Source organism: Carassius carassius, chromosome 2 (assembly GCF_963082965.1).
Source record: "Carassius carassius chromosome 2, fCarCar2.1, whole genome shotgun sequence".
NCBI classification, from domain to species: Eukaryota; Metazoa; Chordata; class Actinopteri; order Cypriniformes; family Cyprinidae; genus Carassius; species Carassius carassius.
The window spans coordinates 23,757,365-23,876,616 of NC_081756.1; the positions used below are offsets into that span (position 1 = coordinate 23,757,365).

The 119,252-nt window shown below is 38.2% G+C and overlaps 3 protein-coding genes and 1 long non-coding RNA gene across 4 annotated transcripts; 2 read left to right on the forward strand and 2 right to left on the reverse strand.

Annotated features, from left to right (window-relative positions):
- The first annotated feature begins 8,046 nt into the window (after window positions 1–8,046).
- On the forward strand, window positions 8,047–35,456 carry LOC132106792 (rhophilin-2-like). Its single transcript, XM_059512788.1, has 15 exons — window positions 8,047–8,261; window positions 16,990–17,105; window positions 21,714–21,842; window positions 24,772–24,847; window positions 25,227–25,304; window positions 25,395–25,519; window positions 25,766–25,932; window positions 27,405–27,592; window positions 28,028–28,184; window positions 28,606–28,725; window positions 28,831–29,025; window positions 29,632–29,708; window positions 31,929–32,075; window positions 32,660–32,818; window positions 33,713–35,456. Exons 1-15 carry the CDS (start codon window positions 8,193–8,195, stop codon window positions 33,953–33,955), a joined length of 2,046 nt encoding a protein of 681 aa, XP_059368771.1. The 5' UTR covers window positions 8,047–8,192; the 3' UTR covers window positions 33,956–35,456.
- Window positions 35,457–40,875: 5,419 nt separating this feature from the next.
- LOC132106815 (centrosomal protein of 89 kDa-like) lies at window positions 40,876–104,911 on the forward strand. Its single transcript, XM_059512837.1, is given in 21 exon segments — window positions 40,876–41,143; window positions 41,349–41,455; window positions 41,677–41,832; window positions 42,689–42,875; window positions 43,107–43,182; window positions 43,744–43,778; window positions 49,371–49,428; window positions 52,441–52,551; window positions 53,323–53,511; window positions 61,366–61,508; window positions 64,404–64,454; window positions 64,766–64,849; window positions 68,737–68,840; window positions 70,586–70,701; window positions 71,506–71,686; window positions 72,408–72,575; window positions 75,980–76,121; window positions 77,055–77,144; window positions 94,982–95,151; window positions 104,230–104,364; window positions 104,366–104,911. Coding segments are annotated over 21 exon segments (2,586 nt in total). The 5' UTR covers window positions 40,876–41,050; the 3' UTR covers window positions 104,556–104,911.
- Window positions 65,151–65,772, reverse strand: LOC132097521 (uncharacterized). Its single transcript, XR_009422747.1, has 2 exons — window positions 65,544–65,772; window positions 65,151–65,324 (listed from the first exon to the last, which is right to left on the reverse strand). It is a non-coding gene; the product is annotated as an uncharacterized LOC132097521 (long non-coding RNA).
- LOC132106805 (E3 ubiquitin-protein ligase RNF182-like) lies at window positions 84,575–94,986 on the reverse strand. The gene is made up of 2 exons (XM_059512825.1): window positions 94,833–94,986; window positions 84,575–85,921 (listed from the first exon to the last, which is right to left on the reverse strand). Exon 2 carries the CDS (start codon window positions 85,905–85,907, stop codon window positions 85,134–85,136), a length of 774 nt encoding a protein of 257 aa, XP_059368808.1. The 5' UTR covers window positions 85,908–85,921; window positions 94,833–94,986; the 3' UTR covers window positions 84,575–85,133.
- Window positions 104,912–119,252: the final 14,341 nt, after the last annotated feature.

Consider the following 119,252-nt stretch of genomic DNA (forward strand, 5'->3'; position numbering starts at 1 on the left):
AACGAGTTGTAGACAGTTTATTCTATATGGAAAAATGCTTAACGCGAAACTTTGCGTGTTGCGTTTATTCTGGGCTCACCTGCTTGTCTGTACATATTAGTTGTGTATTTTAATAATGTAGAGAAGCATATTGAGTTTGGCCTTTATCATCTTAGTCCATTATGTCACATTTTGCGCTATGTGAGGAAAATACTATATGCATATTCATTAAAATAATAACTGTATATTTAATTTGATATTTTAATAGCATCTTAATACATTAAGCCATTTTAAGTGTTTATAAATGTTTTTCTACGGGAGGAAACGCCTAGCGAGAGACTTTGCGCAAACTTTCATATTCTGCTGTTCTGGCCACGGATTTGCCGGTCTTGTCTTTTTCTTGTAGGACCCTGTACGTTATAGACCCTTTGCACGTGACGTCACGCTCTACTCGCGCGAATTCTGAACGCCATGACGGACGGCGGAAGAGCTATTCTGTAGACGGACGGCAAGCCAAATGAGTTCGTGTTTGAGTTAGTTCTAGTTGTAAAATGGTTATTTCGTGTTGTGCCGTGGGCTGTGCTAATAGACAGGGTAAAGCCAATATATCTTTTTATCGAATACCATTTGATGGGGAGAGAAGGCAGCGATGGGTTGCTGCTATCAGCCGAAAGGACTGGCAGCCCTCCAAGTACTCCAGGATTTGCAGCGAGCATTTTTTACAAGGTAAGGTTCATGTATTTCCCAGTTACGTTTACTTAATTTGTGTAATACCATATCGCCATCCTTGTCCAGATGGAGACCCAGTCAAATTGTCATTTGTAACATGAGTAACCTAAGTTAGCTATGTAATGAGCAAGTGCCAGCTAGTGTGATAGGGCTGTGCAGTCTAACGTTAACGTTACTGCTACCCATTCACAAAGGTAGCTAACGTTAGCTTAATGTCATTATTAATGTAATTTAGGTTGGCTTTTATAAACGTGTTGAAAGATGTTTTTGTAAAATAAACCAGCCCTCAAACTTTTGACTATGCTGTTGTACTTTATAAAAGGATATTAAATGTATGTAGAATTACACACTGGCAAATCTTACTAATAATTCAATTACATTTTATTTATAGTATCACATCATAAGAAATTAAAAGAAAAACATTACAAATGGAGTAGGTCTAGACCACACTATAATTTACAAAGACCCAACAATTCTAGTAATTCACTTCATGAGTCTGTGGACTGTGTTTTGTCTGACAGCAGTCTATCTGGGCATGTATATGTCTTGGCCAATAACTCAGATAAAATGGCTGACCTATAGAAGGCCTCAACATTCTGCACTGCTTCTGTAAAAAAGTCAGCATCAGGCAAAATTCTCTGTATAAAAAAATCGGATGTAGACCACACCATGAAGTCACAAAACTTCCGCTTCGTCACAAACAACTGGGCTTGCACCTGGTAGTGGTATTGATGATCTCTGTTAAGTGCATGTGTACCATCTGTGTTCTCAATGCAGAAATGTTTCTTTTCAGTGGCACTGAGGACTCCGGTGTCTTTGGCACAGTGTGGGCATTTGATTTCCAAAATACCATCGCCACAGCAGGAGCAGGACAGCAAGGCATCTGGAGATGCTCCAAGGTAGGGACGGGAGGTATCAATATGGAGACCGGCATCACGAACACTTAGGTCCTGATGATGTTGTGCAGCGTAAGCCTCATATGTCTCTCTGGCTTTTTGTTCATGTTCACATCCCCATCTGAAAATGAGAAAAATAATGTTATTAAAGGAATAGTTCACTTTAAAATGATAATTTTCATATACTCACCCTCATATTGTTTCAAACCTGTATGAATTTCTTTCTTCTGCTGAACAGAAAGGAAGATATTTAGAAGAATGTCAGTAACCAGACAGTTTCTGGGTCCCATTGACTTCCATAGTAGAAAAAAATATACTATGGAAGTCAATGGGATCCAAAAACTGTCTGGTTACTGATAATCTTCTAAATATCTTCCTTTCTGTTCAGCAGAAGAAAGAAATTCATGCAGGTTTGAAACAACATGAGAGTGAGTATATGATGACAGAATTTTCATTTTAAAGTGAACTATTCCTTTAAGTCATCGTAGCTCTTTGAGTGTCCTTTTCATTGGATTTGTTCTCTCATTTCCCTAAGAACTATAAGTACTATAGATGTCAGTACCCAAAATTGGCCTAATCTTAATAGCACATAATATTCTCTTGTATCTCTTGTATTCTCTTGTTTAAAAAGGTGTAAATTAAATATAACAGGAACCATTTAAAAGGAACATTAGGAATAAATAGGCAAAGGACCTACACCATACACCTGGGATTAAAAATAGATAAGGGCACTCAAAGAGATTGAGGGATGTAATCTGTCATCATGTTTGTAATTTAATGTTGATAATTTGTAATACTGACTATAATAAATATTCCAATGATAAATGCATTTCTTTGTCTTGTTTTTGTTTCTTTGATGTTTTTGTGAGCAGGGGCCCTCTACATTAGAACACAACATGTATTGCATACATTTCCATAGTTGAAACATAAGTTCAAAGAACATCTAATTTCTTTACTCACTTACACTATGGTGAAATTAAAAACAGTAACTGTATGTTTATGTCATTATGTCACACATGCCTGGTTGCAACTGTTGAAAATCTGCATAGGTCAGGGTAACAGATCTGCCTAATTAGGGATTTGGAAGGATTTGTAGGGTCTGTCCTTGCAGCTGACTTGAACCTAGATGCGGTCACCCTACCAGCCCTCATGTCAAACCATAGCCTTGACTTTCCCTGTTGTCGTGTCTCTTCCTCAACTTTTACTGCCTACAACATTGTAAATTATAGAAGATGAAATTAATGACATGACACCTTAAAGCACATTTTAGTCATATGAGATTAAGAGGGATGACTATACCTGCTCTGGTGTGACTTCCATATCATTGAATACCGCATCACATTTTTTCTCAAGGTCCGAGGCAGACAGCTTCCGGTTCTGAGCACTGTATAACTCAGTCAGGGGCTGTGGTAGACCCAGAGACACCACTTTTGGTTGAAACTGTTTACAGTAGTGTGGCAATATGCGTAGGATACCACTCTTCTCTGAAGGGTTTGGAGTTGCATTATCCAGAGCCTTGTAGAATTGTTCTATAGCTGCTGCAGACACACCCACTTTTTTCACAGATGGACAACCTGAATGGCTTTGGTTGTTTACACCACAACGCTTTTTGGCAGGATGTGAGAAATCAATTCCTGATCCCTCTTCGTACAAAGCCTTGCCCGCTTTCAAAGGAGGAAGTCCCCACTGTCTGGGCCCATCAGTGCAGCTTTTGTCTTCCAGATGTTTAACAGCAGAGTCTATTGCGTATAGCAGAGCTGTCACGTGGGAGCACACCTCTCCCAGGCCCGCTTTACATGTACAGTGGCCGCACAAGACTGTCCCATCCTTCTTCAAAGATACCCATGGTTGTAGTTGGGTTTCAGACAGTGACTGACTGTGATGCACCTACAATTACAGAAAGTGGCATAAATACATTATTCTTACATGAATGTTATTGTGATGTTATTATTTACTGCTGCAGTGACACCATAAATGCCCCTTGTGAATACATCTTAATCACTGTGATAGTCAAATCTTAACATAGGCTACAGCGAATATAATCACAGATGAGATGATGGCTAGATGTAAAAATTATGTGTGGCTACTGATCACAGACACTCCGTGGTTTACTGGCTATGATGCACCTACAAATACAGAAAGTGGCATAGATACATTATTTTTACATGAATGTTATTGTGATGTTATTGTTTAATGCTGCAGTAACACAATAAATGCACATTGTGAATACTTTGCTGTGATTAACTGGTAGAATCTTAACATAGGCTACTGCGAATATAATCACAGATAAGAAGATGTCTAGATGTTACAATTATATGTGGTTACTACGGATCACAGACACACCGTGATTTACTGTCTGCATGGATTAACGTGTGATCGATAATTAATGACTGCACTTCCCAGAGCTGGGATGCGTCCAGGCATCCATTAAAAAGCCACGGCCGACCATGTACTCTAAAATCATAGGCTACGTGTTATATAAATATTTATCAAGAAATAACAGACTGCATTCTACATTAGAATTCAACTAAGCCATGTAATAATACAAAATAAACCATAGATCGATGTCTTACCTTTGCCATTATGAGGTACCTCCCCCCGCCGTTAGCGTAGCATCGCGTAGCTGTAACCCAGCCAGCTACGAAGAACTGGTAAGCATCCAGACTTTTAAAAGCTTTGAGATCAGCACCAGTGTATGGGGATACCCCGTTTACCACATAGTGGTACAAATCGTGTGGGCCGAAGTCAGGCAGACTCGGCGATTTAACGAGGTCCGTGAAAACCGAGGGATGAAGAAGGTAAGGGTCTGTATCCAAACCTGCTATCTCCAACTTCTCCAAATATCGCTCTTTGTGAGCACCTACCAGATGCCCTACCTCGACCGATAACGGCACTACAACTTCTTCAATAGAAGAAGCCATGAAGTTTAGTGGTAATGTTAACGTTATCTATTTTAATCTGTTTAAAACTATTCAAATTTCCCGGTCGTCTACTACTGCTCAGCCTGCGCGTCCAGTGATTTTGCCGTCCAGCATGGCGTCGTCACGTGGTCGTGGTCACGTGTTTGCAAAGGGTCTATAGTACTAAATTAGAGGTGCGTTCCATTCGACCGTACGTGTACTGCGAAGTGGACTTCACAGGGTATTCCGCCATCTTAAGTGAGATTCCAATCCGAAGGGAGCGAACATGTTCAGTTCGAAGGGCACTGCGCACGACACAGGGAATAAGGGAACATCGATACATCACTTCACAGGAAGTGGAGAGCGATTATCCCCCAATTGTCATTGCGCGCAGCACGTCATCACCAGTCAGAACGGCCGTCTTCGCTCATATTCATTACGGATTGTAAAAAGGTATGATAATGCAAAAGCGACTAGAAGCAGGTGTGGTTTTTAAAAAAACACATATATACACAGTTGACCAAATAAAAGTTTATTTTCATATTTGCATGACAGTTACAGCAGGGCTTCAATTCTGTTAATAGTCAAGTAATAGCAGCAACAGTCAATTAAAGTGTATAATAAACATACGTTTTTCATTATATAGTACTCAATGTTTTTTCTCTTTTTTATTGTATATTGTACATATTTTAAATGTGATTGTAAATAAAAATTTAAATATGAATGTAGTCCTATATATTTATGTTATATCATAATCTGCGCGACCCCATCGTTGACTTTCTTTGATGACGTTTGCAGGGCGTTTCAAATGAGCGGTTATTGTCAGTGAAGTCCACTTCAACTGGTATACCGTGCTCAGGGAGTAGGGAGCAGTGAACACTGCGTAGGGACCCTGTCGAATGGAACGCACCTTAGGTTTAATCATTTAATCACCACCACAGCGTCTTGTCTCCATGGCAACACGCACGATTTGTGTTTATTGCAAGTGTCACAGGTAGCAGAGAGAGAGCAAGTAGCGATTGAAAGTGACATTGTAATTTAGTTTATTTTTTCTTGTCTACTGTAATAAAATGTTGGGAAATTCAAACAAAAAGTAATAAAAAAAATTCAACTAAATAAAAAATAAAGACTGCAAGTGATGTCACTGGCGGAAGTGCAAGTGTTTGAGAGTGCAAGTCTGAGAATGCAAGTCTGAGAGTGCAAGTGCAAGACAGGCTGCAGCCAAACCCTCTTGGAGGAACCGCACATCTTACTCAGCAGGCCAGGATCTCGACCTGGTGGAATGTTCCACATTACACACAAAAAAAAACATCTGCCAGGCTCACACTATCAGCAGCATTAAACAAAGATGCTCAACATATTCAATAGATCTCAGAGTGGAGAATGCAGGCCTCTGAAGATCATAGTGAAGGTAGGTGTTGTGGTGTGGTGTGGTGAGGCCATTTTCAGTCATTAACCAGTCATGGCTCTCCCATTAATCACAATTTTATTTTAATGCAAGAAAAATATGAACACGATTTCAAATTAAACTGCAAAATCTAGTTTATGTTTCTTCTGTGTTTTATTAAGCATTTCTTTATTTATTTAGTTTTTTTAGGTTACAGTTTTTCATGAATAAAATGCACACACTAAAGTGTGTTGGCAGGAAGCCTATTGCTGTGGTTACCAGAGCAGCAGAGTGCTCAGTAAAGGAAACCTGAGATCCCTGATGAAATAGCTTTTTCAAATGAGGGCATACCGACATACCAAAATAGCCAAACGGTTTGTCAATGTTAAATTTAATCAAAGCTTTTCGTAAAGGATCTGTGCAAATCATGCCACAGTGAAAAGCAATGATGTCATTACTTATCTGTCTATATATGTATATATCATCTTGTATCTACACTTTGACATGTAATCTTGTCAGGTACATTGAATTCAGTCTTTAATGCAATACTGTGCGTTGTCAACTTTAAGTGTGAGACATTAACAAAGCGCTGTGAATATACACCAACTTGTAATTGTTATTCTGCAATGAAAAGTTAGATTTTTTTTTATGAAGGATTAAAAGGATAAACAATTAGCAAAAAAGTTACATTCAAGAATCTTAGACACGTTATGCATCTTTTAATAATCCTGAAAATTGACCATGTAATCAATAGGATTTTCAATGATGCGAGGTGTAAAGCGTGAAACTGTGGAATGCAATGTATTTGAGCTGATTTCATTTTGGCATGTATTATGCAAATTATTTCTAAAAGCAAATAAATTAAAGAATTATATTTTGGAAGCGAAATTCAAAACGATTTTCACTCAAATATCTGAAAGAGTGCCCCCTTGATTTAAATGGGCATGGTGCCTCTGGAGAGGTTTTCTAAACTTTTGGGGACAATAATTCTAGAAGAAAACAAAAACAGCCTCCAGTATGAGATAAATTGTCTGTCAGGGCTGAGTAGATATGAGTAAATAAGATTCATATGTGGGCTACACGATTGTGTGAGGCCAGTTCCAGCAACTTTTACCTTGAATCACTGGCCCCAGTGTTAATACACTGTCTGACAGCTTTGATCCAGTTGGCAAAGAGGCCAACATGGCTAACATGAGTGAGTTTGCTTGTGTGTCAGTAGCCTATGTTATGATAAATTTCACTTCTTCTCGAAAGGGCAAGAACATAAATAAACCCCTAGACATTATTAGTGGCTGGGTTATCAGAGAGAAAATCACAGATTTGTAACAGCTGGACAAGTAATAATCCCAGGCTGAAGAAAAATAAAATGACTTAAGACCTTATTTCGTCAAAGCTCTAATATGTACAAAGTATGTACAAAGATGTCCCCAAAACATACTGTGTTTGTTTGTGTTAGTAGAGTGTCTAGCACACTGAAACTGCTGCCAGTAGCAGGTATGATTCAGGCCAAACGTGACCAACACGTTTCAGTGAACATCAACAATTTAAACATTAGAGGGCGCTTTTACTTTATATTTTTGTCACTTGCAGCGTTGCCTAAATACAGAATCAGAAAGGCCTATAAAAACAAGACACAGATTAAAATAAAATAAAATTGTAATTATAAAATAAAATTAATAAATAAAATGAGTTAGAGATGAGAATTAATTTTGTGTGCGTGCGAAATAAAACTAGGCTATACAAATAACTTATGTTCACAACACACAAAATACAATATGTATTAAAAAATCTATATACACCCTAAATATATTCAGTGTATTAACGTCTTGTAATTTATTCTTTCCGTTTTTTTCTTTCTGTTTTTTTTTTTTTTTGCTACAGGCATATTTGACAAATCAGAAATTAGAGGGTTTTTTTTTCCAAGAAGGCACATGTGGGTATTTAATTTCAAAGCTGTCCGTCTTGTTAATCAGTTACCAATGTCTGAGCTAAAAATAACGTTAAAGTTGAGCATTTATAAGCGAGTCGACTCGGGGGCATGGCCATTGCGCAGGTAAGACCATTCAGACTCCGCCCACTGGGGGGGGGGCGGCTCCGCTGTCGTGACGCATCCGGAGCGGGGCGGGGGATGGGAAGTGCAGCGCAAATAGCGTAACGCTGAAAGTAATTAGGAGAGTTTTGGCAACGGTGAAACAGCTACAGACATCTGAGACTTGAGTTCAGTAGACACACACCTGTTGAGCTGCAGGAACGACTTCTGCTTTCTGAATTTCATCGAGGCAATCGGTTGAGAGTTCAGAAATGACGGACACTCTTATCCCCAATAAATGCAAGACAAGCGGACCGGTGGAGAATGGCTACTTTAAAAAGGTACGTTAAGAGTGACGCGGAATTTCATTTCTGTTTTTCTCGATGGTTCTGGAGCTGACGATAAATTCATCAGGGCTTTTTATTAGTCACGGTCTAGATGGTTTTGCTAGTGTTTTTTTGAAAACATACGTGACTTATTTTTCTGTTCTTTCACGAGTTATAAGTGTTGACATCAAGTGAAGGACGAGGCATGTAGCCTCCCTTCTTCATTGGGTGTTTGTAATGGGATGTTTTGGAGATGAACACACAACTGCGGGGCATGTGGACGCTGAAGAGCTCTGATGCCCACAAACAAAGCCAAGCTAAAGAGTCTAGACTCGGTACAAAATGTTCTTCTATACCTTCTCTTCTGAATTTCTGCTGCTTTATGGATGCTTTTATTTAGTTATTCACCCTATCAAACCATATTCGTTTGGCTTCTTAATATTTACTTAATATTCTTTTATACCAAAATCCCTTACAAAAATATAATGGTAACCCTAGTGTCCGACAGAAATGACTCCAGATATTGTTAATACAAGCACAACTTTAATAGCTTGTGATTACAAGTGAAGATGCAACTAACTTTAAATTTATAGCCTAACAGATTAGATTAGTCGATCATTTCTTTGATTGAGTGGACGAGGAATCGAACAGTTATTAATTATAAAATATAATTTAAAATATAAACAATTGTAAACAATTATTTACAGATGTGTTATTCTACACCCTGCCCAGTCAGTGTTGTCCTCGAAATAATGCAAATAAATGTAAATAAAGGTAGTGAATGTATAGTAGATACAGTAGGTATGTAGAATATGTGCTATTAAATATTATGTGCAGAAAGGGGTTAAACTTCAAAACCGATTGCTTACTGTTTTGAAGTAGTTAAAATAACAAAACTAAAAACACTAAAATAAATATCATAAACAATAAAAGCACAGACTAAATGTTAAATGGTATGGAGTAAGAGGAACACATACATTTAGAAATGTTGGTATGTTTGCCAGAATTATTGCTTTGCTATCTTTTACTGCGCAATCATTGTGTTTTGGTGAAAATTGTGGTTACTATTGTTAATTATTTGTAAGGAACTGTGTACCTTACTCAAAGAGTTGTTTCTGGCATTTGCTTATATTTTGTTTTAAATTGATTTCAGCTATTATTTTGGTTGATTTCATTCAGATTATGCAGCGGTCATGGTGAAATTGGCTCAGTGTCTTTGTAAATGTTCTTCTTTCTCAGTACAGTCCACCCTGAAGTGTGTGCACTATTGGCTTTGTTGTTTAGGGCTTCTTATTCTTATGTTTGATATCAAACTGGACCAGTACAGTGATCAGTTTATACAGTTTCCCTTGAAACGTTTTTCTGAAGCCCCCTTGTATGCAAAACATAGAGCGAAACAGAAAAATGAACCACTGACTGGGTTTTCTGAGTTTATGCGGGCAAAAATGGTTGCGTTACAGCGTGGATGGTCAGATTTTAGAAGAAAGGCATTTTGTTTAGTCTGCTGCCGGAAGTGGTCATGTGTGTTTAGTACAGTTCCTCTGTCTCCGTTTCATTTGTTACCAGAGGCGCGGTGCCCATTCGAAGTGAGGGGGCACGTGCCCCCTCAGATTTCTGAGCCAAGTGGATTTTAAATGCAGCTTCCAAACGAAAAAAAAAAAATTGCAGAATAATATTTTTTATATATTTGATACAATCACAGCGGTGTGATTAGATCGTTCAGTGCCCGGCATCAGCTGCTAAATTCAAATCTGCGTTCGCTGGCTGGCGCTGAGCCAGAGACAGACGCGTTCGTACAACGCTTCATGATAACCAATCAGAAACTATTCTGTTGCGCTTATGGATGCAATGGCCAATCAGAGACATCCAGAAGAGTCATCACTGAAACGCGGTGTTTTGTTCACTTGCTCGCTGACTGAATTATTTAGCGATTTCTCTCATTAGAAACAACAAAAAGTGCAGATGTGCGTACGAATGTAAGTAAGATATTCGTTTCATAATGTAAAGTGCTTCAGTGATGGGAGTAATGGGAGTTTTTGAGAGTGCCTGAACTCTGGCTAGACTGAATGAAAATGTTTTTTGATAATGTAAATGTTCTTTACTCTCTGTAAAATGAAAGTGTTAAAATAAGTATCTTACAATATTGTTATTAAAATTTACATTTAATGCAAATTCAGTCGTATTAAAAATATTTTATGGCATGATATGGCACTTAAGTAAAAAGTCAGGTTTTTATGTGTAGTTAATAGATTACACTACATTTCCATATATTGATCAAATAGCAATCTATAAAGGTGCAAAACGCGTTTACCTACACATATTTGAGAAACGAGATATTTCCTGATATATTAAGCATGTTTGGAATTGTTTTGAATAAAAAGGAAAAAAAAACAATTAAAAAAATAAGCCTATATCAGTTATACAGTGCTTTCGTAGAATGACTTATACCCCCCCCCCCCCCCCCCCAAAAAAAAAGTGCCCCCTCAAAAATCATGAATGCATGACGCCCCTGTTTGTTACGTTAAGTCTTTGAAAATGAGCGTGGTCGCCGTTTTCAGCGAGAAGGTTTCAGGCCTGTTACCGGGTGGGGGGCTGGTTCAGAGTGGTGATGTGGTTTTGGTCCAGTTCTGCCTGAGCTGATTCAGCTTGGGCTATGGGGCTTGGAGAAAATGAATCGCAGATTCAGCATGTTTTTCCAGTTTTCTTCCTAGTAACGTTGCATCTGCCCAGTGAAAGTGCATAGCCAAACCACAAACATTAATGAAACACAGATGCTCCAATTTCTTGTCCCACCACAGGCAGGAGAAGCTGTTCTGAGCTTTACGATTAGTATAACATGGCTCCTGAACCTCTCACAGCATTACACGGATTGAGTAAAATCATCAAATAGCAGTCAACTAGCTAGAAAAACCAAGAAACAGTGTGGTCTTAACAAAAATTAATAATTCATCAGAGTGAAATACACTTTCTGATACATTAACTCTTTAATGGGTGTTTACTGAAGCCCAACTTCAGTACTCCAATGCAGTTAGTCACATTTAGATGTCCTATGGCTGAAAATATAAATAAACATTTGTTACTGTGGTCTCATATTTGTGCATATATAACAGTTGCATAATGTTGAACCCTGTTTTTCGGTCTCATTTGTGCCCTGGTTTGATTAGGACCTTGTTTCTGCTCTGTCTGCATTGTTAGTCCGGGGTAATTGTATGATTGTGACTGTGGAACACAGTTGTGCTGGCAGCTCTTTGGTTCTGCTTGGCTAAACACTGGCCTGGTCACTCTTCTAGAATGTGCAGAGGTCATGTTGGGTCCTTTTGATAACCACTATTGCATGTATTGAGAGAGCCTATGTTTAGCTCTCAGCAGGCTATGGTTATAATCTTGTTTCTGATTGCTACTCTCACACTCAGTGCAGTTGTTAACCAATTGACTACCAAATTATATAACGGGGGTGACTTGCTTAAATTTTTCTAGGAATTTTCAGTCAAGCTGTATTGTGTGAACAGAACCACACTGGGCAGCTTGTTGTCTGTCATCATGTCATTCAATACAAGAGGATTTCTGCACTGCACATGTTCGTGTCTCAAGTGTGTTGGGTGATTTTTCTTTTCATGAGAGGTTCTTGGTAACTCATAGAGATGGAGATATGAGCTGTGTGACATCTAAAACTTTTAGATATAGTTGCTGCCTGTCTTCGTCCTGAGATGTTCCCACCTGCACCTACAAATGAAATATTCAAATGCCACAGTCCAGCAATTAAAATTTGGTAAATAAACCTTGATTATAGTTATTAAAGGGGTCATATGATGCTGCTAAAAAGAACATTATTTTGTGTATTTGAGGTAATGCAATGTGTTTGTGGTTTAAGGTAAAAAAAAACACATTATTTTCTAAATAATGCAGATTATTGTTTCTCTTCTATGCCCCACCTTCTGAAACGCGTCGATTTTTACAAAGCTCATCGTTCTGAAAAAGCGAGCTATCCAGTGCCATGTGATTGGCCGAATGCCTCAAGCGTGTGATGGAAAACATACGTCGTCTCCCAGGCCAGCATTTATTTCACGTCAGAGGGAGTCTAAGGCAAGTTTATATACCAAATAACTTAAGTAATTTGTGGATTAGTGTAGGGCTGTGTGATAAGGACAAAAAAAACCTATCACGATTTTTTGATCAATTTAGCGATTTCAATTTTAATCACGATTGACACACACAGACAGCTTTACAGTCATAAATGCATTCAGTATAAATTTTAAACATATTTCCAAAAGAAAACCAATGAGAGCTTTATCAAATGTCTCTAGAACAGACATAAGTCAAAATAATCACTAAGTAAAGATGTCAAACAAAATGTCTAGACATATGGAAAAAAATAAAATAAAACTGTGGTCAGGGATTTTGTTTTTTCTTGTTTTTTTATTTATTTATTTTTTTGCCATGCATTGGTCATAGAGCTCACTGTAGCGGTGCCTCAGGTGTTATATGTTTTGCCAAATATATTTATTGCCCAAGGGTCACACATCTGCAGTGCGTGTACAGTAAGTTATGTACGTGGTTCAGAAGCAGCAAGGAGAGCGCATTATTGTAACGCGAAAGCACATTAAAATAATAACGCACTCGCACCAGTAACGCGTGGGTCAATGTATTAATAACCCGCACTCGACCGACGTTTTCAACTAACCCGCCCGCAACTCGGACCGCAAAAAATAAATAAATAAAATATTGTACCCAACCCGCTTCCTGACCCGCATTTTAAAAAAGAAGTAAATGCTCATCGTAACATCATTGGGCCATAGGAACGTAGGCAAAACTAACTAGGCAAAAAAAATATTTTGTCAAGAATTATAAAAAATCGTCAGTGAGCTCATAATTTGTACTAAAATAGTCTAGTCTGGCTATGTCTATTTGTATCTTTCTGCAAGGTCAGCAGACATTGAGGCTCGGGTTTGTTCTGATCCAAGCTCGTGAGCGGAGAGCGCATTTCTTAATATCCGCTCGCTCATTCCGTGGGGTCTCGCTCAACCCAGAATGGCCTGCTGGTTCGAAAATATGCAAGGAGTCATTTTATTGTTTAGTAATAAACTGGTGTTTTCTGTGTCGCTGCAAAGATGAAGTTGACGATGCAGACTCGCCATGAACGCCAGAGAGAAATCCACATTTCATATGGATTACATCATCAGAGAGTAGCCCATTTATTTTGGTTTGAATATTTTCGTTTAAAAGAAGACATTTCAAGCTTTCTGTAATATGTAGCCTATATTTCTCAATAGGCTATATATTTGCTTCTTATTAAATACGGGCAACTGGTTGATAAAACATTGATCAAAATTAAGATACAATTTATACAAAACGAAAATCTTTTAAAAATTGTTTTCTATAAAACAAAACTCAATGAAGTCGTCAAAATCATGTTTTACCAAAAACAGCGACGTTGCAGTCTTCTTTGCCGCCTCCAACTCTACGTGCAGACTGAGCTTGTGTGTCATCTTCATGCCAGTTATTCAGCCAATAAAGTGTAGGCCTATGTATTTCAAAAATGTGTCTAGTACTATATAAATGACAAAGGTTAAATTGGCATTTTTATTTCAAAGGACACGACCGACCGCGACCCGAATATCATTAAAAATATTTTTGGATGACTCATAACCGCGGGCACCCGCTTATTTTGGATCAACCCGCGCATCACTGACTCGCACAAAGATTTCCTTTGCTCTGTTCACAAAACCAGATGCGCGTGCTCAGATCATAGACTGTATAAGGACTCAGATACACGCTGCCTTACAACGCGTCTCCTCTCACTCAACCTGTGTCCTGTGCACTCACAACTCTCTCTGTGCTCACGTGCAAGATATTAAATCTTGTTTTTTTGTAAGCTTTTCTGTTCTCATCTTTTTACTGCGTGCAGTGTGAACGTTCTGTTCCATTAACATGGGCTCGAAAAAAAAGGCTACGCATCACAGACAGAGTGTGTGAACCTGGAGTTAGGCATATGCCCAGTCTGCTCTGTTCTCGCGCTCCACTTAGGTGCGCTGCATCCTGATTGGTTCAGTTAACATACTGCGGGAGGTCAGGGCCGCGGAAAATCGTGCTATAAAGTGATTTAGAAATCGCGCACACTCAAATCGCGATTTTAATTCGATTTTGATTAATCGCACAGCCCTAGATTAGTGAATACTGAAGATGTGAACTGTTCTAAATGATTGAGTTCAATTTGGTGAACTGGTTCGACCAGTTCACTAAGAAGATCTGGTTAAATAGAAAGATTTGTTTGTGATCCGGACATCACTAGACAAGACAAAACCAATAAAACCCATGAGGCATTTGTTGCATCCTGTTGGGACATAATTACTGATTATAATGACTTATACTGCCTTTTTACGCATTGTGTTGCGTATTGCACCGCGTAACCATAAAACCATGTCTGCATTTTTGATCTGAGAAACAACAAACAAGCCTACTCTACACTGCTCAAAACTTGCGTTTGAATCATCAGTAGCAAATTATTTAAATCTAAATAATGAACTTTCAGGCTGTGAGTCAGAAGTGCCAGACTGTCCTTGCAACGTTTAAACTGCCCAGCTTTATAGAAACAGCCGTTGTGCCACAGATGCATTGCAGGCTACTGGTTCAGGAAACAGTCCTCGTCCTCCATAAAATGTGCTGGACACATCTGAATATTTGGGTTGAACCATTCTGGATCAGTGTTGTAAATACAACTTGGGCGGCATTATGCAAATCTTCCCACATCGTGACGTAGACATTTGGGGGCGTGTTTGAATTAGCCGTTTTAGGTAGGCGTGGTTAACTTAAGGCAGGCGTACACGGTGCGAATTTGGATGGTCGGAAGATCGTATGTCTACGCACATGTCACGAGTGAGTTAATCTGAAAATCGTACGGACAAGGTGATATATGACATGATTTTACGACCTGCCAATTTCCGAAGCAATCGCACGAAGTTGATAGACGCGTTCGACTTGAAGCAGCGCTGCACAGAAGGATCACTGTATGACATTAAAGTTCCACGAGATAGATAAGAGAACACGGATCCAATGCATTAGATCTGCAGCGCTTCAAGTCAAAACGCGCCTAATATAACTGCTCTCCCTCTCTCATAAATGCATATGAAATATTGATACGAGCCGCAACAGAAAAGTGTGTGTGTTCTTGTATATGGTTTATAAATATCTAACATATGTATTACAATGTAAACATGGTTTGAGGACAATTTCTGTGCCCTAGTAAACCAAATGGCTTAAAAAAAACGTGTTTACTTGAAATTTTAAACATGCATTTGTCCGTGATGGATAGAGGTAGTGTATGGGGATAGAATATACAGTATAGAAAACCGTTACGTCTATGGAGAGTCCCAGTAAACTACATATGCGTGTGTGTGAGAGAGCGAGAGAGAGAGAGAGAGAGCAAGAGAAAGCATGGTACACGTTGCTAGAAACCTCATACAGTGCTCGCTGTTCCTGTCAGAGTTCAGCGAGTTTATCCTCCTGGTCAATAGTCCACATTCGCCATGGCGCTGCCGTCTCCGTCTTTCTTCTTCTGTGGTGTTCCTAGTTCATGATTGGTCAACTTCAGATAGATGAACAAATCGGCGTGTTCAACCGCACACATGTCACGAATTCAAACCGATAACTTACAAACTTTTTTTTTTAGACATGTTTAAAAATGATCGGGAGGTCGGGAAGTGCTTGTAAGGCACTCTGCTCGGCTCGTAATTCCTCGCACATGATACGAGCTGCGACCTTACGAGCATACACAATTTCCACATGATTGAAAAAAATGGCATGTGAACTCGTACGACAGCAAAAATTGCACCGTGTACGCCTGCCTTTAACCTTTATAAAGATTATCTCTTTGGATTTGAGACTTTAGTCTTTGCAACTTTACAGATCTTCTTTATGCACCAAGAGCTTGTAACACTCCAAAGAGAAAGGAACAATTTAAATCATCATATGACCCCCTTTAAATAATGTTTAGTCAAATAAGACTTTTACAGCCATTGTCACTGAACTTTTAGATGTTATTAACAGCTGTCTCACAAATACAAAATGGGATTTAGTGTATTCAAACTGGCACTGTAAGCTGCTGCATGAACATCATACCTACATTAATAATATGAAATGACTGGATTTTAAACTTGCAATTTGTAAAAAATGTGATCACAACATTTAGTACACTTGTCAATCCTAATCATTTACCCGGTAGCTTTACATTAAGCAGCAAATTATGGTAAAAGTGCCAGTTTGACTTTCCCTAAATGCACCATATTTGCTGTTCACATAAGGAGCAAACCGTATCTATAAGAATCAAGCAATCAGTTATATGAAATAATGACATTTAGACCCTTCAGAACTGCTGCTCTTTGCTCTGTGCTCAGTCATAACAGTATGTTTTCACTGTAGAATCTTCTGGAATATTTGTCACGATAAGAGCAGTAAGAGGTTTGCTATTTTAACCATTCTAGATTGATACCAGCCTCCTATAAATCAGACCTCCTCCCTCAGATATTAGATTTATGACAGATCCTCTCTCTATAGGTGTGTCTGGGTTGGAAATCTATCTCATGTACAGCACACCTTAAACATAACAAGTGTATGTGTCGGCTGGCATGTGCTTGTGTTTATCATTAATAGGCACCATATAATGTTGTGCTTTATAAGAATGTTCACAGCATTTATAACAGGCAAAACTGTTGATTTCTTTATTTTTCTCCTTCTCTTTCTCTGACAGGGATGTAATCCATTTGCTCAGACAGGCCGGAGTAAGCTGCAGAATAAAAGAGCACTTCTCAACCAGCAAATCATCAAGCAGATGAGGATGAGAGCTGGAGCAGAGAACCTTCTCAAGTAAGTCAAGCATTTTATGTGTGGACACAAACACAAGGGTAAATGCTCATTCATCACCCTTACCTCGCATGTTAGCCTACTGGCACATGTGTGGATATGCAAACAAATGCAGGAAACAGGTTTTTTGTTTTTTGTTTTAAAGAAGGTTCCATAGTCATTCATCGATAGTTTGTCTTTGGTTACATAATAGCATCAGTCTAGAAGTATCTGGCACTGGACCACAGAGCACTGACTCTGTCGGGTGAATCACTGCCCTGTTTTTGAGGAATCCACTGCTCTTTGTGCAGTGAGGTTTCAGTCAGATGTCTTGCTTCTAACTTGTCGTCAAAGTATTTCTCTTTTTGTGAGTGTGCAGAAGAAAATGTTTGGAGCAGAGACATGTTTGCAGTCAGTCTTTCAGTCAGTTGTGCCTTTAGCATTATTACCTTCAGATTTGGAGTTGATGATAGACATAGTAACATTGTGACTTGTTAAAGGTGATGACTAAAGAGACTGGGAATTATGTGAGATTTTCAATTTTCAGACCTCATACCCGTGAAGCCCATAGAGTCCTTGCTAGGACACTGAAACCTGAAACCATAAACTCATATATGAACGTTGTTTGCTTAGAAACATTTAACACGCAAGTCATTTTCAAACATTTTAGCAGCCAGCTGTCAACTGTGGAATGCTGGCACTGTTCTGAATGGTAACCACCGGTCAGTCATGCATGCTACTGTAGCTGATCCAGACGAGAGAGGAAAACTGTGTCTGACTAAAAAACATGCAAATTATAATGCAAATATTTTTAGTGTCACCTCTGGTGTCCTGTAGCACATCAAGGGGAATAAGGTTACATTATATATTTTTCTAAGTGAGTACTTTCAATTTGCATTCAATTGACTTAATGACAAAATAGACTCATTATAACCCAACAATAAAATCATGCATGTCAGTGTTGATCAGTGTATATATATATATATTTGCGCACACTGCTATGATGTACAGTAAACAGAATGCCATTACCCCAAAATAACTCGCATTGATTATTTAGATTTACATACACTATCGTCTTTAATAATTAAATAAAGTCTCTTAAGACCCGTTCACACCAAAGGTGATAACTATTAAGATAACGATAAAGATCGTTCTCAATATTAAAGAATCCAGCTGATGAACGATAAAAACACTGACAGCCAATCAGAATCAGTCCTGCTGTAATGAGCTTGAGAGTTTAAAGCGGCAAACGCTCGTGTGATTAGAATAAACAGACAATATCGTCCACTGGCTTGGACACTAATATCGTTATCTTTATAGTTTTTATCGTTCTTGGTGTGAACGGGGCTTTATGCTTACTAAGACTGCATCAAAAATTTAATGAAACCTTTAATATTTTGAAATACTGTTACAATTAAAAATAAGTGTTTTCTGTTTCAATGTAATTTATAATGGCAAAGCTGAATTTTCAGCAGCCACTACTCCAGTTTTCAGTGTCACAGCATTTCCTTGGTTTCCTTGGTTACCACTGTAAACTGCAGTGCTGCACTTTTAATTACATATCTAACTTTTGTGAAGATAGTCAGTTCCCCTCAGGCAGAGATACATTCATATAAACTCCCACTCAATTGTATCGCGATCAATTTATAGGAGTAGTCCACATCCAGAATGAAAATTTTGTCATTATTTACTCGCCCTCCACTTGTTCCAAACCTGTAAAAGAAGATATTTTGAAAAATGTTAGTATCCGAACAGTTTGATGGGCACCATTGACTTCCAAAGTATTTCCTACTATGGAAGTCAATGGTTCCCATCAACTCATCAAGTTCAGAAAGTGAACTACTCCTTTAACATCTCAATTGAGTCGTCTTATATTTTTATTGTTTTTCAACCAGTTTTGTGTGCATCATTTATATCCCTACTTTAAATGTTGATGCAAATTGTCAAATAAATGTAATGTTCTGTTTTAAAGGACAAGGAAGCTCTGATTGTACTTTTGGTTTGTACTTTGTAGGACATAATTTGCCTGATTTGTAACTGGCCAGTACCACCAGACTGTCAGACAGATTGTTATCATTTCTTTTCAAGGAAGCATTTATATAAATGAAACATAAGCCGACAGGAAACATTAGCATCTTATCAGCAAACACCCACATTCATACCTTTGCAGACATTCAGAATGGAATGCATCTTGCATCTTGTTGTGAAATCCCATGCTTATACGTCAGCTCTCTCAAAGGCTGCCAGTGTTTTCCCTTTACGATGAGCGCACACTGTAACATTGGACTAACCAGTCTCCATGGGGATGTTAAGTGTGTCTGTTATCTCCATGGTTTTGAAGGACACACCTGCTGGGTTGGTCCTTGGAGCAAAGCATTTGATTGGCATTGACGTCAAAGTGGCTTTAAATCTTATTAGAACAATAATGTTTGGACAAGCCCTTTTCAATAAGAAACCATAAGTGAGTCCCTTTCTTTTCCTCTCTGTGGGTCACTGATATGTTTGAGCTGTAGCCTATGTTTGTTGAGTTATTGTCTTCTGACATTGGCTGCAGTTTGGATGGATATTGTGAGTTGGCTGACTGAAACCTGGTGGAAAACAAGGCTGGGTCAAAACAGATACATTGGTTTGGTGATTTTTAATTAAAAAGGAATGTTTTTATAAGTAATGATATTCCCACTAGTCAGCAGGTGACTTTTGTGCCCACGCAGACACGTACGCATACTCCCTAAAAAACATGTCAGCAGAAGCAGTTAAAATTAAGCTTTTTGAGATGGGATAGCAGTGCGCCTCTCACATGTACAATACATGCAAACACTGCCTGAGGATCTCTCTGTCGATAGTTTAGTGAAACACTCTAATTGCCTCTGTGTTTAATGTGTGCTTCAGAGCTAAAAGAAGGCCTGTTTTATAATGATATACATGAGTTCGGTTCATTGTCCTACTTAAGAGCAGGATGTCTGCATGTTTTTGGTTACCTGAGCTCATTAATATTGGGATGGGGTGGGGGTGGATGCTTGCTCAATCTCTTTATCTTCCATTCATAGCTGTTCTATCTTCAGAGATGATCTGGAATGTTCCTTCATTCATGGGTCTCAGAGGTTTGTGCTTTATGGAAGAAAGGATGGCCACATAATAGATCAATTGTTAGGTAGTCGTCTGCTTTTATTAAACTCCCTCCCCCAATGTTTACAATAATCCTTCTCTCTTTCTCTGTCTGTCTCTTTCTCTCATATCTAAGCGGCTGTAGTCCACATTCTTGTGTGTGTGTGTGTGTGTGTGTGTGTGCGTGTGTTTGTTTGAGTGAGCTCACAGGCCCGACCGGTTTCACAGAGTGTTGTGCCCTGCCAACGTGACTTTGAGTTGGTGTACAGAATAATACTTTATTGTCCTCATGACTCTTTAAAAAAATTCTGACCCTTCTGCTGTTGGAACTGCACCACTCTATTAAAATAGAAAATGGGAAAAGCAGAGAGAGGTGCAAGTAATCTTCCACTCTCAGTTGACATTTCCATGTGCTTCCATCAGTGAGAGATATGTTCGGTATTCAACGGAGGACAACCATGACTCATTAAAGTCATATTTACTTTAAAATGAAAAAACATCCTGATCTGCATTGTCATAGGCCTCTGGACTCACTAAAAAAAACTATGTCATTACATATAACCATTAACTAATGGAATCAGAAATATTCCTCTGGATCTTACATTGGTCTTACAATTTATTTCTTTATTTTTGTTTCTTATAGTTTTTGTTGTGTTTTTCAAGATCAATAACAATTTGGTTAACAAGATGAACAATATAATGTTCCTTTATTCTTATTTTTAATTTACCTTTTTGTTTGCTCTCCATCAATTCTGTCTTTTATTTTTGTTGTGAAGAAGGTCATCCTCAAGCTTGTTACATTTAGTTTTGATATTTGATCTGGATTTATGTAGTGTAATTTTCATTGTAAAGCACTTTGAGCTGAACTTTTGTTTAAGGCTACTACAGCGCTATACAAATAAAACTGTTAATAATAAGAATTAATAGTAATAAATGCATCTAGGATTAGTCTAGAATTACATTAGTTATTATATAATAAAGGATTCTTTAGGATTCACGTTTTCCCCTCAGGTGAGTGTGTTTGAGAACCATTAGGTATGTGATTAAAATAGGAGATGGTGGTTAACAGTTTGGCACAAGTGTGACGTTGCCAGTTTAAATAAGAGGTCAAAAGTCTCAAGTCCAACCTGACCTATTCATCTCACTTCCTCCCATTGACCAGAGTTTAGAATAGCAGTCAGATAAAACAGGGTCACTATGCAAATAGTGTTCTTCTGTGTTTTTTTGACTGTAGTTAGGCATATTTCTCTTTTATATTTAGTGTGTGTTGTATCAGGATTGTGAAGATGAATTCTCAAGTCTTTTCTTCGACAAACGTGGCTGTACTGCCCACTCACCACTTATATCATGTGCTTGGGGGCGCACAAAATAACAAAGACTCCCGTCTTATCAGCCTCTTCCTTCTGTACTGTAGATTTTAAACTAGCTGGACATTTCAATCTGTTCAAAAAATTAAGCCACTTGTCCTGTGTTGTGAACTGAGTTGCACATGTCCTTCGCTTATCCTCTCTCTTTCTCTCTTTCAAGGGCGACGTCCAATAATAAGGTTCGGGAGCAGGTGGTGCTGGAGTTGAGTTATGTCAACTCGGATCTGCAGCTTCTTATGGAGCAACTGGAAGGACTCAACAGCTCTGTGGACGTTTATCAGAATGTACAGTAAGTACACGCAGCACTGATGAGGGTGAAGAAAGTTACAATGAGAACATGGATTAAGAGACAGAATGCACAGTTACTGCTCTTAATAGAAATCCCTGAGGTATTACAGTAATGTAAGAGGAGTGTAAAGAATGATAGGTGTTTGAATTTTGCGGAATTCAGCAAAGCTTTTTTGTCATTTCTGTGGCTACATATTCCACGCAGGCTGACACATACATTTCCTGTGATAGGATACATGCCTCAGAAAGCCTTTAGTCATAAGACATTCCAGTTTGAGAAAAGAAATCTCTCTCTGTTTGGGGACTTTGAGTGAACTGAAGGACAACAATGCAAAAGTTAGGAGATTAGAAGCTGCACAAATCCTTCTGTGACATTATTTGTCTAATGACTTCTACCCAACTAATGACATCCACAGTTTTTCACACTAAAGGTGAAATGAATACTTTGTGGTGTGTAGTTTGTAGTGAAAAACACTGAACAGCCCACCCCTTATACTTCTCCTGTGAACTTGGCTTAAGTTTAAAGGGAAGACAAGAAATCGTCTCATTGGTCAATCAGTTTCTTTCTACATTAATTCCCAATAGAATTAGACTCTGTTCCTCATAACTGGTTAGATGAGTTTATGAAGAGGTGGTTTGATAATTCTGGTAAATTCCTCAAGGTCATTCTTCTTTCATACACATGCCGCATGTTTCCCCCTCACGTGTCAGAAGAGGATGCAAGAGTTTTCCTTTTCATTTGAATTCTGTTTCTGTTGCCTTTTCCATGGTATGACAATTATAGCATGTATGACAAATTCTCTTCCGTCATTTACATGTTAACAATGTCTTGGCTAAAAATGGTCATAGCTTAAAACAGATAGCAATAGAGAGAGAACTGCATGTCGTCTCTTCAAGGACGTTCAAACCCAACATCCGAAATGAAAGGATTCACTAATGGAGGTGAAGTCATGCTTTTGTGACCGTCACACTGCAAGTATGTTGTGTTTCCTTGGTTACGATTGGATTCTTGTCCTTTTTAAATCCTCTATAAGCCCATTTTTTGCCTCTCAGACCACTTTGAGTGAGAGTGTGTATGCACCCTTGAGTGTCTTTGGCATGCTTGACTGTCTGCACCAGAACTGGTGTTTTTTTTTTTCCGCTCTAAGAAAGCTCAGCCATATTTTCAGCTCAAACCCTGCTGTGCTGGCCTAGTTTTTCATCAGTATTAGCTTCATAACATGTTTGTTCCTCTGGGCCAAGCACTACTGAAAGAGTGTTTATCCTCTGTGCCTGGAGGGTTTATAGTAAACCAGAAAACCCTCCTGCTGACAATATGCACCTGATTCTGAACCCCTGCCCTGCATCTGTAGTTACAACTCAGCCTAAAGCTGTAAACATGACGGACAACCACTCTGTTAAATGTTATTTGCACTTTCTTTTAAACAATTTTAACTCAGAAATTGCTCGTAAATTTCACCAATAATTACAAAGAAAATCAATGTTGTAATGAAAGTCATTGGGGTTCAAAACAATACTACACCCCCTTGCATGGGGGTGTAAACATCTGAGAAAACATCTCATTTTCATTTTTAGGAGAACTATCCCATTTGGCAGAACCATAGTTTATTTATATTTCTTATAGAAGAATTTAGCTCTCTTAGTAGTTTTGATTGGTTGAGTTTGATCCCTTCATGATCCCAGTACTTCCACTTGTTTTTTGTACTTTTTTGATTGTTATTATTATGACTTTGTACAGCCCTGCTTTATTTGTCCTGTTAAACAAACAAATCGTATCACCTCCTACGTATGACTTGGTGTGAGAAAAGGAATATTCCCATTGGTGCAGTGTTATCACCTGTGTTTCATGAACCGAAATCCAAACAGAACAAGGTCTTCCTGTAGCTGCGCACAATGTGGCATTCTTCATCGCACCTGGCTGCCAGCTTACTGTGTGTGTGTGTGTGTGTGTGTGTCAGTAAAAGGACAGAACTGCATTCTTTCATTTCTTTCAAGCCCCTGCACCCCTTCTGTCCCTCTCTGTCTGTTTTGAAAACACAAACATTCCCATGACATGAAGATTGCACAGGAACAAAACCTGTCTTCTGTTCTCTGTGTGTCTCATTGCAGTGAATGTTCTCTGCAACATGATTGCATTGCATTCTTGAAGTTCTCATTACATACAGTAGTGCAGAATGTGGCGGCTGTCAGAACATGCAAATGTTATTGTTGCTTTCACACTGGAAACAAGTTCATTTCTAAACTCCTAGAGAATGAGGTCTTATGTGTAGACCTGCAAGTCATCTGTAACAGAATCTGAATGCTTGACATTCACATACTCTTTCTTTTGTGTTTAATTACTTAGTTACACTTTACAACAAGGTTAAATTTGTAAACATGAACTTAGAATAAACTATTTTTTTAAAGCATTCATTAATCTAGTTTTAAATAGATGTTTTTACATAATGCATCAATGTCAGTTTATTATACACTACTGTTCAAAAGGACTGGCTTTCATCAGCTCACACTCATGTGTTCTCTTTGTAAGCAAGCATTGTAGTTAATGCAGTAACATCACTTTATATGCTGTAAAATCACATGCATGAAAGTTTGAGCAGCACAAAATACACACACACACACACACACACCTCTTTCTTGGGTCAAAGTTTTTTGATAGGCAATATTTTTTTTTATAACGTAAGTGGGTCAACTGGCTTGTAATGGGAAACCATCTTCTACTCTGGTATAAGCTGGTTCAGTCTTGGAGATGATTGAAGCTGGCATAGAATGGTCTCCGCTCTGAGACACAGAGAGTAGGAGGTTTGGCATCGCTGAATCACTGGCCTGAGACTGGTCTGGCCTTTCTTAAGGCTCATTCTTTCTTACTGAATGTGTTCTCGTCTTGGTTTTCTAAATTTAATTTCTAATCTGTCTTTTTATTCATTTCACAGAGAGACGTCCAGCATTCCACTCATCCCTCTGGGACTGAAGGAGACAAAGGATGTGGATTTCTCAGTTGCTCTCAAGGTCAGGCATCAAGCTTTTCAAAGTGAAAAGGGGAAGTAGGTCACAGCAGAAGAAACAATGAATGAATAAACTCCATAAAACTTTAATTGTGGTTTTGAAAGTCTACAGTGATATTTGAAGCATGCTCCTTATTATCTTATAAATAAGTGGGTGTTGAGATGTTTGTTGAGAGACGAGGATCAATCAGTTTTTGGTATGCTTCCACTGTAATGACACAGCCATGGTGAATCTATGACACTGTCATTGTTTTCTCACTACAGACAAGTTTAGCAAGAGGAACAGGCCTATGAATGCGTGACTGTGTGACATTTTTGTGTTTGCTTTGACAGCGAGAGTAAATTGATGTGAATTTTTATTTATTTATTTATTTTTTCAACAGGACATCATCCTGGACCACTACAGTGAAGACGGCTCAAACTTTCAGGTTGAGATCGATGACCTGATGGACCTGAGACAGGTATGATGTGACATCTGAAAAAGTGTTCGGTTCGAAACCCAAGGCTGAACAACGAGACCGGTCTGATTGGAGTGAATGTGTGTATTTCAGGCCTGTCGGACCCCCAGTCGTAATCCTTCTGGTGTAGATTTGCTTGCAAACTACTTCAGTCAACTGTCCTTTTTAGAACCTCGATTCTTCTCCCCTACACGCCAGATTGCCATTTTCTTCACTTGGTACGTTGAATCTCACCCACACTAGCAGTGATATGTTTGTAATGACATTATACACCACTGTATCAGCTGTAAACATCACAAGTCATTCAGAGAAAACACACAGTTGGTCTGACTGGGCTGTAAAAAAATTACTAATAATAAAGCTACAGGATGCACTTCAGCATTGCATATTTAACCAAACTAAAAATAAGCCTCATCAGTGCTTTTGTCATCATGAGTTTTAACAAATTTTTTGTGCCTTCGCAGGTATGACTCTTTTACTGGTGTGCCTGTGTGCCAGCAGAACATCTCTCTGGAGAAAGCCAGCATACTCTTCAACATGGCAGCTCTATACTCCCAGATTGGAACCCGTGCCGATAGACAGACACAAGCTGGACTCGAGGACGCCATTGCTGCCTTCCAGAAATCTGCAGGTGAGATGTTTTAAGTAGATGCACTTGAGCAGAAAAGATGCACATAACCAGCTTGGAACATCAGTAATGTGGTACAGATCCAGATTAGTTTGCAAGAAGGCAAGGTAAATATCCAAAACTGGCTATGATGAACTGTGGATGAGCTCCTGCCTCATGAGAACAGACCATATATTTGGGTTCTGGTTGGGTTTCAAAGTGGAGAGAACATGATGTAATCCTTCCCCCTCATCAGCGGATCTGTTAAAGGCTCATGGGAACTCTTGGCTAGTTTTTAACCTCCTTAAAATAACAGCAGCATAAAGAGAGATTTGGCTGGCTTTCTTAAGCTATCAAAACAGCCAACCCTGCTGTCTTTCATCACAATGACTGTTTTGAATTACTCCACCGGAAAGAAGGGCCAAATATGATCTCTCTCTCTCCTTTTGTTGTTGTGATTTTGACAAAGATTGATTGACACATTGTCCTTCAGGTCTTTTTTTTTTAATCTCTTAAGATGTGTTTGCAAAAGCATTAAAAGGAGGAAATGACAGTGCTTTTTACATAAGTCAAATAATGTTGGGAATCTTAAGAAATTATCTAGAATTTTGGAAACAATTCTCACTATTAACTAGCTGCTTATTTGCATGCATATTAATAGCACACTGGCTGTTTATTAGTACTTATAAAGCAAATATTAATGCCTTATTCCAGTGGTTCCCAACCTTTTTCAACTCGCGGCCCACACAACCACACACATGTTTGCGCGGCCCACTTAAAAAAAAATTAACTGACCCTGCTATTGTTGGGTTAATAACTAAGTACTCAGAAGCTAGATTGTTAACTGTATTTATTGAATGAACTAGGGCTGTGTGATATGAAAAAAAAAAAAAAAAACCCTATCGCGATTTCTTTGATCAATTTTGCGATTGTGACACACAGATATGCTTTTACAGTCATAAATTCATTCAGGATTAATTTGAAACATATTTCCAAAAGAAAACCAATTAGAGCTTTATCAAAAAGTTCACACAGACAGTGTGTGAACCTGGAGTTAGGCATATGCCCAGTCTGTTCTGTTCTCGCGCTAGGCGCAATGCATTCTGATTGGATCGGATAGCATAACTACGGGAGGTCAGGGCCACGGAAAATCGTGCTATAAAGAGATTTAGAAATCGTTCAAATCATGATCACGGACCACAGGTTGAAAACCACTGCCTTATTCTATAGGACCATAATTTAGATCCCTTAATCCACCTTGAACCTAAACTTAACAACTAACTTACTTAATATTTATAAGCAGCAAATTAGGAGTTTATTGGGGGAATATTCTTATATTAATAGTGAATGTGTTCCCTATTCTAAAGTTTTACCCGAATTTTCTGTTTAATTTACACACTGCTAAATTTGAATGCAAATATAAGGATGCTGATTTCCAATATTAAATTCTGCCTAATTCTGTCTGTTTGATTTTGTTTGTGTATGTTCTGCTGCAGGTGTGCTGCACTACCTGAAGGAGACATTTACACACACCCCCAGTTATGATATGAGCCCTGCTATGCTGAGCATGTTGATCCGGCTGATGCTAGCACAGGCGCAGGAGTGTATGTTTGAGCTAATTACTCTTCCAGGAATCCGAAATGAGTTCTTCAGCCTGCTCAAAATAGCACAAGAGGCTGCCAAGGTACGAAAAAAAATCTGTGATATTACAGTTATTAGTTCAGCAAGGATGTATTATTATATAATTGATTAAAAGGGGCTTTAAAGAATATTTCAAATAAATTATTTTGTTTTAAACATTTTAAATCTATTAATCAAAGAATCAGTTTGCATGGATATTTTAAATTGTAACAATATTTCACGTGCTGAGCATAAGAGACTTTTTCAAAAAAACAATCTTACTGACCCTTAACTTTTGAACAGTAGTGAATGTACATGTAAATAACAAAAAAAAATATAAAAAAAAATATGCTATGATTATTATTTTTTATTTTTTTTGTATGTTCTTTCTGTTATAATTCAACCTGGGATGTCTATATAAGGTCTGTTTTAAAGCCTAAGGTTATGCCTCTGTCCAGAGTGCTTGTGACATTTACCCCTCTCACCTTTCTGTTCTCAGGTGGGGGAGACCTACAGTGAAGTTCACCAGTCCATGATCCAGACCCCTATTAAGAACAACGTGCCCTTTTTCTGGACCACCATGTCCGAGCTGAAGACCAGTCACTACAACTCTCTCGCCCATTACTTTGTCTCCACAGCTCTGCTGGACCACCATTGTAAGTCACAGCTCGGCTAACAGCCCACTGGAACCTTTAAAAGGTTACCTTTGTGTCTCATTCATAGAAAATGTTTCCATTTCCTTGGGAGAGTAAAGGAATCAGGTGTCAGTGCTTTAATGGACTTTTATTCTGAGGTGTTTTTTTAAGGACATTAAGAGAGGGAGGTAGAAGAAAGGCAGGGATGGTTTAATATCTCAGGCTGTGTTTGACAGGGTTCTGATAGACTGCGCCAGAACAAATTAGATTATGTAACATTCTTGTTGTTATTCAAGTAGTCACTCCCCCATCCCCTCTTTTTCACTTCTGTTTTTATGTCGCCACAACAGACATTTTTTAATGTTAATGTACATGTTTCCTGTTTTATTGAAATAAGCAATGCAGTTTAAATATTGATGATTTTATGTGTCTGTATGTGTAGTGACGCCCAGTGATGATGAGGACAAGCAAGAGAAGGCTCTGTCACAACTGTATGATACCATGCCAGAGAGCCGTTCTCCTTTTGACATCCTGAAGGATAAGGAGGAGAGACGGCGGATAGGTGAGAGGTTTCTACATACAGACCTGTCTCACCTACAGAGAGTGTAAATGATTGGGATATTCCAGTTAAACACACTAAACTAACCGTTTCTTTCTGTTTGCTCAGGTAAAGCTCATCTGCAGCGCTCCATCATGGGACACGAAGAGGCCATCCGTATACATTCTCGCTGTCGACACCTGCAAAAACTGGACATCCTGAGTGACATCCTACAAGCTGGCCTCAAGCGCTCTATTACCAAGTTTGAACAAAACGACAAGGAAGATGAGTTCACAGACTACATGCTTGCACCAGATATCATCTGTGAGTAAGAGATGGACAACTGATATTAATGGTCTCACTAGACTTTTCTACTTTCTAAAATTTTTTACAGTCACTGCAATGGTCCTAATATGAATTTTAATTCAGCTAAGAGTCAAGCCTTCATGATCCATTAAACTTTAACATTGGAACACAGTGCATTTCGCACGAGCTTGCATTTCCTGTCTCTCACATTTGCACGAGTATTATGGAAGTCAGTGGAGCGAAAAGTGTAGTGTATCAGAAATGCATTTAAGCATGACACGTTTGTATCATAAACACTAATGCATCCGGATGTGTCCTGGCACGTTTGTGATATGCAATGCTGGTATAAACAAACGTTCTGTCTCGCCTGATCATGTGATTGGATTATTGTAGATTTATGTTATTGGCTCATTGTGTAGAAAGTTGTTATAGGTTGTTTGTTTGTTTATATCTAAAAAGTATCCTTTTTGCAACGGTGAGTTTGTTTTGGCCGAATCATCGCAGTTTAAACTGCGATTTGGTCTAATTAGAACCTGCATCTTACCGTAGAGAACCACAGTGGTTCTGTAAGTTCAGTTGACCGTATAAACATGCTGTAACCCTGTTTTCCTCCTCCTCTGTTAGCTAAAACAGAAAAGAAAGCTGAGATGGAGATTCCAGCTGCCACCAAGGTGAAAGTCAAAGACCTATTCCAGCGGCTGGTATGTGGGCTACTAATTTCACTCAAAGACATTTCGAGCTCTTTTCACAGCACAGGAATGCTCTTGCAAATTAGCAGGTTTTTTCTTTTTTTTAAGTACACACAGAATAGTTTTACATAACATCCTGTGAGCATGTGTGCTGTTGAACAGACCCATGTTGATTGACCTGTACACACTGGCCAAACAGACCACAGCCCCAGTGATCCAAGGTTCCAGTTTCATTAGTAAAACCAAAATACTGTAACCAGTTGGCAATGGCAACAAGTTGTAATTTAGATTTTTTTGGGAAATCTGTTTGGTCAGTCTGTAGAGTATTATACTCCTTTTACAGTACTAATATGAATAACCCTGGTTTGAACATGAATTTCAAAGTTGTATGACATCCCGTACTATGACTTTATGAAACTCAAATCCACTGTGTCATCACTGTTGTCTAACTCCTACTTTGAACAAACCTCTAACCTTTAGTATTTAATGTTGGCACAAAACTCATTCTTTACTATTTGTCCACAGACAAATACATATTGAACAGCTTTTTGAACGCAGATGTGCTGTCACATTTTAAAGTGTTTTTTAAACTTGTGTAAAGTTTTTTGTAAAGAAGTAGCCTACTGTTAATGAAACCCAGTATCATTGATGATAATGTTACTGATATCTCTATTAAATTTTCCATAAATTGTAGCCAATAATTACAGCCTTTCAACATTACAATATAATTGAAAGCCATTATTTTTTAACACTTAACAGGCTCTGAAAAATTTCCACTTTAAATTTAAGTCTTCACATAAACTATAAATTGTGTATATATAAACTATAAAATTAATATAAATTAATCTTAATTCAAAATACCAAAGTTCATTCGCGACTAGAGCAGTGGAAGGATTTCTCCTTTTTCTTTGATTTTTATCAATGACAGACTTCCATCAGGTTTCACTTTAAATAAATACATGTGACCTGTAGAATTTAACCTACAAGTAAGTTTATTTGTATGATAACACTAACTGTAAAGTGTAATGGAGTAATCAAAATAGCCTTTTTACACAGTCTGTTCTTTTTACTATTTACATTTTTAGTTTAGTAACTTTAACTTATGCTTTAAAATGATTTTTAGTTTTTAGAGTGCACTGATTTTAACCCTTTTTTTGCACATAATATATGCCTAAATGCTTGCATTCACTTTATTTGTTTAATCCAAATTCAAAATACAGAGACATATAGGCTACTGTATACTGCAAATCAGCCCAAAAAATAAAATAAAATAAATATTGCTATATATTAATGGCATTTAAAAAAAAAAAATGGCCAAAATTAACTAAACTGTAAATGGTTTACCCCCACAACAAACCCAGCCGGCCTGCTCGCCACACTGATTCTAAGGTTGGCAGGTCTGTATGTTTTAACTGCATTTTTAATTTGTTAAATTGAATAGAATAATAGAATAGAATAATTTTGACTGTGCTAGAATTGTAAATCTGGTGTACAGAACTGGAACATTCGAGAACCACATTGACGTATATATTCTGTTCCCTCCGGCTGTGGGGAGCAGGGTCATTCAGGTGAAAGAGGCAGAGTTTATGATCTGGTTAGTTTTTATGGACGCGTATGTTTTAGTTTTACCCCCTTCAGATGTCTGAGTGACTTTCAGAAAGTTTAAAGAACCACTGCTGTGATCCTGTAGCAGTTGCCATGGGCACTTTAAAATGACCCCCTCGCTTGAATTCCATTTCCGTAATACACAGGGAGTTCAGTTTTACATAAAAGCTTTGCAAGTCCTTAATGATGTTGAGTGGCCTTTCTGAGGCAGAGGTCAACCAAATGCTGCATATGCCTTAAACAAGTGGTTCTAAACCATGTTGACTTTCAGACTTTTTCACCTTTGGTACTTCTGTTAAAATAAACTAAGATTATGTGAACAAAATTGACATTTTGTATTCAGACTTATAATAAGGTCTGGCTCTTTGGTGAAGAACTATTCAAGCCTAACATCACCTCAGATGTCGGCGCTTTTCTTGATAATATTAAATAAACTTTATTCATCACATGAGCAAAGCCATTCGCATATACTGCATGAAGTCAGCGTGCCAGTAAGCCAAATGTTTGGATAACGAACAGGGTCAGATTAGAAAGACCAGGGTGCCAGGCTAAAGTTAAAAACACCCTGTGTGTCTTTGAATTTGGTGAGTTGCTATAGTGATTTGGTGTTGTATTTGTGTTGCATAGGGGCCTTTGTCAGTGTTTTCAGCAAAGCAGAGATGGTCAGCCCCGCGAACCATCAGACTGAGACTACAGGACAGAGACCTCGGATTCACTCTGAAGGGAGATGCACCCGTTCAGATACAGTCACTGGATCCACTTTGTCCCGCAGCGGTGAGTATTTACGCACCGACACAGACACCAATGATGTTAGTTCACCAGAAGATACAGTTTTTGCCACCATTCATTTACTCATCCTTGTGTTGTGCAAAACCTTTATCATGTTTCTTGAAGTGGTTTTGTCCTTGTGCAAACATTTCTCTCCCCGTCATTTTATTTCAATTAAATAATTACTGCTGTGTCACCTTAATAAGAAGAACAAACAGAAACGGATAACTGTCGTGACATTTATCAAAGCGATAACCTCATCTTTGCATACGTGTAAATGTCCCTGAAGCTGAGGACAGTAGATTTCATCTTTGCCCACAGCAATTGTATGAAAACAAAACACCTGTTTATCCACGCCCACTGCACCTGTTTTTGACCATGTGAGTGTCAAGCAGCTGTGTGTCTCCCACAGATAACCCCCCTCATTTTTGTTGGCCTGATCTCGGTGGTAACGGCCGTGTGGTCGTGCCGATAAACTCATACCATAAATAATAGTGGAAAAGCGCCACTCTTGCAGGACGTGATTTACTTCTCTGACCTTTTTCTCTTTCCTTTGTTTCTTTTTCTTCCCACTATCTCTTTATCACTAGGCTGAGGGGTTGAAAGAAGGAGATTACCTCGTTGCTGTGGGCGACACCGAGTGTAAATGGATGGGAGTGAGTGATGTTATGAAGCTTTTAAAGGATGTGGATGAGGAGGGCGTCAGCATCAGAGTGGTCAGCATGTTGGATAGCAGCAGCCAACCAATGGTAACTACATTTATCTCATGGTTTATTTACCTGCCATTCTCTGATTGCATGAGAAATTATATGTAAAATTTTGTAATTAGGTTCATTTAGATAAACTAAAAATAACAAGATCGATACGAATAGACACTACTGTAAGATTTTTTTGTTTGTTTGTTAAAGGAATTTGATACTTTAATTCAGGAAGGATGCATTAAATTGAAAAATGCTGTTCTTTTTAATAAACTTAAAAAAGCAGCATGACTGTTTTAACATTGATTTTTTTTTTTTCTAAATCAGCATATTACAATGATTTGTGAAGGATCAGATATGCATTACAGAAATAAATTACATTGCAAATATATTAAAATCTTACCAAGAACTAGTTAATATTAACAATGTTCACAATGCGTGGCTGTATGAAATTAATTATATATATATATATATATATATATATATATATATATATATATATATATTCAATTATATTCTCAAGCCTAACCAATAACTAAACTCGGTTTCATTAATCATTCATTAATTCATTAATGTCTGCTGTGTGAAGTTTAATTTTCACATTTGAGGGTCTTGCTGTTGGTTTTTGTGAATATTTGTGGGTGTTGATAGACTGTGTAAATAAAACATCAGCAGAACCAAAAGCATAAATACACTGATGACTGACTCATAATAGAATTACGTTCTCATTAAATCAACAACAAAAGCTCACCTAATGTAGCCAGGCCTGTGTCATAGTGTAACAGAAATGCATACAAGTACATGTAATTTTAGCCATAGTGATCTTAAGTTTGCTGTAGATAGAGCATGGAAATATAAGTGAGTATTTAAATTGAGTGTTCATAGTTTTTAATTCAGATCAAGTTTTGCTAAGTTTAATTGCCTCTCCTCTTTCTATTTCTGCAGCCCACCAAGAGTGCTACATACGGCGGTCTGCCGAAGACCTACTCTATGATCTGCCTGGCACATGTAGAGGATGATAAGAAGTCTCGCAAGGTAGCAAAAAAGCCATCATTTCTCAGCTGGGGTCTCAAGAACAAGCAGAAGAGCGTTAGTATGCTGAGTCTCCCCAATGCAGATTACAGTGGACCCTGGAACAGACCCTGCCCAACCTACCCTAGGTCCTATAATGAAAGTGCCCTCTACTAAACACACAAAATTGGATTTATACATACGCTGTTGGTGTAACAACACTATATTACAAGAAACAAGAGAGGGATTTTTAGAAAGATCGAAATTACAGATGCAAATGTACATTTTGCACAGATCTACAGTATAAACACAGGTTTAAGCTATACTTTTATTCTTTCATTAGTTTGTGAAAATTCTGTGTCTTAACGAATCGGTAGATAAAAACACAATGTGTATGCTGCTCAGAGTATTTTTTATTATTGTTTGTTTTATTGCTCTTGTATTGAATGGGTAAATGATGTGATGAAGGAATTATTAATTTTTTTTTTTTTTTTTTTTTTGAGAATTCCACTAATTAGTGGCACAGACAGGCATCCTCCTCAAATAAAAATGAGGGTTGGTTGATTGGCAGTTAACCTGTGGCCTTTTTTGTGCAGGTTTCTGTGATGATCTTATATCATGGAAATGGAATCCTAACTCTGTCAATCACTGTAGAAGAACAAAATGGCGAAGAGGGCAGCGAGTAGCTTTTGTCAGAGAATGTCCATACAAACAGCAATATTATTTTGCATACACTGAAGGGAAATACCATGATAGATGGGGCTGTGTATAACCAAATTCAATTGTGTATTGCCAAATTCAAACCAGAAGGATAAAAATATAGCAGTGAATACAAATGCAATTCTTATTTAACCTTTGTTCCATGTGTTTTACCTTGCACTTCTTCAGTGTTGGAATATTTCATTGTCTACAAAGTAGATTTTTATACACATTTGATAATCAAATAAATTAGATGCTAAATAAAGAGAAAAAATATCTATATAAACTTATGTATTCATTTTAAGTATTAGACGTATTCAGGTTTTGTATTGTGAAACTGTAGCCTGATGTATATAATCACGGGTTGTTTTTTTTGCCTATGTCTATCTTTCTGTTGCTTGGTGTATGCTCTTCTCTTTCTGTATAGCTCATAAAGTGCAGATGGCAAGGTGTTTTTTTTATTATATCTTTGACAATATTTAACTTGTCATTTCTTGTAGAAAACCCTGCCTCTGAGAATCCTAGAAAGTCAGAAGCCTTTCAAAATGCCTTAGCACAGTCTACATTGACACAATGTTATTTAACTCCACTCCTTGCTTGTAAATACTTAATTATTGTCAATGAGTGACTTCACCATTTATGTTTCTGCAAGTGCCACATTTGGAATTATAATGACAAACACTCTTCTGAGAGAATGTTGATATTGTAAGGTTACATATTAATGATGCTGTTAAAAACTTGATGTTCACGGTTCTTTTCTTTAGGGTCAGGACAGAATCTGCAACAGTACTCTAAATTCTAACTTGGTTACAAACATAATAATAAAGCAGATTTATTGATTATTTGCTCGTGTCTACAGTTTATGTGAATTACCAGTGATAATTCTGAGGAAATGTCTGGACTGTGATGAAATGTTTATTGTTGGCTACTTTTGTTATGTATGTAAATCTTGATCTAAATAAAATGAGGGGTCAAAGCAGTGGCTGTTTTATTGTGTAAGTGGGTACTGTGGTCATTTACTGTGTAATCTTCCCAACCACGCCAATTCTGGTTATATGTCGTAACATTATGTAAACGAGTGGTTATATCTTAATGCTGCTCATGCATGAATAAGCAGATAGTCTCCGTTTTGCCCTAAATCATTCTTCTTTTTCCAAATGTAGTTTTCTTTTTAGCCAGAAATCTGACTGTACAGTCGTGGCCAAAAGTTTTGAGAATTACATAAATATTGGAAATTGGAAAAGTCGCTGCTTAAGTTTTTATAATAGCAATTTGTATATACTCCAGAATGTTATGAAGAGTGATCAGATGAATTGCATAGTCCTTCTTTGCCATGAAAATTAACTTAATCCCAAAAAAACCTTTCCACTGCATTTCATTGCTGTCATTAAAGGACCTGCTGAGATCATTTCAGTAATCATCTTGTTAACTCAGGTGAGAATGTTGATGAGCACAAGGCTGGAGATCATTATGTCAGGCTGATTGGATTAGAATGGCAGACTTGACATGTTAAAAGGAGGGTGATGCTTGAAATCATTGTTCTTCCATTGTTAACCATGGTGACCTGCAAAGAAACGCTTGCAGCCATCATTGCGTTGCATAAAAATGGCTTCACAGGCAAGGATATTGTGGGTTCTAAGATTGCACCTAAATCAACAATTTATAGGATGATCAAGAACTTCAAGGAAAGAGGTTCAATTCTTGTAAAGAAGGCTTCAGGGCGTCCAAGAAAGTCCAGCAAGCGCCAGGATGGTCTCCTAAAGAGGATTCAGCTGCGGGATCGGAGTGCCACCAGTGCAGAGCTTGCTCAGGAATGGCAGCAGGCAGGTGTGAGCGCATCTACACGCACAGTGAGGCGAAGACTTTTGGAAGATGGCCTGGTGTCAAGAAGGGCAGCAAAGAAGCCACTTCAGATTGATCTTCTGCAGAAAGTATAGTGAATGGACTGCTGAGGACTGGGACAAAGTCATATTCTCCGATGAAGCCCCTTTCCGATTGTTTGAGGCATCTGGAAAAAGGCTTGTCCGGAGAAGAAAGGGAGAGCGCTACCATCAGTCCTGTGTCATGCCAACAGTAAAGCATCCTGACACCATTCATGTGTGGGGTTGCTTCTCATCCAGGGGAGTGGGCTCACTCACAATTCTGCCCAAAAACACAGCCATGAATAAAGAATGGTACCAAAACACCCTCCAACAGCAACTTCTTCAAACAATCCAACAACAGTTTGGTGAAGAACAATGCATTTTCCAGCACGATGGAGCACCGTGCCATAAGGCAAAAGTGATAACTAAGTGGCTCGGGGACCAGAATGTTGAAATTTTGGGTCCATGGCCTTGAAACTCCCCAGATCTTAATCCCATTGAGAACTTGTGGTCAATCCTCAAGAGGCGGGTGGACAAACAAAACCCCACTAATTCTGACAAACTCCAAGAAGTGATTATGAAAGAATGGGTTGCTATCAGTCAGGATTTTGCCCAGAAGTTGATTGAGAGCATGTCCAGTCGAATTGCAGAGGTCCTGAAAAAGAAGGGCCAACACTGCAAATACTGACTCTTTGCATAAATGTCATGTAATTGTCGATAAAAGCCTTTGAAACATATGAAGTGCTTGTAATTATATTTCAGTACATCACAGAAACAACTGAAACAAAGATCTAAAAGCAGTTTAGCAGCAAACTTTTTGAAAACTAGTATTTATGTAATTCTCAAAACCTTTGGCCACGACTGTATAAACCCGCAGGCTAAATAGATTGAGATATATTTCAAAGCCTTGCAGACCTGTGATTCAGATGTGAAACTCAGTGTATAGGAGAGCAGAACAGAAAGAATAATCTCACTGTTAGAGAGTACTATAATGCAATGGCTGCTTGAAGTCTGAGAAACCTCAGTAAAACAAAAAGAAATGCACACTCTGTTGCTCTCTTCATATGAAAGGAAAAGCATAATTTGTGCATGTGAATCAGGGCAATGAGACAGTCTCACTCCCTACTCGTCAAATGTCTGATGCATGGTCAAGGGATCTGGCGTCCTTTGGCGTCATTTTCTATAGAACTCAACAAATTTAGAACTTTAAATTTGACTTGGGGCAGCACACTGCAACTCGTTGACTGCCTTGTATGGGTCGAGACTAAATAAATTAAAAACAATAGGCTACAAAAAATTGTATATGACAGGGCGAGTCAAATGGCGGCCGCCAGATCATTTTTATCTGGCCCTCCAACTGGTTTTTGAGGTTTAAAAGTCCTAGCAATCTGATATCAAAGTGCTCCCTGTGCAAAGGTTTAGCGCGTTCATCAGCGGTGAGTTTAACAACACTCAACTGAAGGTAAAACAGCATTCAGCGGTGAGTTTAACAACACTCAACTGCAGGAAAAACAGCATTCAGCGGTGAGTTGAACAACACTCAACTGCAGGTAAAACAGCATTCAGCGGTGAGTTTAACAACACTCAACTGCAGGTAAAACAGCATTCAGCGGTGAGTTTAACAACACTCAACTGCAGGAAAAACAGCATTCAGCGGTGAGTTTAACAACACTCAACTGCAGGTAAAACAGCATTCAGCGGTGAGTTTGACCAAAGCAACGCTCAACTGCAGGAAAAACGGCAATTAAAGGTGCGTTTAACCCATGGGTTTTACAACCCATTCTCGCTTATTCATAGTTTATCACTATGAAATCAGTTCAAGAAGTCTCATTCAGCACAAATCGCGATACTTGCCATCAGTTTACATGTGCCACAGGTTCGGTGAGTAGACGTAAAGAAGCTCTTTTAATGCCTGTTATAAAATGTATTCTCTCTTCCTTATTAATCAGATTAGCGCCGTATATTGTTTACTCGCTGTATTATATCAGTTATCCGAGGCTGTCTTTGAGTTTCATTGTTTAACTAAATGAACACAGCTGCTAACTAGTGTAATTAAACTCTATCGGTCACGTGACATGCCATAGACTTTCAATATATTCATTTGTTCAAAGATGTAAATTTGTAGTAAAATCATGGTAACCACAACACGTACAATAGTAACAAATTAAATTTGAAGTTAAAACCCAGGAACTGGACATTTACCATGTTTTTACCACAGTAACTGTAGTTTTACTATGGTAACAACAATACAATAATCATCAAACTATGGTTGTACAACTGTAATGGTCGTTTTTTGATGTGCTTTTATATGACAGATATCACAGTAATCATATTTACTGTACCATGCTTTTGATACCTTTTTATGTAAATCCAAAAAAAAAAAGTAAATAAAAGGACACATTTTTTCCCCTCTTGCAGTTCATTCATATCAGTTTATATTTAAAATATTTTGCTCACAAAACATTATTAAAATTATGTTTATAATTCTACAGCTGAGTTTTTTCCCACCCACATCCTGCTTCTAATTGGCTCTGACCGAGATGGCAATGAGTACTAGCCAATCAGAGGCAGAGCAGGGCAATCTGTTTTTTTTTTCTGGTTAGGAAAACGTCGTCATTGAGTGACGTAAACTTTAAATAAATGCGCGCGAGTTGCGACCATACAGTGTATGGTTGCGACTGATGGTGACTTACTGGACTTTTTAATTATCAGATGTTTACTGTGTATATAATGTACTCGGTACATCAGTCTATATTTGATATCCCATCAGTTTTCTGTTAAATAATGTTAAAAGGTGATTTAACTCCCTCTTGTGGTCATTGTCCTGAAGCTCAGGGGGGAGAAAAATAAATAAACTGTACCTTGTGTGCAGTTTTGTAAGAAAAAAAAGTAGTAGAAAAAGTCGCTTGTTTTGGCCTTGTTTTCGACACTGGCCAGATCCCTTGACCATGCTTCAGACATTTGACGAGTAGGGAGTGAGACTGTTGGTGTAGTGGACTAATGGATTTTAAATCCCTCACAGACTGGGAAGTTTATGGTGTGGCTTTGGTTGGGTTTTTAGAGAGATTGCTTACCAACGCCAGCAGTGATGTCACAGTGGTTAAGTGTGTCTGTGTGTGAAAGGGAAATATAGAGATTTCTTTGTGTCTTTTACAGCTGGAGAACATTAAGAGAGAACATCACATATACACTGACTCAGGACTTGTACAGCAATTGCTTTTATTCAAAAACTGGAGTTTTACTGTAATTGTGTACATGCTGTACATATCCCACACCAGTCTGCTTTTAACTGGAACACTTTCCACCAGAGTGATTTCTAGCATGACTCGCCCACTTTCTCCTCTTCAGCAGTCTTGGAAAAACACAGGGAGCATATATTAAACACTCTTACAAATGTTAGAAGCTGACACATGATTATGACACCTCAAATACGTATTTGTAATAATAAATAAAAACATGGATATGGAACAGGTTCACATCATTGCACAAACTTTATCTAGTGAATGTATTTGTGTCAATACTATTGTCACTGAAGATTAGATACTAAGTATAGAAGGTTTCACTCCAGCAGGGCTGACTCCACAGTTAGTACACAATAGGATTAATGACTGTTAAACCTACTAGATGTGATGCTGACCTCTTTATTACTTTCAGTGCATGTATGGTGTTTTTGTGCAAGATAACTATTATAGCAACAGTAATAATAATATGGAGTAATTACATCTGAGTAAATAGAAATGTGGAATTGTGAGGCACAAATCAAGGTGTGCCCTGTTTCTAATTACTTTGATCACTTGAAGAATTTCACAGTATTATAATATAACATAATCTGCTGAGGTAATGAATGGTGTACATCACAGAGCTATAATTTTAGGTTATGTGTTATTTCACAAGCATGTCTATTCTCTGTTATGATTGGATACGTCAGTAACTGTCACATCCCCTGCAAAACTATTTGTTGCATACAGCACAGGTGTTTAGGAAAGTGATACCTTTAGTGCTCTTGGTAAAAATTACATTTAAGGGGACTTTTACCTATTTGGCCTTTAGCCCCATGGAGAGGTGTGTGTGTGAGGGGTTCATTGTGAAGTCAAATATTTTTGAATCTGACTCATGAATTAAAACAACAAAACACTATTTAACATTATTTAAAACTGCACAGGTCATGACTAGTTCTTCAGATATTTCTCATATTTTCAAGCAGCCTTTAATTTTGTTTACTTTGAAATTCTTCACAAAGCCTGCCAGTCTCAGTACCAAAACGATATTTTATACAAATGTTGTTTTTTTTACTAAAACAATATAAAATTACCAATAGACAACAGAAGTCAAAAACGCAATGACAACTAAAAACATTCTCTTTTATTTCCTTAAACACCTTTCTCCACGTGTTCATGGACTTCAGTGGACCAGACCTCCCTCTACTGGAGAACAGCCGCACTCAGACGTGGCTCGACCGTTGCTAAGAGGACTCAACGGCAACGCTGATTGGTTGAGCGTGCACAAGCGAACCAATAGGAAGAGTCGATATATTTCAAGGTTTTTCATGGAAAGCGTCTAGTTACGTGAAGTTGAGTTGAAGCTAATAAGATTTCGATAACCAATAATGTCTTTTTGACGAAAAATAAACTATAAAACGCTGTCAGTTTCTCGCTTGAAACGTTTTGCCACACGATAATTCTGAAATGCGCTCTCCTGACCATAAACCCTAATGCCACATCTCTCACCGAAACGAGCAAGTTTGTTGAGGACCATGTCATCCAAATTCAACTTCAGCTTCAGAAGAAGAGAGAAGAAAGAATTTGTAAGTCTTCTATCGCGTAAATATGATAAGTGACGTTAACATTTTGTGGTGAACTAATTTAGCTGCTGAAAAGCCTGTGTTACCTACAAAAAGACACATTAATGCAGACCTGAGTATTTATGTTGATAGCAGTGGCACTGGGTTGCTTTAACGTGAATCCTGTGATGTAGTAAATGTAATCCTGTGTGTTGTTGTGGTTGTTTAGCGGAACATAGCTCCTGGTTTGATCCCTGCTGCCACCATTGCCCCCAGACCCGCTGTTCCCCGCACTCCTCCCCCACGGAGCCCCAACCCCTCTCCAGAGAGACCCAGGTACACCCACATACTGTACCATATCCCTATCTATTCATATCACATTTGTTGTCCTCCATAATTTTTCTCATCTCTCAGTGCATTTATAATCTTGAGAGCCTAATTCACTCATCGTTAGCCATAACGTGTTATACAACTAACTGTACATACCTGTTTCAATATCTTCTCACTTTTTTGTTTAATCTGTGTAAACCTTGTAATCTTGCTGATATCTGTCACAGGTCTGCCTTGGCAGCTGCTATATTATCTTCCTCCCTGATGGGCCGTACTGTTGCCATTCCTCCTCCACGCCAAAGGTCTTACTCTGAGAGTGATTGTTCATGTGTGGACAGCCAAACTGGCTTTGAGCCCTATGCTGCCACTGCACTTTATACAAGGTATTATGGTGCACTGCTACATTGACCTTAATCTGTTATTCCTAACCATTTATTTTGCCAGTGGGACACCTTTGACAGCAAGTATTTACCTGAAGTCCCCCTGAAAGTTTAAGTTAATATTTCAATAGTTTAACAAACACATCCACATGTTCATAGTTTTCTGATGTTGGTTAAATAAAATGGTCACATGATATGGAAGTAAACAAATATGTATTTCTTTATTTGTAAGAATTTTATCTTGATTGTTTTTATTTAAACCAATTTATCTATTTTTTTTTTTTTTTTAGCATTTTATGAGTTTGATTTTGTTTTGTTACTTTTCTTACTTATCAGTAGTGACTATGTCAAAGTGATGTCCAGACTAACCCAGAATGATGGCAGAAATGTACAGTTCTAGATGATATTAAATGACATTAATGTAAGGAAAACTTGGTAGAACTGGCCCTCAAGTCATTCTAAACCCATATGATGTACTTTTTTCAATAAATGGAACACAAAAGATTATTATTATTATTATTATTTCTTTTTAAAGATTAAACTGGTGCCCTTTTCAATGTATGAAAGTGAATGACGACTCAGAAATGACAATAAAGCAACATAAAGTTGTTGTTCAGAAGACTTGAAATATAGTGCTTAAGTCATATGGACCCCTTTTATTATACTTCTGTGGTGTTTTATTGTCATTTTTGAAGTTTTGAAAACAACTACTTTAGTCTTTTGCAATTTCTCCTTTTTTAAATGGAGGGAAGAACATAATGACACAAGGGTGAGTTTCATATTTAATGCTATTTAAATATGTCAGCTTTGCTTTCTCAAGCAAAACATGTAAAATAATGTATTTGCTCTCTCACTTTAGAGACACCTGGCCAGATTCAGTGACAAGAAGACCCCCTGTGCCTTCCCCGGGACATTCTGATGATGACGAAGGGGGTGACAGTGATGAGGTGGAGTCAGATGAAGATCATGTATATCAGTCCCTTGAGAGACAGAGCAGAGCTGATGACATAAATGTTGTATACGCCGTGCCATTAAAACACAGGAAGGTACAGTTGTGAATGTGGGTTTGGTTGGATCTGTGTATGGAGTGCTTTGTCCTGTTAAGCATTTACTAATTTTCACCATGAGGTGGAGCTTCTGATTCACTCAAATCCTGCTCTTAATCAATACCTAGTCTGAGATAATAAAGAATTTAAAGAACCTGCATTAACCTGCATCATTCACATCATTATATATATATTGATATAGTTGACTGGCTGAATGAATCTCTCTTTCAGGGCAAGACCAATTCAGATGTTGGTGAAGAGACTGAAGACTCTGCATTTGATATTGTGTCTCCTCTACAGACTGAAGGTTAGAAGTAACAAAGAGTGTTAAAATATATTTATGAAAGTCATTCATGCTCAACAAGGCTGCATTTCATTGATCAAACATGCAACAAAATAGTGAAATATTACTATAATTGAATATAAGTCTTTTGTCTTTGAAAACATTTTAAAATGTAGTTTATTCTTGTGATGGCAAAGCTGAATTTTCAGCAGCCATTACTGCAGTCTTCAGTGTCATATGAAAAAAAAAGTTAAATATGTGTTAAAATCGATTTAATATGTGATTTGATGCCGCGATGAATCCGTAATATTTGATGAATAGAAAAGTAAAAAAATTAAAAGAGTATTTATTCAAAGCATAAATCTTTTGTAACAATTTAAAAGTTCTTACCGTTGCTTTTGATCAATTAAATACATCTTTATGAATAAAAGGGGATAATTTTTTTGCCAAAAGTATTGCAGTCATGGATAAAAAAATCCAATGGGAAAAAAAATTAAAAATTCCCAATGGGAAAATTTATCCCATATAAGAGCCCTGGTAATTTTGCAGCTTCATGGCTATAATTAATACAATTTTGTATTTCAGGGGAAATTGTGGTACAGGAAGGAGCAGCTAAAATGGTAAGAGAACCTCTCTTCACTTCAGATTTAATGAGAAGCTGAAGTGATTGCGCCCTATCATACACCCGGCGCAATGCTATCATACACTTTTGCTAGTTTCAGCCTGACGCAGTTCACATTTTAATGTCCTGTGCTGCATTTTTAAAATATTCTTTTAAATTTAAATGCAAATGCATTTGTGTGCCCATGGGCGTGCTGGTCTATAAAAGAGGTGTGTTCAGGCGCATTGCTATTTTGAGAAAATGAAAATAGACTGCGTCATAGACCAACTCAAACCTGGTCTAAAGTCAAAGCCGTTTTCCCATTGTTAAACAGGCAAAAGTGGATTCGGACACATCCTGAGTCGACCTGCGCTTTGGACCATGCGCTTAGATCGTTAAAACAGGGCCCTTTATTTTGATTATATTAATTCAGGGTTCAAAGCAATTTTTTTAACGCTGCTAGGAATGTAAATTATGTTGTGGATTGATCTGACTCTGGACTAAATACCATGAAGCCCCAGGGTTCAACAAACTGTCTAAAACAGGGTAAAGTTATCCTGGTATAAAAGGGTGATGTTAAGGGCAACTTTAAAATGAAAGTGACATGACACACAGCCAAGTATGGTGACCCATACTCAGAATTCATGCTAAGCATTTAACCCAATCCAAAGTGCACACACACAGCAGTGAACACACACACAGAGCAGTGGGCAGCCATTTATGCTGCAGCACCCAGGGAACAGTTGGGGGTTCAGTGCCTTGCTCAAGGGCACCTAAGTCGTGGTATTGAGGGTGGAGAGAGCACTGTACATTCACTCCCCCCACCTTCAATTTCTGCCAGCCCAAGGCTCAAACTCACAACCTTTGGGGTACAAGTCCAACTCTCTAACCATTAGGCCACATCTACGATTTTCAAATCTGTCTGCATGTTCAAGATTTGAGAAAGGAAAATGTGGTAAGACTGCTTATGTGCATGCTGCAACCAGATTTCATGATCGGTTAGGATTTAAAGTGGACATTTTATACAATTTTCACTTTTTTTTGTCCCTTTTTTTTTGCATTTAATTAGGTTTCTGCTAGCTCAGAAAACTTAAAAAAAAACATGCAGCCAGTTTGTAATGAGCTGTCTGAGTCTGAAACGGTGTCATCCAGCGTGTTGTTTTAATTTGCAGCTGGTTACTAGATAGCTCGCTATTTGAAAAAGACCACCTCCTGGCTTAAAGGATTAGTGTTCATGTCTTTCTTCAGTCGCAAAAAAAATTAAGGTTTTTGAGGAATACATTCCAGGGTTTTTAGTGGACTTCAATTGTGGCCAATGGGATGAAGGTTCAAATTGCAGTTTCAGTGTAGCTTCAAAGGGTTCTGCACGATCCTAGCTGAGGAATAGGAGTCTAGCGGAATGATCAGTTATTTTCTTAAAAAAAATACAAAAATTATTTGTAACCACAAATGCTCGTCTTGCACTAGCTCGACTTCACGCATTGCGTAGTAACATTGGAAAGGTCAAGTGTAACGTAGGCCGACCAAGTGATTACAAGTAAACGTGCCAAGCAATTCAAATGCCCTTTACAAAAAAGGGTAAAACAACAATGTCAGACGATTATGAAGTTGGAGGAGAAAATGAGATGGAGTTTTTCACCTTACACTACCATGGCTTTGGGAACTGGAGGTGCTGAAGGTGCTGCAGCACACCCCACCACAGGGCCAGGTCTGAGATTTTCCTTGTGCCCCCCGATCATCCCCAAGATGCTACATTTTTGTTATAGTTTTGTGATTATTTATTTAACTGACCACCAGAAATATACAGCCTAGTGCGGCTGTATTTTTCTTGTTCATGCAATATTACTGTAATTTTACATTCTGACATTTAAAAACCATTCACGTCCTCGTCCTTTTTGTGAGCCATTTTCTGAAGCTCAAGACAACACCCCATCCATCACATAAACACAGCTCTTTAATTGCTCTCTAGTCTCTGGTCAACCGCGTTCAAACCACTTTAGCCTAATGTAATCTATTAACTATGCACATCATACGTTTGAGACAAGTAGGCAACCATATTATGACAAAATAATTAATTTTAATATACATTTAGCCTACCCTGATCAGGTTTGATAATAAGACATTTTAAGTTTTATAACACCACATTTCCATGATTATTCAAACAACGACCAAATTATACAGTGAGCAAAGAACAGTTACATTATCAAAGAATATCACTGAATTCAGTCTAGCGTGAGTGTAAGCACTCTATAAGTTATAATCAGTGATGTTGTCTGCAGTGAATGATAGTGAATGATGAATTAATATCTTATTTATTTTATATATCTTATTCTATTAAATACTGCTTGCTCAGAGGTTTTGTCGCTTCTGATGAGAGAATTTGCCAAAGTGCTCTGACCAAAATCTTTTGCGTATCAGTGATGTTAATATTTGGTAAAATCTCCTTAAATACTGTAGTAGAAATTTTAAAGAAAAATTCTTGAACTAAAATCACAAATGTATAATGGTTCACATATAACTGTTTGGGCTGTTTAATATTAGGATTTTGTCAAAAATCCACCACCATGGTCCCGCCCTGCAACATCAAGCCCCGCCCCCCAGAATCCACCAGATAAAATATATTCCCACGGCTATGTACACTACCTTTATGAACCAGAATACACAGACGAAGAATCTTGCGTATCCTTTCCAGTGTGATTACGTCTTGTGTGAATTCACGGACGTGCATCGCAGAGCTAGTGCAAGATGTGCATTTGTGGTTAAAAAGTATAAATCTTTTTTAGAAAATGAACGATTGTTGCACTAGATATTCCTATTTCTCGGCTAGGATCATGTAGAGCCCTTTGAAGCTGCACTGAAACTGCAATTTGTACCCACTGGCAACCATTAAAGTCCTTGGAGTCATCTTTACCTGATTCGGATGCTGATCAGCATCTTATTCTGTTAAATACTGATTGCTCATAGGTTTTGAATACCACTGCTCCTCTTAAACCTAAGAAGTCAAAACCTAAAACTGAACCATGACTCAATGATAACATTCGCTCTCTGAGGCAAGCCTGTAGAAGAGCTGAACGAAAATTGGAAAAAGACAAATTGCAAATTTCATATGAAATGGTTAAAGACTGTTTTGCTTCTTTTCAGAAAGCAGTGAAGTCCACAAAGTCTAAGTATTTTTTTAATTGAATTTAATTGCAAAGAATCATCATAGTTCTAAAGCCTTATTTTCTGTCTTTAAATTCAGTTTTAAATCCTCCTGTAAATGTGATTTCAAATCCCTCAGTGTCAGTATTTGAAGATTTCTCAAGGTTTTTCTGTGATAAGATTACTACTCTGAGATCTCAGCTACAAAACCACTTGCTAATGTTTCACCTGAATTTTGCTGCTTTTCAGCCATATGGAGTGCTTTTGATCCAGTTTCTCTCCAGTCTATCAAAGAAGTTATCGACCATTTGAAACCTTCTTTTTGCTCTCTTGATGTTATCCCTCCACATATTTTAAAACAAATTTTTGACTCAGTTGGACCTAGTTTGGTGTCTTTTCTGAATAAATGTTTAGTTTCAGGGACTATACGGGATAGCCTCAAAGAAGCTATTGTGACACCTTTTCTTAAGAAACTGTTCTTGGCTGGTTCAAATCATATTTAACAAATATAAGTTTCTCTGTCAGATTAGGTAATTTTTATTCATTGCCTGCTAAACTTTCCTGTGGAGTGCTGCAGGGTTCTATTCTCGCATCCATTCTTTTTTCTTTGTATTTACTTCCTTTGGGCTCTATTTTCAGAAAGCATGGTGTATCATTTCACTGCTATGCAGATGATACCCAAATTTATCTACCTTTGAAACAAAATAAACAGCTGCTCTGGAATGTTTTTTTTTTTTTTTTTTTTTTTTTTGCATGCCTGGATGAAGTGAAAACGTGATTCTCTCAAAAAAAAAAAAAAAAAAAAAAAAAAATCAGATTGAATCAAAAACTGAGGTTATAGTCTTTGGCCCTAGTGAAAATTCAGGGAGCAGAAGTATCAATCTGGACTACCTTGCTCCTTTTACTACTTCCTGTATTAAGAACCTAGGTGTCTTCTGGGAACAGAGTATTAAATTTGATAAATAAATAAATGTTTTTTTTTAGCTACAGCTTCTCTCCAAAATTAAATCTTTTCTCTCTGTGAAAACTTTGGAGATTGCGATCCATGCACGCATTACATCTCGCTTGGACTACCGCAACTCTCTTTATCTTGGCATTTCTAAATCCTCCATCGCTCGTCTCCAATTAGTACAAATAGCCACTGATAAATTCCTTAAAGGACAACGTAAATTGGATCACGTTACTACAATTTTAAAATTGTTGCATTGGTTAACTGTGTATCTTAAAATTTAGTCTTAAAAAAAAAACTAAATTAAAAACTAAAATAAAACTCTTCTCTATGTTTTTAAATTTATAAATAATCTGGCACTAAGCTATCGGTAGCACTTTATTTTACAGTCATGTTCCTCATACAGACTATGTATTTATAGTAATTACAATAACTATGTAATAACTAGGTACTAACCCTGAACCTACCCCTAAACCTACCCTACCCCATGTAGTTACCTTGTATTACCATACTTTCTAAGTTAAATACACTGTAAGTACACTATAAGTACATGTAAATACACGCACTATAAAATAAAGTGCAACTGAATCTAATCAACTTTATCCATACAATCCTACACAAATTCTGAGGTCTGGTGATCAAAGACTACTCTCTGTTCCCAGATTATGGTTAAAGCATAGAGGTGATAGAGACTTTGCGGTTGCTGGCCCCAAGCTATAAAACAGCATTCCAGCCTATATCTGATTGGTACAGTCTTTAAATGTTTTTATATCATCTCTTAAAACCTATTTCTATTCTTTAGCTTTTAATTTATTGTGAGTTTATGATATGAATCTGTGGGTTGCCAAGTGTTCTATGTCTTTGTTTGTTCAACACTATGGTCAGCCGTGCTTGCTGCTTTTAAATGTGCTTGTGGGGGTTTGTAAATTATCAGGAAATGTTTATCCTGGAAGTGAACTAATCTTTTAAAGGAGTATGAATCAAAATCAGACAGGATGAGAGAGAGAGTGGGAAGGTGTTTAGACTGGATGTCAACAAGAGATATTTCGAACATAGAGCTATTTCTGACCCAGCTATTCAGTTATTTCTGATACAAGAGACCAGCTCAACCATTCTGATTACTTATTCAGCAAGTGGCCTTCTGATATGACCGCTAAAACATCTATACATTCTCTCACACACACACACACACACGCCCAATTAGGCCATGTGTAACTGTTCTTGGTTAATATGCAGACACACGTATACACACGAACACTGACCAGCCTGTTGCTGTCTCATATTTCCATGTCAGATCTGAATGCTACCATTCCTGTAGGTGCTTTGAGACCTTTACCAGAGGATCTGTAATCTAATTGCTCATTAGTAGAGATGAACTGCCTCTAATGATCAGGCACAGTGCACTTTTCACTATTAGATATACTTAGTAATGCAGTATGCCTTCAGTCGGTTTCATTCTGTGGTCTTTGATATTCTGCAGTAAGACACCTTTAATCAGTTAACTTCTCTCTGTCTCCATAGCAGCCATCATTGCCACGACAACCAGGATCAGGCTCTCATGGGAGCATGGCATCTCCAGGTACTTCCCGTCTGCCATACATTATCCATCACTCTACAGCAGATCATGTGCAATGTCATCTATGCTAATTTCGGAATATTTTTGTCAGTCAATGTGAAACGTGCCCCCTTTTTAAGAATCCTCAAGGCTTTGAAAGAAAAGCATAGTTTTTGTTTCATTTTGACAGAGCAAATTAAAGCTGCAGTCCGTAACTTTTGACGCTCTAGCGGTTAATAAACAGAACTGCTTGCGTCTTGCGGAAGAATATTGTAGCCGGAGCTACTTCTCTCTGTTTATGTCTATGAAGAATCACAAAGGTACCGGGTTACTCCGCAGCGGTACCCCCGAAGCAATCTAAAATAGTCTGAATATAAACACTTATTATAGATGTACCCTCGTGATTCAGGACAGGCTAAAAACACGGTTTGGAAAATGTATTCATGGTGTACTCGCTTATTATATACAATTTGTAAATCTTGAACACAAAAAATGTTATGGACCGCAGCTCTGATTGATTGTTTCTTACTGGGAGCGGATGAATTTCTGCAAATGGCAATAGGACCACTGGGAGGAGCCAGAGGAGCTTGATTTTTTTTCACAGATTATCTGTCTCCTATTCTACTGTCAGGACATAATGACAGGTTTCACAAATACATTTTTACAAAAGTTACCTACTTCAGCTTTAAGGACACTGTAAACACCTAAATGATGTCCAGTTTATTCAGGGACAGGTTTCAACAGACTGGAGACAAATGAAGTGGTTACTGTGTGATTATACATTTGTGAGAGGCTCATTGAAGTTTCCTGAAGGAAAAGAAAAAACTGAATAAAGCCTCTGCCAATTTAACTAACGTCTTCTTATTCAGCTCCTCTCACAAGCTTATTGTTGTCAGCAATGAGATGTGAGGGAGATGAGACTATAACTATAATGACTGTGAGGACAGAGACTGGAATTACCTTAACATTTGTCTTGATATATTCCTTGCTTCTCCTCTTCCCCCACTGGCCTCCACAGCCTTATCACCCTAAAAAGGAAATTGCTGTTAAGATTTAAATGCAAGTATGCTGTGTGTAGTGTTGGCATCAGGATTGTTAGCCATGAAACGCATTAACTTTTGGCCAAAAAAACAAAACAAAAGGCTACAATGCAAATGATGATCACTGTGAAGGTGCGTAGTGTGCACACCTTGCCAGACATGCTCATGCTTTGACTTAAGATGTTCTAACTCTTAAATATAATTTACTCAAAAAAATGTTTTTAAACAAGTACAATTTAACAATGTGTAACAAGTTTTGTTGTGCCGCCAACACTCATAATGCCCAGCTCACAGTTAGCTCCTGTATGTGTTTTTACATTTCTGATGGCTCCACTTGTCCTGTGACAGCCCTAATAATATATATATATATATATATATATATATATAGTGGCTTTTATATTAAATTACTAACCAATTTCATGTTTCATTGTATTGATATAGTGGAATTAGTGTTTAGTTGCACTCAAGGTCAAGTGGCAGATGGAAACAGACCAGCATTAGTTTAGCATAGTGGAAGAGGATTGCAGGAAGGATGGATTTACCCTCTGAAACAGAGCATGAAACAGCAGGTCTGGGCACTTGCTGCATAGTGTTTAATGGACAATTGACAAGCTTTTTATGAACAAGCAGACAATGGCACCCTTTACAGCAACAGAGACTTCCAGTGAAAGAAGAACTTTGCTGGAGGAGGAAATGAGGATGACCTTGAGGTCTGATTTAGGGCTGAAATGTCAGAAGCACAGACACAATCTTGTCTGTGTTTGTAATGTTAGAGACCAAAGGCACAGAAAGATCAAGGAAAATTAAATCTAGATTAGAAGCAAGGATGATACAGCACCACTAGCAGTCACAATGTGGGCTTTTCACCTTCATATCCAATTTTTAGTCTGAGGAAGTGGTTGAAGCAGGTGGGAAATCACAGAGAATTTCACTAAAGCTGTCTGTGGATGGGAAGGTGTGAAACTGTAGGGTATGGAGGGTATGAGAGTACACGTGAGGGAGAAGCAACTGCTACGAGGTTGATTGCCAATCATGTGTTTTTTGGCAAACAAGTGAATCTGAAAGATTAATGGTATAAGGAGATGTTGGAACTGGAGTTCTGGAAGGTATATAGACATTGCATAATAACAGAAGAAGAAAACTGTATTGATAAGTTGATGGCTAAGACTGCTTTAAGTTTAATATTGACATTCATTATATCTGTGTTCAGTAAATATAAAAATATGCATGCGATTTCTTTGACAAAATAGATCAAAAACGTACACTATCCTTCAAATTTTTTTTTTTAAAGAAATTAAAACTATTATTTAATGTGCCAAGTTCCTGTGGGTCAGTGGTAGAGCATTGTGTTGCACAAAAGGTTGTGGGTTAAATTCCCAGGGAACACACAAACTGGTAAAAAAATTGTTTAAAAAAATAAACGTGTAGCCTGAATGCACTATAAGTCGTTTTAGGTAAAAGTGTCTGCTAAATGTAAATTTAACAAGGATGAACTGATCAAAGTTACATTTATAATATTTACAAAAGATTTCTATTTCAAATTAATGCTGTTTATTTAAACTTTCTGCTTATGAAGGAATCCTGAAAAAATGTATCCTGTATCAAATTATTAAGCAGCACAATTAATAATGTTTCTTGTTTTTCTAAAAAAACTATAGTGTCATGTAAAATTGATTAACCATCAATAATGAATAAATAAAATTTTAAAATGTTTAAATAGAAAACAGTTATTTTAAATTGTAATAATAGTGTGTTCTTGATCAAATAAATGCACCCTGGTGAGAACAAGATACATCGGTCAAAAACATGTTGAATGGTATATAGAATTTATTTTTAATTAAGATGATTGACTACCTTGATTAACAGCTCACTTAATTATCAGTCTCACTTATTCTGTTGTACAATTACTCATTTATTTGCCCAATCAATGTATCACTCCTTAACTACTTCCCTTACCTCCATGTTTTCTAAATGTTTTTCATATTGTTTTTGTCAGAGCTTGATGTCTGGAGTGCTCAGTCTCACAGATCAGTGAATACTTCAAAAAGGAAGACCTCAAGAATGAAGGAGAGTCCAGTGAGAGGGAAAGAGAGAGACAGCAGTCCAGGTGAGGGGGCATGAACTCTACTCTTTGACATCTGACCTTTCCCGCTCTTTTGTCTATTTAATCATTTCGGAGCTAAAATCTCCTAAATCATGGGAAAGTCACTGTAACGCATGGCCCAGAGTAGATAGTTGCTTCATTTCATTGTTCCATAAATAATTATATTACTTGCTGATGCTATTTTACAGCTTAGAACCAAACTCATCCCACCGGATTTGACTAGATTGTCAGGACAATTGTACTTAAAGACTAGAGCACAAAAGATTAATGAAAGAAACTAATGAACTAGATCTCATTAGTTGTATAAGTTATTTAATAATATTAGGCTTGTCTGTCCCTCATTTGTTGTTTATGCTGCTTATTTTATTCAATTATTGTAATTTGATAAATCAGACATTAAAATCAGCCAGGCTAATAGAATTAATATAATGAGGAATCTCAACATACTATATAGCGCCAGACTCATTAATGTTGTATCCCAAACAGAATTAATATAGTCCATCTTAAAAAGAAAATCAGCCATCTTAGGAAATCTACAAGTCAAACTTTCACATGATTTGTTTGTGTCCTGCAATCCTTCCTGCTGTCCTGTCTTTCCATTTTGTGCTCCTGATAGTGGTGTGTTATGTTGTGCTGTTGCTGTGTTTTGTTTTATGCCGTTAAAAGTTCTGTTTTCATATTCTCGTGTAATGTATTTGCTTTCCTGTGCTGTGGTTTTGATTCTGCGTGTGGCTGTGCTGTGTTTTGCCCTGCCTTGTGTGTTGTGTGGTTTAGAGGCCAGTGAAGGGTTGCGCAGTACACTAGAGGTTCAGCAAGCACTTGTAAAGGAGCTGAGGGCGCAGACTCAAATTCTGGCCAAGGAGAAAGGGACGCTGGAGAAGAGATGTTTACAACAGAGTCTGCACATAGAGCATCTCCAGCTGGAGCTCTGCCACTCTCACACAGAGAGAGGAATCTCCACAGGTGCCTCCTCACTCGCTGCTATACATCCCACAGAGCTAACAGAGCCTATTCAAGATCAAAGGGATCCTTCCCCCAAAAATTACAATTCTGTCATCATTTACTTACTCTCATGTTGCTCCACATGCATACGGCTTTCCCTATTGAGTGGATTGTGAATTTTTGAAAAATATTCTGGCCACTTTTTCATTGCAATTTAAAAAACGAATGAAGACTGTGTCCTAAAATCAGAGTTTTATTATGAACTCAGAAGACTTTGGATATAGACTGCCATTTCGTCATTCTCGTTCTCTTCCCCGTGAAGATTTTGGAAGCTGTCCTCAGCAGACTTGGAGAATTATTGCTAAACAGTTTATCGACGGAGCCGCAAGGTAACGTCCCAAACGCAATATATTCTTAACGTTTGTCGAGTGACCTAACACTTAGAGTAATAACTAACGCGTCAAGGCGAGTTTTCTACTGTAAGTTTCTCTACTTATGTTTTTCGAGTTTTTGGCGCGCTCACCACGCACCAAAAAAAGTAGGAAAAAAGCTCTCGGTCGCAGCACAGCTCCGTACTAGCTGTCACGTTGTGGTGGGCTTACCGTACGAAGACAGGCTTCATGGACACTGCAAAAGAGGACAGGACTGTCCTCCTCATCCGTGTGCGTGCGGAATGTGGATTTCTGATTCACACGGTCTCTGCATCTCCTGCTTGGGTGCTAAACACGCTCAGGCAGCGTTGACCGACCCCGAGGGCTGTCCCCACTGTGCAAAGTTCTCGGTCAAAACCCGAGAGCGAAGGCTTCACGTTGCAGTAGCTGGGAAGTCGGACCCGTGCCTCTCTGCTCAACCCAGAGAGGAACCGATGGATTGTCCACAGGCCTCCAGCTCCTGGCGTGAGATGGAGAATTTGTCACCCGTCCTTCCCCAGCTGCATTGCAGATTTAAACCTGCGCACGTCCCGCAGAGCAGTTCAAAGTTGCGGTCGGAGTATGGGCTTAGCGGTTGTGGGAGAGAGAGAGAGAGAGATCGCTATGGCTGGGTTTGTCAGGCCTCTCTGACAAAGAAAAAGTGGAGTTTTTGGATGCCCCTATCGATCCGAAGGCCATGTTCGGCGTGACGGTAACAGCTATGCGTCAGCAATGTGACCTGCGGAAAAAAGAGGGAGAAGCATTCGAGGTCTCTCTCCCCAGAAAGCCGGCAGCTCGTCCTTATCACCCACGCCGTCCGAATTTCATTAACATGGAATTCTACTCCCGTTATTTTGTGATTCCCAAACGAGGGGGAGGTCTCCGTCCCATTTTAGATTTACGGGTCCTCAAACACCTCAGAAAATACAAATTCAAAATGCTTTCGCTCAGAACTTTGTGTCAAAGTATTCGTCAAGGGGATTGGTTCACCTCAGTGGACCTCCAGGACGCATATTTTCACATATATATTTTTCCTGCTCACAGGAAATATCTAAGGTTTGCTTATCAGGGCTTTAGCACCCAGGGTATTTACCAAATGTGTGGAAGCGGCTCTGACACCGTTAAGGAACAGAGGAGTCAGAGTTTCATCATATCTGGACGATCTGCTCATCTGCGCACCGTCTCCGCATCAAGCAGAGAGCGATACACACACTAGTGACGCATCTGGAGAGATTAGGTTTCAAGATAAACCAAACGAAAAGTTGTCTTATTCCTTCACAGGAAATAGTCTACTTGGGTCTCAGGTTGAATTCAGTGAGGTTTCGAGCGTTCTTATCAGAAGAGCGCATCAAAACATTTCTCAACTGCCTCTCCCTCTTTCAACGAGAGAGTTTAGTCTCTTTCCGAATGGGTCTTCGACTACTGGGTCTGATGGCCTCAACAGTGTCAGTGGTTCCCCTGGGACTGCTGAGAATGAGGGAGTTTCAGAACTGGACAGCAGGATGTCCTCTGGGTCCTGTACTATTGAGGAAAGTGGTGACAACAGATGCATCTCTCACGGGCTGGGGGGCAGTGTTCGAGGGCAGAACAGTGAGGGGAGTTTGGTCTTCGGCACTGAGAGAGAACCACATACATTTTCTAGAACTACTTACAGTGTTACTAGCTCTGAGACATTTTGTGCTTTTTCTCAAGAATCATCACGTATTGGCCAGGACAGACAATACAACGGTGATAGCCTACATAAACCGACAGGGAGGAGTGCGTTCTCACAAGCTCCATTTGTTTGCGAAAGACCCGATTATGTGGAGCAGGAGGAACCTCCTGTCATTACGCACGACGCATGTTCCAGGAATAATGAACAGGGGAGCAGACTTACTGTCCAGAGGGAATCCTCTGTACAGGGAGTTGAGACTCCACCCCCAAGTTATGATCATGGTGTGGCAGAGATTCGGCCAGGCCGCCGTAGATCTCTTCGCATCGCGCAAAGATGTGCAATGTCCCCTGTTCTTCTCTCTGGTGGACAACGATGCACCGTTAGGTGTGGATGCTCTAGCCCACGAGTGGCCAGACGTATTACTTTACGCTTTCCCTCAGTTGAGCCTGATCGAGCCGACACTACAAAGGGTTCGGGAAAGAAAACATGTAATGATTCTGATCGCGCCATTCTGGCCGGGGAGACTTTGGGTAGCAGAGTTTGCGCAACTGCTCTACGACCCGCCATGCCCTTTACCAGCGCTCAGGGATCTCCTCTCACAAGCACGGGGGGAAATATTTCACCCTTCCCCTCAGAAACTAGCTCTCTGGGCCTGGCCCGTGAGAGGCTAAATCTGGATGCAGCTGGGTTACCTTCAAAAGTGATTGAGACAATTCAGAACATGAGGGTTGCCTCAACGCACTCTTTATATAATCTCAAATGGAGGGTGTTTGAAGGTTGGTGCACAGAAAGGAACATTGTTCCTTTCTTGTGTTCAGTTTCGGATGTGCTGGTCTTTTTACAGGACCTTCTAGATAAGGGCAGAGCCTTTTCTATGGTTAAGGTTTATCTGTCGGCTATCTCGGCATGTCATGTGGGTATTAACTCGGGTACTATTGGCCAGCACCCTCTCGTCTGTCGATTTATGAGAGGTGCACGTTGGTTACAACCAGTATCGAAGCCGCTGGTCCCGCCCTGGGACCTGTCCGTGGTTCTGAATGCGCTCTCAAAAGCCCCTTTTGAACCCATTGATAAAATTGCCTTGAAGCTATTAGCTCTAAAGACTGCTCTGTTGCTCGCTCGCACTACAGCAAAAAGGGTGAGTGAACTACATGCTTTATCAGTTCACTCCTCATGTATGATGTTCGCTCCGGGTGTTCAAAAAGTCACTTTTAGAACTAACCCTGCGTTCGTACCCAAAGTGTTTGATCATGCTGGGGCAGTTCAATCAGTGAACCTGCTAGCTTTTCATCCACCACCCTTTGCATCCCCAGAGGAGGAGAGGTTGCACACTTTAGATCCTGTTCGTACTGTGGCGCAAATCCAAAAATACTACTGACCTTAATGTGTATCAGTCACTCCTATCTTCCTTCTCTGCTAATGTCTCCACTGCTATAATGAAATACTACCATAACAAAATTAACAATTCGTCTAACTCTCGCATGCTTTTTAAAACATTTTCCTCACTTCTTTGTCCTCCTCCTCCACCTCCTGCTTCATCTCTAATAGCTAACGACTTTGCAACGTTTTTCAATAATAAAATTAAACACATTAGTGCACAATCTTCCACACCACAATCAGTCAAGCTCATATCACCAGTAAACATACACTCATTTACATCCTTCTCTTCACTCTCTGAGCCAGAAGTCTCAAAACTCATCCTTTCTAATCACCCTACTACTTGCCCGCTTGATCCTATTCCATCTCATCTCCTTCAATCCATTTCTCCTGCAGTTGTACCTGCACTCACTCACATCATCAACACATCCCTCCACACCGTTGTTTTTCCTCATCATTTAGGCACGTATAACTCCACTACTACAACCCATCTCTTTTAGAGAACTACAGACCAGTTTCCCTTCTTCCTTTCATTGCAAAAACACTTGAACGAGCTGTGTTCAACCAAGTCTCTACATTTCTCACAAACAACAACCTCCTTGACAGCAACGAATCTGGCTTCAGAAGTGGACATTCAACTGAGACGGCCTGGCTCTCAGTTGTTGAAGCTCTAAGACTGGCAAGAGCAGAATCCATATCTTCAGTACTTATCCTGCTTGATCTGTCCGCTGCTTTTGACACGGTTAACCACCAGATCCTCCTATCAACCCTACTGGCAAAAGGTTCTCAGGAACCACACTTCAATGGTTTGAGTCTTACCTATCAGATAGGTCCTTCAAATTATCTTGGTGAGGTGTCCAAGTCACAACATCTAACTACTGGGGTGCCTCAGGGCTCAGTTCTTGGACCACTTCTCTTCTCTGTCTACATGGCATCATTAGGTTCTGTCATTCAGAAACATTGCTTTTCATACCACTGCTATGCTGATGACACTCAACTCTACCTCTCATTCCATCCTGATGATCCGATGGTTGCTATTCGCATCTCAGCTTGTCTAACAGACATTTCTTCCTGGATGATGGACCATCACCTTCAACTCAACCTTGCCAAGACAGAACTGCTTGTGATTCCAGCAAACCCATCGTTTCCTCACAATTTCACCATCAAGTTAGGCACATCAACCATAACTCCTTCAAAAACAGCTAGAAGCCTTGGAGTTATGATTGATGATCAGCTGACTTTCTCAGACCACATTGCTAAAACTGTCCGATCCTGCAGATTTGCTTTATTCAACATCAAGAAGATCAAGCCCTTTATTTCGAAACATGCTGCACAACTCCTTGTTCAAGCTCTTGTTCTGTCCAGGCTGGACTATTGCAATGCCCTCTTGGCAGGTCTTCCAGCTAATTCTATCAAACCTTTACAATTAATTCAGAACGCGGCAGCAAGATTAATTTTTAATGAGCCAAAAATAATACACGTCACACCTCTGTTTATCAATTTGCACTGGCTTCCAATAGCTGCTCGCATAAAATTCAAGGCATTAATGTTTGCCTACAAAACTACCCCTGGCTCTGCACCCATTTACCTAAATTTGTTACTTCAGACTTATGTGCCCTCTAGAAGCTTGCGTTCTGCAAGTGAACGTCGCTTGATTGTGCCATCCCAAAGAAGCACAAAGTCACTTATACGGACTTTTAAATTAAATGTTCCCTCCTGGTGGAAGGACCTCCCCAACTCAATCCGAGCAGCTGAGTCCTTAGCCATCTTCAAGAATCGGCTTAAAACACATCTCTTCCATCTTTATTTGACCCTCTAACTTTAACACTCACTATTCTAATTCTATTCTTTAAAAAAATCTAACTAGCTTTCTAATCTTTTTGTATTCTATTTTCTTTTCATTTATTATGCAATTGTATGTGTGTGTGTGTGTGTGTATGTGAAAAGATCTCTAACACTAGCTTGCTCTACTTTTTTATTCTATCGGTTTTCTTTTTTTCCCTTTTTCTTTTTTTATTAATTTTTTTAATTATATTATTTAAAATCCCATGCTACGTGTACTGTGTTAACCTAACTGAGACTTGTTATAGCACTTATATATCATTGCTCTTTTTGTTGTTTTTGATTGCTTCCACTGTCCGCATCTGTAAGTCGCTTTGGATAAAAGCTAAATGAATAAATGTAAATGTACTCTGCATATGTACGTTCAGAGAACACATACACTTCGTAAGAGCAATCAGCTGTTTGTCTCATGGGCTGATTCTTACAGAGGAAGACCTATCTCCCGTCAACGCCTTTCCCATTGGGTGGTGGAGGCTATCGTATTATGTTACAATAATTCGAATTTGGAGCCCCCAATAGGACTACGAGCACACTCTACTAGAGGTATGGCTAGTTCCTGGGCTCTGTTTAGAGGCATCTCTATTCAGGATATTTGCGCGGCAACCAGCTGGTCTTCTCCGCACACATTTGCTCGTTTTTATAGACTGGATGTGACAGAGCCCTCTCTGGTCCTTTCAGTTCTAGAAGTGAGTAGTCAGGTTGTATAATGCAATTTTATTAAAGGACGAATTCCTCATATTATTCTGTTTTCAACTCCGTCGGGAGCTATGATTCAGATAATTGGCAATACGGGAGTTGTCTATATCCCATAGTAAGATACCGAACGAATGTTAGAAAGAGAACGTTAGGTTACTAACTTAACCCCGGTTCTCTGATAACATGAAGTGAGGTATCTCACAAACATTGCCCTCCTTGCCTGTTCTGCACGGAGAAGAGATATGCGAGAATGATGAAATGGCAGGTAGCTGCGGTTTATATACAGGGAGCAGGACTCCCTGATCGCTGCAGCGATTGGTCTGCCATGGTTGGCAGCCGTGGTGTTATTGGTGCTTCCGCGATCGGCCACGCCTGAGGCGGTCCCATAGTGAGATACCTCACTTCATGTTATCAGAGAACCAGGGTTACATTAGTAACCTAACGTTTTGTTTCCTTTTGGAAGCATGAATGTTCCAGTCACCACTCATCGTACAGTAAGCATGACTTGCACCATAAATTATCCTTTTTAAGGGAAAAATATTTTACAGGTTTTGAAATAGCATGGAGGAGTGAACAATGACAGAATTAATAAAGTGGCAACCGAATATACTGTATGGGCATTTCTTATTGTACAGGCATTTTGTCTTAGGGTTGATCTTTATTTAATATAATAAATGTAAACTTTCTTTTTATATGAAGGTCATGTCTTTAAAACTGTTTGGCATCGCTTCATTATTCATTTTGGCTTTTTTTCTTAAACCGCTTTTATACTACCGATATTTTATTATTTCAATGTTATCCCATATTTATGTTAAAATGTGAAAACCCATCAAAAACAATTAATATGGCATCCTGAATGAGGCCTTTCTGTAAATGTGAGTGCAGCCTATTTTTGTTTCTCTAGTTCGCCTAACCTGTATCATGGTTAATGGTAAACGAACTTCTCAAACTCCAGATTCAGCTTAAGCTCCGAGTTCAATCCCCAATTATAGTGCTTCATAGAAGAAAAATAACAGAAATGGAGGAGGAGATGGGGAGGTGGAGGGGTGCCTGAAGAATTGTTGCTGGGACAGTGCAGTGACTGTTGCTTACCGTATTTTCTGGACTATAAGTCGCTTTTTTTTCATAGTTTGGCTGGTCCGGCGACTTATAGTCAGGTGCGATTTATTTATCAAAATTAATTTGACATGAACCAAGAGAAATGAACTAAGACAAATGAACCAAGAGAAAACATTACCGTCTACAGCCGCGAGAGGGTGCTCTATGCTGCTCACTGCTCCTGTATCCTACACTGAAGACATAGAGCGCCCTCTTGCGGCTGTAGACGGTAATGTTTTCTCTTGGTTCTAAATAAATGCGACTTATAGTCCAGTGTGACTTATATATGTTTTTTTTCCTCATCATGACATATTTTTGGACTGATGCGACTTATACTCAGTTGCGACTTATAGTCCGAAAAATACGGTATATAGGTTCTCCCGAACATTTCCAACATTTGGAACTTTGTTTATTGTAATATTCATGTTTCTATTATTAGTCAGCTTCCAACAATTATTAGTCACAACCAAGCTAAAAAAAATTGCCTTAATGCAAGAGAGCGGTTCTAGAAATGTTTAAGATATAATTTCCAACACCAAAATAATAGTGATTTATAGATGCGCTGCAAATTATGCTTGTTTATGGCTGTTCAGGTGAGGAAAAATGAATGGATAGAATTTTCCCATGATACAGAAAAATCAAAGTGCCCAGTTGGAGAAACACCCTTATATGTATACAGCTCTGGGTGGGAGTTCGTGCCTGAATTTTTTCTTTTTTTGCTGGTTTAGTAGTGTGTAGTTTTGCATAAATCAGCTCTGATTTAACTATATATGTGTGTGTGTGTGTGTGTGTGTGTAGGTGAGAGCTCCGAGTTACAGAGTCTGAGGCAGCAGGCTCAAGAGCTGGTGGATGAGAATGATGGGCTGAAGATGACGGTTCACCGTCTCAATGTGGAGCTCAGCAGATACCAAGCCAGATTTCGACCATTCACCAAGGACGAGGTAAAAGAGCTCGCTGTACAGCATTTTCAGGGACAGGTTTGAAAGCGTCTTAAAGACACATCTATAGGCACTACATTAAAAAGAGTAAGGAATTTTTGAAATGTTATACTTTTCCGAAAGTTACAGTGCGTGTTCCCTCCCCTCAACTAAATATAAATATTAATTTATATTTAATGGATGGGGAATCTCCATTTTCTAGCTTTGTGTAAGTTCTCAGAGCTCTGTATATATCAAGAGGAGAGAGCTACGAGTCTATAAATGCACTTTTTAAGTGCTTGCAAAAGATTATTTGTGGTACTTTTGCATACTGTGGCAAGAAACATGCCACAAAGCCTTTAATTAAAATTCTGGAGAAATTCTCTGAAATGATAAATGTTTGAGTTCATGTACGGGACATTATATCTGCATTATTATATCTCACTTGCCTTATCCTATGTTTTGATGCGAGAGGTTGGTGCTGTGTGATAACTGAAGTTAATTTCTGCTTATCTGCATAGACTGATTTTGGAGGACCCCTGGAAACTTTGCTTCAATTTTCTTTATAATTAATGAAAAAGGAACGGGCTAGTGTCTGACACTGTCTGCTTTCAGTCTTACAAGGTGTGATTAGCTGTCACCAAAGTAATGATATGCAGCTCTTTCTTTCATCTCCTACTTCCTGTTTAATGCAGAGATGATAGTTTGCAGGGTATTGTAATTTCAAAGGAGCATTAACCAGCGAGAGGTTGAGAGATCTGGGTGTGTGCGCGTGGAATCAGAGATCGTTTCTGCTTTACCCTTGTGTGCAGCTCATCTTAGCCTTATGAATGCATTAGTTATCTTCTAGCGCCTCTAAGATGAGACACGTCCAAAAATTGGACCTTCATTTAACCATATCACTATTAATGCTTTGGTGACAACAGTATGTTTAAGTATGCTTGGATTTGCATGTAGGAGCATAAAATCGAAAACAGCTGATGTGTTGTACAGTAAGTTTTATGAGCCTTTATGCAGTGAATAATAAGTGGAAAGCACTCATAGGAATTGCGTAACTAAGCTTCTTTAACAAAGCCTCAGAAGAGTTTGACAGCCCAAAAGCACCATGACCTCTTTGCTGTCCATCTTTGAAGGATCAAATATCTCTGTTTTGTCCCGCTGGTATCATTTTAGGGACAGTGGAAGGGACAGACTAATCTTATTTTATATTGATGAGGGGCTATCTGAATTTTGAGCCTGTCTGGCTTGCTGGTTCACAGAGAGAATGGCTCTTCTGTTTGCTCAAATACTTCAGTTTAATATATTAATCTGCTTTTCATTCATTTGTACAGTATTCCAATGCCTGACATGTTCCTCATTTAAAGATGAGCTTAGGGCAAAGTGTCTCTAACTGCAATGTATTAGAGATCTGCTGATCACAGAACTGAAGCTCTGTCTAAAATGTTCCAATTCCCATTTTCACCTCTCGGGAGGTTTTGTACGGAGCCCTGCACATGACATGCAAGAAAAAATAAATAAACTGTGCAAACGATTTACTAATTCGTTCCCTCAATGTACTAAAACGTGTACACGATTACTAATGCGTTCCCTCGATTTACTATTGCGTTCCCTCGATTTGCTAAATCGTTCGCACAATTTATAAATCCAGGGAACGAATTAGTAAATCGAGGGAACGCAATAGTAATTGTGTGCGCCTTTTTAGTACATTGAGGGAATTAATTAGTAAATCGTGCACATGAATAAGCCTACTATTTTTTCTTGTATGTCATGTGCGGGGCTCCGTAGTCTTGGTTAATATTTTAAGTGTAAAAATGATCAATTCAGTATCAGTTCTGTTCATTTAGTGTGATTGAACATTTAACTGTCATGGACGCTTGAACTCTAGATGTTAAATGACTGACTTAAATCTGAGCACTGGTGTGTGGTTGGGCAGATGCGAACAGATGGGGAGAGTGGAGACAATGGGAAGGCTAAATATACTCTGTCACTTTTGTTTCAGGTCAGTTGCCTGGATCTCACACACTCTTCTGCTCTTTCTCTCCCGCTGCCCCTCCTTCCAGCTCAGCAGGATTGAAATTTATGGAAGTTTGGTCAGTTGTCACATGGGCTTCAGTTAAAGAAGAGTCAGATGCATGATGCCCTTCTTAAACTAGTCTCTTTCTCACTCAATTGACCAGCCTTTGCTTTTTACAGTACTGTTGACTGCTTCCCTTTCTAGCCTAGTGGATCAGTGTAATGCTGAATTTGTCTGAACACTCTGTTGAGGGTGTGGGCCACAGGAAGCGTGTGTGGGAGGGCTGCTGCAGTGATTAGGGCAGTGGCTGGCAACACTGCTGCAATCTGATTGAGTCATTAATCCTGGGGACTCTCAGCAAAGTTACTTTGACTCTAATTAGAGATAAAAGTGCATTGCACACAGGAACACACTACACTTTTACAAATACAATTATTTTAGAATATGTAGCATTTTTAAAACTGTATAAATAATGATTTATTTCTAATTAATTTAATAACCTATAATTTAGTTTCATTGTAACAAAGATAAATCCATAGGCTAACACCTGCTTTTCATTGACGTCTTTGTGCAAAAAATGAAATGGCATGGTGCTTTTGTAACAGTAAATATCAGCACTTTGAAACAAGCCCACTGCTCCATCCTTTATTCAATTATATTTCACAGAATTATCACGCAATTATAGATTTAGAAAATAATCCAACTAAGCATTGGAATTGCAGTCCCACAGGCAGCCTTTTAAAAGTAACTCTCATTAGGAGTAATTTTTCTTTTCTGAAATCTAAATACATTATCTAAATACTATGTTGTGTAGTTACAGTACTTTTACTTTCACAATATCTATAGGATAAATGGTGTGACATAACATATAGGCTCAAATGCATTTCTTGTCCTAAATTTCCCAGAGTGCTCCGCTAAAATGCCTGCCAGTGAATGGACCTGCGCCTCCTTGGCTGGTATGTAAATTTATGGTTTTCTTTAGCTTTGTGTGTTTGTTTGATTTAGGCTAATACTATCTATACTGTATCTTTCTAATGTTTCTTATTGGTTACTTATCCTAAGGTGATGCATTCACAGGCTTGTTATGAGGACATCTCATAACAAAATGCTAATTTCTGTGCCAATTTGCATTATTTAAAAAAGACAGTTATGTCCTACTCTTGTCAGATTATTTCAACGCTTTTTGTTGTTGGACAGAAGAGAAATGTAGAAGAGAGTTTTATTTGTTTTTGTTTAATGATATGGTTGTACTCTAAATTGGCTTTAGCTGGATATGAAATATTTGTCACCTCTGATGCTGGCCTATGAGGACCATCTGAATGCCAAAGACAAACTCCTCAAGTTCTGTGAGGTGAGTTTGTTTATATATGTGTGAGAAGGGTAAAGTTGGAGTCAGTTTACTCTTATTGCATATATTTGTGTTTATTTGCAAGAAGTAATTTTCATTTGGGCATTCAAAGTGTATTAAATAACAATGGCAGGACTATGTCTGCTTTGATCTGTGACATTTTTGGGGGGAATTAAAAAAATTTCAGATACTAGAAAGGAAGAAATTTATCACTTTATAGTGATTGTCAAGTTACTTCTTGGATCTCACACATAAGCTTTGCCTCTAACTTGACAAGGGGCTTGGTCAACCATGGAGACAGGAATCATCTCAAAATGGCTTTTACTTTCAATAAAGTTGTCACAATCTTGATTTGCAATCTGTTGATTTCATTCATAGCATGATAGATTGGAACAGATGAATTTTGTTTGCAGTTAGATTAGTCTTGAAACAGTCATTCCTTTTAGTAGAAAGCTCAAGTTCAAATTAGGTTGATAACCTTTAAAGATGAAAGAAAAACAATACAATTCCTAATTACAACCAACCATTAACACAATATGCACCTTTAACAGACTTTTAAATTCATATATGAATCGTATGCACTCTAATGCAGCCTTATCATACTCAAAGTAAAAATGTCCCAAACATGTAAACATAACAACACACAAGATGCATTTATCTGAATATAAGTTAATTTAGTTTTAAACAGTCATCCTACCAGCAGCGTCTCGGGTTGATTAATCAGTGATGTGCATCCAATTCCTGTTGTACTCATTTACTCACACCTCATAACTTTTTCCAGTCACAAAGTTTTCCTCAAAAGGAGAAAAGCTGGATAAACTGCAGGACAAGCGCTCTCACTCCTTTGTTTCTGCTCGTGTTTGGTGTTTAATAGGCTCTAATTACAAGCGCATCTGATAGAGATTTATCATGAGTTGAGTCCGTTTTTTCCGACGTATGATGTCATCTGGATAAAGACGCTCTTCGTGGCTTTTCAGCAACAACTTCTATGACAATTAGTTCAGCATACAAATTTTCTCTTCAGTCATCACCAGTAATGTTTTAACTAATAATAAATAAATGTTTACATTGTGTGCTTAATATTAATTTATTTATAAAATAAATAAATACATTTGTTTAACTTCACAGTGATAATTTTCTATTGTGTATATATATATATATATATATATATATACAGTACAGACCAAAAGTTTGGACACACCTTCTCATTCAAAGAGTTTTCTTTATTTTCATGACTATGAAAATTGTAGAGTCACACTGAAGGCATCGAGGGCTATTTGACCAAGAAGGAGAGTGATGGGGTGCTGCGCCAGATGACCTGGCCTCCACAGTCACCGGACCTGAACCCAATCGAGTTGGTTTAGGGGTGAGCTGGACCGCAGACAGAAGGAAAAAGGGCCAACAAGTGCTAAGCATCTCTCGGGGAACTCCTTCAAGACTGTTGGAAGACCATTTCAGGTGACTACCTCTTGAAGCTCATCAAGAGAATGCCAAGAGTGTGCAAAGCAGTAATCAAAGCAAAAGGTGGCTACTTTGAAGAACCTAGAATATGATATATTTTCAGTTGTTTCACACTTTTTTGTTATGTATATAATTCCACATGTGTTAATTCATAGTTTTGATGCCTTCAGTGTGACTCTACAATTTTCATAGTCATGAAAATAAAGAAAACTCTTTGAATGAGAAGGTGTGTCTAAACTTTTGCTCTGTACTCTGTGTGTGTATATATATATATATATATATATATATATATATATATATATATATATATATATATATATATATATATAGATATATATATATATATATATATATATAGATAGAGATATATATATATATATATAGATAATGTGTAAACTCATCTATTGTTTATTTTATATTGCGCAGCCTGTCAAATGCTGGAGTGTATTGTATTAACATGCACCAGTACCAATGAGAGATGGCACTGCTGCCAGTTAGTCTTAACCAACAGAAAATGAAAAGTTGTGATTTTCTAGGCAGATATGCCTAGGAACTATACTCTCATTAGTAACTCTGCTATTGCTGCAACTACACAAACTAGCTGGGGACTATTTTAAAGCAGTGCGTAATATCACTGCATCTGCTGCACCCATGGTACGGCAGCAAAGTTCCTTGATTATTCCTTGATCAACAGCAGTATTTCTTAATCGTTGATGTGAAATGTTAGCTTTTGGAATATTCAGGGTTTGTGTTTTTAAAAGGATTAAAAGTCACAAACATACAGGAATGGAAAAAACAAACCAAAGAACAAAGTCATCTCCAATGTTATTTGAGACTAAACAGAGAGTACAGTCTGGCTGTCTCAATCAGGAATATAACACACAGACATTTAGTGACTAAGTACAGAATTAGTGACCACCAGCTGGCCGTAGAAAGAAGATGGCATAAAAAGACATGGTTACCTAAAGAAGATCAAATCTGTGATGAATGTAGATCAGGAGCAGTTGAAACGGTGGAACACTTCCTCTTCCACTATCTACTTCCTCTTTAGTACATCACATTTATAAATGCCACAAACTAAGAGGTAATGAGTGAACACATCTGCATTAGAATATAAGGAAACATTCAATGCTGCAAATTGTGGAAAGAATATGTCTCTTGTAGTGGTGTACTTGGGACAGAAAATAAGAAAGTGTTTCTCATCCCCTATTTGATTCAAATCACAGTGTTTGCATAGTCGCTGTTCTTTAGGAATCCTTTCTCTTCCTTTCTCTATTTCTAAGTCATGGTCACTGAGTCGATGTTTTGAAATAATTTGTCTTTCTTTGAATTGTTTAGTTGATAAGTAATTTGCCAATTTTGTGGTTCAGTTTAGGGACAAAAAACACTGAAGTTTGGTTTGCAGGTCAAATTTGTTTTTAAATTTTTCATCATAATTATACTTTAGATTTTTGTAATTTTCTTTATGAACGTTGGACTTGTGGTTGGAGTCAGATTCTGCATAATTTTTTGTTCATTAGTTTAAGCACAAGTGTATTTAGAGGATGAGACACTGTGGGGGTTTCATTGGCAAGAAGGGCTTTATATTGAACAGATAGTGTCAGATTGACTGAGGTGATTTCAAAGTGTAAGGGGGATAAGCCCAGTTCAGCCCTGCAGGCATTGTTAGAAGTGCCTTTGTTTAGCCACCAATTGTGTTCTTTCTATTAAACTTCTATGCAAATTTTCAATCTTCAATACTGGTCCCCAAATTTCACTCCTGTACAGTATTGGTGTAATGATTGTGTGATATAATTCGATCCAAGTTAAAAAATGTTCAATTGACCAAACAGTGATTTTATGGCATAAAATGCCCTCTGTAATAATCTTTCTTTCTTTGGTTTTCTGTCTTTGAGTCTCTCTCTCTCTCTTTCTCTCTCTCTCTTTCTAACACACTTGCAGTGTAGCCAACACTGCCACCAGACTTACCTGCCTTGAATTTAAAGATCTTCCCTTTCAGAGCCACGTATTATGTTTTAAAGGGACAGACAATTATTTTTACCACCCTCTCTCTGTAGTCAAGGGTTGAATAATCACATCCATCAGTGATATTTGTTAAGACAAACTCACACAAAAAATGTGCAGCAAAAAATGCAACTTGTACTTTTCCCTGGAAAAGATTAGTTTAAAGAGATTAATTCCTGTGTCAAGGTGTTATTTTGAGAGCTTAAACATCGAGAACTAAACATTGGTTTGGTGAGAGCTGAGGTGACTTTTTCACTTTGTGCACCTATGCTGCAGTTTCAGATGATCTTTGGCTGAGCTGAATACATATACAGATGCACCAGAGGACGTTCATGCATACCAATATCCTTACTTGAAGTATTGTAGCAGTTTGTGGAGATTTTTTTCCATGGCAACATAAACATAGCCTGTGTTTCTTCTGTCAGGAAGAACTACAGAGTCTGAGAGCACGTGCAGAGGAGGTAATTCAGGAAAATGAGAAACTCCATACTCAGGTCAACAAAAGCAGCACTGTCAGCAACCAAGAATGGTGAGTATGAGTCTGTTTCTGTGTAATGTAAAAGTTGATGCATTTTTGTGTGCCTGGAATGAAGTCACAGTGGACTGAAATTCCCTCAGAGAATTTTGTTTCACAGAAATTAGAGGAAGAAAAGTGAAAGGGAAAAATGTCTGGGGGATTGTGATAGTCCTGAGGGCGATAACAAAAACACGGCTTCTTGTCCTTGAAGCATGCCTCACTCTGCTAGTCATGCTCTTATCACAGGATGAATAGCCTGTTTGATTATGGCTAACTGTCATAAGAGTGAGGATGTTTCAACACAAACAGACTAAGAATATATGTCATTTTCACTGGTGAAAACAAAGAAGAAGAAGAAAAAAGAGATCTGAACTATATTTCATTAACAGTTCTTGCAGATGCATTCTGTTATGACCTGTTGTTTATTTGTATTCAGTTGTATTTTTAGTCATTCAGCTTTCCTTTCTTAAAGTCGTAAAATAATCTGACATAAAATGAAAATTTAACCATCATAGAGTGAAAGTTTCTAATTGACAGGACTGAAAACCACATGCAAGTTTAACAGGGCAGAGAGAGAGGGAGCGCGAGAGAGACAGAGAGAGCGCGCGAGAGAGACAGAGAGAGCGAGAGAGAGAGAGAGAGAGAGAGAGAGAGAGAGAGAGAGAGAGAGAGAGCGCACGAGAGAGACAGAGAGAGAGAGCGCGCACGCGAGAGACAGGGAGAGAGAGCGCGCGCGAGAGAGACAGACAGAGAGTATATTAGAAGTACCATCAATGTTTATAGAAATGTATATGGATTTATTTTGCATGTAATTTTTTTTTCTTATGAATATATATGTATTTTTGTTTTGTTTGTTTCTATTCTGCTATGTACAATGCTTTGGCAATATGTACCTTTGTATGTCATGCCAATAAAGCAATATGAATTGAATTGAGAGAGAGAGAGAAAGAGAGACCGAGAGAGAGCAAGCCGTTTTCAAACAACACGAGCGCTGTCTTGCTCTCTCTCCCTCCCGCAGATTAATCAATTGACACGATGGTGTCGATGTTTAAATCATTTAAAATGAGAATGTAAGTGTGCTCACCCCATTTTTGTTTGTAAGAAAAAATATCGCAATATATATCGCAGAAAAATAAAATATCGCAATGTCATTTTTTCCCAATATCGTGCAGCCCTACCAGACTGTATTCATTTAGTCTGCTTAAATTAGACTGTAAGCTTGCATTCAGATCTTGTTTTTAAGCCTGGTAAAATTTTTAGTTTTGCCATGGGAGCAGTGTTTGCATCAGCAAGTCAGACATGCAGGAAAATTGCAGCTTGATAAAAATTCAAATTGTGTGTCTGTAAATGTGAATGCAATGGAGCAGAACCTTTTCTGCATTGTTTACTGAATGTCAAAACAACAGAATGTCAAGAATGTCAATCTGAAAACAAAAAAACCTTTCACTTTAAAGCACTACACCACTCCCTCAGAAATACTTTTCCCTTTTCTCTGAATTTCTGAATTTGAACCTGTCATTTTGTGTGTGTGTGTGTGTGTGTGTGTGTGTGTGTGTGTGTGTGTGTGTGTGTGTGTGTGTAGGTGTGGGTTTTAACCCAAAGCTTAGGACTCAGGAAGGCAGTTTGTGTTTACTGGAATTAATGTGTATGACCTAGAGAGGTTCTAGCTTCTGTCATCCCGCTAGCCAGCCTCAGGGTTCATTCAAACACTCACACAGGTGTGTGTGTGTCTGTGCGTGCGTGTGTGATGTGTGTAGGAGGCACCTGCAGGAACAGGCTCGCTTGGTGCTGGAGGAGAATCGAGTATTGATAGAGCAGTTGGAATTACAGCATGCCAAATCTAAGGAAGCCCACAGCAAACATACACAGGAGGGTATGTTACACACAATCACACCTCGTAGCTCTTAATGCTCTTGGATATTTTTTCTTGCCTCTTAAGAGCCATACAAACTTCTAGTATGGTTTTGAGTATAGTCTGACAGCAGATGTAACTGATAAAACAGCTCAAGATTAATGCTGTGGATTTCAGATACAGGTGCTACCATGATATTTATTATATGGTACAAAGAAAATTGCTAAAGTTTTCTTTTTTTGTAGCTCAAGAGACATATGTTTCTTAATTTTAAGTATCAGCTTAAATATGAAAGCTCCTACCCCAACGTAATGGTCTCGTAAGCTTTTCGTTGATTGATTCCCCCTGAAACATGTACATGCACCGAAACAATGCTGTTTGTTGGAGCTTTTCAGCCAGTTCAGAAAAGCAACAATGTGTCAAACAATGGATTGAAGTTGGGGAGGAACAAAAGGTCTGTTTACATGAAGAACTATAATATCTATATTAGTGTTGACAACAACAGATGATGACATTTAGTGTCAACAAAACTCAGTGAGCATTTCAAGTCAGATTAAAATATTTTAATTATTATTTAATATAAATATATGTAAATAATACAACTCACTATCACAGTAATGATAAGAATTGCTTGAGATATTTGAGATCTAATTTTTCTTAGAGATGGTTAATCTTACAATCCTGACTTCCTACATATACAGTACTATATCTTCTATACCTGTATATGTTCAGTATGTTCCTTACTGTCTTCATTCTGCACTGCATGCTTATTTTTCACATAGATACACATTTAAAACACTTCTATATTTCTTTATTTGTGTGTAGTGTGTAAAGTTTCTAAACAGCTGATGTTGTTGGAGTCAGAGAAACAGGCTCTGGAAAAAGAGCTAGAGGTGGAGTGTAAAGAGCACCATGCCCTGAAGACAGAGTTTCAGAGAGAACACTTGGCTCTAGAAAATTCTCTGAGCTTGGCTGAACATAATGCTGCGACTGACAAACTCAAAAGGTACCAAACATGCATTTCATGCTAATAGAATAGAAATTTTGAGGGGGTTTTTTGGAATTGCGAAAGAAAGCCCATACATTTTCTGTGTGAGTGTGGTGACCAATGAAAATCTTGAATGAGTGAAAATGTACTCATCACACACAAGGACACCAACTCATTCCCACACACAAACATACAGGCAGTTTATGTTGCTTTAGACAAACAAAATGCATCTTTAACTGAACACTTTTATAGGTGTCAAGTTTATTCCAAGATGTCATATCAAACATGAACAAGGATTACTGAAAGAACATTGGAATAGCAATGCTGTTTACTCCATGTAATGATAAAACCTTCGTATTCATCCGGAAGAAGGAGGCGGGAACCGGCGGACAATCAACTGAAACTTTAATAATCACAAAATAAACACGAAACAGCGCACCAGCCCCTCACGGACGACTGATGCGCACAAAATAAAACCAAAACACAACTAAAAGCCCAGGCCTGGTCCTCTCTCGTCCTTCACTGTCGTCGCTCCAGTTTTATATCCTTCCATCTCCTACGTGGGACTCGAGACTGGCAGTGGGTCGCAGGTGTCACTGATTTCCCAATCATTGCCGGCCTCCCTCCTTGTTCCCACGTCCCTCGGCCCCGCCCAGATCTCACCACACTCCATTTGTTAAGTTGAATGCTTTAACCTTGAGTGTTTTTTCACTCAGTCGCATGTTTGTTTGTCTTTCAGACAGCTGCAGGATCATGAGAGGTTGAAGAATAGTGAGGTTGAAGAGCTGTTGGCTCGTGTGAGTGCGCTGGAGTCGAAGAGAAAGGCTCTGCTGCTGGACAAAACCAACCTTAACACAGACATCAAGCACATGAAAACTGAGCTCAAGCTTTCACAGCAAGCTAATAGGTTAATACATTCAAGCACATAAAAACACACATGCAAACATACAGAAGACACTTTTAATGTGCTGATTTTTTTTCTGTTGTTTTCTATTGTCTCTCTCACTCTTTCCCTGGTATGTATGCATGTATGTATGGGTGAGATGTGTATGGAAGTGAGTCATTTTTGCAATGTTTTTAATGCCCTGTGTGCAACTGCTTGCTGGAAGATTTAGACCACTGAGTTAGTGGTTTATAGGGCTAGAATTAGGAATAAATTTAAATGGCAGACAATAATGAGAGACCTTATAGGGGAGGAGAAGTTGAAAGGATGTGAGCTTTTTTTAAAGATGCATTAATTTGATCAAGAGAAGTAAAGAGGGTAATATTTTACAAATTTTTGTTTTAATATATTTTCAAATGTAATTTTTTCCTGTGATGGTAAAGCTGAATTTTCAGCTGCAATTATTACAGTCTTCACTGTCACATGATCCTTGACAAACCATTGTAACATGCTGATTTGCTACTCAAGAAACATTTTTATCATTATCAACATTGAAAATTGCTGTGGAAACAGTGAAATATTTTTTTACCAGCATTTATCTGAATTTAAAATTGAAATGTTTGGTAACATAATAAATGCATTTACTATAAATTTTAATGTAGTAATAATAATTAAAGGGGTCATATGATGCGATTTCAAGTTTTCCTTTCTCTTTGGCATGCACAAAAGCTCTTGATGCATTAAGTAGATCTGTAAAGTCGCAAAGACTAAAGTCTCAAATCCAAAAAGATGTTCTTTATAAAAGTTAAGACTCATCCATGGCCTCCTAGATGGCCTCGTTTAAACACGCCCCCCCCCCCCCCCCACGTCTACGTCACGATGTAGGAAGATTTGCATAATGCAGCTAAAATGTTCACACAAAGAAAGAAGGCATAACTTTTATTCTCGCTGTTGCCGCCAGCGCCATGTTGTGGAGTCACTGGGTGTTTCGTTGTGAAAGTGAAACTACTTTGTTTGGTCTTCCAAAAGAGGACACAACTAGAAATCAGTGGTTAAGTTGTATTTACAACACTGTTCCAGAACAGTTCTACCCAAATATTCAGATGTGTGCAGCACATTTTATGGAGGACTGTTTCCTGACCCTGGGAGAGTAGACTACAATGTGAGCTGTTTTGACTTAGTCTCAAAACTACCAAATGTTTAAAAAAAATCCAAGATTTTAACTCTTTAATTGCCAAGTTCATAAATTATGTCACTGATTTGGGGAAAAAAACACACAAAATTACATATTTTAAATATAAAAAGTGATTGTGGACTGGATATTTTTTAACCTTTTATTACAGTCTTGGGCATGTCAAAGATTAGTAACAAGATTGGCTTTGATGCATTGTTAGTTTTTGTGCAGCATTAGATTTTAAATTTTTATCCCTAATTTGTTGTTGGTGGCTATTTTTGCCCCATTGACTTCCATTATAATGACATTTTTTGATTGTAAAGCCATGACAACATATAATCATGCATTCTTGATTGTTTGTGGTTTTCCCTTTTGGGAAGAGGTAAAATTTGTTATTTTTACAGTTGATCTCTAGGTGGAACCATTAACCCTTTAGATAGGCCTGTGCAAAAAAAGGCTTAGTTTCTGGCTTGTATATGGAGTTATATGGAGCATAACAGCAAATTATAGTGTTTGTGTGTGTGTGAGATTCTTGATTGTTGGTGGTTTTCCCTGTTGGGAAGAGGTAACATTTGTTATTTTTTACAGTTGATCACTAGGTGGGACCATTAACCCTTTAGATAGGCCTGTGCAAAAAAAGGCTTAGTTTCTGGCTTGTATATGGAGTTATATGGAGTATAACAGCAAATTATAGTGTTTGTGTGTATGTGTGAGAGAGAGAAAGAGAGTGTGTGAGAGAGACTTTTGTGCACTTACCTTGATGTATCTGAAAAAAATCCAAATATGCACCTCATGCTCTCAGAACTACATGGAGTAAACAATAAAAAAAGAAGTGTGTTTATGCACCTGCTGCCTTTTGATGGTGAAAAGTATGGATGACCTATGTGTGAAATGCTCGTCTTTTCTTGATGGCAAAGCCAGTTTAAAACCTTAAAATCCTGTAAAAAAATCTACTATGCAACAAATTTATGAACATAATGTATTATGAACTAAAATGCAATACCAACTTCAAATAAGCTGCAGCTCGCTGGAGGGGTCAAGCTCCATAATCATTTCTAAAACTTCAGTACAAGTCAAGCCCTTTCTCGTGTTGCTTGCTGCTCTTCTCACCATTAAATGACCAGCACGATGGCATGCAAGTGTTTAAATCCACATACTTTGCTTTTGTTTAGTCAAATTTTACCTCTTCCCAAAAGGGAAAACCACAAACAATCAAGAATGCATGATTATATGGTGTCATGGCTTTGCAATCAAAAAATTTTGTTATAATGGAAGTCAATGGGGCAAAAACAGCCACCAACAACAAATTAGGGAGAAAAAATTTAAATCTAATGCTGCACAAAAACAAAAAATGCATCAAAGCCAATCTTGCTACTAATCTTTGACAGGCCCAAGACTGTTATAAAAAGTAAAAAAAAGAAATCCAGCCACAATTACTTTTATTTTGAAAATAAGTCATTTTGTGTATTTTTTTCCTCCAAATCAGTGACATCATTTATGAACTTGGCAATTAAAGAGTTAAAATCTTGGAGTTTTTAAAAACATTTGGTAGTTTTGATCAGGACTGAAGTTGATTAACAGATTTATGCAAAAAAAAAAAATTGAGAAACAATATGAATCTGACACATTTTTACAGCAGTTTAATTGATTGGATGTTTTCATCCCGAACATAACAAAAGGGTAGTGAATTTGAACAATGCTCAAGGGTTAAAAAAATTACTGATCCCAAATTTTTGAATGGTATATTTAGCATTTTTATTGTTTAATACACTGTTTTTCTTTGGAAATGGTTTTATTAGCAGAATGTGTGATGTTAGTGAATCATGGAATAGAAAATTAACATGAATTACAGAATGTGTTAGTATTTTATTGATCAGATATAGTCTTAATGACAGTAGCACTCAAGCTAAACTCAACAAGTTTGTGCAAAACCTGATGATCCCTGATGTTTCCCTGAATGAGTGAAGTATATTTAAGGAAGCAAGAAAATCCAAACGTTTGTGCAAAGGTGTTCAGATGCTCAGTGTCTCAAATTTACATGCTGGGGATGCAGAATCTTGCATTTATCTATTCATTTCCTGTTTACATTTTTCAAAATTCTGAAACTTAGATTTTCATTGTCAGTTTTTCAATGTGGTTTCAGACCCCACTGTATGTTTTCTAATCTGAACTCACATAAAATACGGACTTGAGTAAGATTTTAATTTCAGATTACCATTTGTGTCTTGTCCTCTCATTTTCTGTCCCTCCTTAGGAAAGCTCAGAGGCGGATAAGTGCCCTGAAGCAACAGGTTGAAGACTCTTTAGAGAAAGAGCTCATCGCTCATCAGTACCTTGCCAACATTGTCACACTTGCAGAAAGAACCACCCATGAAAGAGACCAGCTCATGCACATGGTACTTTTACAGAAATTCACACACATGCTGTGCGAGCTGCCATCTGTTTATTTCTTCATTTCCTTTATTGCTTGTTTCAGAGTATTTTTCTTTACCACATGGAATTGCCGGACTACCATATTATTGTTATGATCTATTATAACTTGGAGAAACATTTCATTTGCGATGTGCCTGTGTCCATAATTACTTGTGTCCATATTACTTCAGCGGATATTCTGCATCAGCAACCACAGCGTCTCAACTGAAGAAAACCTGCTGTGCTCTCAAGTGCTCATTGCTGGGCAATTTCAGCTGGCACACCCAGCCTTACAAAGTTTATAGTTGTGTTTTTCATTAACGTGACAGTTGGAAATAATTTTTCCTGAGAACTGTTCGTACACCTGATCAAGTTGTTTTTATTTAAAGTATTGAAAATATATTAAGAATATTGGAATAATTAATTTTCTGCCATACAGAGGCAACCTAATCAATGCACTTCTACCAATAAAAAAGTATTTAATAACTGTACACATGACAAGACGATGTCACATGCAGCAGATCAGTTGGGTACCATTTACCATTTTATGAAAGGTTCACTCATGATTTGGCTGAGGACACACTATATTCCCTGAATTTATCTGCCTTAAGAGTTTGGGATTATGACAGTTTCATACTCCTCTTTTTCCATGCATTGAGCCTCACTGTCGCTCGGGTACATGTTTGAACTCAACAGAATGTTAGTACCCCTAAATCTAGTCAAACTTTTAAAGATTTGCTCTGCTGCTCTTGCTTTGCTGTTTTCCCACTTTTATCAAAGTAACTGGACTCTCTCTCTCTCTCTCTCTCTCTCCTTGCTCTTGTCCGTACAACTTCTCTACAGTGATGACTATCCTCAATGTCTCTCTTTTTTCCTGTAGCTGTGTAACCCTTCCTGTTCCCTTTCTCCATCCTCAGGCTTCATCTCTAGAGAAAGACAAGCAGGGCATCCTCACACGCATAATAGAAAGCACTGTCAGCCTGGGAAGACTTCAAGAAAAAGTAAAGGTGAGGCCTGCAATTCACAGACTGCTAGGACAGTAAGTTGAAAGGCTTTGTTTGTTGAGCTTCAGATTCTAGATTCTAGAAAAATGAAAAAAAGAATGTTTCTCAACCATAAAGCCAGGGCCCATTAAGGGGTTCCCTGGAAACCTCCAAGAAGGCCTCAAGATGTCTTAAATTTATATAAAATAAGACAAAATGATTAAATTAAGGCAATACAACTAAATATCAAGACAAGAACTTACTTTTTACACCCTTGTATTAGGTAGCCTAATTTAAAAAATGTTATAACTTCATGAACTTTACATACATTACACTATATATAATTTACCCAGTTCACAGTAAATGTATACTGTAACAGTGTAATTACACTAAAGGTACTATGTGATTATGACTATATGTAAAGGTTTGTTTAGGTTTACCTGCTTGTAATTATGCATACTTTTCTGTTATTACTATAGTACATGTAATGTGTACTGTAAGTACGTCACCTCAAAGTAAAGTGTTACCCACTCACACACCAACCTTGAGGTATGTTTGTATGACGAGCATGACGAGTTAGTTTTTATCATTGATTGCTTTCCTTAACTCGTTTAAGAAACACTCAACAAGGAGACCGAGAGAATCTAAGACACACACAAGCAGAGAATGCTGATATGCACACATTCACACAGCCGAATTAAATGACCTTGACCATCTGACATGTCCAATAAGAGGTCAATCTAGACACACAAGCCCCCTTCACTCAGCAGATCTAAAATTAACATTTCAAGTGAAGGGTTTTTTCAGTTGCAGAGTGAATGTTTCCCTCTCTCCTTTAACTGTGCTTCAGTTCAGATACTGGCTGTATCCATGTGGATGGACCTCTGTGTGATTGGATGGCACTGAATGATAGTGTCAGTCTATACTTGTGATATTTCCCCTTGAGTAAGATCCACTACCTGTTTATTTTTACTGCAATGGACAAAAGAGTCCAAAGTAACCTTGTGAATAACTTTGTGAATAACATGCATAAATCTGTGTAGCCTTGTGAACTTCTCCATGTTATGGAGGGAAGAATTGAGTGCCACATTAAAGCTGTTTTGGTATGCTGTTGATTTATGAGACTGCGTATGAATATTCTTTAAAGCATTTTTCACTGGCAGCAAGTGGTGCGGCACAACTAGATTTGTTCCTATTGTAAAGAACAAAGCTTTTTACAATAAGTATTCTACATTGTGTTGTTGATTACAATAAGATTGCTATAGTGTTGTTGTGTCATGGTGCACTGCTCATTTACAAAGTAGACCCAGTGTAACAATATAGCAATTGAGGAAGAAATGGTGTGTGTGTGTGAGACCTCTGCATTCTAAACCAGAAAATGAATGCAAGTATTTTTATCTTACTTCTGCAACCAAATGCTGTTGGTGCCATGATTGTTTGTGAACTGTTTTAAAGTCACTGTGCAGACCACTGAGCTGTGATATTGCATGGATTCGATTATTTTCTGTACCACTGCTGGTCTCATCACAGACGGACAGATTGACAGTCCTTATATCTGTCCTGAAGTGCTCTCTTTTTTCCTCTCTTATTTTCATATTTTCATCCTCTTTTCCATTCCTTCTGTTTTTTTTCATTCATTTTCCACTCTCCTTCAGCTGTCTCTTCAGCTAAAGATTTAGCATATACTTATATAAACCAATATTCTTCTTGTCCATTTTCTCTTAATTACCGTCTGCTTTTACCTGCTTTTATATCACAAATTGTGTTTTGTGAAGAAAGTAAACTGAGTTTTATAACTCTGGGGTCACGTGCTCCTGCGATTCTTGAGTTCAACTCAATGATCTCACAGCAATTAACAGCAGACCACTGCAGGGTAAGATTGTCAGTGAATAACAAGATAAATCTTAATCGGTTTCCCTTATGGCTTCAGAAGACTTATGCATGAGTCACGGACTACACTCTAAAAAAGTGGTGCTATATAGCACTAAAAGTGGTTCTTTGGCTCGTAATCATAGGGGAACCACTTTTAGTGCCATTTAGCACCTATTTTTACAGGTGCTATATACAGTAGCATTTTGTCAAATGGTGTTATGTAGAACTATAAGAGATATCATATAGCACTTCATTGCTTCAACAAAAATTATGCACAACAGTGGTTCTTTGGCTTTTTATCATATGGGGACCTCTTTTGGTACTATATGACACATATATTGGAGGGAGAGAGAGAGACACACACACAAACACACTGTAGCCCTGTAACCAGGTAACTTTTTCGCCTATGGTCTTAGGCCTACATTAGTTCTTTACTTTATTTGGAAAATCTAGTCTTTTTAACATTAATAGTGAGTGAATGAAATTACTGAAAATTAATATACACAACCATTTGCAAATTAAGTTGTACACTCTGAAGTACTGCAGTATATTTCACTCTTTCACTGTCAACAGTATACTAAGATTTCTGCAAGTCCTTCAGGATTTAAAAAACAAAATAACTGCAAGTAGACCTGAAAGAGGCCCAGAAATAGAGAAACTTACATGTGTACTGTTACTTACAGTGACAGGAAGTAGTGTAAATGTGTGAATAAATGTTCTGTGCATGGACACTGTGTAGGGGCCATGTCAGTCAGAGCACAGTTCATTCATGGAGCTCTTTTCTAATAAGCTCATGATCTGAATCAGATGTGTTAAATAAGTGAGACGTGCAAAATATGTGGGCTAGTGGTTAGAGAGTTTGACTCCTACCCCTAAGGATGTGGGTTTCCTACCCTTAAAGTTGAGTCTTGAGCTGGCAATACCATGACTGAGGTGCCCTTGAGCAAGGCACTGAACACCCAACTGTTCCCTGGGTGCTGCAGCATAAATGGCTGCCCACTGCTCTGTGTGTGTGTTCACTGCTGTGCGTGTGCACTTTGGATGGGTTAAATGCAGAGCACGAATTCTGAGTATGGGTCACCATACTTGGCTGTATGTCACATCACTTTCACTTTGATATAGCACCTTAACCTCCCCTAAGAACTCAAGAAGTACCTTTTTTTAGAGTGTACTTTTATGATAGAGTTTATCCCTTGAACAATTCAGTGTATGTTTTTGGGACCCCTATGATTCTCTGTTGCACTTCCTGCTTGCTTTCTTTTTTATGATTGATGATCAGCTGACTTTCTCAGATCACATTGCTAAAACTGTCCGATCCTGCAGATTTGCTTTATTCAACATCAAGAAGATCAGACCCTTTCTTTCGGAACATTCTGCACAACTCCTTGTCCAAGCTCTTGTTCTGTCCAGGCTGGACTATTGCAATGCCCTCTTGGCAGCAGCAAGATTAATTTTCAATGAGCCGAAAAGAATACACGTCACACCTCTGTTTATCAATTTGCACTGGCTACCAATACCTGCTCGCATAAAATTCAAGGCATTGATGTTTGCCTACAAAACTACCACTGGCTCTGCACCCATTTACCTAAATGTATTACTTCAGACTTACAGTATGTGCCCTCTAGAAGCTTGCGTTCTGCAAGTGTCATCGCTTGATTGTGTCATCCCAAAGAAGCACAAAGTCACTTTTACGGACTTTTAAATTAAATGTTCCCTCCTGGTGGAATGCCTCCCCAACTCAATCCGTGCAGCTGAGTCCATAGCCATCTTCAAGAATCGGCTTAAAACACATCTCTTCCATCTTTATTTGACCCTCTAACTTTAACACTCACTATTCTAATTCTATTCTTTAAAAAAATCTAACTACCTTTCTAATCTTTTTGTATTCTATTTTCTTTTCATTTATTATGCAATTGTGTGTGTGTGTGTGTGTGTGTGTGTGTATATATATATATATATATATATATATATATATATGTATATATATATACAGTATATAAATATATATAAGACCTCTAACACTAGCTTGCTCTATTCTTTTTTTATTCTTTCTGTTTTCTTTTTATTTATTATATTATTTAAAAGCCCTTGCTACGTGTACTGTGTTAACCTAACTGAGACTTGCTATAGCACTTATATATCATTGCTCTTTTTGCTGTTTTTGATTGCTTCCACTGTTCTCATCTGTAAGTCGCATCTGCTAAATTAATATATGTAAATGTAAATATGTTTAGTATGAAATATTTTTGTTAATATTCATAGTTTTATCACAATTTAATGAAAACCACTTTTATTTATGGGGGCAAATATATGTATTTATTAAATTACACCTGGAATTTGCTGAATTACTTTTCTAGTGTTCTAGTGACCTATTTCAGCAGCAGAAGGGCTTTCTTTTTTTCAGCATGTGAGCTCTGTTCTGTGCACACAGAAAAGTTCACATGCTTCCTTCATTCCATCCTGATGCAAGCTGTCTAGTTACAGCAGGAACACAGGAGATTGGCTGACTTGAGTCTTCATGGCTCCCATTATTATCCCATACTGAGAGCTCTGACAGTTTTTGTTCAAAGCTACAGTCTGTTTTGCTACTAACTATATTTTATATGTTCATTGGGTATAGAAAAGAATCACCCCCTTTAAAATAATCAAATTGTGTTGCTTCGCAGCCTGAAATGACGACAGACACAGTTTTTGTTTTATGCTGCTGTATTTACTCAGTGCAACTTATAACATCCAAGTGTAAGATATAACACCAGCATGGCAGAAAAAAAAAATAAAAACCAGAATCACTGAGTTGGTAAAAGGAAAACCCCCTTGTGTCAGTATTTTGTTGAACCACCTTTAGCTGTCTGTTGGGATTTGTCTCCGTCTCTACTAACTTAGCACATCTAGACTTTGCAATATTTGCCCAATATTTACAGAACTGCTCAAGTTCAGTTAAAATTTGATTGTGTTTGTGGACTGCAGTCTTCAAGTCATTCCACAGATGTGTGTGCATGCCTGAGAACAGATGGAAGTAATCACTTATTTTCTTGTCACTTCAAAAAGAATAAAATATGACCCTAAATCAGACAGCAATTTATACCTTTACAATATACTGGGAATTTAATTCTTACACATGATCATAGAGAGGCAGGAAGAAGGAGAAAGAAAAAGAGAGAGAGAAAAAGAAAAAAGAGGGCCATTGCAGTTGCATGCCTTGTGTTCTGTGCGGTTATTTTTTGAGTCTCTTGCTTTCTACTGTGCTCTCTCTGGCTTAAGTGATGTGATATCTTTTAAGAAAATAGTTAATTTTTTATAGTTTACTATTTTAAATGTATTTTACAATACTAATTACTAAAGAATACTAATATATTTATAACACATCAATAAAGCAATTTTTTATTTACTTCCAAATATTGTAATATGGTTTTAAATAGTTTTGTTGTGGTCAGCAGGGCCATTTCTAGGGTATCTGTGTCAAAGTGACAAGCTCAGTAAACCATATAATTCTGTTTCACAGCTTCAAAATCTAAACATGCAATTATGTGAAACACTTGTGAAGTGCATAAGAACATAAAGGAACTTCGTCGGTTGATATGTCTCAAAAATATAGCAATTTGCAGAGCTTGTGTTGTGGAAAATAAGGTTGAACTTAAATTGAACCTGCCGTGTCTAGAGGATCATTGTAAAGGAAGAGTGTGTGTGACTCTCTTTTCAATTCATAGAGGGCCCATGGTGACGTGCAGTTGGAGAGATCTGTAGACACATCTACCTTGCTTAAATTTAAGCTGCTTCACTGACAACCCTCACTCTATTAGCACTAATTAAGATTTCAGATTTGACTTCTAGAAGAGCAGTGTGACTAAGATCTCAGGCACTACTTGAATCTGTGTATGTTCAGTGGGATGAACTCAGTGGGTACAAGTCCTATCTATCAGATTACAAGCAAAGAAAAGGAAGGTTCATAAGAATTCATTGGACGGATGGTTGAATTAATGAGAGAGATCAGAAAGTGTGTGAAAAAGAAAAGGTAAAAGTCTGTGAAAAGGAGGGATGTTAAAGAACCTACAAGAGGAAAGAATATTGTATGTAAATTATTCACAGACAGGTTATTAAAATTCATTCAGCACATTTGCCTGATACGGCAGGAAATAAAGATGTTGAATATTTGATTGAGTGTATAAAAACAGTCCTAAATGGAATTTTGTGATGATGAATCTTTTTTTAGATTACACGGTTAAGCCGTGGTCACACTAGACTTTGAGCATGTGAAATTTCTTAATACCCTGTAATTGTTGTGATATGACATCACGCTCTGCAGCGTCTTTTTAAACAATTAAATTTAACGTAACAAATAATAATAATACATATATATATATATAATCTAAAATGTATAAAATCTACTCCACTTTCCTGCATCGCTGCAGTTTTAAATTTATGTTCTTTTGATTTAGCTACGAGGTCATATTGTGATGTATCCGTCTACTGTTGGTCACATGGTGTCATCATGTGATGAGAATTCGCAGCTCAGAGTCCACCGAGCATGAACTGTGGAATGCAGCAAAATATGAAACTTTTCCACTCTGACGCATTCGCATATGTATGAATGGAAGTCAATGGAACGAAAAGTGCAGTGTGACCGCCCCTTTTGCTGTCCTTCCCTGATTGTTGAATTTCGTTTAGATATTAAGGTGTGCTGTGATTAGGAGATGGTTTGCTCAGAAATGCATTCTCATGACTGAGTCCAATTAAATTGTTGTTAAACCAACCATAGTTCATGTAGATTTTCTTATTGTTTTCAATGCATTGCAAAAGCATGTATTAACACTGACATTATTCATTGCCAACAGAAAGCTTGGAAACCGTTTCAGTTTTGATTAAACACAAACCCAAGGTGCTGACTAAGCTGCGTGTGTCTGGCAGAATTCAAACTCTGTCTTGCTCAAGTTCAGAATCATGAATGGCTCTCAATGGATCTCAAGGTGAAGGCCCCCAGAACCTGCAGGGAAAAGAAACACTGGGCTTGAGTGAAGGATTACAGAGCCGCTGTGCTTGTTGAAGTCAATGTTACCTTTAAAGATATGTATTTTAGATAAAGGTTAAGGTTTAGGTTAAGACTCGGAGCAAAGGTTATATCAAAACACCTTTGGATAAGCAAAAAGAGCCAAGTTTCAGGAAAAAATGACTACATCACCTCAACTGTAGCAGTGAGATTCACAGTCATGCAGAGAAATGGCACTCACTTCAAATGTTCCTAGCTGTAGGCCAGGTGTCATTGATCTTTCACAAATCTTGCGCAATAGAACAAGTTTTTTTTCCCTCTCCTTGCCTGCACTCTAGCACATGCAGTGTTATACGGACTGTTTGTACTCTGTTATTGAATTCCAGGAACGTTTTCATCGTTAAGCTCAGTCTGGAAGTATACAACACCATTTCAATTTGTGTCACTACATGAGATCTCAAAAGGGCATTTTCACATTCTGATGTCAGTGAGAGAGCGAGAGAGAGAGAGAGAAACTCCATTGTGGTGTGACATTGGTTACAGTTATTAATTCCATAGGCCTAGAGGGTATTTTTAAACATATCGACAGAACAACAACTTGGGTCAAATCTCTTTATTTTAAGGCCCCTTCTTACCTCAGTGGTTACCCACCTCTTCACATTGCAATATCTACAGTAGTCTGTCTTTAACTAGACAGACTAGTCCACTCTTAACCTGTAACAGTGCTGCTCATGGAGCCTTTTCATTGAGAACCAGGGTACACAGTTTCTTAGGGATGAAAATCAACCACAATAAAACTTTATTCTATATGGCGCATCCGCTCTGCCTGACTTTGATAAACACCCACTTGTGCATCATCATCTGCTCAGCATGGAGAACGTTTCAAAAGTTCAGCTTTTTTACTTCAGAATGAGCTTGATGGGTGTGTGCAGAAACTGTATTAAGCTAATCAGTTTTCCTCCAGACTGACCTTCCTCTTTAATGCTTGACTCATACTCTTATCACAGCTGCTTGTACACATCCCTTCATAGCAAAATGGTACAAATTGCATTTGATTTGCAGCGAGGATATTCAGATGCCTAGAGCTTATTTTTTATCTCCTCTCTGTATAGTGAGATGATGTAGCCTATGATTTTCTCTGGCCTGTTTTGTACCAGTCAACCCCTGTTGGAGCAGTCGCACATGCCCTGGCACAGACACTGGCAGAAGCCGTAGACTAGACAGACTGTGAGACTGGATGGCACTAGACTCACACACACAATCCCCAGAGACACTCTCTGGATCACCAGCAAGTAGATGCCAAGTGGCAGTGAACCAAAATAGAAAAAGCCCAGCAGCCACACCAAGACTCGCGGCACGTGATTGCAGAACTTGGACAGAGTGTCTTGGTTCATGGCACCGCTGTTGGATGCTACAGAGACTGAATCCACACTGTGGTCGCCGTAGTAATCCGAGCTGGCATTTTGACTGGGCGAGCGCTGCTGGTCCCGTTGCACCTCCATGATGGTGATGACCAGGCAGTTGGAGGAGTCGTGGGATGGGCTGTCGTTGGAGGACAGGCTCTTGGGCGTCAATACTACCTCCTTACTGTTGTCTGAGCTCCAGGACTTGTCCCGCACAGCCAGACAAGACATTATTATTGAGTCATCTGGCAACCCAGCCACTTCATACTCACTGATCTGCATCTCGTGTCGGCAGAAAGGGCAGCTGATGGAGCTGGAGCCATCTCCCATGTCCAGGATCTTATTGAGGCATCTGGCGCACACGCGATGCAAGCAATCCAGAATCTTGGGCTTGCGGCTGTGTTCATTGAAGCGCTGGTAGCAGATTTTGCACTCCAACTTATCATTGCTGGTGCTGTTGAGGCTGGTGTTAGTATTAGCACTGGCTTTACCAGAGCTCTCCTCCGGTCCAGCCTGAGCACAGCTCATCGTGGCCTCATGCTCTGGGGTAACAAGAAAAGGATGTTAGCACAGAATATGACAACATGTACTGTTACAGAGATACAGTATAAGATTAGAGTGTTTATCATTTATTTAATGGTTTTGCTCCTGTTAATCTTTTCATCTGAACATCAACATTTGTGAGATTTATTTATTATATCTGAATTTTAAGGTTAATTGTTTGTCCTTGGACAAACATTTATTTAATTCATAAATTTATTATTGTGGACACACAAATTTGTTTAGATTTGTACTATATCAAATATTGTTAATATTTTGAAATGAAAGATTAGAACTTTGGGGTAACAAACAGTTTGGACAAAATGTGTCCAGTGGGAACAAATGTTGTTGCTGGTGTTTTCTAATGTAATTATCTAATGTAATAATATAAAAAAAAAATTATAGGATATTTAATTTAGACTTCGGTCAATATTCTCTTTATTATCAATTCACGAAGGTTAGATCTTGATTATATTTATTGGTAAAAATTAATTTCTAAAGTTCCAGAAGCATTTTGTATAAATTTAAATAAGCTGTCATGTAGTATGAATGACATTATGACAACAGTAAACAAACCTGTGATTTCAGGTGATTTCATACACGAAGAGGTTCCTACAGTGTGTCATGCCATTATGCGTTAGTGCAATGTTAGTGTGGCTGTAATATACTAACACCTATGCTATTAAGTCTTCATAGGAAGCTTCCTACTGTGCCACATGGGTGTTTTCAGTGTCTCATTCAGTCTGCAGCTCTCCAAAGGCCTAATTAAGCTGCTTTATTAATCGCTGTTTGTGAAATGAATTATGGAAAGAAACGTGGGATCGACGTGACGATTTTGCTTCATTGTCTTAGGGTGCCAATTGTTTTTGTTTCCCTGATGTCACCCAGCCATTTTTATACTGAAGCAACAGACGCCAATTGTTAAAAGAATTAAATAGTGTCCCTTTGGGCAAAGAGCATGCTCCTCCAGCATACAAACCTCTCTCTGTTATTAATGACAATGCCCATGCATTGAAAGCTTTTATTTCCTTTTTTACATCTGTTCTTATTTCCTTCTTCCCTTTTTCCTGGCAGTAATGTCATACAGTGTTTTAACATGCTTTTCAGAGGACAGATGTGCTCCAAGTTCTCTATCCCTGGTCTTAACATCTTACATTTCAAGTCTAATATAAAGAGCTCTTTTGTAGCTTAAATGGACAAAATCAATTTTGTCATTGTAATTGTATCTCACAAAAAGCATCGAAATGGGGACCTATTGAATGAGATGGATTATAAATTATAAATGTTACATAGGCTATTTTATGTCACTCAGGAGAGTAATATGTTGACGTGTACTTGGCGCAGTAGTCTTCCTTGAAAAATCATCTGTTAGTAGAAGGATGAGTTATCACATAATTCATCTACAGTTGAGTAGTTAGAATATTTCTGGAGTGTTTTTCTATTCTAAAACGAAATTGTATGTTTGAGACAACACTATTAGTGTTCGAATGCTCTGTCAACCTAGATTCTGTCAGAACGTCAAACATCTGAACAGACATAGGCTACATAAATACAGCACTATGCAAAGTGAGCAAATGCAGACACTGTTTTGAGAAATGTATCTGAATATTTCCTTTGATACATAAGCCTTACACCTCTACATAGGTTTTAACATTAAAGGGATAGCTCATCAAAAAATTAAAATTACCCCATGATTTACTCGTTCTCAATCCTAGGTGTATATGACTTTCTTCTTTCAGACGAATACAATCAGAGTTATATTTAAAATGGAAGTGCAGAGGAGAGAGCAAAATAAAATGCCGTTCACAAATTAGAAGTACAAAATGAGATTTGTAAAGAAAAAAGACAGATATAAGTCAAGAGGAGACTAGTTTTTCTTTGCTAAACAACTGGTTTTCGAACCAGTCACGTGACTGAAAACTATTAATTGGACTATTAAATCCCATCCCCCATTCACTGCCATTCTAAAGCTTGGAAGGGTCAGGACATTTTTGATATAACTCTGATTGTATTCTTCTGAAAGAAGAAAGTCATATACAGTACACCTAGGATGGCTTGAGGGTAAGTAAATCATGTGGTAATTTTCATTTTTGCCAATTTTCATATCCCTTTAATAGTGGATTTGTTTATGATTTAGCACATTGTTCTTTCAGCTTAATAGAAACATTAACCCTACAGGACATTTCTGGGCTTCTCTGATTTCATGTTCTCTTGTAATTATGTGTGAGACTGCTGTGAGCCTGACTGCAGGTTTCCTGTTCTCCTAAACTAACAGTAGTTAGTTATCAAGAACATATAGCAGTCCAGACTGCAGTCCACTGGATATTAAAGCTTGTACTCACATAATGAAGTAAACACTGGCATTCCGGTTTTATCAGCACACATAGGGAACACCGTTTAATTCTTGTATTGCTGTTTGCTTAAGCTGGTTGAGTGATGTCACATATGCCCATAACTACCAATCCATTGCAACCTACAGTACACTACAGTTCAAATGCTGGGGGTGAATTTATGACCATGCAGTTGGAGGAGTCATGCACATTTATTTATCAAGTATAAAGGTAAAAACTGCTATATTGTGATTATATTGATATAAATAAAAATAACTGTTTTCTATTTTAATATATTTTAAAATTAAATGTATTGCTGAGTTGCAAAGCTGAATTTTCAGGAGCTGTTACTCCTCTACAGAGTTATTGTTAGCAATACTGAAAGTTGTGCTGCTTAATTATTATTATTGGATAAATGGCAGCCCTACTTTCATGTTTCAACCAGCTGGACAGTCTACAACTTTTCCTTCTCACCAAATGCTGCTGTCATGTATCCTGGTCAATTTTTAGGTTAACTATCCCTTTAAGATAAAATAAAGCATTACAATTGAGTGTTTTTCTATTTAAGTTCAAATAAAACATTAATGTCACTCACGTAGCATCTCTAGTAATCATACTCCAGAACATCTGCAGTGTGTGAATAAAAGCTCCTTATTGGAAAGATGTCAGCAAGAGCCCTTTACGTCACATACAGCAACACACACAGTTCATTAAGTGCAATCACTTAGACTTCTTAAATTGAGTCTCCTCATTCATCTTGCTCTCCAGAGACCTGAGAATCTAAAATCAATTCAGTTATTTAGACCATCTTGTATATGTAATGTATGTAAGATACAAGGTGTGAGAGTGAGGGAGAAAAGACAGACTATGAGTACTTATCGGTTTTAACAATAAATGCAATGCTATTTTAAGCTCTGTTCAATGATTTATAGATGATGATTATGAATACCTTATGAATAGTGAACTATAAAGGGAAATTCACTGGATGCTGGGATCTGCTCTTAAGGGACATGCGGATTTGTTATATTTCATTACTCAGGGCTGTGGTTTGAAATCCTACCTGACCAATCCTTTACTCCGAAGCCAGACTCACACAAATTTTCATTCTGTGAGAAAATGATTAAAGCTGAAGCTCTGGCAGTGAGTGGGTTAACCCAAAGAGGGTATTGGTTCTGCAGTGCTCCAAACTGTGACTATAACAGTCTTATTTGCAATTAAAAAAAATTATTTTATGAGTGAAGTATTTGCTGAGGTTGCCACTGGCGACTAAACCTATGTATTTAACATGTTATAATATTTTTGCGATCACATTTTTTATATTCATGTATTAAACAGAGATGATGCGCATCAAAGTTTTAGTTGAAATAAAGAGTTTCAAACAGTCCTCATCTCTGCCACACATATCCATATTTTGTATGGAACAGCTTCATTATGGACAGCAGAGTGCAAAAGAGAATATCAAACTCTCCAAAAACAGAAAATCTTAAAGAGGCCATATGATGCGATTTCAAGTTTTCCTTTCTCTTTGGAGTGTTACAACCTTTTGTGCATAAAGAAGATCTGTAAAGTTGCAAAGACTAAAGTCTCAAATTCAAAGAGATATTCTTTATCAAAATTAAGACTCTGTCCCGCCCCACTAAAACGACTAATTTAAAGACGCCCCCACATGTCTACGTCACTATGTGGGAAGATTTCCAAAACGCCCCCCAAATGTTCACGCAAACTGTGCTGTGTGTTTCATTGCGAAAGTGAAAATACTTTGTTTGGCCTTCTAAAAGAGCACGATATCTGCTTTGCCATGGAGTCCAGCCCGGGGTCGTCACATGTGGTTGCTGCAAACCCCTGGCCGCTCCTTCGTCAAATCTGCCGGTCATTCCTCGTTATAGCCGCTTGCTGCTGCTCACTCAAATCCCGGCTGTTCATCACTCAAGCCACTGGCCATTCCTCACTCTTTTACATATGTAAAGGATTTGCCACTGATGATTCGAACGCGAGTTTTGAGGAGTAGCACTTGTTGTTTGTCATTTCTCCGATCACAAATGCAGACATGGTTTTAGGTTTACGTTTATGCAACGCAACACATAAAAAGACAGTATAAGTCATTATAATCAGTAATTATTTTCCCACTGGATGCAACAACTGCCTGGGCAACGAGCTTTGTAAAAATCGATGAGTTTCAGGGCATAGAGGAGAAACAATATTGTACAGTATTTGGAAAATAATGTTTTTTTAACCTTAAACCACTTAAACTCATTTCATTAAACCAAATACACAGAATTATGTTCTTTTTAGCAACATCACTAGACCCCTTTAAAACAGAAGTGAAATAAACTGTAAATGGATGGTTGTTGACAGACTTCAACCGGGAAGTAAGATTTTCATGGGTAAATAAGAATTGCCACGCCTGTTATCACAAGCTGAAATTCAATACATCACAATGATATAAATAAAATTATCACAAACTGAAACCACATTAGCATAACACCCACTGCAGTCCCCCAAATCCCACTGAAATCACTTCATACTGGCAAATTTGTTTGCAATATTAGTTCCAGTTCTCATTAAAGGTGCACCAAGTGTCACGTACGGTGTTACAGATACACAGGAGAGAGAACCAATTGCGGGTATGTATTTATTAAAGGGGCAATACAAAGAATAAACAGTCCAGGCAGGGGTCGATATCCAACAAATCCAAACATAAACAAAACACGAAGACAAGGCAAGGCAAGGCAAGATGACGGACATGAATTAACATCAACATTAAACAAGGACTCCGTAACACAGACTCAGACAGACCGGGTATAAATACACAGAAGGATAATGAGGGAACAGGAGACAGGTGGGGAACAATCAATTACTCAACAGGAGGAAGGTGACCAAATAAGGGAACAGGAAGTGATAAGGGGACAGACACCGTGAGAAAGGAGGACACCTAGTGGAAACCCAGGGAACACAACCCAGACACTGTGACAGGACCCCCCCTCTACGGAGCGGCTCCCAGACAAGACACGACACAGACCAGGAGGGAGGGGGACAGGCGGAGGCTCAGGGGGAGGGACGGAGGGCCAGACTAACTGAAGGTAACAGACAGAAACCAAGAAACACAAAACAGAAATCCATGAAGGACATCATGTGGCGCCCCCCAGGGCGGAGCAGAAGACCACCACAGCCGTGTGGTCAAGGCGGAAGCCCCCCAGGGCGGAGCAGAAGACCACCACAACCGTGTGGTCAGGACGGAAGCCCCCCAGGGCGGAGCAGAAGACCACCACGTCCTTGTGGACGAAGCCAGAGTCCTCCAGGGCGGAGCAGAAGACCCCCACAACCGTGTGATCAGGGCGGAAGGCCCCCAGGGCGGAGCAGAAGACCACCACAGCCATGTGGTCAGGACCAGAGCCCCCAAGGCGGAGCAGACCTCCGTGCGGCTGGACCAACGGGACGACGAAACTCTGGTAATCCCCTGGTGTCCTTACTGGACTCCAGAAGATTGGTGCTGGCCTGACACTGCTCATGAAGATCATTGGTGACTTGTATTTGCTCATGAAGATCAATGGTGACTTGCCCTTGTTCATGAAGATCAGAGGTGACTTGCCCTTGTTCATGAAGATCACCGGTGATTTGACTCAGTCCTTGAAGATCACCGGTGACTTGACTCAGTCCTTGAAGATCACCGGTGACTTGACTCAGTCCTTGAAGATCACCGGTGACTTGACTCAGTCCTTGAAGATCACCGGTGACTTGACAGCCCTGACTCTGGAGGATCCGCGGTGACCAGCCCTGACTCTGGAGGATCCTCGGTGACCAGCCCTGACTCTGGAGGATCCGCGGTGACTAGCCCTGACTCTGGAGGATCCGCGGTGACTAGCCCTGACTCTGGAGGATCCGCGGTGACTAGCCCTGACTCTGGAGGATCCGCGGTGACTAGCCCTGACTCTGGAGGATCCGCGGTGACTAGCCCTGACTCTGGAGGATCCGCGGTGACTAGCCCTGACTCTGGAGGATCCGCGGTGACTAGCCCTGACTCTGGAGGATCAGCGGTGACTAGCCCTGACTCTGGAGGATCAGCGGTGACTAGCCCTGACTCTGGAGGATCCGCGGTGACTAGCCCTGACTCTGGAGGATCCGCGGTGACTAGCCCTGACTCTGGAGGATCAGCGGTGACTAGCCCTGACTCTGGAGGATCAGCGGTGACTAGCCCTGACTCTGGAGGATCAGCGGTGACTAGCCCTGACTCTGGAGGATCAGCGGTGACTAGCCCTGACTCTGGAGGATCAGCGGTGACTAGCCCTGACTCTGGAGGATCAGCGGTGACTAGCCCTGACTCTGGAGAGTTCACATTGGCGCTGGGCTGGCGGCCATCTTGGGCTGTGGCGCTGGAACGGTGGCCAATTTGGGCATTGGTGCTAGGTTAGCGGCCATCTTGTGCTGTGGCGCTTGGCTGGTTGCCATCCTGGGCAGTGGTGCTGGGCTGACGACCACCCCGCCGGAAGAGACAGAAGTGGCTGGGGCATCCCACCGAAGCCGATGCTGCAGGTAGCGCACGAATTCCCAGAGTTCCAGTGTCTCTAACTGCGCCATTTCCTCCTGAGACACTGGATCATCCAGCCCGCCATTGAAATAGTCCTTGAGGGCCGCATCGTTGTAGCCCATGCCCTCAGCCAGGGACCAGAACACCTGAGCCAGGGCACCCACTTCATTGCCCTCTTGGCGGAGGGCTGTCAACCGAAGGTACTTGGTTCACCGCTCCGCCATCTTGGCTGGGAAATGGAAAAAAGACATACCGCTGGTTCCTACTGTGACGGAGTCCTTCTGTCACGTACGGTGTTACAGATAACACAGGAAAGAGAACCAATTGCGGGTATGTATTTATTAAAGGGGCAATCCAAAGAATAAACAGTCCAGGCAGGGGTCGATATCCAACAAATCCAAACATAAACAAAACACCAAGGCAAGGCAAGGCAAGGCAAGGCAAGGCAAGGCAAGGCAAGGCAAGGCAAGGCAAGGCAAGGCAAGATGACGGACATGAATTAACAGCAACATTAAACAAGGACTCCGTAACACAGACTCAGACAGACCGGGTATAAATACACAGAAGGATAATGAGGGAACAGGAGACAGGTGGGGAACAATCAATTACTCAACAGGAGGAAGGTGACCAAATAAGGGAACAGGAAGTGATAAGGGGACAGACACCGTGAGAAAGGAGGACACCTAGTGGAAACCCAGGGAACACAACCCAGACACTGTGACACCAAGCAAATTTGGCCAAACAATGTTGATATTTGAAAGCAAATATCATCAAATTGGGTTGCGGCTTGATGACCATGGGACCAAGGTCAAACCAGTTGAAAACCAATGGCTTTGCAGACCTTTAATGGTTTGTCTGGTGGCTGCTCAGATACCCTTTGACATGATCAAGATAACTGTAAAGTCTCACTGCATCTCACAGAGGTTTTTGGAAGAAGAGAGAGGGAACAGACTAGCAAAGAGAGTCTGAATTTCTGTAACTGCATGCTAACACACACATGAACTGAAGGAGCTATTGACTGAGGCATGTTTGTGTGGAGTGTTATTGATCGATGTGTGAGGGATAACTTGGACCTATGTGTTCTTAAATCTCACAGAGTACAGTCAAACCTTTTTCTCTTCCAAACACACACACACACACACACACACACACACACACACACAATGACTCTCTCTCCACACATGCTCATTCTCCGCTTGAACCAAATATGATAACACAGTCAGGGGGTCCATTAAAGACATTACCATTGCTAATCAGTGCTCTAAATGCATGTGTATGTTACCAAGTTTACATGCATGTGGAAATTTTCTTCCACGTTATTAATAGATTATCAATTGTGATTTCCTTTGTGATTCATCTGTCACTCTATTTATTTCCCATTTATTGCCCTTCTATCCATTTTCTTTCCCCTCCTGGTTTTTCCTTTGCACTTAATTTTTTCTCAGAGATCCATCTCATATCCTCCCCTGCGTCATATATTTACGATGAGGCATTTATGGACTGAACATATCTGACTACTCACGTATACTCGTGTGGCTGTAATTGTCTTATTGCCCTCTGCTATATGAAGATGAGTTACATCAACAGGCTGCCTCTCCCTGGAAACTACATGAGCTGTGCAAATGTGCATGTTTGTTTATCTAAATAGCTCACATTTGTTTTAGCAGCAGACAGGCCAACATCTGTTCCTCTCCATAACGCATCTGCCCTGAGTCTACGGTTCAACATATTCCTGCAGATCTCTGCTTCATTCATATACATGCAACTGCATTTCCTTTATCCTGTTTTATTCTTAATTGTGTTTGTGTGAACAGGTTCCTTTTTCATCCACAAGGTAACCAGCTGGGTTAAAATATTCCCTGAGAAAGGTTATATGATTGAAGTATTACACTGTAAATTCACACCTTCTTCACTGCTTTAGTATCCTTCTTTTTCTTCTCCGCTCTTCTCTTTATAGGTGATAATAGTTTCAGTCACTTTTCCTGCATTGGTTAGACTTGGTCTAATCCAGACAGATGAACATGACTCCACACATAATAGGTCTCTTTCTAGTCTTACCGTGCTGTGTAGTCTCCTTATCTGGCTCCTCCAGGGTTGTTCGAGTAATTTTGCTTTCCTTTGATTCTTTTTTAGTTTAAGTGATACTCCACAGATCTTCAGTGCTATCCAAAGCAGCTGTTCTCATATCTCTCTCACGGCTGCTCTAGGTGTACAAGCAGCAGACGTCAGCGAGTGTGTGCACTCTGGGTCGGCATCTGCGCGAACAGGAGGAGGACTTTGCAGGGAAAGCGGAGAATTATCAACGAGAGATCCGGCACCTGCAGAGCCAACTCAGAGACAGACAGGAACAACTGCATGGAGCTCTGCAGCAGAAGAGGTGATCCTCTCTCTCTCTCTCTCTCTCTCTCTCTCTCTCTCTCTCTCTCTCTCTCTCTCTCTCTCTCTCTCTCTCTCTCTCTCTCTCTCTCTCTCTCTCTCTCTCTCTCTCTCTCTCTCTCTCTCTCTCTCTCACACACACACACACACACACACACACACACACACACACACACACACACACACACACACACACTCTTGTTCCCCCTCTTGCTTTGTGTGAATAGAGGAATACAGCAGAAGAGGTGAGAGCAGTAGTGGAGCAGCTGTCACAGGCTGAGGCATAGACCAATAACAGACATGGGAGAAAGAGAGGGGGGGGGGCTCTAGACAAGCTGGCACAGCTGCAGACTCATCTGTCTAAATGTTCCATGTACTCTCATAAATGTGAGCTCTCATAGTAGCAAATGAAAGAAAAGTGAATGTTATTGTCTCTGTCTTATGGCCCTGTGTACCTGTTCATTCTTGCAGCTTAGTTTTTTATTTATTGATTTTTTTCGGACTAAAATCAAAAAAAAAATTATTCAGAAGCTCGAAGTCTGTGCTGTACTCTCTCATCCCTAAGCATGTCATTTTTAACATTATTATTGGTAACACTTTAAAGCAAGGTTCAATTTATCAACGTTAGTTAATACTTTATTTATCAGGAATTATACTTTTGCAATATATGTGTATATATGTATTTGTCCATAGATTTTTTTACATTTCATGTTTTAATTAACATTAAAGTTAATTTAGTGAAATCTAAATTAAAGTTTTTTGGGTGTTAGTATCAGTATGTTAGTCGTAAGGTTATCTGTATGGCAGTGTGCTCCAAAACAGTGACAGAATTCACATTTAGAAGATATAAGCAGTTCGTCACTTCCGCCAATACTGCTCAACGATTTTTTTTGACGTCACATTGTACAACTACACAGCCTCAGCATGATTATGACCACTTTTGTTTTACTTAGAGTTTCATATTGAATCTAGGGGGTAATCTATTAGACTGTGGCTGTCAAATGTGGCTTTACCGAGCTCAACGGCTCTGACCCAAGCAGATATAAACCAAATGCTATTGGCTATTTTAAAAAGGGGACGGGGCTGCTCTAGATGCACCACACTCTCTTCCTGTTTCAGTTGAAATTACGTTACCACATAGAATAATGCTGCATGTTTCAAGGCACTTCAGGGGTCCTTTAATATATTTTGAACAAACATAATTAACAATAGTATATATTTATTAAATTACATTATCATAGATTTCATAAATGATTTGTCATTGTTAGTTAAAAATTAAGTTATTATTCTTATTATTAGAATTATTATTTATAATTTTATCAAATAATGTTACTCAAATGTTTTATTAAAACTGCAAAAATGGGTTTATTGTGTTTATCTATCTGGAAGAGCAGAGACCTTTACTTTTGCTGTCTAAATAGCACAAAAGTGTTTCTGTATCTGAGTGCAGATGCAACGGAAAAACTAGTTAAAAGGAAAGATGGATTTTACATTTCCCTACCCTGTCTTGAAAAATGTCCTTTCCACTTTTTAAAATTAGCACTACTTCAAGCCCAAAGAAGAGCTAACAGATATTATGTTACAACTCACAGAGCAGCCTTTTCAAGGTTGTTATAGTGTTATGGCTATGAGCTGTTGTTTATTATTTGTTTATAAGTCATACATGTCCCACAAGTTATATACTGTTTACATATATGGGGGGTGTAAAACACTAATAATAAATTAAACAATATTGTATGTTAATACTGTATGTGCAACTCGCAAGTGCATACAGCACTCACACTCAATAGTCGGTACTAGACAGGACAGAGATAAGTCAGACTGTCAAGGCTAAGAGTGTCCAGCTAAAGACAGACACACACTGATGGACTCAGATCTGCTCTGCTGTCTGAACTGCTCATTTCATTCTCACAAACTATGACACACACTATTCTTGTTCAGAATTTGAGCCATGTCCAACTCAGCTCCACTTCTTGCAGTACACTCGCTCACCCAGTAAACACTTACAGTCTCTCTCTCGTTTGCTCTCTCAACACTACATCAAAGCTCATTTTGAAGTCAGTTCCCTACCCAAGGCTGAGTGTAAGTGAGATTTTTAAATGTCAGCTTTGATACATCAGTAAAATGCTTCTCCTTCAGAAGAGTTTGTTTTTACAGTGGGTACAGAAAAGAATCACCTCCTTTAAAATAATCACATTTTGTTGCTTCGCAGCCTGAAATGAGGACGGACAAAGTTTTGCTTTATCCAGCTGTATTCGCTCAGTGCAGCTTATAACATCCAAGTTAAAGATATAACACCAGCATGTCAGAAAAAACACAAAAATACAAAATCCAAAAAGTTGGAAAAGGATCATCTCATCCTAAAAATGACATGTAAACTCAGTTGAGGCCAGTCACCTTCTCAATGGCACACAAAGCCATTTGACTTTCAGCCATGTTCAGCTGTGGTCATTTTGATCAGCTCAGCATGAAAACAGCTTTCCTGGAGCATTTCAGTCCTTGGTAGTGCAACTGAAGCAAACAATCTTGAAGACTGCAGTCCACAAACACTCACCATAAAATTTAACTGAACTTCAGCAGCTCTGCAAATATTGGACAAATATTGCAAAGTCTAGATGTGCAAATTTAGTAGAGACAGAGATATATTCCAACAGACTGTAAAAGGCTGTAATTAAAGCAAAGGGTGGTTCAACAAAATACTGATGCAAGTGGGTCAACTTTTTTACAACTCAGTGATAGTTTTTTTTTTGTTTGTTTTTTTATTGGTGTAATATCTTTCACTTGGATGTTTTAAGTTGCACTGAGTAAATACAGCCGGATAAAACTAAAAATGACTGTCTTCATTTCAGGCTGCAAAGCAACAAAATGTGATTATTTAAAGGTGGGTATATTTCCTCTACCCACTTTATGCGTGTCTGAGATTACTTGTGAAGAATATGAAAAGGAAATGACAATGACCTTATTGATATCCACTATTCGTTCTCTTACTATACAGCCGTTCACCCATCTGCTTCAACCACCGTTTTTATGTTTATGACATTTCATTTTGACACCAAACTCAATGAATGGAGCCATTACCATTGTTCAGGAAGAGATGTGGCTTCATTTGACTGAAAAACTGATTCACCAAATTATCTTGTTTATGATGGTGGAGTATGGTCATCATTACAGCAAATGATCTTGCTGTCACTCACTTGCTGTCTCTCTCTGTCTTCCTGTGAGTGAGTGTGTATGAGTGTTTGTGGTGAAATGTTTTCTGGTCTAGTGCTGTGTTTGTAATAACCATGTGTGTTAAATGAAGGGACATTTATTTTAACACTGTGATGTTCAAATGTGCAATAAACAAACAAACAAACAAAACAAAAAAACAACCGCAAATAATTTAGTAAGCAAGTAAGTAAAGTTTATTTTTATAGCACCTTTCACAGACAAGGAAGGGTCACAAAGTGCTGCACAGTAATATAAAAATAAACAATAAAATAAAATACAAGTACAAACCTAGTACAACTCTACAACTATACTACCATCAAATTCCATAAAATTTAAATAAAAAACAAATCATATTGTTAGTTAAAATCTTGTCCAAAAAGACAAGTCTAAGTGTTTTTAATAGTTTCCACAAAACTCATAGTTCTCAGATACGCAGAACACAGAAAGCAATTTACTCACCCCATGTTATTGACTATGTGACTTTCTTCAGAGAAATGCAATATATATATATCTATTGAAACATCATATATATATGTATATATAATGTTACAATAGATTTTGTTTAAAAAATATATATATATATATATATATATATATATATATATATATATATATATATATATATGTATGTATATATATATATATAATATGGAAATATCAGTTTTAAAGACACTTTTAATCAATTTAATGCATCCTTGCTGGATCAAAGTATTCTTTTTTTGAACAAGATTTCACTGACCCTAAATGTTGAAGTAAATTTGAAGACAGATTCAACTGTTTGTGAAGTTTTATAGACATTTTGAAAAATATCATATTTTGTGTACTGCAGAAGAAAGGAAATCATAAAGGTTTGGAAGGACACTGGGGATGGGTAAATGTTGGCAGAATTTAGATTTTCAGGTGAACTGTCCCTTTATTTCTTGAGGATTTCATTCAAACTGTGGGGTAGTTTGCAGTGTTGTGTAGGGGTGAGTAAGAGAGCAAAAGTTTAAAGTGTGGGCCAAGATGGCTCTTAGTCAGGCTAAATGTGGATCCAGAAGGATCTAATCAGGCTAAACTTTGCTGCTCATATTGCTTCTGCAGGCCACTGAAACATTAGCTTCCAATCATATAGAGATTAGAGTGTGTGCTTTGAGATTTATGTGTGAGAAAGTGAGATAAAAACTTGGTTATATGTCGCCTGGTTGTGTGAGTGAGAACAGAAGGCAAAATGAGAGATTGAAAAGGGATAAGAAAGGAAAGGTTAAAGGACATATCTAAATTACACATGCGAGCCTTGTCAAATAATATAGTCTTCTCCCTTGTATTATTATGGGCGTCTGATATGACAGCAGTATCATTCATTGTAATTCGTTCCTCCACATCAGCGGTGTAGAGTGTGTAGCAGAAGGTCAGAGGTGAAGTCACTCTTTTCTCTTTTTGAATGTTTCTTTTTGGTACTGTGAAGTGCAGAGGACAGACTCTCTCATGACTAAAGTGTACAGCTTGAGGTGAACAGGGTTGTATTTGTGATCACTCTGTTGAGTCGACTGACAAACTGCCCGAGGAACAATGAAAAAATGTCAGATTTACAAATGACTAGCTGCAAAAAGGCCTGTCATTCTAATATTGTGCAAAACTTTATTTTGCAGAAAAGGATTGTTTGATGAATTACAGTTCTGTGGTTTTATCAGTTATGTGACATCGATTGAAAGAGGGAAAATGTGATTGAATCTGGAAAAGCAGAGAAGCGGGTTTACCTCACAGAGTATTCATCTCTCTTGTCATGTTAGGGTTTTAAAAATGAAGCTGTTTGAAAAGGTTTTTGTATTTTATAGGTCTGGATGATGCAAGTGATTTTAGCAGAACTGACAGCTGAAAATACACTACTGCATCAGCATATGCTCACATTGTTCCCTCTGTTAGGGCTTACTGTTCATGTGTATTTATATATTTTCTCTAAGACACTTTTTTTATGCAATTTAAGACCTGTAGCCCTCATGATCTCTGACCCTAGATATCTGGTCTCTCTGGTTACAGGCGGGTTTTCGAATGTTAAAATATTAATTTGCTTACCAGCCATTCTGTGTCAGCTAAAATCATGCAATACGTGCTGCATGGCCAGATGAAGCATGAATATGATTTCTACACACCTGGAGTAAAAGATACTTGCCTCAGTATTAGGGATGTCCAGATCCGATCACGTGATCGGAAAGCGGGCCCGATCGCGTGGTTTCAGACTCGATCGGAATCGGACGTCACCTCCCGATCAGGACTCGGATATATATATATATATTCTCATTAATTTTTAACACATCTTTTGTTATGCTGTGGCACAGAGTTAGACCTTTTTGACTCCACACAGAAACAGCGACGCGTGCGGCATGACATCACTTTGTTTTCAAGAGCTGGTGTGAATAAATATAGATTCAAACTCAAAGAGACATGATAGTTTGCGCATGACCTGATATTTCATTCGGACCCAGGATACAGCGAGATGAACATCACAGAGCGCTAAACTCTCATGCAGTGTGTGTTTCATTCATACTCGAAGCCGGAGCGCGCTCTCGCGCTGATATCAGGATATTCCTAATATGGACAAAAGCGTCCAGCTATGCTGTGGTGCTCACAGGAAAACAGAAACTTATGCAAACACGAAGACATTAATATACGATCACGACAATAAATTGTTCTTCAAGTCATCTCCAGCAGGTGATAAATAAAGTATGAACAATGCAGTGCTGATTGACATAGTATTTATTACAGTATAGAAACTATTCTGCATTATTATGTGATAAACAGTATTTGTAGTATATAAACAAATCATTATTATTTGTTATTGTCCAGCATTTATAGATTTCTAAGCCAATTAAAAGCTAGAAATTAGAGAAAAAATAAAGTTGCCTATACTACCAGTCAGAAGTTTTTGAACAGTAAGCTTCTTAAGGTTTTTTTTTTTTTTTTTTTAAAGAAGTCCCTTCTATTCACCAAGCCTGCATTTATTTGATCCAAAGTACAGCAAAACAGTAATATTTTGAAATATTTTTACTAGCCTATTTAAAATAGCTGTTTTATATTTGAATATATTTCAAAATGTAATTTATTGAAGATCCTGGATCTGTTTTTTCGCTCTTCTTTATTCTTTTTTTATGTATTATAGAAGTATCGGATCGGGACTCGGTATCGGCAGATACTCAAAATCAAATGACTCGGACTCGAACTCGAGGACAAAAAAACCTGATCGGGACATCCCTACTCAGTATTACATAATATGATGACATTGCCAGTCGTGTCTATCACATGCAGATTATGACCACTGTTGTCTTGCAGTAGTCTTGTCATTCTCTCACACACGCATGTGAGCATAGATTTGTGTTCAGATGTGTGCATGTGTTGCCCATACATTGATCCACTCCAGTGCTATGGCTGAATCATCCTTCATTAAGTCTGTAATTCATTACACACCACTAATGAATTACATTACGATAGCTGTGTTGTGTGCGTGCGTTTGTGCGTGTGTGTGTGTGTTTTGAATTAATGGTGCTGAGTGGCCATTTGTGCTCCTAATTTAACTTTGTAATGTACAGAAGCAAAATGAACAGATCAGACCGTAAAATGTCGATTATACAGGACACATTCTGTGGATGATTCTTTTGCTATTGTACATTTGCAAGGCCATGTAATTTTATTAGATTAACTGTTAATTATGCTGTAATATTACCATATCCATAGCTATCTTTGTTTTTCTGAAATCACTGTGAGTTCATAGCTATGATACAGTCTCAGATGTTTCAGACAGGCAACACACATTGATAATTAAATATTAATAAAACATTAATCAGTTGTATTTTATATTAATTCTAATATTAATATTAATACTTTTTCATTTAATATGTGATAATAAAACTATGATTATAATAGGTACTGTGCTCTCCGCCATACAGTCTGCAACAAGTGCAAACAAGATGGGGGGAAAGCAAATTAAGGGACACCTCAAATAGAATTGATAGAATGTGTTGAGAAAGAAAAATTGGACCCACTTAATATTAAGTATTTTTAAATATGAAAAATTAAAAACAATGCACTTATTTCTTAATTGTACTTATATTAAAAATGCATGCAATTACATCTATAATACATTTCTGTTGTTTCATCTATAATTATATGTTGACACCTACTCCTAATCCCACCCTTAAACAGTTGTGTTCTTGTTTAGTCAAGTCAAGATGTGATATTAATCTGTCAGACGTTTCCTCTTCTGATTATTTGTCCCTCACTTCTATCCTCTCTGCATCCCTCTGTCCTACTGTCTGTTCCTCTGTCTGACACTATTGATCCGCTGACCCACCCACTGACAGCAATCTCTCTCTCTCTCTGTTATAAATCTCTAAGGTGATGGGGCAGGCTATCTGTGTGCATAGATAAGGCCTTGTTTGGCTTTTGCTGAAACTGCACAATATGTGATGAATAGAGAGCAGGAAGGGGAGAAGAAAAAGGCACCTACAAAGTAAAATAAAAGTGTCCCAAGGTGAAGATCTCATTCGAATTTTCAAGACTGCCTGAAAATGAGATATACGTATATATTTGTATATAAAATGCACACAGACTTATTAACAAGACTCTTTGTCAGGATGTAAAAAGAACAGCCTCAGGCAACATATCAATGACAAAATGATGTATAGTATTCAGTATTGGGACAAATCTGCTGTCTGAAACTGTTATTAAAATATGTATTTCTTATTATTAAGGTTAAAAGCACTTGTGCTGCTTAATATTTTTATGGAAACTATGATTCTTCAATGAATACAAAGATAAAAAGTAAACTTTTTAAATCTTAAAATTTTACAGTTTTCCTTTATTATTGTTGTTATTATTATTATTATTATTATTATTATTATTATTCAAAAATACTAAAACATTTAAAGAATATGTAAAATGTCATAAACACCCTTTTATTGAGAAATAATGGCCTACATTCCAAAAACTTGTAATTTTCAACACATTCTTAAATTATAATTTATAAAAATACATGAATAAAAGTATCACAGGTCATTTCTGCAATTTCAACATTTATTTGATGGTCTCAGATCACAGATATGCACATAAATAGACATGTTTCATTCTGTTTCTGAGGAGCTTGGTGTCTGAAGCATAGGAGATGCGAGGACATGAGTTTGTCTTTGTTCGTTTGACACTGCTTGAGTCTGTCAGAAATGACATTTATTGATGCAGGCAGAGGAAATGGCAGCTAAAAGCAGATCTTAATGGGGTGCAAAAATGAAAATTCTGTCATCATTTAATCACCCTTAAATTCTTCTGTTGAGCACAAAAGAAGATATTTTGAAGAATGTTGGTAACTAAACAGCTGACGATAGCAATTGACTTGGAAATTTGCAATGGAAAAAAAACATTTTCCATTTCCAAAATATCCGTTTACAATGGAAAAAAAAAACCCCTTACAGAGATGACTCGCCCCTTTCCGCACAGTGAGAGATAAAGAGAGATAGAAAGCTTGTCATAAACCATGAGTGTGTGGAAGCCAGGATGTACATAAACAGATGGTTTCGGCTAATTGATCTATGATTACAACAGCTTACACCCATCCTCCGCTCGGTCATCTCTGTCGTTCTCTCTCACTCGGTTTAAGTTTGTGTCTTAGCACATTTCCAGAGAATACCTGTTAAAATTGCACAGCCCTTGAAAGCTTGGTGTGCAAATCCACCGGTATTGACTGGAGGGTAAAAAAAAATGACTGTAGGTCACAGAAATGTGTGCATGTTCATGTGTATTTTGAACTCTTTTTAGAGAGTGTGATGATATGAGAGCTCATATTTGAACCAGGAAGCCTACCCACACTGCAGTAAAACAAGCCACTCTGTGTGTTTCTCAGAGAGGTAGAAGGTGAATTGGAGGTGGTTTGGGAGTCAGCGACCAGAGAGAGTCAGCGCTTGAGAGAGGTGGTGTTAGGGAGAAGTTCCCTGAGTCCAGCCAACGTGCCTCCAGCCCTACACAGCACTTCTGGCCTGGATCCCTCGTGTAGAGGATCATTTGTCCTGCTCGCTGCCCCCTCCCTTCACCTCCAGACAGTGCCGTCTGACACATCCTTTACAGCACAGCCCCATGTTTGACTCTGACTCTGACCAGCACCAGAATCTGTCATCTGATGAAAGTGACAAAGAGTGGACGGGACTCCTAATATTTCCATATCCTCCTTAACAAGTGTTTTGAGTTCATGAATACATTTACCTGAATGCTTAAGGAGGCCCTTAAATACACAGCCTTTCTCTTGTCTTAACTATGACAAATGTGATTTGATGTTTTTTTTGTTCCCACATATGTGTATAACAGTGTATATAACTCATAACATTGTTCTCAATTGCTAATGATGATTATCCTGCAGATGGAGAATGTTACAGCATTTATTCAGCTGTTGAGCTCATTTCAGAAAGCGTTTGTGACAGAGCAGATCCAGCAGTGGATACACACAATAGCAGAGAAAATTCTATGACACAAGCCACAGGATGAATGACAGAGCAACAGGAATCTCTCTCTCATTCTATCTAGGTAGGATGAAGGCCTTGCACAAAGGATATTTTTTAAAAAGGACAAAATATCAGATACCATAATATAATTAGCATCCTGTTTGTGTATTTTTGCACTAGTGCAGAATTCTGGGCAATAATATGTTGGAATAAACAATTAAATTATGAGTTTTGTTCGTTTTTCAGCTCATGAACTGCAGTGAGCTCAATTTTCTTTGCCAACCCAAATTACTAAAAAAGCGCATTTGTCTTAAGGGAAACAGTAACGTCTTTTGATTTTGCATATACTGCCTCATCAGCAAAGATGTCAATGTTATAAGGTTTTATTTTTATTTGATGCAATATTGCATTTTATTGATATTATTAAGAAGAAATAGTGTGGTGCCAAAACACGCATCCAGGGGATACCAATAAATGCCTTCAGGTCTGTAGGATAGAAAGGGGAGAAAATATGATCTCAATTTCTGCTTCATGCTGATTTCATGTTATATCTGAATCTTCTGAAATCAAAGCATTTTTGCCAATACAGGGAAAGTGAAAGAAGCATTGACACTATCTAACACTTATACCAATATAAGGTTCTCCTGAGGAGAGAAATCAGTCCATGTGCATGTGTGCAAGCTCCCTGTAGAAATAGAGCACTTTGGGTTAGCAGTAGGATACTGATTATAAATTTCATAGATCAGCAGTGGTTTTAGTATTTCATATAGTCAACTGTTTATCGATTGATTCCTATGCATTGGTGGTCACGTCTTAAATTGTTTTATTGATGTTTACTGACAGATTGCAGTGTTTTATTTGGAGCATGTGTGTTTGTTTTATTAATATGACAGTGATAGAATGTATTTGTTAATGTCACATAATTATTTAAGAACAGAGATGGGCACAAATACATCAAAAAGTATTTTGTCACAAATTACAAATACTTCCTTATCAAATGAATTTAATTTAAAATACAAAATACTGGTGTGAGAAATGTATTTAATTAAAAAAAAAGTCATTTGTAATTTGAAAATACAAACAGTATTCACAAGTAATCATTTGAAGTGCAAGAGACACATCTATTACATTTAGCAATACTGGAATTACAGTATACCTTTAATACATTTAATTAAAATACTGTACTGCCCATCTCTGATAGTGCAGCCCAGTGAACTGGAGATTTGAAACAGACTTGCAGCGGAGAAAAATGACCAGGACATCTTATATTGTTACTTCGCCCTGAGTTCCCTCACATTCAGTGAGCAAAATACACACACACACACACACACCTCTCTAGCTGTCTTCGTTTTGATCTGTTCTGTTAATTTATTCATATTACTCACCCACTCACGTTTGTAGTGGGCCATTAGTCATCATCAGAAAGAAAAGTAAGATGTTCAATCCTATTCTTAAGGCTTTTCAGTTGCTTCCCTAGAATTCCTCATTTAAATGTGCTCCTTGAATCCAAAATGAGGAACTAAAATGATGCAAATTACAATGACAGAATTGAATCTACAGGGCTCTCAAGATTTGAAGACAGGCAAGAGCGACATGAGTTGGTACTCCATAAACTCCTCACTTACTTGGTCTTGTTCCTTTGGGTCTTGAAAAGGAAGGAGTTCCTGAAATCTTAAAAAGGGCACATGTGTACAAGACTGATTAGAATACAGTGAGAGACAGATTTATTTTGTGATCATGACCATTAAACTTAAAAATATATAATCAGTATGTAAAAACTTTTTTTTTTTTTTTAATTATATAATTATAAAATATGACATGATTTTAATAGTGACCTATAACATCGACTATGCAATACACTTTAATTAATTTAGTGCTAATAAAATTATTAAGCCTATTGGAGAGATATATATTTATAATGTGACAATATGTCAGTCATCGTGTGATAACGAAAATATGACTAGGCCTAGACTAACGTTACTTGTTCTGAGCAGATGTTGTCAGTGAACAGGCTGTAAAACTGTTGGCTAAGTAACAGACACTCATGAAAAACTGATGCTAATTATCTGGGAAACATTCTCTAATAGCAGTCAAGTTGTCAATGTCTGTGTCAAACAAGTTATGAAATTGTTGTAACAGGAGATCATTACTTACTTTGTGCTCAAAGTGATGCTCGGAGCTCCAGTGGTTTCCTCTGTGGGTGAACGAGGAAGATGGTGAACAATTCCAGGATGCTTTTTTTTCATTGGTTGTTGCGTTAAATCTTACCCAGATACAATAGTGCTATTTTCTGATTGGCTATTGTGTAGCCTATTTCTTTTTTTTGATTGGCTGATAAGTGGCAGGCTCGATTAAGAACTCCAGGGGAGACGCGCTTGATTCCTGCCGGTTTCCATAGTGAGAGCGGCGCGACCAGATAACTTTTAGGCGCTGCGGCATATTAAATATATTATAAATAGTTTTTCTGCGTGAGAAATACAATGTGTGGCGGGAGTGCGTGACAAAAGACCGAAATGAGTGACTGTCACGTTTAATGCGTGACACTTGAGAGCCCTGAATCTAGTTAGTATTGACATTGGTCTGTTTAATCAATGGAGCTGATAGAACGTATAGCAGATAGGAAAATTAGTGCTGCCATCTGCTGGACGTTGTTATTGACGTAAATGTCACAGTCACACAGACCACCAGTTCTGGAATAAAAAATATTTTTTGGGAGGAACACAGACCTAAAGAATCGGCAAAGTTCTTATGAATTAGATTTTGTGACAGGTCATGTACATAAATCACTCCGTGTGGCATTAAAACTGAAGTCCGTAACTTTTTTTGGTTAAAATTATTCAAAATCAATGTTTGAGCAAGTATAACCCATCAGTGTTCAAAACTATCGACGTACTTCACAACGGTTAGCTTATAAAAATGTTTTCTAATTTGAGTGGTAGCCTATGGGTAGATTCTCGCGCGAAATTTGAGCATGCAGAGCTGAGCAAAGAAGTTACTAGGATATCGCATGTGAGGATCCTGCAGGTGGCAGATCGTTTATAGCCTTTTCTCACAGCAGCTGGGATAATTATATAATTTTGATGGCAGATTGTAATCCAGAAAGGTTTAAGTGTTTATGAAACGCATGTGAATGAAATTAAATTATATTTCAGTTTTAAATGTGCTTCTGGTTGATTACATAAGATATGTTTTCTAAAGACAACCAGTTCAAAGGAAGCATCATTTGCTTTTTGGGTTAAAATAAATTCTTAATATGAAATTAGAAATGGTATGACAGATTAGACTGTACAGAAATTGAAATCTACACGCTAATATACACTATATTAGCATTTTCAGGTAATGGTGATGTTGGTAACATTAATAATTTAAGTGTTGAGGTGATGAAGCCTTGTAGCAGCCATTTTTCTTCACGAATAACTTCTTAACCAGGGTTCTAAATTAACACCCGCCAACCCGCCAAATGCGGGTTAAAATTAATTTTGGCGGGTGTTAATTAAAACTTACTAGCCAGTTTGGCTGGTGATCCATGACATGAGGCTCTGTTCTCGGTCATTTATCCCCCTGGCAGCACTTCCTACATTTCCCATGAACACTGTGCTGTAATGCTACGTGATGACGTTTCATATGCCCATTGGCTGCACGCAGTTTGCGGTTAAACCAGCGCGAAAAAACATGGAAACGAATAGAGCGTTCATCAGAAAACACAAGGAAGAAGAACGAATGGAGCCAGAGCAGGGAGCATAGATTGAAAGAGGAGGGAGTTAGCTATTAAAGAAAAAAATTAAGATTAAACTAAATGCGGCGGTGGTTGGGACAGATTTCTGAGGGCGAAAAGAGGAACGAGGCAGGGGATGAGGATATTACGGAGCCCCGCTCGTCACCTGTAGGAGAAAAAACAATCAATCCGTGGAGACGGTTTTGCAATCCGTCCCCTCAGTTTATAAACCGTACTCACGAATTCATAAACTGTTCCTTCGGTTTAACAAACCGTGCCCACGAATTTCCAATCCGTGCGCTCAGATTTCTTAAACCGCACACTCTGTTTTTTAATCTGTACCCACGAATTCATAATCTGCGCGCGCACTTTCGCATTCCGTTCCCATGGATTTGTAAACCGTACTCACAGATTCATGCAGCAAGCTCCTACGTGTTAACATACAGTTTTAATGAATATTATTATGTGGAATGGTTCTACAGCAAAGTGTCTTAAGTGATTCTCTATCAAGTGTACGAGGTGGAATACAAAGATTTAATAAGAAAGATGTGCATCAAAATCTTGTTAAATTTGTGATAATCTTATAATAGCACTTGATTAGTATTGTACAATAAACCTGGCATTGTGACTGACTCTGGAGTAATTATTTTTCCTCTTTTGTAAGTTGTTTTGGATAAAAGATTCTTATGCATAACCTGTATAATAATATATAATAATGATAAAAATAAAAAGAAAGTTATTTTTATAATTTTAATTTGTAGGCTAAATAAATGATTACAAGACAGTAAAAATGTTTGTCATAAAATAATTCATGAATTGCTTTATTTCTAAATAACCTTTGCCAGTTTTGGAAATGCTTGTGTACAATTCTTTCTTAACATGAAGACTTATTTTTGTGATTTTATTATACTAAACTCCATCCACCCCACCCCACCTGCCGGAGTTAGATGCATGCTTCACTGTTAATGTTATTATTAAATAATTAGGATAAAAATAACATTGCATTCAGTTAGAGAGAAAAGGAATGAAAACATAACCGGCATATTATTTGTTTTGTATTGCTTTTTACCCTTATTTTCTTCTTCTTTTTAGCGTTTATTTTTTTTGGCCATAAAACACAGGCGGCTGTCTCTTATCCTATTGGTGATTAATGTAAAATAAACGCTAAAAAGAAGACTACTTTGTGAATGCTGATCGTGGATACTATGAAAAATAATGTTTAATAAACAGAAATGAATCTGCCAGTGGGGGCGGAGCCACAAATGCGTGCCAGTTTACAAATCCGTGGGAATGGATTGCGAAAGCGTGCGCACGGATTATGAATTCGTGAGTAGCTACAGATTCAAAAACCGAGGGTACGGTTTACAAAATCTGAGCGCACGGATTGGGAATTCGTGGGCACGGTTTGTTAATCCGTGGGCACGATTTGTTAAACCGAGGGAACAGTTTATGAATTCGTGAGCACAGTTTATAAACTGAGGGGACGGATTGCAAAACCGTCGCCACGGATTGATTTTTTTCTCCTACAGGTGACGTGCGGGGCTCCGTATTACGGACAGAGAAACAAAGAAAAGAAAATTTAATGCCAAATGGCTGACGGGTTATGAATGGCTTGTGTTTGATCACAAGAATGTCGTAATGCTTTGTCAGGATTGCCGCATGTAAGTTACGCGGAAGAAAAAACAAGACAAGCAATTTCGTGGTGGGAACTAATAATTTTAAATTTGAGTCAGTGTATATTTTGTTGTATGCATTGTACTTTATATGTGTTTTTCATGCCAACAATGTTAATAAAATGATCAAATGCATTCAGTGGCACTCATAATTTGTTATTTTTAACGAAAAAAAAAATGGCTAGTGTAAATTCTGATTGGCTGGTAACTTAGAAAGTTACCAGCCACATTGGCTGGTGATCAAAAAAGTTAATTTAGAACCCTGTTCTTAACCCTTGTGCGTTGTTGGGGACGTTTTCGTCCACTAGGGGGTAAAGTTGAGTCTTATTTTGGCCACAACTTTCTCGGTGTTTGAGCTAATGGAATGATTTTTGGTGACAAATCTTATTTTTACCCATATTTTGGGAAAATGCTTTGAAATTTTTCAAAAACTCAACGGTACACTCTGGGCAAATTCACTACCCTTTCGGGATGTTCGTGGATGAAAACATCCACTAAATTAAACTGCTGTAAAAATGTATCAGATAAATATTTTTTTCATTTTTTTTTGCATAAATCTATTAATCAACCTCAGTCCTGATCAAAACTTCCAGATTTTTAAAAAAATTGCAAGATTTTAACTTTTTAATTACCAAGTTCATAAATGATGTCACTGATTTGGGAAAAAAAACACACAAAATTACATATTTTCAATATAAAAAGTGATTGTGGACTGTTTTTTTTTTTACCTTTTATCCATGGGCGTCAGTTTGGTTTGAAATGTGGTGGGGACAGAGACGCATTCAGAAGTGCATTTTCAGAAGTGCTGGGTACAATGATGCATTTTTTTTTTCTCTTTCGCGCAGGTCATGTTTTGAAAGACGTCCTGTATCTTATTAATGTAAATAAATAAAAATGTATACAAAAATGTGATGATGTCCGACTCGTTTTATGAAGAAGAAAGCCGTACAAAGCATTAGACATATGATATATGACCCACTAATCTGCTTCATATCATCATATAAGTACCATGTTGACAATATGACATGGCCATGACGTGGTTTAATGTACCTAAACAATGATTACCAAATTTCTCTTTCATGTTGCTTTGTTATAACCACTGAAAACGGGGAAAAAATCTAACCCAAAATCGGGCCTCGCTCTACATTATCCCGCTTATTACATGGCTACCCACCAAATAAATCAATAATTTGACACAAAATATTGATTTAAAAAAGAGTTTATTGATTTAAACACGATTGTATTGCTTCCGCTAAAGAAAATAGTTCTGTCTCTACGATTAGAATCCTGCCGCGTCCATAGCAACGCTCTGTTTTTCATGGCAACGGTGTTATTATCAAGAAATAAAAGACTTCATTCTACAGTGGAATTCAACCAAGCCATGTAATAATTTGATTTAATTCCCAGTACAATTTACCATATCTACACACAACACAACTTAAACACTACAAATTTTATCAAGATTGAAAAAGCAAAAATACGTGTAGCACAGATGAACACTATTTATTGACTATCACACCATGATCTGACTGCTCTCAATTCACAACAACATGCATCCATCCAATCTACATCAGGCATTTTGACTAAAACTTGATCCATTCCTCATCATCATCATCATCATCATCATCACAACTATTCCAGAATTCAGCAATAGATTCAAGCAATAATTAAACAAGATACTGACTACTCAACAATCATCTCCCCCAATACTTGCTGTATGAACGCAAACCGTAACTAGCTAATTAAGTTGGTGGCTAAGGAAGTCTAACGTAACATTAATTGCAAGAGAAGAATTAAAACAGCCGATCCCTTGTGTGCAAATGCACAAGACCTAGCCATAATACCAGCAAATCTTAATAAACATAAGTTATCGCGTCTTACCTTTGTGTCAATGGTCTGCAGACCCATGCTGTGTGTACAACAACATCCATTTGTTCTACAGGTTATCACTTTGATATGTTATAGTCCATGGCACTAGGATGCAACCTTGTGATATTGTATGAAGGCTAAATGACTTGCTCGTCTATGATACATTCGCCAGAAATTCTGGCCAATCCCAGCAAAGACTAGGTAGCCTCGTTCCCGCTCGTTCACTGTCCATTCCAAACTGTCAACTCATTTGAAAAACATTCTTTAAAAAAAAGAAGCGCGATAGTCATATAGAGAAAATAATGTTACAGTTGTTGCAGTTTTAATGAACAGAAAAGCGTGTAGCCAGCGCAGCAGCAGAACGGCTAAATTGAACTCAAGGTTTTCAAAAATGACTCATGACGAAATCTCCCCCCCGCCCCCCCCCCCGAAATCGACGCCTATGCTTTTATGACAGTCTTGGGCATGTCAAAGATTAGTAACAAGATTGGCTTTGATGCATTGTTAGTTTTTGTGCAGCATTAGATTTAAAATTATTCTCCCTCATTTGTTGTTGGTGGCTGTTTTTGACCCATTGACTTCCATTATAACGGCATTTTTTGATTGCAAAGCCATGACACCATATAATCATGCATTCTTGATTGTTTGTGGTTTTCACTTTTGGGAAGAGGTAAAAAAAAATATTTTTACAGTTGATCACTAGGTGGGACCATTAACCCTTTAAATAGGCCTGTTCAAAAAAAGGCTTGGTTTCTGGCTTGTATATGGAGTTATATGGAGTATAACAGCAAATTATAGTGTTTGTGTGTGTGAGAGATTCTTGATTGTTGGTGGTTTTCCCTGTTGGGAAGAGGTAACATTTGTTATTTTTTACAGTTGATCACTAGGTGGGACCATTAACCCTTTAGATAGGCCTGTGCAGAAAAAGGCTTAGTTTCTGGCTTGTATGGAGTTATATGGAGTATAATAGCAAATTATAGTGCGTGTGTGTGTGTGTGTGATAGAGAGAGAGAGAGAAAGAGAGGGTGTGAGAGAGACCTTCGTGCACTTACCTTGATGTACAGTATCTGAAAAAATCAAAATATGCACCTCATGCTCTCAGAACTACATGGAGTAAACAATAAAAAAAGAAGTGTGTTTATGCACCTGCTTCCTTTTGATGGTGAAAAGTACAGATGGCCTATATGTGAAATGCTTCCGTGTCCAAACGCTCTATCATTTACCACGAGAAAACAACAAAAGGTAGTAGTACCAGATAGCCAGATAATAAAAATATACATATTAAAAAAATATGTAAAAATTATTTGTGTTTGGGACGCTGTGAGCACGGAGACTGTAGTGTATATCGTAAGTTTGAAAGCGTTCAACTTAAATTATCAATATGAATAAACAGTGCTCATAAACGGCTGCTGAGGTCATATTCTCAAGTGAAGCGAGTTGAGGCCTGGACCCGGAAACAGCGCTTCTTACGTCATCACTTAACAACCGAATACTTTCACCACCATTAAAAGGCAGCAGGTGCATAAATACACTTTTGTTTACTCCATGTAGTTCTAAGAGCTGAGGTGTACATTGTGATTTTCTGAAATACATTAAGGTAAGTGTGCAAAGGTCTCTCACACACTCTTTCTCACACACACACACATACACACTCAGTATAATATGCTGTTATACTCCATATAGTTCATATACAAGTCAGAAACTAAGCTTTTTTTGCACAGGCCTATCTAAATGGTTAATGGTCCCACCTAGTGATCAACTGTAAAAATAACAAATGTTACCTTTTCCCAACAGGGAAAACCACCAACAATCAAGAATCTCACACACACACAAACACTATAATTTGCTGTTATACTCCATATAACTCCATATACAAGCCAGAAACTAAGCCTTTTTTTGCACAGGCCTATCTAAAGGGTTAATGGTCCCACCTAGTGACCAACTGTAAAATTATCAAATTTTACCTCTTCCCAAAGGGGAAAACCACAAACAATCAAGAATGCATGATTACATGGTGTCATGGCTTTGCAATCAAAAAATGTCATTATAATGGAAGTCAATGGGGCAAAAACAGCCACCAACAACAAATTAGGGAGAAAAAAAAATAAATCTAATGTTGCACAAAAACTAAAAATGCATCAAAGCCAATGTTGCTACTAATCTTTGACATGCCCAAGACTGTTATAAAAAGTAAAAAAAAAAATCCAGCCACAATTACTTTTATATTGAAAATAAGTCATTTTGTGTGTTCCCCCCCCCCCCCCCCCCAAATCAGTGACATCATTTATGAACTTGGCAATTAAAGAGTTAAAATCTTGGATTTTTTTAAAAACATTTGGTAGTTTTGATCAGGACTGAGGTTGATTAACAGATTTATTTATTATTTAATTTATTTGGTTATTTCAAATGAATTGCTATATTTAGGCATTACAACATTAGTTACATATAATACATAGCAGGACTAGGGATGTGCACGAGTTTTCTGAAGTGACAGGGATGACTGTTAATGTAAACACGATCGGTCATGATTAGCCTTTGTGTGACGCTACTTTATGCTGACTTCAAAATTCAGTAGCAACTCTAAAACGAGTCAGATAGTGAGCTTTAATTGAACGCTTTTAATTTTATATTATAAATACTACATAATATTTGGCAGTATTCAGCGCACATGAATGCGCAGGACTCATTTGCTGAAGAAGCGTGGATACATACCTGAAATGTTCACTCAATGAGAGTGCAAATACACGGCACAAAAAATGAATGAAACATCGCTGCAGCTTGAGAAGAGCTATTTTAAAAGTGACGTTTCAAAAACAAGCAGCATTAAAAACGTGAAGCTGAGTGCCAGTCAAAGTCACGACGATAATAGTGTGCATGCTTATTATGATTATTAGGTTAATCTGCAGGAAGCGCAAAAAGACAATACTGTGAGTTTATCAGTGCGTCATACAGGTGCATCTCAATAAATTAGAATGTCGTAGAAAAATTCATTTATTTCAGTAATTCAACTCAAATTGTGAAACTTGTGAAATAAATAAATTCAATGCACACAGACTGAAGTTTACTAATTAACAAATTAGAATGCTTCATAAGACCAATAAAAAAAGCATTTTTAGTTAATTGTTGGCCTTCTGGAAAGTATGTTCATTTACTGTATATGTACTCAATACTTGGTAGGGGCTCCTTCTGCTTTAATTACTGCCTCAATTCGGCTTGGCATGGAGGTGATCAGTTTGTGGCGCTGCTGAGGTGGTCTGGAAGCCCAGGTTTCTTTGACAGTGGCCTCCTTTTTTTGGTCTCTTTTTTCTCATTTTCCTCTTGACAATACCCCAGAGATTCTCTATGGGGTTCAGGTCTGGTGAGTTTGCTGGCCAGTCAAGCACACCAACACCATGGTCATTTAACCAACTTTTGGTGCTTTTGGCAGTGTGGGCAGGTGCCAAATCCTGCTGGAAAATGAAATCAGTATCTTCAAAAAGCTGGTCAGCAGAAGGAAGCATGAAGTGCTCCAAGATTTCTTGGTAAACGGGTGCAGTGACTTTGGTTTTCAAAAAACACAATGGACCACCACCACCAGATGACATTGCACCCCAAATCATCACAGACTGTGGAAACTTAACACTGGACTTCAAGCAACTTGAGCTATGAGTTTCTCCACCCTTCATCCAGACTCTAGGACCAAAAGTCCAGTTCTTCTCCTTAACCCAGGTAAGACGCCGTTGACGTTGTCTGTGGTACAGGAGTGGCTTAACAAGAGGAATATGACAACTGTAGCCAAATTCCTTGAAACGTCTGTATGCCTTGACCCCAGCCTCAGTCCATTCCTTGTGAAGTTCACTCAAATTCTTGAATCGATTTTGCTTGACAATCCTCATAAGGCTGTGGTTCTCTCTGTTGGTTGTGCATCTTTTTCTTCCACACTTTTCCCTTCCACTCAACTTTCTGTTAACATGCTTGGATACAGCACTCTGTGAACAGCCAGCTTTTTTGGCAAAGAATGTTTGTGGCTTACCCTCCTTGTGAAGGATGTCAATGATTCTCTTCTGGACAACTGTCAGATCAGCAGTCTTACCCATGATTGTGTAGTTTAGTGAACCAAACTGAGAGACCATTTTTAAAGGATTACCATTTTTTTATAATTTGTTGAGATGCATAGGCAGTCCTAATGGGCCCCCTCCCCTTGAAAATATATATTCCAGACTTTTCATGGGCCCTCTCTTCCTTTGGGGCCCTGGTAATCAGTACTGGTTTTACCCCTAGTCCGACGCCCCTGTGTGTGTGTGTGTGTGTGTGTGTGTGTGTGTGTGTGTGTGTGTGTGTGTGTGTGTGTGTGTGTGTGTGTGTGTTTGTGTATCTGTGTGTGTGTGTCTGTGTGTGTGTGTGTGTGTGTGTGTGTGTGTGTGTGTACATAAAACATAACATATCTGTCTTAACAATATGCTTAAAACTTAAGTAAGCTAATTGGTAGAGAGTGTTTTTGTGATTAATTTAAAGACAGTTTTTATAAAATAAAATAAAAGATTTTTATGCTCTTAGCTCCTGGTTTCATGCATTACAAATATGTTCTAATAAAATCAATGCTTCTCAAGCACCTTCATAATTATGGCTTATTGAAACACATAGTGTACTGTTTTTCTATTACAATGGGATCTTTCCATTGACTGTTCTCTGGTGTGCTGTTATGTTTTTTTGAAGTACCACACATATTTTTCTCATGTAAAGCCTTAAAGGCTAAAAACTGAGTCAAACAACAAAAAGGCAAGATTTAATTCTACGTCAGTGTAATTGACAAAATCCAGAAATCTTGTGGTACTCTTTAAGACTGATAGCAGTGTATTTAATTTTTCAGTCTGAGATATGATGCAAATATAAAAAATAAAAAAAAGACTTATAAAGACTAAAGAAAGTCTTCATGGGTCTTTGGGTCAGAATATCTCAAATTTATTTATCAAGGTTTGTACACAAGTCCAGCTGTGCCAAGTTACTGATAATAATTACATGAATAAAACCAGCCGGAAGGTGTGTGCAATCTCTGCTGTTATTACTTGGAGATTCAAATCTGAGTTTGGGGTAAGAAGTGGAGCCCATCTGAAGTTAAGGAATCATGTGAAGATTGCATTGTTGAAATATTCATATAGTTTTTATATCTAACAGTGTTTGCCACAGGTTTGCATGTCCTTGGATGTTCCTCGATGACTAAATATTATGAAAACTGAATGGAAGTATGAGAATAATGGTACTTTCTGGAAAAAAAGAGATCAATACAGTAGTGTCTTTCAGCTATAATATTCTAACTTTGCCTAATATCTATTATAAACCTCTGTTCAAGCAGATTTATTTCAGGGTGAAGTCATGTTTAACATCCTGAAGATTGTCTTTGAGAACAGTGATGCTGTTTGTCTCAGATAAAGCCAAATGACTATATCAAAGGAAACTACATTTGTAATATTTGTGGGAGTTGTGGTTGAAAAATGAACATCTCAGAACCTCACTTATCAGTATCTCTGTCTGGTATTATACAGTAGTGTTCTGGGAGCAGGGCCATAGCTGGGATTTGCAGGGCCCCAGTTCATGTTGTACCAGTGGGCTCTGTTTGAAGCTTTTCATTTGTTCATTCTATTTATTTATTTGTGCTATTTACACAATGTTTAAGTTTTTTCAGTTTGTAGGTTTCCAGGTACAGAAACTGAATAATCAAATGTAAAATAGCACTGCATAGTCTTCAATGTAAGAATTAAATATACAGTCAAAACAAAATGTATTCAGACACCTTCAACATTTTTCACATTATCACAGTTTATTTGCTATACTTAAGATAATGGTAACAAATTATGACAAGAAGAGTTAACAAATTTATCATGACAATGTCAGATAACTTTGATAGAAAGGTATGTAATGGATTACAATCAACCAAAAATGTATTACAGTTTATATTACTTAAAAACTGTTAGTATGAAAATAATTACACAATTATCAATAATTTGTTGACCACTTACCAAGCAATGCTTAATTTTGTTCAGTCTGTAGTGTATAAATGTTGCATTAGCAATTAAAGAAAAAAAACACTTAGGCAAAACATGCTCAGGTCAAAGTGTTTGAATAATTTTTGGTCCCAATTTTTATATTATTATTATTTTCTATCAATTTTACTGGTAGTACACTGTATGAATAATTTTTGGGTATAATAAGTCATGTTTACTTTATTTTGCTATACTCACTTATATAAATAAACTATAGTGCCCTGCAACCACTAGTAAAAATATATAAAAAATCATCTGGTGTCTGAATAATTTTTGGTTCTGTGGAATAATTCTTGTTAAAACTACAAAGTGAGTTATTTTCTTTCTTTCATTTTCTTGGATTAACATTAAGGACACCAAAAGCATATAGTAAATTAGGAGCGGTCACTTTAAGAGACAATGCATCCATTAAAGATACACATCCGATTTCTTTGTCAACTGTTTATTTTCACTAGAGACATAACCGACAGGTTTCATTTTTTTTTTTTTTCGAGAATACTCTCCAAGAGGGTACTTTGACATAATTTGCACAGAACACCGCATGCGCGCTGCTGCTGAAGTGGGCTCTTTCACATCTTTTTCTGTTTGCATGTTTAAACTGCGATTTGTTTTTGTTCGTTCAGGTGCAGGAGGACGCGAAGGAGAGAGCTCGGTTCGGTGTTGCGGTCTGTGTGACGCGGCTCTCTGCATGAGCACGGTAGGCCTGCTCAGTTGAGTTTTTTACTCGTCTTGTGTTTGAATGCTTTAAACTCTTTTGAATGTTTAAATTGGCAAAGTTTAAAAACACGTGCAAATGATACGTTTTTGTGGCGATGCGCAGCAGTGGCCACTGTCCTGAACATCTTTTTAATCCTGGCCTCGACCAGATCGTCACCACCTTTCACCCCACGAGTGACGGGCCTGACTGGGAATAATGAGTGTAATTTAATTTGTTAATAACAATATAAGAAAAGCTCTCCAAGAAAACTGACAATAGTCATATAGTTTTCTATAGTAGTTTATGGTTTTACTGGTGTTTATCATTTAGTGTTTATATTATCTATAGGGTACAGTTTGTGGAGATGAGGAACTGTTGAAAAACTGAGGTAGTTAAAAGCAAGTTAGAGTTGTGCTGCTATTAGTGTACATGGATAGACTTTGCAGTACGGTTCTAG

Coding starts and splice junctions, on each gene's coding strand:
- LOC132106792 (XM_059512788.1), top strand. CDS start 8,193: ATGACGGACACTCTTATCCCCAATAAATGCAAGACAAGCGGACCGGTG. Junction 32,076..32,659: donor ATCCACTTTGTCCCGCAGCG/GTGAGTATTTAC, acceptor CTTTATCACTAG/GCTGAGGGGTTGAAAGAAGG. Junction 32,819..33,712: donor ATAGCAGCAGCCAACCAATG/GTAACTACATTT, acceptor CTATTTCTGCAG/CCCACCAAGAGTGCTACATA.
- LOC132106805 (XM_059512825.1), bottom strand. CDS start 85,907: ATGAGCTGTGCTCAGGCTGGACCGGAGGAGAGCTCTGGTAAAGCCAGT.